The sequence below is a fragment of the Oryctolagus cuniculus genome, chromosome 20, assembly GCF_964237555.1.
Source record: "Oryctolagus cuniculus chromosome 20, mOryCun1.1, whole genome shotgun sequence".
Classification (NCBI taxonomy): Eukaryota; Metazoa; Chordata; class Mammalia; order Lagomorpha; family Leporidae; genus Oryctolagus; species Oryctolagus cuniculus.
Window position 1 is genome coordinate 20,802,556 of NC_091451.1, and position 139,490 is coordinate 20,942,045.

At 45.7% G+C, this 139,490-nt stretch overlaps 2 protein-coding genes across 5 annotated transcripts; one reads left to right on the forward strand and one right to left on the reverse strand.

Moving 5' to 3' along the window:
* Window positions 1–18,665: 18,665 nt before the first annotated feature.
* Window positions 18,666–102,199, forward strand: YLPM1 (YLP motif containing 1). 3 transcript variants are annotated; one of them, XM_051826234.2, is made up of 21 exons: window positions 18,667–19,713; window positions 40,150–40,386; window positions 41,230–41,409; window positions 43,794–44,773; window positions 62,681–64,798; window positions 67,330–67,450; window positions 72,727–73,144; window positions 73,260–73,352; window positions 73,871–74,066; window positions 74,540–74,658; window positions 75,856–76,010; window positions 79,699–79,761; window positions 80,358–80,477; window positions 80,693–80,869; window positions 80,956–81,039; window positions 81,329–81,412; window positions 85,538–85,618; window positions 88,654–88,705; window positions 93,456–93,586; window positions 101,283–101,464; window positions 101,790–102,199. In XM_051826234.2, the coding sequence occupies exons 1-20, from the start codon at window positions 18,844–18,846 to the stop codon at window positions 101,427–101,429; spliced, it is 6,426 nt and encodes a 2,141-aa protein (XP_051682194.2). In that variant the 5' UTR covers window positions 18,667–18,843; the 3' UTR covers window positions 101,430–101,464; window positions 101,790–102,199. The 3 variants fall into 3 exon arrangements, 2 of the variants coding, with proteins under 2 accessions (XP_051682194.2, XP_069921377.1); XR_011384926.1 differs by lacking the exon at window positions 88,654–88,705 and having other exon boundaries at window positions 18,666–19,713; XM_070065276.1 differs by lacking the exon at window positions 62,681–64,798 and having other exon boundaries at window positions 18,668–19,713.
* A 9,172-nt stretch (window positions 102,200–111,371) lies between these two features.
* On the reverse strand, window positions 111,372–126,728 carry PROX2 (prospero homeobox 2). 2 transcript variants are annotated; one of them, XM_070065277.1, is made up of 4 exons: window positions 125,323–126,728; window positions 121,408–121,513; window positions 120,389–120,583; window positions 111,372–119,070 (listed from the first exon to the last, which is right to left on the reverse strand). In XM_070065277.1, the coding sequence occupies exons 1-4, from the start codon at window positions 126,564–126,566 to the stop codon at window positions 118,885–118,887; spliced, it is 1,731 nt and encodes a 576-aa protein (XP_069921378.1). In that variant the 5' UTR covers window positions 126,567–126,728; the 3' UTR covers window positions 111,372–118,884. The 2 variants fall into 2 exon arrangements, 1 of the variants encoding a protein (XP_069921378.1); XR_011384927.1 differs by lacking the exons at window positions 120,389–120,583; window positions 121,408–121,513; window positions 125,323–126,728 and adding an exon at window positions 119,418–120,246 and having other exon boundaries at window positions 118,939–119,070.
* Between the last annotated feature and the right edge of the window lie 12,762 nt (window positions 126,729–139,490).

Genomic DNA, 139,490 nt, shown 5'->3' on the forward strand with positions numbered 1-139,490 from the left:
TAGCGGGTAAAGCCACCACCTGCAAAGTCAGCATCCCGTAAACAAAATAATTTATACTGTAAGATTCCATTAATACGGAACTCCAGAAAAGTAAACTCTAATCTGTAATGATAGGAAGTAAAATCATTGACTGCCTAAGGTGAAGGTACTGGTACAAGGTGGGAGAGGTGGAAATGCGCTGTATTTTGATTGTTGTGATGGTTACTTGGATGTATTGATTTGTCAAAACACATTGAACTGTATGTAGAATGGGTGTGTTTCATCATATTATCAAGTATACCTCAGTTATAAAAAATACGGAAAAAAGGCTGGTGCCGCTGGCTCACTAGGCTAATCCTCTGCCTGCGGCGCCGGCACACCAGGTTCTAGTCCCGGTCCGGGCGCCGGATTCTGTTCCGGTTGCCCCTCTTCCAGGCCAGCTCTCTGCTGTGGCCCGAGAGTGCAGTAGAGGATGGCCCAAGTGCTTGGGCCCTGCACCCCATGGGAGACCAGGAGAAGCACCTGGCTCCTGGCTTTGGATCAGCGCGATGCGCCAGCTGCAGCGCGCCTGCTGTAGCGGCCATTTGGGTGGTCAACCAACAGAAAAGGAAGACCTTTCTCTCTGTCTCTCTCTCTCTCACTGTCCACTCTGCCTATCAAAAAAAATAAATAAAAATACAAAAAAACATGCTGCTTGGATATGCAAAATGGAAAGTACTGAAGTTTCTTTGCCGGCTAACATGGATAATTCCATGCAAGTTCCATGTACCCTTGGAAAGGAGGTACTTTCTCTGTTATTAAGGTAAACTTGGGGCTTTCAACTTCCTCATCTGCTCCATTGTAGCCAGCATGCTGGCCATTATCACTCTGTGTCTGATGCTTACTGCCCAACATGTGGCAAGGAAAAACTCCTCAGTGAAGAACCGAGAAGCTGTGGAGACTTTGGGGTCCACATGCACCATCTGCTCAGATAAAGCTGGAACTCTAACTCAGAACCAGATGATGGTCACCCGCATGTGCTGTGACAATCAAATCCAAGAAGTTGATACAACAGAGAATCAAAGTGATGTCTCATCTGACAAGCCTTCAGCCACATGGGTCGTTTTGTCCAGAATTGCAAGTCTTGTCACAGGGCAGTGTTTCAGGCTAACCAGGAAAACCTACCTGTTCTTAAGTGGGCAGTTGCAGGAGAGGCCTCTGAGTCAGCCCCTGAAAAATGCATTGAGCTGGGCTGCACTGTTTGAAGGACATGAGTGAGAGATTCACCAGAATCCTGAGGATACCCTTGAACTCCACCAACAAGTACCCATTGTCCGTTCATGAGCGCTTCAATGCAAATAAACCCTGTCATCTGTTGGTGACAAAGGGCACTCCAGAAAGGACCCTCCGCCGGTACAGTGCTGTCCTCCAAGGCAAGGAGCCGGACCTGGAGCTGTGTGAGTACTAGGATAGTTCCAGACAGACAGTTTCCTGAAGGGTCCCACTCTGACACCAAAAAGTGAATTTCCCTGTTGATAAGTTCTGCTTTAACTGGGCTCATCTTCATTTCTGACACTTCAAGGGCTGCTGTCCCAATGCCGTGGGTGAATGTCAAACTTCTGAACTAAGGTCATCAGGGTCACAGGAGACCATCCAATCAGAGACAAAATCAGCACTGAAGGGGTGGGCAGCATCTCTGAAGGCAATGAGAAGACACAAGGCTTTGCTGCCTGCCTCCCAACGCAGTGAGCCAGGTGGACCCCAGATGCCAGGGTCCACATTGTGCATGCCAGTGACGCAGGCATTCCAACAAGGATGCAGGCGTCCCAAGCGGCGTGTACCCCACTGAGCCACGATGCCCTCCTGTACTGTTTATTTTTGACTCTGTCTCACACGGAAAACCACATTGCATTTTCTCAGAGTGTATTTTCTCTATTTCTTTTTGCACTGCTTAGAATGTCCACTTCAGGAAAGTTGTTACTGTGTTGTTTGTGCGTCAATACTCACCACTGCTATATTTTGGTGAATTATAGCCTTCGGCATTGCAACGCATCCTTTGCCTCATTGTAAGCCTGATTTTCACTTTTTCCGATTTTCCTTTATATTTTTGTATTGCATTTTCCTTATACACTTTTGCTCCTCCTTTTATTTTTAGCTTTTTTGAGTTCCTTCTCCCAAAGTAGGATGCCCCTGCTCTGACTACCTTGTGTTCAGAACTGCTACAGGCTCCTCACTGTTACGTGTCCTTGTCTGCATGGGAGTGTTCGCTATAGTGGTCTACTCCCCCACCATCCTGTCTCTAGCATATGAAGGCAGAGACTTGATTATCCTGTTAGTGCACAGGTCCCTGGATGAAGAGGCACCTTGCCTTCTTATGACAGGGACTGCCAGGACACCCCTTGCTCTAGAGACTGCTGTGCGTCACCCACTCTTTGGCCCTGCTGTGACCGGGCAGGACCCAGAAATTGTCTCTGCAGGAAGGTATTGTGCATGCTTTTCCTGTGGTAGGGAAAGTGAGTGTAACATTTGGCAACAGGAAGGGTGGAGGGCGGCAGTCACTGGTGCTGTTTACCAATGATGCCTGGCTCTAGCTGATGGCCCCAGGGTAACACTGCTCTTCCCCACCACCCTGCAGTGTGACAGTATGATTGCTATGGCTGATGAAATGTGAGATGATCTGTATCCTTTCCAGGCAGAGGCTTTGTAAGTAATTGTGCTGGAGCCGGTGTTGTGGCGTAGTGTGTGAAGCTGCTACCTGCAATGCCGGTAACCCATATGAGTGCCAGTTTGAGTCCCAGCTGCTCTACTTCTGACCCAGCTCCCAGCTAATGTGCCTTGGAAAACAGCAAAGGATGGTCCAAGTCTTTGGGCTTCTGCACCCACATGGGAGACCCAGATGAAACTCCTGACTCCTGACTTCGGCCCAGTCCTGGTTGTTGTGACCCTTTGGGCAGTGAACCAGCAGATAGAAGACCTCTCTGTAACTCTAACTTTCAAATAAATGAAATTTTTAAAAATCTTAAAAAAAAAATTTGTGTGATTCTCCATGCTCCCCTTTGTCCTTTGTTGGCAATCACGAAAGCATGAAGATAGAACTTTGCAAAGCTGGCCACCAGAAAACCCCAGCTGCTCCACAGGGGAATGTAAGTATGAGTAAGAAATCAGGAAGTTACAGAGGGGGAGAGACACACAGAGAGATCTTCCATCAACTGATTCACTTCCTTAGTGGGGTTGGGCCAGGCCAAAGCCAGGACTCAGGAGCTTCTTCTGGGTCTCCCATTGAGAGGGCAGGGCCATCTTTTGCTACTTTCCCAGGCCATTAACAGGGAGCTGGATCGGAACTGGAGCAGTGGAAACACAAACTTGTCCACAGATGGATGCCAGTGTCTCAGGTAGAGGCTTCACCTACTATTCCACATCACCTTCCCCTAAACCATGTATTTAAAAGTCTGGGCTAGAGCAATTAGCTAAGAAAAGGAAAAACGGCATCCAATTGAAAAGGATGTAAAGTTATCTTTGTTCACAGGTGATATGCTTTTATGTAGGCATTTCTAAATAAACCATCAAAAGTAGCTAAGGCTAATGAACAGTTTCAGCAGTTTCAGGATACAAAATCAATACACAAAAATCAATCACATTTCTGTACAGTAATAATGACAATCCAGGGGCCGGCGCTATGGCGCAGCAGGTTAACACCCTGGCCTGAAGTGCTGGCATCCCATATGGGCGCTGGTTCAAGACCCGGCTGCTCCACTTCCCATCCAGCTCTCTGCTATGGCCTGGGAAAGCAGTAGAAGATGGCCCAAGTCCTTGGGCCCCTGCACCTGCACGGGAAACCCAGAAGAAGCTCCCGGCTCCTGGCTTTGGGTCGGCACAGCTCCAGCCATGGCAGCCAATTGGGGAATGAACCAGCGGATGGAAGACCTCTCTCTGTCTCTGCCTCTCCTCTCTGTGTGTAACTCTGACTTTCAAATAAATAAATAAATCTTTAAAAAAAAAAAAACCTCCTAAAATTCATATAGAATTTCCAGGGACCCCATATAAATAAAGCAATCTGAAAAAAAAAAAAAGAACAAAGTTGGAGGCCTGGAGAATCATGCTTCCTAATTGCAAAACATTCTGCAGAGCAACGTTGATCGAGGGTGTGGTACTTTCGTGAAAGCAGATACCTTAGTCAGTGGAACAGAACAAAGCCTAGGAGCAAACCCTTGCGTGTGTGGTCAAGTGTTTTTTTGTTTTGTTTTGTTTTGTTTTAAATTTTATTTATATGAAGGGTGGCATTGTGGCACAGCAGGATAACCTGCTGCCCAAAAAGCCGGCATCCCATATAAGCACCTGTTTGCATCCTGGCTGTTCCACTTCCCATATAGCTCCCTGATAATGCCTCTGGGAAAGCAGTGGAAAATGGAGGAAATTCTTGGGTCCCTGCACCCACGTGGGAGACTTGGAAGAAGCTCTTGACCCCTGGATTCAGCCAAGATTTATTTATTTGAAATGCAGAGTTGCAGAGAGACAGAGCCAAAGAGAGAGAAAAGTCTTCCATCTATTGGTTCACTCCCCAAACAGCCACAGTGGCCAAGGCTGGGCCAGGCCAAAGCTGGGAGCCTGCAGCTCCTGGACAAGGGCCGAGCACTTGGGCCATCTTCTGCTGCTCTCCCAGGAACATTAACAGGGAGCTGAACCGGAAGTGGAGCATCCAAAATCAAACCAGCTCCCGTTCAGGATGCAGGTGGCAGCTTAACCCACTGTGCCACAATGCTGGCCCCAGTCAAATGATTTTTAACAAGGGTGACAAGATTTCAGGACGAGGAAAGACTAGTCACCTCAACAACTGGTGTTGGGAAAATCAGATATTTACATGTGAAGAAATGAAGTTGGACCTTTATCTTAAACTTACGGAAATTTACTCAAAATGGAGTAAGAACTAAACATGTGAACTAAAACTAGAAAATTCTAGAAGAGAAAACAGAAAAACTTCAGGACATTTAATCTGAGAATGATCTCTTGGATATGATATCAGCAGTATAGACAATAAAATCAAAAATAGACAATTATATCGACATTGAAATTAAAAAATGTGCAGAGCAAAGGAAACAATGAACCTAAAGTGAAAGGCAATCTACTTGGGAGAAATAATTTGTGGAAAATGCTTCTGATAAAGGATTAACATTCAGAATTTATACCAAGCCTCCTCTACAAATCAACAACAGCAAAAATATGACCCTATTTAAAAATGGGTGAAGGACGTGAATAGGACCATCTTCTGCTGCTTAACCAGGCATATTAGCAGGGAGCTGGATCAGAAGTGGAGAAGATATCTGGAGAAGATACGTAAATGGACAATAAGCATATAAAAAGATGCTCTCCATCACTAACCTGGAGGAAAAAAATGCAAGTCAAAACCACAAGGAAGAGTGGGCATTTGGTCTAACAGTTAAGAGGCTGGGTGAGAAGCCTGTGTCCCACACATCACAGTGCATGTTCAGTTCCAACTTCTGGCTCCTGATTGCAGCTTCCTGCCAGTGCACACTCTGGGAGGCAGCAAGTGATGCCTAAAGTGGTTTGGTTCCTGCCACCCACATGTGAGGCCAATATTGAGTTCCCAGCTCTCTTCTGGCCTGGTCTATCCCTGGCTGATGTGGGCATGTAAGGAGTAAGTCAGTAGAAGGGAGATGTCTCTTTTCTCTCTCTTTTCGATTTTTCTCTCTGTCTCTCTGCGTTTCAAATTAAAAAACATTTTTAAGAATGTATTCAGGCCGGCGCCACGGCTCACTAGGATAATCCTCCACCTAGCGGCGCCGGCACACCGGGTTCTAGTCCCAGTCGGGGCGCCGGATTCTGTCCCGGTTGTCCCTCTTCCAGGCCAGCTCTCTGCTGTGGCCAGGGAGTGCAGTGGAGGATGGCCCAAGTACTTGGGCCCTGCACCCCATGGGAGACCAGGATAAGTACCTGGCTCCTGCCATCGGATCCGCGCGGTGCGCAGGCTGCAGCGTGCCGGCCGCGGCAGCCATTGGAGGGTGAACCAACGGCAAAAGGAAGACCTTTCTCTCTGTCTCTCTCTCTCACTGTCCACTCTGCCTGTCAAAAAAAAAAAAAATGTATTCAAAGGGCCGGCGCTGTGGCGCAGTGGGTTAAAGCCCTGGCCTGAGGTGCCAGCATCCCATATGGGTACTGGTTTGGGACCCGGCTGCTCCACTTCCTATCCAGCTCTCTGCTGTGGCCTGGGAGAACAGTAGAAGATGGCCCAGGTCCTTGGGCCCCTGCACCCGCATGGGAGACCCGGTGTCCATATGGGATGCCAGCACTGCAGGTGATGGCTTTACCCACTAAGCCTCAGCACCGGCCCCTAGGAGATAAATATTAAAACACTTTCACAGGTGCTGGTGTTGTGGAGTAGCATGTAAAGATGCTGCATGATATGCCAGCATCCCATATGGGCGCCAGTCCAAAATCCAGCTGTTCCACTTCTGATCCAGCTCCCTGCTAATATGCCTGGGGAAGCAGCAGAAGATGGTCCAAGTGCTTGGGCCCTTGTACCCATGTGGGAGACCCAGAAGAAGCTCCTGACTCCTAGATTTGGCCTCGCCCAGCCCTCGCCATTGGGGCCATTTGAGAAGTGAATCGGCAAATGGAAGACCTCTCTCTCACTGTCTGTGCCTTTTCCTCTATCTGTGTAACTCTGACTTTCAAATAAATGAATAAATCTTTTTTAAAAACACTATTATAGGGGCTGGTGCCATGGCTCACTTGGCTAATCTTCCACCTGTGGCACCAGCGTCCAATATGGGTGCCGGGTTCTAGTCCCGGTCGCTCCTCTTCCAGTCCAGCTCTCTGCTGTGGCCTGGGAAGGCAGTGGAGGATGGCCTAGGTGCTTGGGCGCCTGCACCCGCGTGAGAGACCAGGAAGAAGTACCTGGCTCCTGGCTTCAGATCGGTGTAGCGCTGGTGAACCAACAGAAGGAAGACCTTTTCTCTCTCTCTCTCTCTCTCTCTCTCTCTCTCACTGTCTAACTCTGCCTGTCAAAAAACAAACAAAAACACTATTATAATAGATTGAACCATAGATAACTTTATTTTGTTTTAATTAATTAAATTTTGAAGACTGAGGGACTGACAGAACTCCCATCTACTGGTTCATTCCCCAGTTGTCCACGATGGCCAGGACTGGACCAGGCCAAAGCCACACACTGGGAACTTAATCTGGTCTCCTACATCAATGGCAGGGATCAAATTACTTGAGCAATCACTCATTGTCTCCCAGGTTGTGCAATAGAAGAGAGAGGGAAAGATGGAACAGGGAGTGGAGCTGGGACTCAAACCCAGGTGCCCCTTTATGGGATGCAGGGGTTCCCACTGGCGTCTTAACCACTAGGCAAATGTTTAATCCTCCAAAAAAAAAAAAAAAGGGCCACTTAAGATGCTTTCTTCTTTAAGTTTTATTTTTTCATTAATTTATTTGAAAGGCAGAGTTACAGAGAGAGAGGGAGAAAGAAAAAGATCTTCCATCTACAGGTTCACTCCCCATTCCAGCCAGTGTTGGACAAGGCCGAAGCCAGGATTTTGAACTCTACCCAGGTCTCCACATGGGTAGCAGGGGCCCAAGCACTTGTGCCTTCTTCCGTTGCCTTGCAGGGAGCTGGATCAAAGTGGAGAGACTTGAACAGGCACCCAGATGGAATGCTGATCGCAGCCACAGTGCCTGTCCTAAAATGTATTCTTTGTGCTACTTTTCTATAATATGCTACATTAATATAAACATTTTAAATTCAAAAGGTTTGACCTATTTCTCAATGCATTTTCTGTTATTAATGTTAATAAATAATAATTTGTTAATACTACTAACAAATAGTTAACATGAATGAGAAGGGGAAAAATCTGGATTAATAGCGAAAGAAAAAACAGCATATAATTTTAACCCAATATAGAGAAAAAAATAAATTATGAGGGGCTGGCGCTGTGGTGCAGTGGGTTAACGCCCTGGTCTGAAGTGCCAGCATCCCATATGGGAACCAGTTCGAGACCTGGCTGCTCCACTTCCGATCCAGCTCTCTGCTATGGCCTGGGAAAGCAGTAGAAGATGGCCCAAATGCTTGGGCCCCTGCACCCACGTGGGAGACCTGGAAGAAGCTTCTGGCTCCTGGCTTTGGATCAGCACAGTTCCGGCCGTTGGGGCCAATTGGGGAGTGAACCATCGGATGGAAGATCTCTCTCTCTCTCTGCCTCTGCTGTCTCTGTGTAACTCTGACTTTCAAATAAATAAATAAATATTTAAAAAATAAAATAAATTATTAAAAAGATTCTATCAATCCAAAAGAATGTAAGAGAAGAGAAAAGGGGACAATGACAGATGTAACAATCCAAAAGGCACAGAAGAAAATTATGAAATTATTCACCCATATATTAATTAACTGTGTTCAATGTTATTAGACTAAATATTCTGGCTAAAGAAAACAATTATGCAGCTATATATATTTTTTAATTTACTTACTTATTTGAAAGGCAGTTACTAAGAGAGAGAAAGATTTTCCATCCACTGGTTCACTCTCTAAATGGCTGCAGTAACCAGGCTATGCCAGGCCAATGCCAGGAACCAGGAACTCCATGCAGGTCTCCCACATGGGTGGCAGAGGACCAAATGCTTGAGCCATCCTAGCTGCTTTCCCAAGAGTATTAGCAGGGAACTGGATCAGAAGCAGAGCAGGGACTCAAAACGAGGTCTGTTCATGGAAAACACTTTTAATTTTTTTTGTTTGTCTTGAGGGAGGTTTTATTTTTGCTGTTAACATTTAGAAGTATTTAGATGAGTGGCCGGCGCTATGGCATTGAAGATTAAGCCTGTCCCTGCGGCACCAGTATCCCATATGGATGCCAGTTCCAGTCCCAGCTGCTCCACTTCCAATTCAGCTCTCTGCTGTGGCCTGGGAAAGCAGTAGAAGATGACCCAAGTCCTTGGGCCCCTGCACCCACGTGGGAGACCCAAAGGAAGCACCTGGCTCCTGGCTTCAGGTTAGCACAGCTCCGGCCGTTGTGGCCAATTGGGGAGTGAACCAGCGGATGAAAGACCTCTCTCTCTGCCTCTCCTCTCTCTGTATAACTCTGACTTTCAAATAAAATAAATCTTAAAAAAAAAAAAAATAACTTGGACCTACACTGTTCAGTGACTCATCCATTGGTGTACTGGACTTCTAAGCTTGGCATGGAAAGCACATTCCTAGGGGAATTCTTAGAGTCTTTCCACATAAATTACCACATTGGTATCTCATAATTGGCAAAATTGAGTCAAAGGTAAGGTCATCTTACCTACAAACATCTAATCTACAGACTGGCCAATAGGTCATAGGTAGATTGGAACAGAAATTCTGTCCTCGGGCCGGTGTTGTGGTGCAGCAGGTTAAGCTGCTGCTCGTGATGCCGTCATCCCATGCTGGAGCACCAGTTCCAGTCCTGGCTGCTCTGTTTCTGCTTCAGTTTCATGCTAAGGCGCCCGAGAAGGCAATAAAGGAGGATCCCGCCACCCATGTGAAAGACCTGGACGGAGTTGCTGGCTCCTGGCTTTGGCGTGGCCTAGACCTAGCAGTTGTGGGCATTTGGGGATTGAACTAGTGACAGAAGATCTCTCTCTCCCTCTCTCTCTCTCTCTCTCTCTCTTCACCTTTCAGATACATTCATTTATTAATTAATTCATTTTTAAAAGTTCTAAGGAAATAGATTTTGCTCTTTGGTAAATTTGAATCTCAAGAATCTCAAAATAGGGAGAGCTGAACAGCTACAGCAAGGGTAGAAACCATCCATAAAGAAAAAGCAAGGCGCACCCAGTGCCAGAGTGTGGGGATGGCAGAGTCCTGGCATGGAAACTGGCCTTCTAATGCAGAGCGAGTGAGCAGCAGGTAGATACACACTGGGTACCACGGGCCATCCCGAACTGCATTGCAGTCTCTGTAAGCCCCACATATGCAGCCATTCTTGTGGCACCTAGTGAGGCTGAGTTTCCATGGCCCAACTGTGCGTGAGATTCCTGTTTCCATATGTATCCATGGATACATCTCCAGGTTTCAGTTAGGGTGGTTTTCAGGGCAAGTATCTAAAATCCAAATGCAGTCTACCTTAAACAGCAAGGAAATGCACCTGGAAGAACAATTTCAAAGGCAGTGCGGTTCTCTGGGTGGTACAATTGGTGTTGCAGCTCCATGTTCCACAGCCTTTTAAGAAAAGACTGATTTATTTATTTCAAAGGCAGGATTACATAAGAGAAAGGGAGAGAGAGAGAGAGAGAGGGAGAGAGAGAGAAGAGAGATTTTCCAACTACTGGTTCATTCCCTAAATAGCTGCTGCCCTGGCTGAAGCCAGGAGCCTGGAACTCCATCTAGGTCTCCCAAGTGGATGGCAGGGGCCAAAGGACGTGAGCCATCACCTGCTGCTTTCCCAGGTGCATAAGCAGGGAGATGGATCAGAAACGGAGCAGCCAGGACTCAAACCAGTGCCCAACTTACCCAGTGCACCACAATGCAGTCCGGATTGTGTCATCAGCATGCCTTCCCAAGTGGCTCCCAGTCAGTTGTAAATGGCGATCATTACAACATGCTCCTTGTTCACATCCATTGGAGAGAAAGGGCCTTATTCCCAACCGGCACGGCTGTGCTAACTTTGGGCAGAATACCAGCCCTCGGATGACCAAAGAAATGCCACATGCTGATTCAGTCAATTCTAATCAGTTGGGGGGGATGATAGCATCATGGTTAACTAATTGGTGCTTACTTCGGGGCTGGAGATGGTCCGCTTTGTTCTTACTGATATGTGATATAGAAGGGGAGATGTGATCTGAACAAAACTGGGCTTTTATTAAGGATGAAGGAGGGAAACACATGTTCTGCAGGCAGACAACAGTATTCATTACGCCTGGTTCTCACTCAGACTTGAGAGTCTGAGCTGGAACTGCACAAGCTGGAGCCGCGTTTCAGGGTGCAGGAAAAGTTTTCTTAGCAGCTGTTTTCTAAAAAGTGAAGTGCATTGCTCTGAGTCAAGATCTTAAGAGACATGGTGCTGGTTCACTCCCCAAATGGGCATAACATCCAGGTCTGCACCACACTGAAGCCAGGAGCCAGGAACTCTATCCCAGTTTTCCACATGGGTGGCAGAGGCCCAAGTAATTGGGCTATCTTACTCTGCTTTCCCAGATACCTTAGCAGGATGCCAGGTGTCAAACCAGCACTTCTATATGAGATGCTGGTGTTACAAGCTGCAGCTTAACCTGCTGTGACACAATGCTGGCCCCAACGTGAAATAGTCTTTGATTTAGAAATGAACTTTGCCTAAGCAACAGTTCTTTAGTGTCTCACAGCAGCTTCAACTGCATTCTAATCAGTCCTTCCACTTTAAAGTCATTCCTACTTGACCCTTGCTCTGAAAGCCCGTGACTGCTTTCTCTCATGATCTTTTTGATAATGTTCCTCTCTTCTCTCTCTCTCTCTCTCTCTCTCTCTCTCTCTCTCTGTGTGTGTGTGTGTGTGTGTGTGTGTGTGTAAGATTTTCTTATTTGAAATACTTTATTTATCTTCCATCTGCTGGTTCACTCCACAAATGGGCTGAAACGACTGATGCTGGGTCAGGCCAAAACCAGGAGCATAGAACTCAGGGGCCAAAGGACATGGGCTATCACTTACTGCTTTCCCAGGTGCATAAGCGGGGAGCTGGCTTGAAAGTGGAGCGGCCAGTGTTCACAGGTGATGCTGGAGTAGGAGCCAATAGCTTAACCTGCTGTGCCACCATGCTGCCCCCCCAACCCCCATTCTGTGTTTGATCCAAACTTCTTTTTTTTTCCAAAGATTTATGTATTTATTTGAAAGGCAAAGGGGCTGGTAATAGCAGGTAAAGCCATCAGCTGCAGTGCTGACATCCTATATGGGTGCCGGTTCAAGTCCCAGCAGCTCCACTTCCAATCCAGCTCTCTGCTAATGTGCCTGGGAAAGCAGTAGAGGATGGCCCAAGTCCTTGGGCCCCTGCACCTATGTGGGAGACCCAGAAGAAGCTCCTGGCTCCTGGCTTTAGCCAGGCCCAGCTCTATCTGTTGCAGCCATTTAGGGAGTGAACCAGCAGATGGAAGCATGTTCTCTCTCCCTCTTGCTCGCTCTCTGCCTCTGCCTCTCTATCACTCTGCCTTTCAAATAAAATAAATAAATCTTAAAAAAAAAGAAAGAAAGAAAGAGCACTTGGTAAAACTCAGCATCTACTCATGATTTTAAGGAAAAAAAAGAAAAGAAGAAAAAAGAAAAAGAAAAGAAAGAAAGGAAGGCAAGCAGAGACACACACAGAGAAAGGTCTTCCATCTGCTGGTTCACTCCCCAAATGGCCACAACAGCTGGAGCTGGGCCTGAAGCCAGGAGCCAGGGGCTTCTTCCGTGTCTCCCACATGGGTGCATGGGCCAAAACACTTGGGCCATCCTCCATTGCTTTCCCAGGTGCATCAGGAGGAAGCTGGATGGGAAGTGGAGGAGCTGAGACTGGAACCAGCACCTGTATAGGATGCCGGCACTGCAGGTGGAGGCCTAACCTTTTATGCCATAGCATGGGCTCCTGATCCAAACTTCCATACATTTCTTTCTATGCCCCTGTCTTAGAGCACATTTGCGGCCCTTGCCTCAGAGTGGTGGTCATTTGTTGTTTTGCTCCTCCTTCCTAATGATACCTGTTTTTGCAATATTACATTCTCCCCAGTGGTGTCTATTAGAATTTAGATTAGAGAGCCCAGTCCTTTCACTGCAGAAGCTGCAGGAAGCACTGGAGTCTTCTTCCAGATTCTTCTACTCATCATCGCATTCTTCTGAGATATATGATGAGATATATGAAATATATAGCATTAGGGTGCTTAAGGGAAAAAAAAGTCAAATTTTGTTTCTTTCAGCATTCATAGCCTGGACAGTAAAATAGCTCCTGCCTTGCATTTTTCCTACTCCTAGAATATATTTTCTGACTTTTGTGTAGTATTCTGTAGTATTATCTCTCTCTCTCTCTTTTTTTTTTTTTTTTTTTTTTTTTTTTTTTTTTTTTGACAGGCAGAGTGGACAGTGAGAGAGAGAGAGACAGAGAGAAAGGTCTTCCTTTGCCATTGGTTCACCCTCCAATGGCCGCCGCGGCCGGCAGGAGCCAGGAGCCAGGTGCTTTTCCTGGTCTCCCATGAGGTGCAGGGCCCACGCACCTGGGCCATCCTCCACTGCACTCCTGGGCCACAGCAGAGAGCTGGCCTGGAAGAGGGGCAACCGGGACAGAATCCGGCGCCCCGACCGGGACTAGAACCCGGTGTGCCAGCGCCACTAGGCGGAGGATTAGCCTATTGAGCCGCGGCGCCAGCCTATCTCTCTCTTTTTTAAAGAATTATTTTTTTATTTTATTTATTTGAAAGACAGAGTTACAGAGAGAGGTAGAGTGAGAAGTCTTCCATTCCTCTGGTTCATTCCCCAAATGACCACAATGGCCAGAGCTGAGCTGATCTGAAGCCAGGAGCCAAGAGCTTCCTCCAGGCCTCCCATGTGGGCTTGGGCCATCTTCTACTGCTTTCCCAGGCCATATCAGAGAGCTGGATTGGAAGCAGAGCAGCCAGGACTCGAACCAGTGCCCATATGGGATGCTGGTGCTTGCAGGCTGGGGCTTTAACCGCTGTGCCACAGCACCAGCCCCAGTGCAGTATCTTTCTAATCCATGTTTCTTTTTCTTTTTTTTTAATATTTATTTATTATTTGAAAGTCAGAGTTACACAGAGAGAAAAGGAGAGGGAGAGAGAAAGAGAGAGTGAGAGAGAGAGGTCTTCCATCTGCTAGTTCACTCCCCAATTGGCTGCAACGCCAGAACTGTGCTGATCTGAAGCCAGGAGCCAGGAGCTTCTTTTTTATTTATTTATTTATTTATTTATTTTTTGACAGGCAGAGTGGACAGTGAGAGAGAGAGAGACAGAGAGAAAGGTCTTCTTTTTGCCGTTGGTTCACCCTCCAATGGCCGCCGTGGCCGGTGTGCCGGCGCAGCAAAGCGGAGGATTAGCCTAGTGAGTCGCGGCGCTGGCCGCCAGGAGCTTCTTCCAGGTCTCCCACATGGGTGCAGGAGCCCAAGGACTTGGGCCATCTTCTACTACTTTCTCAGGCCATAGCAGACATTTGGATTGGAAGTGGAGCAGCCAGGACTCGAACTGGGCTTTACCTGCTACGCCACAGCTCCAGCCCCCCATGTTTCTTTTCTTTTCTTTTTTTTTTTTTTTTAATTTTTTTTATTTGACAGGTAGAAGTATAGACGGTGAGAGAGAGAAAGACAGAGGGAAAGGTCTTCCTTTCGTTGGTTCACCCCCCAAACGGCTGCTACGCCCGGCGCTGCACTGATCCAAAGCCAGGATCCAGGTGCTTCCTCCTGGTCTCCCATGTGGGTGCAGGGCTCAAGCACTTGGGCCATCCTCCACTGCCTTCCCAGCCCACAGCAGAGAGCTGGACTGGAAGAGGAGCAGCCGGGACTAGAACCCAGCGACCATATGGGATGCTGGCACCGCAGGCGGAGGATCAACCAAGTGAGCCACGGCACCCTCCCCCACCATTTTTCTTTAAGTTTCAGCTGTTGATATGGCCAACATCCAGGCTTTCCTAAACTGTGCAGATCCATTGGGAATGGTTAGAAGGACTGACTACTTGGCAATCCAGGTTACTTACAGCTTTTCTAGGATAAGATGGGAACACAGCTCCATGGAGAGGAAGAGGAAGAAGCTCACATCTAGCCAGGTTTCTGGGAATCTAAACACTACTCATTCAGAATCCTGGTGAAAAGCCTGCCCAAGGCACACAGGCCCCATAGCAGATAATCCGCCTGTGGATCCTATTGTTCACAACAGTATAAATGGCAAGAGCTTTATGGGATTTTTTTTTTGAGACTTATCTATTTATTATTTGAAAGCCAGAGTTACAGAGAGAGAGAGAGAGAGAGAGAGAGAGAGAGAGAGAGAATCTTCTATCCCCTGGTTCATTCCCCCAATGACAGCAACGGCCAGGGCTAGGCCAGGCTGAAGCCAGGAGCCAGGAGCCTGGAGCCAGGAATACCATATGGATCTCCCACGTGGGTGCAGGGGCTCAAGCACTTGGTACATCTGCTGCTGCTTTCCCAGGCACATTAGCAGGGAGCTGGATTGGCAGCAGAGCAGCCAGGATAGGAACAGGAGCTCATATGGGATGCTGGAATAGGAGGCAGTGGCTTAACCCTCTGCACCACAACGCTGGCCCCTAGCAGGGGTTTTTATTCTACAAAATGTCATGCAAGTCGTCAGCCCATCAAATATACCCTTACACCAGCTAGTCAATCAAATGCTACCTCCTGCTCCTGAACCTAGGCTGAGACCCAGCAGGAAGGAAATGCAGCTGGGACATACACCTTATCCTGAGAATTTCAATGATCTACATCTTCTCCTGTTAGTGGCACTGACAACGAACAGCTGGCCGCCTCTGGGATCTTCTGCACAAACCCTTCGGTGTGATTTGTGCTCCAAATTATCCCTTCGTTCATTTTCAGTCTTATTGTTTATTACTTTTTGCAATGTAGATGAGTGAAATGAGCCTCTAAAAATGGACCTGGTTGGTCTTGTGATGTGGAGTGAATGTTGCTAAGGTGTCAGGAGGAGAGCACTATCCAGTGAGGCTCCTCTTAGTGTTCTGGAGACAGGGACGCCATATAATGAAGTTCGCTGTGGTTTTTGAAAATTAAGTAAACCTCAGAAACCACTGGTGCTCCTCCCAGTCACTACCCTTCTTCCTTCTCCCCAAAGGAAATCACCACCCTCACTTCTGTTGTCATTTTATTTTGCTGGGGCCAGCTCCATGGCATAGAAGGTTAAGCCTTTGCCTGCACTGCCGGCATCCATGAGGGTGCTGGTTCAAGTCCTGGCTGTTCCACTTCCCATCCAGCTCCATGTTCAGTGTGCCTGGGAGAGCAGCAGAGGATAGCCCAAGTGACTGGGCCCCTGAACCCATGTTGGAGGCCAGGAATAAGCTCCTGGCTCCTGGCCTCAGCCTAACTGAGCCCCAGCCATTGCAGCCATTTAGGGAGTGAAGCAGTGCATCTCCCCCCCCCCCCCCACGCCTTCTAAAAAATAAAGTCTCTAAAAAACAATAATTTTGTTTTGCCACTATTTGAACTGTATGTAAAATCACTGTACAATAAACACCAAGCTGCGGTGCTGACGGGACCGCGGTCCCTCTGAGACCTGGAGGGGACTCCTCCCCGGTTTCTCTGACCTGTTGGTTGCGTTCTGGCAATCTCCGGCTTTATTGTGCAGTGGTCAGCTCCGGTCTCCGCCCTCATCATCCCATGGTGTTCTCCCTGTGTGTCTCTGTGTCTTCACATGGCTACTCTATGATAAGAACATGAGTTATATTGGATTGGGGCCCATACTTTTCAAGTATGACCTTATTTTGACTAATTACTTCTGTACCTATCCTATTTGCAAATAACGCCACATTCTGAGGTACTGAGCGTTAGAATAATCAACATATCTTTCTGGAGAGACAAAATTCAACTCTTAACAGAGGTGATAGTAGTGGATGCTTGTTCTTGATCTTCATGGGAAAATATTCAACTTTTCACCCATAAGCATGACCTTTGCCATAGTTTTTTAGTAGATATTCTTTATCAGATTAAGCAGGTTCCCTGTATTTCTGGCTTGCTAACGTTTAAATTAAGTTTCAAATTAAGTTTTAATTTGAAAAATGTTTAAATATTTGTATTTATAATTTATTTATAAATTTATAATTTATAAAATGTTTAAACTATTATCTGATTAGTCAGTTCAAGCTAATACAATTATTTGATTAGATTAAGAGATTATTTGGAAGTCAGAGTTACAGAGAGTGAGGGAGAGAGACAGAGAGATCTTCCATCAGTGGTTCACTCCCAAGACGGCCACAAAGGCCGGGACTGGGCCAGGCTGAAGCCAACAGCCAGGAACTTCATCCACGTATCCCATGTGGGTGTAGGGGCCCAGGGTCTCAGGCCATCTCCCAGTTTTTTCCAGACCATTAGCAGAGAGCTGTATTTAAAGTGGAGCAACCTGAATACAAACTGTTGCACACAGGGGATGCTGGCATTGCAGGCAGCGGCTTTACCTGCTATGCCACTGTATTGGCCCCTAATTTGAAATTTATAAAATTCTTTTTCCACGGGGCTGGCACTGTGGTACAGCAGGTTAATGCCTTGACTTGAAGTGCTGACATCCCATATGGGTGCCGGTTCAAGACCTGGCTGCTCTACTTTCTGTCCAGCTCTCTGCTGTGGCCTGGGAAAGCAGTGGGGGATGGCCCAAGTCCTTGGGCCCCTGCACCCGCGTGGGAGACCTGGAAGAAGCTCCTGGCTCTTGGCTTCAGATCGGTGCAGCCAATTGGGGAGTGAACCATCGGATGGAAGACCTCTTTCTCTCTCTCTCTCTCTGGTTCTCCTCTCTCTGTGTAACTCTGACTTTCAAGTAAAATAAAATAAATCTTTAAAAAAATTCTTTTTCCACATCTAATAAGATGACTGTGGTTTTCTTCTTTAGTCTATTACTATGTGAATTACATTTACTTATTCATTTATATTTCAGAAGAGAATTTCAATCCAAAAGTTAAAAATACAACTCTGGGATTTCTGGGTTGGGTAATGTTCTATTTCCTGATCCGTGTACTGCTTCCTGCTAATGTAACTAGGAAGGCAGCAGGATGGACCAACTAGTTGGTCCCCTGTAACCCTTGTGGGAGACCTGGGTGGAGTTCCTAGCTCCTGGCTTCAGCCTGGCTCAGACCTGGCTGTTGGAGCCATTTGGGGTGTGAACCAGTAAACAGAAGACTCTGTCTTGCCCTCTCTCTGTTGCTCTGCCTTTCGAATAAATAAACAAATATATTTTTTAAAAAATCTGTTTTGTAGTTTTTGTCCCCCAGAATTCATTTTATCAGCTTTGCTTCTCAATAATTCATTCAAGCCAAAGAAGGAGCTGTTTAGTGTTATGCTGGACATTTTTGAAAGATTATCTCCTGGTAATCTTTTCTAGACAATCGCTGTGGCTGGTTTCTGCTATCTTTGCTTTAGCTCTGAGGGTCTCCGACGTGGATTTGTGTGTGTGTGTGTGTGGGTGGGTGGGTGGATTCTAAAGAATTCTTTCTCCTCTTTAACACCACCTGCAGATGCTTCCTATTGTATGCCCGCAGGAATTGGTGCAGTCTTACATTCCGCCTTCGAAATAGGTTCCATTCTTCACAACTTTGTCCCCAGTTGGATTTTTGGATAGAACTGAGCTAAGTCTATCCATTTAATGTGGGGAGAACTGGCATCTTTTCACTCAGGACCATGGGAAACCTACCCATCATTTCAAGTCTGAGATTCTGCAGATTTCTTCATATAAGCGCTACATATTTACTGGAGTTGTTTCTCGTTGTTTTGTGTTTTATGTTGTTGTTGCGATTGTTGCTATTGTGAATGGAACCTCTTTTTTTTTTTTTTTTTCATTCAAAAATGAACCCGTGGAGCGGTAGGATCTCTGTCCCCCTTTCAGCTGAGAGACTCTATGGTTCCTCGGTTCTATGAGAACATTCGACGCGCGCCTGCATTATCGGACCCTGACGGAAGATGGCAATCGCGAGTCAGCAAGTAATGGGCCGCTCTATCTCGCCTTTGTTCTCCTCTCGCTGCTCCTGCGCAGGCGTAGTCGGTCCAGTCCCGTCCCCGCCTTCCCGGTCGCAGGCCCAGTTCGGTAGCGCCGGCGCACTGGCGCGCTCCGTTTACACGCTCCGGGGCCTGTAGGCGCCGCGAGTTCCGGCTGTCGCCGTCGCCGCCGCGGCTCCTGGAGGTCGGTTGCGACGAGTAACGGCGTCAGGACGGGCCTTGCGCCTCTTTTTTTGATATGTACCCGAATTGGGGCCGGTATGGCGGTAGCAGCCACTATCTGCCGCCGCCGGTCCCGCCGCCGCCTCCGGTGGCGCTTCCTGAGGCCTCGCCGGGGCCCGGGTACTCGAGCTCGACGACTCCCGCGGCCCCTTCCTCTTCGGGCTTCATGAGCTTCCGCGAGCAGCACCTGGCGCAGCTCCAGCAGCTGCAGCAGATGCACCAGAAGCAAATGCAGTGCGTGCTCCAGCCCCACCACCTTCCTCCGCCCCCGCTGCCGCCCCCGCCGGTGATGCCCGGGGGCGGCTACGGAGACTGGCAGCCGCCGCCGCCACCGATGCCCCCGCCACCCGGGCCGGCCCTCAGCTATCAGAAGCAGCAGCAGTACAAACACCAGATGCTCCACCACCAACGAGACGGGCCTCCTGGTTTGGTTCCGATGGAGCTGGACTCTCCCCCTGAGTCTCCCCCTGTACCGCCCGGGTCCTATATGCCCCCCTCTCAATCCTACATGCCCCCGCCTCAGCCGCCACCCTCGTACTATCCCCCGTCCTCGTCTCAGCCCTACCTGCCTCCCGCTCAGCCGTCCCCGTCGCAGTCCCCACCTTCCCAGCCCTACCTGGCGCCCACCCCTTCTTACTCCTCCTCCTCCTCTTCCTCGCAATCCTATTTGAGCCATTCCCAGTCCTACTTGCCCTCTTCTCAGGCGTCTCCCTCCCGCCCCTCCCAGGGCCATTCTAAAGGCCTGCTCCCCCCGCCGCCACCGGCCACCCCTGCTGGCCCTAAGACAACTGTCCGGCAAGAGCCTCTGGACAGCGGGGCCAAGAACAAGAGTGCTGAGCAGCAGCAAGCCGCCCCTGAGCCAGATCCCTCCACGATGACTCCACAGGTAAGAGGGCTTGGTCCCTACAAGGCTCTAGGCGAACAGGCCCGGGGGGCTTTAACCGGTGCTTAGCCTGATTCCAGCACACAACGACCAGCTAATTTGCACTCCAAGAGTGGCCTGACTGGACGGTGTGTTACTAAAGGAACAGTGTTGGAAGATGTGTCTGCACACCGCAGAGTAGTGGGCTGGCTCCAGAGTTGCTTTTCAGGTTTATTGCTTGATTTTCTTTGCCCAGCCAACTACACGTCCTGTTGCCGCTGCAGAGGGCCTTGCTTTGGAGTTGGGCTTTCACTACACTTTCCATTTTCGAGGAAGCATCACAAGGAAGCTCCTCACAGGGCTGACCCTTAAATGCATGGAAATCCATGGCCAGTCTGCTTTTAAAACAGCAACGACGGCATTCTTTAGGGGCCCAGGATAGCTGTCAGCTTCCTGAATCAAGAGGTCTCAGCAAGCCAAGGCTGGAGATCTTGTCAGGAGCATCCTGATAGGCTTAGAGCTACACGTGCAGTACATAGGTGAGGCTGTCTGCCAGGGCTGTGTTGGTCCATTGTGGGAATTCACCTGTACATCCTTTTCTCCCATTACTTGCGAGATAGTTTTATGACCTGACCAGTTTATTTCATTTAATTGTTGCTGCCACTCACTTCAAAGTAATAGCTGTGGAATTTGGCCAAGGTAGAGGAAAGTTTAGTGAGAGAGCCCTTCCTGCGAACTTCTGCCCGCAGAGCAGCGGCTGACAGGGTCATGGAAATAAGTAAATTTCTCTGTAAAGGAAGGTAGGGCTAAAGTGGAATAACTCATTTATTATGATTTCTTAACATAACGCTTCTAGCTGTTACCTATGTTACAATTGCTAAGGCAAAAAAGAAAATCTTAGAAATACAAGCTCAGCTTTGCGTAGGAAAGCTTTCCACAAGATGGGGATGCAGGGTTTGAATTTCACGTGTTTGGCATTAGAAAACGAGGACAGGAGCAGTGGCTTTGTGAATGATGCTTGGCACAGCATCAGGAGAAGACGCTTGCGATTCTGTTCTACGAACAGTAGAGTAAGTGGTTCTGTCGGCCCACACCAAATCTCTACCATCCCACTGGGTTGGTTCCCCCAGGTTGCTCTGTTATCCAGTGCCTTTGTTGTCAAACTGTCAGAGTTCGTTCAAGCCAAAATGTGACATTTATAGCCTTGTCTCTACTCCTAGACTGCTTTTCTGGCCTTATAGAGAAACACATGAATTATATTTTGGGAGTTTTAAAAACTCCGTTTGAAAAGAAGAGAGAATATAAGAATTGCACATCCGCTAGTTCACTCCCCAAATGCCTACAACAGCCAAAGCTAGGAGTGTTTCTGACAGTTTTTGGAGAGGAGAGTATGTGTCAAACTGGGTCCCGATATAAACACCCACCATAAACACTGCTTTTGGTTTTCTGCCCTTGTACCCTTGTGTGTGATGATCTTTATTAAGTGCCTTAAATATGCATATTCTATGCCTTCATTCTGGTTTTAAAGACTTACTTATTTGAAAGGCAGAGTTACAGAGAGGGAGATCTTGCTTCCACTGATTCACTCCCCAAATGGCCTCAACGGCTGGGGCTGGGCCAGGCCAAAACCAGGAACCTGAACTCCATGCAGGTCTCCCACGGGGGTGGCAGGGGCCCAAGCACTTGGGGCATCCTCTGCAGCTTTCCCAGGCACTTTCACTGGGAGCTGGATTGGAAGTGTAGCTGCCGGGACTGGAACCAAAGCTCATATGGGATGCTAGCGTCTCAGGCAATGTCTTAACTTGCTGTGTCACAACACTGACCCCCGTACCTCCATTCTGAAAGGCAGAATGAAAGTGGTAGAAGATGAGGATTAAGGGTGAGTGTATATGGACCAGGTCAAGAAAGACCTTGTAAACTTGTGGCTCTTTTAGCTTTGTGTAGAATTCGTCCCAACTCTTTGACAGTAGAGTTGGATCTGTTTCAAGGCCATCTCCAGTAGCAAGGTCTCCATGAAGCCTTACCTGACCTTACCCATCTGGTTTGGTTCTTCTCTTCAGATTGGAAGTCCCTTGCAGACAGGGACTGTTTTGCTTATTTTATTAATTTCCTTTAGCACCTAGGATAGTGCTTTGCAAATTGTAGACTCTGCACAAGATTTGTTGGAGACACAGAATTTGTCATGCTCTAAGCTTAAAATACTTTGGTTTATTATATGAAAATCTTTTTTTTTATAAGTTTTATTTGTTTATTTGAAAGGCAGAGTGACAGAGGAAGAGACAGACGCAGAGTTCTTCCATCCACTGGTTCAATACCCAAATGGCCACAACAGCTGGGGCTGTCCCACTCTTTTTTTTTTTTTTTTAATGTATTTTAAGTTATACAAGTTTCATATATTTCATATATACAGATTTAGGAACATAGTGGCACTTCCCTGATACCCTCTCTCCCACCCACATTCCAATCCTTCTTCCCTCCCCCTCTCATTCCCTCTCTGAATTTTTACAAAGATTTATTTTCAGTTTACTTAATGATTGTATAGTTAACCCTACTCTTAAGAGTTCAACAAATAGTATGAAGAGGAAAAAAAGAACACTGTCCCTCAACAAGAGAGACAAGGGCTATGAACATCATTGAATCTCTAAATGTCTATTTCACTCCAAAACATTACACTTTAGGTACTCTGAGTTACCTTGGATCAGGAAAACATGATATATGTCTTTTGGGGACTGGCTTGTTTCACTAAGTGTAATGGTTTCCAGTCGCATCTATTTTGTTGCAAAAAACAGAATTTTTTTTTTTTTTTTTTTACAGCTGAGTAGTACTCCATAGTAGTACTCCATAGTACTATATATCCATATACCATAATTTCTTTATCCAGTAAATAGTTGATGGACATCTGGGTTGATTCCATATCTTAACTATTGTGAATTGTGCTGCAATGAATATGGCAATACAGGTAATTCTTTCATAATGATTTCTTTTGCTTTGAGTAAATTCCCAAGAGTGGGATGGCTGGATCATATCGTAGGTCTATGTTCAGATTTCTGAGGTCTCCATACTGTCTTCCACAGTGGTTGCACTGGCTTACATTCCCACCAACAGTGGATTAGGGTACCTTTTTCTCCACATCCTTGCCAGCATTTGTTGTTTGTTCATTTCTGTATGAGAACCATTCCAACTACAGTGAGATGAAACCTCATTGTGGTTTTGATTTGCATTTCTCTGGTGGCTAGTGATCCTGAGCATTTTCTCAAGTGTCTGTTGGCCATTTGGATTTCCTCTCTTGAAAAATGCTCAAGTTCTTTGCCCATTTCTTACCTGGATTGTTTTGTTGTTGAACTTTTTGAGCTCTTTATAGATTCTGGATAGTAACCCTATATCAGTTGCAAAGTTTGCAAATATTTTCTCCCATTCTGTTGGTTGCCCCTTCACTTTGTTGTTGTTTTTTGCAGTACAGAAGCTTCTCAGCTTGATGTAATCTCATTTGTCAGTTTTGGCTTTGATTGCCTGTGCTTCTGGTATCTTTTCCAAGAAGTCTTTGCCTATGTCAGTTTCTTGCCATTTCTGCAGTGTTCTCTAATGACTTGATGGTACCGGGTGGTAGATTTAGTTCTTTGATCCGTTTTGAGTGGATTTTTGGGTGCGGTAGTTGCTAGATTCATACCTGTGCATGTGGAGATCCAGTTTCCACGGAGACTGGGCTGTTCCGAAGCAAGGATCCTGACACTCTGTGGGTCTCCCTCATGGGTGGCAGGGGCGTGAGTACTCGGGGCGTCTTCCACTGCCTTCCCAAGCAGATGGGCAAGGAGCTGGATTGGAAGTGGAGCAGCTGGGACTCAAACTAGGGCTCCCATATGTGATACAGGCAATATAGGCAACAGCTTAACCCGTTTCACCACAATGCCAGCCCCAGACGATAAACATTTCTTCATGCCAGTACTAATCTCTGACAACTAACCCTTCTGCATACCTATTTTATTCATATTTTATGTTTGGAATATGTCATTACAATTTCTTTGTGGTAAAAGTTTAAAAATACACAAAATAGAGAAAGTATCATGATCTGCCATATATATCCCAACTATCAAAATTTTGTCACATTTACTAGTTTTAATTGGTCATGTTTACTAGCTTTAATTGTTGCTTCTGAAATATTTTAAAGCAAATCTTAGATTTTGTGTCATTTCATTCCTCCTTTTCTTAGATTAACATGTAGCACCTAACAAAGTTAACAGTTTATTGGTATCCTCTAACACCAGATTCATTCAGATTTCCCCTATTGTCTTATACTATTGGAATTAAAAAATAATTCCTTGGTATCATCCATGTTAAAATTTTCCAAATTAACTCAGTAATGTTTTCTTGGTTTGTTCAAATCAGGATACATACAGGGTATAAAAAAAGGCCCTTTGAGGACTGGCATTGTGGTGCAGTAGGTTAAGCTGCTGCTTGTGACATTGACATCCCATATTGGAGTGCAATACTGGTGGCTGATCTAGTTCCCATCCAGCTTCCTGCTAATGTGTCTGGGAAGGCAACAGAAGGTGGCCCAAGTACTTGGGTCCCTGCCACCCACATGGGAGACCAATATGGAGTTTCTGGCTCCTGGCTTTGGCCTGGTCCAGCCCTGACTGTTGCAGCCATCTAGAAAATGAGCCAGCAGATGGAAAATTTCTCTATGTCTCTCCCTTTCAAATAAATAAATAAATAGGGGCCTGGTGTTGTGGCATAGCAGGTAAAGCCGCCACCTGCAATATGGGTATTCCGGCCGGTTTGTGTCCCTGCTGCTCCACTTCTAATACAGCTCTCTGCTAATGGCCTGGGGAAAGCAGCATAAGATGGCTCAAGTACTTGGGTCCTTGCCATCAATGTGGGAGACCTAGATGAAGCTCCTGGTCCTGACTTCAGCTTTGCCCATTGCAGCCATCTGAGGAGTCTAGCAGTGGGTGAAGATCTTGCTTTCTGTCTCTCCCTCTCTATGCAACTCTGACTTTCAAATAAATAAATAAATCTTTAAAATGAATAATTAATTAAAATAAATCTTAAAAGGAAGACTTTATGTAGATGATTTCAACTCAGCACCATAGGTATTTTGGACTGAATAATATGGGGTGGGGGGCGGGCTTGTCCTATGCATTATAGGTTGTTAGGAGCATCCCTAACCTCTACTCACCAGATATTAGTAACAGGCCTCCAGTCTGACAACTGGAAACCCCCTGGGGGCAAAGTCACCCTTGATTAAGAAACTATTTATAGGACTGGTGCTGTGGTGTAAAGTTTAAGCCTCCACCTGCAGTACTGGTATCCTATGTGGGCACGAGTTCAAGTCCCAGCTGTTCCACTTCCAATCCAGCTTTCTTCTAATGCACCTGGGAAATCAGCAGAAGATGGCTCAAGTACTTGGACCCCTGCACCCACGTGGGAGATCTGGAAGAAGCTCCTGTCTCCTGGCTCTGGTCTGGCCTAGCTCTGGCCGTTGCAGCCATTTGGTGAGTGAACCAACAGAAGGAAGATCTCTCTTTCTGTCCCTCTTCTGTATCTCTGCCTTTTAAATAAATAAATATATCTTAAAAAAAAAAAACACCCAACCACCTGGATCATTCTTTTTTTTTCTCTCTCTCTCTTTTTAAATTAATTTGAGAGGTAGAGTTAAAGAGAGAGAGAGGGAGATACACACAGAAGGGTCTTCTGTCTGCTGGGTCATCACCCAAATGGCCACAACTGCCAGAGCTGGAAGGATCCGAAGCCAAGAGCCAGGAGCTTCTTTCGGGTCTCCCACGCAGGTGCAGGGGCCAAAGCACTTGGGCCATCTTCTGCTGCTTTCTCAGGCCATAGCAGAGAGCTGGATCAGAAGAGGAGCAGCTGGGACACGAACCAGTGCCCATATGGGATGCTGGCACCACAGGCAGAGAGCAGAGCTGGCCCCCCGGTCTTATTCTCTTTTTCCACCTCATTGAACTTGATATAAAGTCTGTCAGCTGTCCTGTAGGATGTCCCACATTCTGGATTTTTCTGCTTTCTCCTGGTGTCATTTGACTTGTATCTCTCTTCTGGTTTTGTGTGTGTGTGTGTGTGTGTGTGTATTAGAATTTAATTCTGAAGCCTTATTAAAGTTCAGCTCTGTTTTAGCAAGTGTAGTTCATAAATGATGCTGTGTACTTCATTACATCCCATCATGTGGCACACAATGTCTGATTGTCTCAGTGTTCAAGTGGCAAGATTGGGTTCAGGAGGTGGCAGTCTGGTCCCTCTACTGTGAAGCTTCTCATCAGTCTTTTTTTTTTTTTTTTAAGATTTATTGATTTATTTGAAAGTCAGAGTTACACAGAGAGAGGAGAAGCAGAGAGAGAGAGAGTGATACAGAGAGAGAGGTCTTGCATCCTCTGGTTCACTCCCCAGTTGGCCACAGCAGCCAGAGCTGAGCCGATCTGAAGCCAGGAGTCAGGAGCTTCTCCAGGTCTCCCATGTGGGTGCAGGGGCCCAAGGACTTGGGCCATCTTCTACTGCTTTCCCAGGCCATAGGAGAGAGATGGATCTGCGCCACAGCGCCGGCCCCAAGAAAAACGTTCACTCATAAACTAGAGCTATTTGGTAGACATATAGTTAGTATAGGAAGGACAAGATAAATACTTGATATTTTTCCATTTGTTTTCCAGTTTTCTAAGTAAACTGTTAATGACTTAATGGAATATGACTTAAAAAAAAATCTGTTTTATCTGTTTGAAAGGTAGGAGTTAGAATGAGAACCAGAGAGGTCTTAGATCTGCTGGTTCACAACCTAAATGGACATAGTGGCTGGAGCTTGGCCAATAGGAAGCCAGGAGCCTTGAGCTTCTTCCAGATCTCCCAGGTGGGTGTAGGGGCCCAAGCCCTTGGGCCATCCTCTGACGCATTCCCAGGCACCTTAGCAGGGAGCTGGATCAGAAGTGGAACAGCCAGGACTTGAACTTGCGCCTCTATGGGATGCTGGTGCTACAGGTGGTGACTTAATTCACTGTACCACCAGACACTGGTCCTGGAACATGTCTTTTTTTTTTTTTTAAGATTTATTTATTTTTTGAATAGCAGAGTTACAGAGAGACAGTGCAGAGAAAGAGAGAGAGAGAGGTCTTCATCCTCTGTTTTACTCCCCAGATGGCTGCAGTGGCTGTAGCTGAGGCAATCCGAAGCCAGGAGCCAGGAGCTTCCTCCTGGTCCCCCATGTGAGTGCAGGTTCTCAAACACTTGGGCTATCCTCTGCTGCACTCTCAGACACATTAGCAGATAGCTGGATTAGAAGTAGAACAGCCAGGACTTCAACTGGCACCCATATGGGATGCCAGCACTGCAGGCAGTGGCTTTACCCACTATGCCATAGTGCCGGCCCCATGAATGTGTCTTTTTAAAATAACTTCTGTGTATTTAAAAGACTGACTGGGTAAAGTAGATAGCAGCAATTTTTCATGAATTGTGATTTTATTCTTTTATTCTCAGGATAACTTATTTTGGTGAAGCTGTTGACTTTGCTTAGAATTTTAGAGGTATCATTTTTGTGGGTGATCCTGTGCCTGGCTGGGAGACTGCCTGCCTAGCCCTCGCAGGAGGTTAAGGAGGCATGACACAGGCTGGCACCACGGCTCAATAGACTAATCCTCCACCCTCCACCTTGCAGCGCCGGCACACCAGGTTCTAGTCCTGGTCAGGGGCCGGATTCTTTCCTGGTTGCCCCTCTTCCAGGCCAGCTCTCTGCTGTGGCCAGGGAGTGCTGTGGAGGATGGCCCAAGTACTTGGGCCCTGCACCCTGTGGGAGACCAGGATAAGCACCTGGCTCCTGCCTTCAGATCAGCATGGTTTGCTGGCCGCAGCGCACCGGCCGCGGCAGCCATTGAAGGGTGAACCAATGGCAAAAGGAAGATCTTTCTCTCTGTTTCTCTCTCTCGCTGTCCACTCTGCCTGTCAAAAAAAAAAAAAAAAAAAAAAAAAAAAAAAAAAAAAAAAAAAAAAAGAAGGCATGGCACACTGTGCCTCCCAGGAAAGACCCTAGTTGAGGACTCAGCACGTTGAGACCCACACATGACCTGACTACTGGCAAGTGGCAAGGACCCCAGGTACATTTCCCCCACCCCTACTTCCTTTTGAGGGGCCTTGCACTTGTGTGTGTGTGTGTGTGTGTGTGTGTGTGGCCTAGACCCATAAGACCACCTGGAAGGCTACGTAGGCTACATGACCTTCAAGCTGATTGGAGAAGCATAGAGGTGCCAGTATCGGCTTTATTCTGTAGAATTAGTGTTACTACCCTGAACTAGCTACTCCCCTTTGCTTGCCCTATAAAAACTTGTGCCTGATTGTTAATAAATGGACATGTTCACCAAAACTGTCTTCGGTGCTTCTTGTTGAAGAACACCATTGCCCCACCATCCTGACAGTGTGGGCCTCACAGGGCCTCGCAGGGACCTGGATGCCTAGGCATGGGTGGGCCCCTCTCTGCTAGGTGAGAGGATATCTGTCCCATCCTGGAGGCCCCCACCACTTTTGTCGGCTCCTTATGTGGATTTTCTTTTGCTCCCCTGAGATTGCCCCATGGAATTGTTCTGTCTGTGATCCTATCCTCCTAGCTCGCTCTTTCACTTCCTAGTTGGTTGCTTACTTTTGCCCCTACCTATGGGCCAGACCCTGAGTAAGAACCCCAGGCCTACGCTCTTAGAGGCTTTGTTGGAAATTCATGGCCTTAAACTAAAACAGAAGGAAGCTGAAAAGTTTTGGGAAACCTCTGCAGGCATGAGTCTGTGGCTTGAGGCAGTAGACATTTATGATCTCCTCATCTGGGAGAAGGTTTTACAAACCGCCCAGTGGTAAGAGGTGGATGCCAACATACCTGTCCCCCTCCAGTTTTACCCTACCGTTACTACCATCTTGCCCCCTACTGCCATTTTCCTGACATCCATGCCACCAGCCAGACCTCTGTTTTCATCTCAGATGCTACAAACATCTACTGAGTTTCATCAGCCGGTTCCCCCTCCCCTGACTTAGACAGTGATTCTGACTTGGAGCCTCTCCACTGGACCAATGATAAAAACTCAGAGACCGTGGGCCTGATGGCGGACCGAACAGGAAGGGTGACCTTGGCTTCCGCTCCGCCCCCCACCCCGTCTTGCCTGAGCCTCCCCTTCCCCCCATCCTTGGCCCCTGTTAACTTGGCCATCAGTTCCTCCTTCTGGGGGACAGGGAGAGCGGCCTCCTTTTGGTGTCTGGACCCCTCCCTTGTTATCTCCAGTTCCCCCCGAGGCTCCATTCAGGTCCCACTGGGCCAGTCCATACCACAAGTCTTGCCCCGGCCAGCATTACTGCTTCCTCTTCCTTGCTGCATACCTACTATGCCCTTGCCCCCTGCTGCTCAGGTTCCTTGGGGCTGCTTTCCACCTGGGACCACTTGCGCTGTGTCCCGCTGTGGGGCTCTGACTCTCCACTGCTTTTCGGCCCACTGCCCCCCACCACCCTGCCCTGAGGATCTGAACTTCCCCCTCAGGTCAGTTCACCCGAGGCCTTCCCCATCAATACTCTGCCAACCCCTCAAAGCCCCGTGAGTGGTATCCCTGTGATATTTCCACTCTTAAGGATCTGTGCAAGGAAGTACGTAAAAATGGCCCTTGTGCCCCTACACTGAGCAGCTACTAGCCCATAGCCGTTGGTCTTAACTGCCCCCAGGACTGGAAGGATCTTGCACAGGCCACTCTGGAGCCCGCGAACTTTCTAAAATGGAGGGTCTTTTATTATGGTGAATGCGAACAGCAGTCAGTCCACAATTTGTGAGCTGGGGGCCCCTGCCAGGTTGCTCAGAGTCTTAAGGGGGAGGGCCCCTGGGGTTAGACCCCATCATCCAGGCTGAAGCCCCCGCGATTCTTTGAACAGGTAAAGCTTTGTGCCCTCTGAGCTTGATGTAAACTGCCGGTAGGAGGGGCTCCGGTCAATCTCCAAGGGCTACGTCAGGAGGCCTCTGAGGATCTTACTGACTTATTTACCAGAGTGGAACAGGCTGTACAGGGCAAGGTCACTCATGAAGAGGCCAAGAGGGCCCTGATCTGTGACCTATGTGGGAAGGCTTAAACAAAGAGCACCATGGTGTGTGATTGCCCCAGTGTGTTTGAAGTCATTAGATGAGTGGATTCTAGCATGTCAGGATATTGGGGTGCACTCTTCACAAACCGAGAAGCTCACCCAGGCACTTAAATGCCCAGATAGAGATGCTTTCCCAAGCTCTGACTGCTGTGGTGTGGGTTCAGGACCCCGTGGGAGCAGGTGGACCCCCTATATGCTGGGGCTGTGGGGCACAGGGCCATATGCGATGTAATTGCCCTGCCCCAGTTTCTCTGGGTCGCACCCCACAGCCTGTTCCTCAGACTGTTCCTCCTTCCTCTTCCACTCCTTGTTCGGTGTGCCTTCACTGTAGGAAGGGCAATCACTGGGCAAAGGATTGTAGGTCCCAGTATGACAAAGGGCAAACCTTTAAACAGGCATCAGGGCATCCCCCGGCCCCGTCACCCCAAGGGGGACCGTCTTGCTGTCCGAAACTGGACAATCCAATCAAATGGGAATAGGTGCCCCTGGGGCTTACTGGACCATTCCTCTGGAGTCACAGATCAAACTTTCCATAAATGGTAAGGTCTTCAAGGGCATAGCTGATTCAGGGACAGATGTCACCATATTGAGAGAGGAGGAATTTCCTCCGGGTGGAAAACTCTCCAGGGCCAAGTCTCACCCTCTGGAGAGCTGCTAGCAATGACACTGAAGACTCTTCATGGGCCCAACCCAGTTGCCTCTGGTTTGATGGAGGAACCTGACCACCCAACTACTCAGCACACTGAGACCCACACAGGACCTGACCGTTGGCAGGTCCTGTTATATAATGATCCTGTTATAACAATGAGAAAAGGTTTTGCTTGTGACTTTCCAGAGATCATTCCACAGCCTTTGTGGATACCAGCCTGAAATATCAAACCCTGGACCCAAGTGTCTGAAGGCCGACCCTCTGACAAGCCAACCTCGGCCACTGATGAAGAAACACTGAAAGAGGAGGAAGCTTGTTCCCTCCCAACATGGGGTGACATGGGGGGACCTCAAGGGTCTGATGGACCAAGCCCAATGCCTGTCCCCCAACCCCAATCCAACGGGTTCGCTACTGGTGGTGCTGATCTATGCAGCTGACGTCAAACTCTCAGGCTGCCCATGACGAGGCTGGGTCCCAGGATGGCTCCAGTGATTTGGCTTCCTGTCCAAATACACAGTAACTGAACTGGACCCTGAGACCAGCCCTTCAAGGATGCTGGCAGGCAGCTGGTAGACTAGACTAAGAGGGCCCTTGGACTGAACATCGCTGCTATTATATCCATTGTCACTATGGTAGCTTGTGTGGCCATCACCACAGTTACCCTTGTCAAACCATGTGCCTCTAGTGTGATGTTTGCTTCATGGATATTTGTGTCACCAATGTGCCTATCTTGATATCATAACTTGTCAGCCTATATCAACGGTCCTTGGGATGGGGAGTTTTCTCAGACACTCTTCAATTTAACCCAAAACTTAATGCCACCTGTGTTTCTATCCTGGCAGTTACCACCTTTACACAGGGATTGGCTGATTACTGGTGGGGACTCATGAAATTTTGGTTCCATTCCTGTGCGTTGATTACTACAGCATTAGTTACTGTGGGTTGTGGCTTATTGATCTGTTTTTTCGTGCCATGCTAAGCAGGGTCACATCTGCTGGGTGATGTGAAAGGCTGCTCTGCTGGCTGAGATTTTGGCCGTAGAGATAGTCTGCTCTAAAACGGGGGGGATTGAGGGGTGGATGTGAGTGATTCTGTGCCTGGCTGGGAGATTGCCTGCCTAGCCTACGCAGGAGGTTAAGAAGGCATGGCACACCATGCCTCCCAGGAAAGACCCTAGTTGAGGACTCAGCACGTTGAGACCCACACATGACCTGACTGCTGGCAAGTGGCAGGGACCCCAGGTACATTTCCCCCACCCCTACTTCCTTTTGAGGGGCCTTGTGCTTGTGTGTGTATGTGTGTGTGTGTGTGTGTGTGGCCTAGACCCATAAGACCACCTGGAAGGCTACATAGCTGATTGGAGAAGTGTAGAGGCGCCAGTATTGGCTTTATCCTATAGAATTAGTGTTGTTACCCTGAACTAGCTACTCCCTTTTGCCTACCCTGTAAAAACTTGTGCCTGATTGTTAATAAATGGACATGTTCACCAAAACTGTCTTTGGTGCTTCTTGTCAAAGAACACCATCACCTCACCATCCCAACGGAGTAGGCCTCGCAGGACAAGCCCACATCATTTATTTAATATTCAAGTATTTATGAACTGGCAACCATGTGCCAAGTATGGTGCTTAGTATTGGAGATGAAATGGTAAACGAGGTAGACATGGTACCTGCTGTGATTAACTTGTTCCAGTGGTGAAGGAAGACCTTTTTTTTTTTAATAGAAATCTTTTATTTAATAAATATAACTTTCTTAAGTACAACTTATGGATTATAGGGGTTCTTCCCCCATACCCACCCTCCCACTCCCAAACCATCCCACCTCCTACTCCCTGTCCCATCCCATTTTCCATTAAGATTCATTTTTAATTATCTTTATATACAGAAGATCAACTCTATACTAAGATTTCCACAATTTGCACTCACACAGATACACAAAGTATAAAATATTGTTTGAAGACTAGTTTTACCATTAATTCTCATAGTACAACACATTAAGGACGAGTCCTGCATGGGGAGCAAGTACACAGTGACTCCTGTTGTTGATTTAACAATTGACACTCTTATTTATGATGTCAGTGATCACCCGAGGCTCTTGTCATGAGCTACCAAGGCTATGGAAGCCTCTTGAGTCCACAAACTCCGACATTATTTAGACCAGGCCATAATCAAAGTGGAAGTTCTCTCCTCTCTCCTCCCTTCAGAGAAGGGCCCCTTCTTTTCACCAGGATCTCACTCACAGAGATCTTTCATGTAGGTCGTTTTTGCCACAGTGTCTTGGCTTTCCATGCCTGAAATGCTCTCATGGGCTTTTTAGCCAGATTCGAATGCCTTAAGGGCTGATTCTGAGGCCAGAGTGCTTTTTAGAGCATTTATCATTCTATGAGTCTGCTGTGTATTCTGCTTCCCATGTTTGATCATTCTCTCCTTTTTAATTCTATCAATTATTATTAGCAGACACTTGGTCTTATTTATGTGATCCCTTTAACACTTAATCCTATCTTTATGATCAGTTATGAACTTAAACTGATCACTTTAACTAGTAAGATGGGATTGGTACCTGCCAACTTAATGGGATTTGGAGTCCTATGGCAAGTTTTTAGCCTCACCCTCGGGTAAGTCTGAGGGAACATGTGCTGAACTGTACATCTCTTCCCTCTCCTACTCCCACTCTTATTGTTAACAGGAATCATTTTTTTTTTTAAGATTTATTTATTTATTTGGAAGAGTTAAACAGAGAGGAGAGGCAGAAAGAGAGAGGTCTTCCATCCTCTGATTCACTCCCCAACTGGCCACAATGGCCGGAGCTGTGCTAATCTGAAGTCAGGAGCCAGGAGCCTCCCCCAGGTCTCCCTTGTGGGTGCAGGGGCCCAAGGATTTGGGCCATTCTCCACTGCTTTCCCAGGCCATAGCAGAGAGCTGGATCAGAAATAGAACAGCTGGGTCTCAAACCGGTGCCCATATGGGATGCTGGCACTGCATGCAGTGGCTTTACCTGTTATGCCACAGCACCAGCCCCAAGGAAGACATTTAATAAGTAATTAAGAAAAGTACAGAAGGCTGTGGGATTGTAAAATGTGAAATATTACTAGATTCTTCCATAAGGAACTGGAAAAGGTGAACTATTGTTTTTTTAAGCTCACTGTTGTATTCACAGTGCCTTGCAGAACAAGTATTTTTATAATGATTGAGTATACTGGAGCTCTAATCTAATTGAAGAGTTCTTCCTTTATAAAGTGATATTTAAGTAAAACCCAAAGAAAGTAGAATTCAAAGAGTTAAGTTCCATAAGGCTCACTGAAGCTCCGGGAGAGAGGAGTGGGCATGAACCAGGTCAAGGAAGGCCTGTAAAGAATTTATTTATGGCATTAGGGAACTATTGAAGGCTTTTGTGCAGGTGAATGTCACAGATGGGCATACTTGAAAGCTCACTGTGCTTGCAGTGCAGAGAGTAGATTGAAAGGAGCAAGAGTGATTTAGAGAGAATGGTAATTGAAGAAAACCAGGCAAGAGATAACAGGGGTTTGGACTTGGCTGGTATTAGTGAAAATGGAGAAAAGTGGGAAAACTAGAAATGTTCAACTGCCAGAATTAAGTTGGAGTTTGAGTCATTGTGGAGAGGGAGGCTTCAAGGATGAGTCCTAGGTTTCTGGAGTGGGCTGTGGGTGGGTGGTGGTCCCATTTACTAAAGGAGGAAAACCTTGAGGAGGAGGAGGGACAGGTCTGGGGATGAGGAGAAAATGATGAGTTCAGTTTTAGATATACGGGGTTTGAGTTTCTTCAGATATCGAGGCCAGGTAGAAGTTAGATAGAGGTGTAGAATCTAGGAACAACTTCTGGAAATCATGATCGATTCGTGAGTCATCAGCACGAAAAAGGTATATGAAAATACAGAAATAGATGAGGTCTCCTGAGGAGTGCTTGCAGAGTAAGGGCAGAGGTTCAGAAACATCGACTGGGTGCTGTTGCTGTGGTGTAGTAGGTTAAGCCTCTGCCTGCAGTGCCAGCATCCCATGTGGACACCAGTTGGAGTCCGGCTGCTCCATTTCCAATCCATTTCCCTGCTAATGTTCCTGAGAAAGCAGCAGAGGATGACCCAAGTGCTTGGGCCCCTGCATCCACGTGGAAGAAGCCCCTGGCTTCCTATCAGCCCAGCTCCAGCCATGTGGCCATTTAGGGAGTAAACCAACAGATGGAAGACATTCTTTCTCGCCCTCTCCTTCTCCCTCTCCCTTCCTCTGCCTCCCCCCTCTTCCCTCTCTTTCCCTCTTTGTAACTCTGCCTCTCAAATAAATAAATAAATAGTAAAGAAAGAAAGAAAGAAAGAAACGTTGACCAGCTCTTCCTCCACCCCCACCCAGAGAACAACAGCTAGGAGAACCAATGGAGGCAAGGCCAAATATGTAGATGGGAAATGAAGTGGCCACAGAAGTGAAGGGAAGATGCCTCCTAGGGAGAAGAGGGTGGTCAGCTGTGTCAGATCCTGCAGGAGAGTGCCTCAGAGCTGCCTGTTGAGCTTACTGACGTGTAGATTGTGTTGACTTTGGCACGAGCAGTTTCATAGTGACTGAAGCCATATTGCATTGATAAGAGGAATGGTGGAAAGTAAGGAAATGGGGATGGTGAGTATAGACCATTTTAGCAAGATGTTGGATTAAAGGAGAATGACAGGTGAGGGCAAGAGCTGGAGGAAGAAGTGAAAAAAAGCAACTTTTTTTTTCATTAAAGATTTGGACTTAGTGTATCTTGTGATCCCAATTCCTTGAGTGGATTGTGAACCTCAAAAAATAATTTCAGTCAAATGTTCTCAATGAATTTCTAAAATGGTAATCTAGTTTATTATCTTACCAGGTTTTTCTCTGTTTTAGAATATAAGACAGAGCATTCAGTATTACAGGCCTTTACAGTAATCAACTTGTATAGGCAAGGGAACTTTCCAGAGTGACTCTTTAGAACATTACACACAAACAGTCTCTCCTTTACATTTCCCCACTCTAGAAATCAGTTAGCAACTAGGTTATTGCTGTGCCGGTAGCAAGCAGACAGTAAGCGTTTCCTGGATAATTTACCATCTTCTTTTTTTTTTGACAGGCAGAGTGGACAGTGAGAGAGAGAGACAGAGAGAAAGGTCTTCCTTTGCCGTTGGTTCACCCTCCAATGGCCGCCGCAGCCGGTGCGCTGCGGCCAGCACACCGCGCCAATCCAATGGCAGGAGCCAGGTATTTATCCTGGTCTCCCACAGGGTGCAGGGCCCAAGCATTTGGGCCATCCTCCACTGCACTCCCTGGCCATAGCAGAGAGCTGGCCTGGAAGAGGGGCAACCGGGACAGAATCCGGCGCCCCGACTGGGACTAGAACCCAGTGTGCCGGCGCCGCAAGGCGGAGGATTAGCCTAGTGAGCCGCGGCGCCGGCCCATCTTCTTTAGTAATATTATTTGTAGGATAATATTTGTAGGACATTTTAATCCCTTCATTCAGGTTCTTTTTAAATGTGACAAATGTCATGATTTTCCTCTACCTGTGAACCCCTGTGAGATGGAGTTCTCTGAGACAATGGGATATTCAGAACTGACTCCTTGTCTGCTGTCATCAAGAAACTCAGGCTCATTTTTTTCTTTGTGTAGCAGAGATAATCAGCCTTCTCTTGGGGTCACCAAGGACTTTTCTGACTGGTGGCATCAGTATTCATTTGTAGAGCTTCAGAATTAGTTGTAGGATTGAATTAGATCTGATTCCCGCTTATAAAGTTCTTACTAAATAGATACTGACTTACAAAGCATATTGTCAGTGAATCAACAAGTACTTAACCCTGAACTGCCCCTGAGACAAAGATGGGAAGCATGAGAATAGGTGGGTACAAATTGATGAGGAGTCTAGCCCTGTGCGATCTCTTTAGCTGTTGGCTGCTAGTTTGCGAAAGCTTGCATCTTTGTATCTCTTAGGGTTACTATCAAAGCAACTAAAACAAAGGAAACTTTAAACTTCTGTTTGAAAGAACATATTTTTTAAAAGCTAAAATATAGGCCTAATGATATTTTTAGTATCTTAAAATAATAGAAGATTAAAAATATTTTAATTCTACATAATTTTTTTAAAGGTGTATTTATTTATTTGAAAGGCAAAGCTACAGAGAGGCAGAGACAGAGAGAGAGAGAGGACTTCTATCTGCTGGTTCACTCCCCAGATGGCCACAATGGCCAGAGCTGAGCTGGTCTGAAACCAGAAGCCAGGAGCTTCTTCTTGGTCTCCCACACAGGTGCAGGGACCCAAGGACTTGGGCACCTTCTTCTGCTTTTCCAGGCCATAGCAGAGAGCTGGATGGGAAGTAGAGCAGCCAGGACTTGAACTGGTGCCCATATAGGATGCCAGCACTGCACTGCAGGTGGCAGCTTTACCCGCTAAGCCACAGTGCCAGCCCCCTACTAAGACAACTTTTGTTTTTCCTCATGCAACTGGAGGATTTTATAATGAATAGGATAATAAAGATTCTGCAGTTTTTTTCTGAGGGGTGAGATTTTAATTAGTTGGTACTTATTTGAACATTCCATTTTTTCCTTTGTTTTGGTTATAAGTTTTTAAAAAATATTCTTTATTTGAGATATTTGTGTTCTGAATTATTACCTAGTCATTACACCTTATATTAAAAAAAATGATTTATGTATTTCTTTGAAAGAGACAGCGAGCTTCTGTTAACTGGTTCACTCCCTGAATGGCCACAATGGCTGGGGCTAGCCCAGGCTGAAGGCAGAAGCCTGGGTGGGTGGCAAGGACCCAAGCACTTGGACTGTCAGTTATGCTGGTGTTGCAAGCTGTGGTTTTACCCCCTGCATTGTAACGCTGGCCCCCTGAACCATCGCTTCTGTGGAAATACAAGGTTAAATTCCTATGGGTCTCTAGCCATCTTTTCATGAACCAGTCAATACGTATTCTTGTTTATAAGTGTTTCTATTTAAAGGTTCCTTATTATATCTTTTTTAAAAAGTATATTAACCTGGAACCTTATGGCCAGCAGTGCTGAAGAAAGCTTACCTAACATGCATTTTATTCATGAAGCATCACAGTCTTCTTGCCCTTAGGAACACGGGGCAGCCCCTCAGCGCCATGCTTGAGGGCCATTTTCTTTTTCTTTTTTTCTTTTAATTTTATTTATTTGAGAGGTAGAGTTACAGACAGTGAGACGGAGAGACAGAGAGAAAGGTCTACACTCCGTTGGTTCACTCCCCAAATGGCCACAATGGCCAGAGCTGCGCCGATTTGAAGCCAGGAGCTTCTTCCCGGTCTCCAAGGTGGGTGCAGGGGCCCAAGGACTTGGGCCATCTTCTACTGCTTTCCCAGGCCACAGTAGAGAGCTGGATCAGAAGAGGAGCAGCTGGTACATGAACCGGCGCCGGTGCCCATACGGGATGCGGTGCTTCAGACCAGGGCGTTAACCCACTGCACCACAGCACTGCCCCCACGGGCCATTTTCAACAGCAGAACCAGCAGCAGGTGTGGAAAGTGCGGCACTGAGTAGACCATAGAATGGATGCTTACCTATAGCAGGAGAGCTGGGACAGAAGCCAGGGCATCGCTGTGCTCCAGGCCACACATGGTTTTTGTGGCCTTTTGTATTTTCCTAAATACCTAAAAAAGCTCAGTGAATATTGATTTTGGTATTAGAAATAAGTCTTTGCAAGTAGGCAAATTCACAAGTACAGAATCCATAAATAATGAAGTTTGTATTTTCTAATATTTTCCCACACTGAACATATTGTTTGTATTTATTTATTTTTTAAAGATTTTGTTTTTTATTTATTTGAAAGAGTTACAGAGAGAGGTAGAGACAGAGAGAGAGGTCTCCCATCCGCTGGTTCACTCCCCAGATGGCCACAACAGCCTGAGCTGCACCATTCCGAAGCCAGGAGCCAAGAGATTATTCCAGGTCTCCCACACGGGTGCAGGGACCCAAGGACTTAGACCATCTTCTGCTGCTATCCCAGGCCATAGCAGAGAGCTGGATCGGAAGAGGAGCAGCCAGGACTAGAACCAGGGCCCATCTGGGATGCCAGCGCCTCAGGCCAGGGCTTTAACCTGCTGCGCCACAGCGCCGCCCCCTGTATTTTTTTTAAATGGAAGTGTAAAGCAGGGTTCCAGAAAATTAAATTGCAGTATAATTAGGAAGATAAAGCTGAGGCTGTAAAAATAATGTACAAAGGTTCTTCAAAAATTTTTGGGAAAATGGAATTAAAAAATAAGTTAGTGTGGGCCATACGCATACCGCACATGGGACTGTGTAGGTTTGAGCCCTGGCTCTGCTTCAGATCACAGCTTCCTGCTAATTCTCATCCTGGCAGACAGTGGTGATGGCTCAAGTACTTGGGTCTTGCTACCCATATGGGGTATCCAGATTGAGTTATAGGCTCCTGACTTTGGTCTGGCCCAGCCTTGGCTGTTGTGAGTATTTGGGGAGTGAACTGGTAGATAGAAGATCTGTCTTTGATTCTTCTACCTTTCAAATAAAATAAATAAATAAAGATGGCCAAGTTCCATATTGAAGTACTTGAGTTTGATATCCTCTCTCACTCCTGACTTCAACTTCCTGCTAATGGAGCCTGGAAAGCAGCAGTGATGGCTCAAGAATTTGAAGTTTATATTTTCCTGTCACTCATATGAGAGACCTGGATTGAGTTTCCCATTTCTGGCTTTGGCCTGACCTAGTCCTGGTTCTTGTGGCCATTTGGGGAGTGAACCAGTAGATGGATTCTCTGTCTGTTTCTCTCCTTTTATCTCTCTGACTTGCAAATAAATACATAAATAAAATTGAGAGAGGAGCACTGGAAGTGATCAAAAGGAAGAGACCCCTGTGGATAAATCTGTAGAAACTGAAAGGTAGTTTAGAAACAATTAGAGGGAGTGTTTGGCATGGTGGTTAAGATGCCTGCATCCAATATCAGAATGCCTTGGTTTCAGGCCCAGCTCTGCTCCTGATGTCAACTTACTGCTAATGCATACTCCTGGCAACAGCAGGTGATAAGTAGTTGAGTTCCTACCACCCACATGGGAGATCTGGATTTGAGTTCCTGGTTTCTGGGCAATTGGGAAGTGAGCCAGCAGATGGCAGAACATTCTCTTTCTGCTTCCCAAGTAAAATAAATAAACATTACAAAAAAAAAAATAGTTCTGAAAATTGAAAGCATTTACTCTGATCACTCAGCAAAAAGACTGTGTTAACCTCCAAAAGCAAGTTTTAAGAGAGTAAAGAAGGGCTGGTGCTGTGCATAGGGGGTAAAGCTGCCACCTGCAGTTCCGGCATCCCATATGGGTGCCAGTTCAAGTCCTAGCTGCTCTGCTTTCAATCCAGCTCCCTGCTGATATGCCAGGGGAGAGCAGCAGAGGATGCCCCAAGTCCTCGCACCCCTGTACCTGAATGGGGGACCCGGAGGAAGCTCCTGGCTTCAGATCAGCCCTGCTGCAGCCATTGCATTTCAAATAAGTAAATCTTGAAAAAGAGAGTGAAGAAGTATGCTGAATTAAATGTTTAAGTTTGGGAGAGAAACTGAAAATTTTCTGAAGCTTTTTATTAAGATTTTATTAACCTGTCTGTCAAACTAACTTTGCCTTTTATTATATACATAAACAAATGAACTCAAATACAGATGTGGTTTCCTGTTACTACTAAGTTGCAAGGATAGATGCCTGTCAATTAGGATTCTTAGAGATGGTTTCTGTTTGTAGGAACAACAGCAGTATTGGTATCGACAGCACTTGCTCAGTTTGCAGCAGAGGACAAAAGTGCATTTGCCAGGACACAAGAAGAGTCCTGTGGTAACAAAGGATGCACCAGAGCCAGTGAAAGAAGAAGCGGCAGTGCCTGCCACCAGTCAGGTTGCAGAACCGCCTTCATCTGAGGAGCCGCCCTTACCACCTCTGAATGAGGAGGCACCACCTCCTCTCCCACCTGAGGAACCCCAGGTAACCATAAAAGTATTGGGTATTTATTAAATTGTTCATTTTTTATTCATTTATGTCCTCTTTTGTCATAAGTAGATATTGTATTGTCACATGTTTAGGTAAAATTCTGTTTGTGCAGTAATCAGATGTCTACTACATCATGTTTAGAAAAAGAATTTTTTTGCTAGTGTAAGCGAGAGTGAAGAATGAGAAAGTCTTCTGCATGTTCTCATTCAGAGGGAGGTGCCAGCGTATGGTCATAATGACAGGACCAGGCAGTGGTTAAAGAGCTTCAGCTGTGCAGGCTGCAGTCCAGGCCCTGCTACTTGCTGGTGGTGACTCAAACAAGTTAGTTAACCATTCTGGGCTTCAGTGTTCTCATCTGAAACAAGCACTTATTTGACTAGTAGCCTCTTAGAGAGTTTGCTGAAAGATTAAATGTGATCATCTTTGTCACACAGAATAGTGACTGGCACATGGAAAATTCTCATGTTGGTCCAAAGGTCATTGTTCTCTCAAAATCTTAAATGAAACTGTATTGACCCATAATGATTGCATTGTGTTCCATTGGTGAAAAGTGACTCCCCAACAGGAAGAAATTTCTTCTAAAGTGAAAAAGACTCACTGTAGGTTCATTTTTCTCCTGGGGAAATAGTAAAAGTGAAATGATTGTCACAGTGAGGACTATGGACTTGCTAAACTCCTCTTTATTAGTGTCCATTATAACAGAATAGATGGAGCTAGGTGTTTTAGAATAGCTGTTCTCAACCAGCCTGAGTTGTAGCGATTCTGAACTTTATAACACATTTGTGAAATGTTAATTTGATTGTTATTTGTTACATAAAAGTCTATTTTTATCTTTAGTCTGAGGACCCAGAAGAAGATGCCAGGTTAAAACAGTTGCAGGCTGCAGCAGCACACTGGCAGCAGCACCAGCAACATCGAGTCGGCTTCCAGTATCAGGGAATAATGCAGAAGCACACTCAGTTACAGCAGATCCTGCAGCAGTACCAGCAGATTATACAGCAGCCACCGCATATGCAGGCGAGTGCTTCCGGAGCTGACAAATGGGAAGTTGCCCCAAGACATTTAAGGATTTGTTATTCCTGCAAGACATTTGAATGTGAAAAACTGAAGATGCCTGGTGTTGACAGTTAGTTATTTCCCAGGGGTTGCCCAAGTAGTTATATGTCAGGTTGCCTGGGGGAATGGGGTGAGGTAGCTATGATGAAGTCTCCTAATCATGTCAGCCTAGTGCAGATGCTAGAGTACTACTGCTAAGGGATTTAAGAACCAGGGAATTTTATCACATAACTTCAAGTTTACTTGTATTTTGCAACAGATCACTGCGTTAACAGCTAAGAAAATAAATGTACCAACAAGACCAAAAACAACCCTCACCAAAAAAATCTAAACAGATGTGCCATAAAAGATAATGAAAGTAAGAGGCTGGCATTCAGCTTAGTGGTTAAGATGCCCATGTTCCACACGTATTACCTATGTTTGACACCCAGCTCTAGTTCTTGACCCTAGCTTGCTGATAATGCAGACCTTGGGAAGCAGCATGGATGGCTCAAGTGATTGAGTCCCTAGCCCTCATGTGGGATACCTGGATGGCATTTGTGGCTCCTGGCTTCTGCTCTGCTCCACCCTTTGTTGACATCTGGGGAGTGAAGCAGTGTATAGGAGTGTGTTCTCACTCTCTTTGTCTTCACTCTGTTCTGTCTCACTGCCTTTTATTTATTTGAAAGGCAGAGTTAGAGAGAGAGAGAGAGGGAGAGACAAGAGGGAGATCTACCATCTGCTGGTTCACTCCCCAGATGGCTGCAACAGCCAGGGCTGGGGCAGGAACCAGTAGCATCTTCTGGGTCTCCCACATGGGTGCAGGGCCCAAGGACCTGGGACATCCTCTTCTGCTTTCCCCGAGCATATTAGCAGGGAGCTGGATTGGAAGCTGAGTATCCGGGACTTGAACTGGCACCCATATGGGATGCTGGCACTGCAGAAGGCGGCCTAACCTACTGCACTACAGCACCAGCCCCCTTGAGCCTGTTAAATAAATAGTTTTATGGGGCCCACATTATAGCATAATGGGTAAGAGCTGCTACCTGTGACACTGGCATCTTGTATGGGTGCCAGTTCCTGTCTCTGCTGTTCCACTTCCATTCAAGTTCCCTACAAATGGCCTGGGAAAAGCAGCAGAAGTACTTGGGCCTCTGCCACCCGTGTGAGAGACCCAGATGAATCTCCTGGCTTTGGCCTGGCCCAACACTGACCATTGTGGCCATCTGGGAAGTGTACAGCAGATGGAAGATCTCTCTGTCTCTCCCTGTTTCTCTGTAATTCTGACATTTTTTTTAAAAGATTTATTTATTTATTTGAGAGGCAGAGAGAGAGAGAGAGAGGTCTTCCATCTGCTGGTTCACTCCCCAGATGGTTGCAACGGCTGGAATTGAGCCAATCTGAAGCCAGGAGCCAGGAGCTTCTTCCGGGTCTCCCATGCAGGTGCAGGGGCCCAAGGACTTGGGCCATCTTCTACTGCTTTCCCAGGTCACAGCAGAGAGCTGGATGGGAAGCGGAGCAGCTGGGACTCAAAGTGGTGCCCATTTGGGATGCTGGTGCTGCAGAGCAGGGCTTTAACCCACTGTGCCACAGCACTGGCCCCATAACTCTGACTTTCAAAATGAATAAATAAATCTTAAATAGTTTTATATATTAAAAAGATAAGGTGACTTAGATACCTGTTTATCTTGCATCTTAGATGCATAATCATGTATCTAGACCTATAATAATAGATCATTTTTCAGTTCTTAAAATGACTTACATTGATATTAACAACTTGATAAATACTACTGATATAGGTATTTTTTTAGTGTTTGGTTGGATTTTCCAAACCTGTGATAAAGAAGCTAAGGAAGAAAGAAGCATGATCATCACTAAGAGGATTTCTTTTTTTTTTTTTTTTTTTTTTTTGACAGGCAGAGTTAGACAGTGAGTGAGAGAGACAGAGAGAAAGGTCTTCTTTTCCGTTGGTTCATCCCCAAAAGGCCGCTACGGCCAGCACGCTGCGCCGATCTGAAGCCAGGAGCCAGGTGCTTCCTCCCAGTCTCCCATGTGGGTGAAGGGCCCAAGTGCTTGGGCCATCCTCCACTGCCTTCCCGGGCCACAGCAGAGAGCTGGACTGGAAGAGGAGCAACTGGGACAAAATCTGGCGCCCCAACTGGGACTAGAACCTGGGGTGCCAGCACCGCAGGCGGAGGATTAGCCAAGTGAGCCGCGGCGCCATCATCACTAAAAGGATTTAACAAGCTTACCCTTAGCCTGCTAAAGTCTTTCATGTTCTAATTCCCTAAGTCTGTGTATGCCTTTGGTTCATTAACGTTTTCTTATGTGAATGTTTTGACATAATTTTATTCTTTTATTTGTAGACCATGTCTGTAGATGTGCAGCTGCGGCATTATGAGATGCAGCAGCAGCAGTTTCAACATCTCTACCAAGAATGGGAGCGAGAGTTTCAGCTGTGGGAGGAGCAGCTCCATTCCTATCCTCATAAGGATCAACTTCAGGAGTATGAGAAGCAGTGGAAAACATGGCAGGGGCACATGAAGGCCACTCAGAACTATCTCCAGGAGAGAGTCAGTTCATTTCAGAATGTGAAGAACCAGTATATGGGGAATATGTCAATGCCACCTCCTTTTGTCCCATATTCTCAGATGCCGCCACCTTTACCAACAATGCCCCCTCCTGTATTGCCGCCGTCATTGCCCCCCCCAGTGATGCCTCCTGCCCTGCCTACAAGCGTGCCACCTCCTGGCATGCCCCCGCCTGTGATGCCACCTTCTCTACCAGCCTCTGTGCCTCCTCCAGGGGTACCTCCATCTCTCTCTTCAGCAGGGCCACCTCCAGTTCTTCCCCCGCCTTCCCTCTCTTCTGCAGGGCCGCCACCAGTTCTCCCCCCACCATCTCTTTCTTCATCGGCACCACCCCCTGTTTTACCCCTCCCGCCGTTGTCTTCAGCTACACCTCCTCCAGGAATACCTCCTCCTGGAGTTCCACAAGGGATACCTCCTCCATTAACAACAGCCCCAATTCCACCAGCCTCCGGTTCTCAGAGCTCACAGCATCCAGAGAAGCCTAGACCAGCACTGCTTCCCACTCCTGTGTCTTTTGGTTCAGCCCCACCTTCAGCTTACCATCCTCCATTGCAGTCAGAACAAGTGAATTCTAAAGGTCCTCTGAGCAAGTCTACTCTACCATACAGCTCATTCTCATCTGAGCAAGGACTTGGGGAATCTTCAGCAGCTCCATCTCAGCCGATCACTGCGGCCAAGGACATGCCAGTGAGGTCAGGTGGACTGCTTCCAGATCCTCCTAGAAGCAGTTACTTGGAAGGTCCAAGAGGCCCAAGGTAGGTCTGCTTTTTTTCTCCCTTGGATTTGGTTATTTTGTGGACTTAGGCCACATAGGCTTTGAGGGAATCAAAAACTTCATTTTTACAAGTTTTAGTCTTTGTATTTTATATATACTTCTGTTTACAGATGTTGGTATTGTTCACTTACTAGACGTGACAATGTGTTACAGAAATGATTTCTTTGATATGGCTGCTTTTATCATATATGTAGGGATTACAGTCCAGAATGCAGTGTTTTAGAGTAATGCTTATCCTTACTGACTTTTCAGCTTCAAAAATAATTTTTAGTCATTGATTTTTTTTAGTTTTCATTTATGTGATAATTGAATTGACAAATACTATTTGTTAGATAATGTGCCAGTTTTTAGAGATGAAGATGAATTAAGTAATATTCTACTGAAATAAGGCAATGAAATTTAGTGTAAGAGTAAATAGGATTTTATTTTTCTCCATTTGTTCAGCAGATGTTTATTAAGTTCCTGTTCTGTGCTTACAGCACTAAATGTAACCAGACAAAATCTCTGCTTCCCATAGAACATACATCTTTTATATTTTCCTCAATTAGGGAGATGTTTTTCTTCCAACTGAACTACATCTTTGTGTAGAAAAGACAAGAAATTAGTGATTTCTAAGTTTTTTTCTCTTTATCAGTTAAAAGCATTAAATTTATTTTTTTTCAAGTTTTTAAAAATATTTTTCTCCCCATTTACCTAAATGATAATTCCCATATAGAAAAATACTATTTTTTAATCAGATTTTTTTTTACTAGTTGTAGTTATAGTAAAAATATATACTCCTTATACAAAATTCAGACATCTACTCCTTATACAAAATTCAGACACATCCTAGGAAAAGAGTGAAAGTCACCTAATTCCCCATCAGGAGATAATCATTAAACAATAGGTCATGAAATGGGATCATTCTGTGTACAATGTTTTATAAATTACTTTTTCTGCTTATTCATTAATGTAGCTTTCCATTTCAGTAATAGTACATCTATGCATAATTTTTAATTTAAAACCTATTTTTTAGCATTTGGTTGTTCCCAGACAAGTTTATAATTCTGCGTACATCATGGTGCAAAACTCCATCCAAAAACAAAGCTGGGAGAAAGTTAGGGGCAGTCAGCGTGAATTCCTCTGTGAGCTAAGAAGCCTTGCTGGAGACTCCACACATTGTTAGCTCTCGGGAGTCCTCTCAGCATCTTGTGAGCTAGGCAGCTTACATCACAGCTGCAGGTTGGAGCTGAGAGGATTAGGTGACTTACTCCGCTGGGATCCCAGCTCAAGGAGAGTAGAACCTGAGTCTACACCTAGATGGAGTTGTCTCGAGGGACCCTAAACCAAAGCACCATTCAGCAGTATGTCTAATGCCATGGTTCAGAGTCATACTATCAGTGATTACAAACACTGTTTTAGTCTTGATTTATTTGCTGTGTGCCATCTTCTAGATTTGAATTGGTATCCGTCTTCTGGATTGAGCATTGCCTCTCAGATCTGATGACTAATTCGCTATCAAAGAAGTACCTTCTTACTACTTCCTTGAAACATATATCTTGCTCCCTTGATTTCTGGTTTTTTTGTTTTGTTTTTTTTTTTCAGTGTTTTCTGTCTTTGCCTACCAAGTCTTGGTTTTATAAATTTAGGACCTATTTTAAGTTTTTTGTTACCTCAGAGGTAAAGTTAATCTCAGTGCTAGAAGGATTTTAGCATTTGTCTGCTATATCCCTCCATGGCAACCCACATTTGGATTGCATTTTAGTTTGTCATGCTGGGTCTTGCATGTGTCACCTTATTAATTCCTCTCAGTGATCTCATGAGGTTACTAGATAAGGAAAGCTGAGATTTGGAGAGGATATAAATAAATTGCTCCAGATGACATAGTTAATAAATGATTGAGATGGGATTAGAATCCAAGGCCTCTTGATCCACTTTTAAGCCCTTCACACTTCCTGTGACAAGTGCTTGATAGATTGTGTTTAAACATTGGCACTGTGAAAAGGAACACTGCCATGTAAGTCGTTGATAATTTTCTGGAATGTTTATTTTTTACGCAGATCTTAAATGAGTTTCCATAACTTTGTCTACTTGTTGGCCAGTGCTCACACAGTGTTGACTCATGTAGAACCTTTATATCAATTTGGCTTCCCAGATCTTTTTCACATTAGCTATTTTTTTTTAACATTTATTTATTTGAATGGCAAAGTGACAAAGAGAATGATTGATTGATTCTCTATTCATTGATTTACTCCCCAAGTGGCTGCATTGGCTGGGGCTGGGCTAGACCGAAATCAGGAATCTGAAATTCCACCTAGGTTTCCTAAGGAGGATAGCAAGGGCCCAAGCACTTGGGCCATCTTTCACTGCTTTCCTATGTTTATTAGCAGGGAGCTGGATTGGAAGTAGAACAGCCAGGACCTTGAACTGATGCTCATATGGCAGACAGCATCACGGGTGGCAGCTTTCCTACTGTGCCACAGTGCCAGCACCTACATTGACGGTTCTTATACCTGAACCTGTATGTTTTTTTCTGCTTGTTTTTCCTAAGAGTTGACGTCTTTATTTATTTTTTTTTTTATTTATTTTTTTTTTTTTTACAGACAGAGTTAGGGAGAGAGAGAGAAATGTCTTCCTTCCTTTGGTTCACCCCCCAAATGGCCGCTACGGCCGGCGCGTGTGCTGATCCAAAGCCAGGATCCAGGTGCTTCCTCTTGGTCTCCCATGCAGGTGCAGGGCCCAAGCGCTTGGGCCATCCTCCACTGCCTTCCTGGGCCACAGCAGAGAGCTGGCCTGGAAGAGGGGCAACCGGGACAGAATCTGGCACCCTAACCGGGACTAGAACCCGGGGGGCCGGCGCCGCAGGCAGAGGATTAGCCTAGTGAGCCGCAGTGCTGGCCAGACATCTTTACATTTTTTTAGAATATTTTAATTTATTTGAGAGGCAGTGTTACAGACAGAGAGAAGGAGAAACAGAGAGAAAGTTCTTCCATCCGCTGGTTCACTCCCCAGATGGTCGCAATGGCCAGAGCTAGGCTGATCCGAAGCCAAGAGCCAAGAGCTTCTTCCAGGTCTCCCCTGGGGCCCAAGGACTTGGGCCATCTTCTACTGCTTTCCCAGGCCATAGCAGAGCTGGATCAGAAGAATAGCCAGGACGAATGGTCTCCCATGTGGGATGCCAGCACCACAGCCACAGGCTTAGCCTACTGCACCACAGTGTCAGCCCTGACATCTTTATATTTTGTTTAACTAATTTTGGGCCAACATTTTAGTCTGCTGAAATCTTGGTGAAATATTGATTGTATTGTTCTACGTATGTGTAGCTTTTTCAACTACAACTTTGATAAGGATGTCTTTTTTGGTCCTTGAGTTGAATTCTGCTTGTATTGTCCCTCTTGTTTTGAAAACCTTTCCCCAAGCTAGCTTATGTCATTGCCATTTGTATCACACTTCTACTTTGTGGTTACTGAACTCTTGTAGAGTACAGTTTTTTGACTGTTACCTAAACATAGTTCCTTTTTTTCTCCTGTGTAACCAGCCGTCCCCCCCCTCCCAGTACATACACACACACACACACACACACACACACACCAGCAGAAAGTTGGTTATTGAGTGAAAGAAGTTAAGAATAATTCACACTCTAAGGAAAATTGTGAACTTTATTAGTTGAGTTCTGATTTTGCTATAAACACATAACTAATATTGTAAGTCACTCATTTTTTTTTATAAAAAGTTAGAAAAAATAAGAATTGAGAACATGGCCAAACTGATTTACTAGTAACATGTTACTAAAATAAAGTACTGCAGTTATTTTGAATTATTGCAAAATCCAGCTCTAGTCTGCCTTCTAAAAACTGGAGGTTTCAGAAAGTCAAAATGCATGGCATGTAAATGGTGCACCACTTGTTGAACTTGCAGTACAGCTGTTTTGACTGTGTGCACATGAGCACTCACTTGGATTCACTGAGTCTTCCAGAAGACTACTATTGTCCAGGAAACTGTCCCATCATGGATGTTGGCTTCCTAGAGCATTTTAGCTTTCAATAATTAAACTTACTTATTGAAGGATAATGTAGAGTAGTGTATGTTCTCAAGCATACAGCTCAGTGAATTTTAGCAAAATAGACATGCCCGTATTATCACTACTTAGTGAAGGAAACAAATTGCTAGTGCCAAACACAGCATCATCAGCTTGAAGATAGCCAACAAACTGACTTTTTTTACACCACAAATTACCCATCTGTGAATTTCGTATTTATGGAATCTTACATTCTGTACATATTATTTCTTTTAAACTTTTTCATTTATTTATTTTTATATGAAAGGCAGAGAGACAGATGGAGAAATCTCATCCTCTGGTTTACTCCTCAAATACCCATGACAGCCAGGACTGGGCTGAGCCAAACCAGGAGCCAGGAACTCAATGTAGGTCTTTCATGTAGGTGGTAGTGACCAATTACTGGAGCCGGATACTGAACCTTTGTATACCTGTGTGGGATGCTGGTGTCTCCACTGGCCTCTTAGCTGCTAAGCTAAATACACCTCCTTCCCCTACATTATTCTTTTGAATGTTTCACTTGACACTGTATTATCATGAGAGTCATCGATAGTGTATGTTGTGGTAGTTGGTTCATTCTCATTCCTGGACAATATTGTGTTGTATGAATATACCATAGTCTGTTTATTCCAGTATTGATAGTGAGTGGAATGTTTTGATTATTATAAAAAATACTTCTTTGCCTTCTGGTGCTATATATGTCTCCTGTAGATGTGCATGTGTGTGTATTGGTGTGTATTTAATTTTGCCTGGATATATTGTATGTGTGGAATTAAATCATACTGTATGTACTCTTGAGTCTGATATCTTTCACTTTACGTTGTATTATTTATCTGTATTGTTTGTATCGGTCGTTTATTCATTCCTTTCCTGTGCAATAGTCCGTGGTGTAAATATGCCACAGTCTGTTTAAAGGAATAGAATTGGCTATCTTAGGTATGTACATGTTTTGCATTGATAAACTGGTTATACAGTTTTCCAAAATTTTTTTTTAGTTTCTACACAATAGTAGTGTTTCAGTGTTCCAGTTTTTTCTTTTCATCTTCATTCAACACTTGGTTGTATTAAATTTTTTAAAATTTAGCAGTCTTGGTGAATCCTGATAGCTGTTTTTAATTTATACTTCATGATACCTAATGAGGTTACATTTCTTTCCATTTTGTTATTATTCAGTTGGATTTATTCTATTGTAAAATGCTGATTCAAGTCTTTTCACATTTTTTATTTTAGGTTTTACTTTTATGGATTTGTAGGAATTCTTTATGTATTCTAGATACCAAATCTTCATCCATTGTTTGTGTTCAGATTTCTCATTCTGAAGCACTTTTTACTTTTTTTTTTTTTTTAAAGATTTATTTATTTATTTATTTGAAAGTCAGAGTTACTCACAGAGAGAAGGAGAGGCAGAGAGAGAGAGGTCTTCCATCTACTTGTTCACTGCCCAATTGGCTGTGGTGGCTGGGGCTGTGCTGATCTGAAGCCAGGAGCCAGGAGCTTCTTCCAGGTCTCCCACATAGGTGCAGGGGCCCAAGGACTCGGGTTATCTTACATTGCTTTCCCAGGCCACAGCAGAGAGCTGGATTGGAAGTGGAGCAGCCGGGTCTCAAACTGGTGCCCATATGGGATGTCAGCCCTGCAAGTGGCAACTTAACCCACTACGCCACAGTGTCGGCCCTATACTTTTTACTTTCTTAACCCTCAGTACACCAGACCATTTATCATCTAGATCTGATGGACTCTTTTTATTTTAAAATTTAAACTAGTTTTGTTTGTTTGTTTGTTTATGAGGAGAATTACAGACAGAGGGAGAGGCAGAGAGAGAGAGGTCTTCCATCCGCTGGTTCACTCCCCAGATGGCCACAGTGGCTGGAGTTGGGCTGATCTGAAGCCAGGAGCCAGGAGCTTCCTTCAGATCTCCCACGTGGGTGCAGGGCCCAAGCACTTGAGCCATCTTCCAGTGCTTTCCCAGACCATAGCAGAGAGCTGGATCAAAAGAGGAGCAGCCAGGACTTGAACTGGTGCCCATATGGGATGCCGGCACTGTTGGTGGAGGCTTAACCTACTACATTACAACGCCTGCCCCAAAAGTAATTTTATAAACAGTTTACAGAGGTAAGAATAAAGGGAGGGACTAGCGCTGGTGGCGCAGCACGTGAAAGCCCCAACCTGCAGTGCAAGCATCCCATGTGGGTGCCAGTTTGAGTTCTGGCTGCTCCTCTTCGGATCCAGTTCTCTGCTATGGCTTGGGAAAGCAGTACAAGATAGCCTAACTCCTTGGGCCCCTGTACCCACGTGGGAGACCTGGAAGAGGCTCTTGGCTCTTGGCTTCAGATCAGCTCAGCTCTGGCTGTTGTGGTCATTTGGGGAGTGAAGCAGCAGAATAGAAGACCTCGCTCTCTCTCTCTCTCTCTCTCTCTCACTCTCACTCTCTCTGGCTCTACCTCTCTCTTTTAACTGTGTCTTTTAAATGAATAAAATAAAAATAAAAGATTAGCACAAATCAACTAATTAGGAAATTTAAAGAATAAATTTACTTTGCATCCAATAAATTTTGACACAGAAACATTATAAAGGGCAAAGTAATTCTGTCAGGTAGTCCTTTTAGCAAATCAAGATCATCCAGATTCTTCCTTCCTGCTCAATAACTAAGTGGGTGACATTGCCTTCATATCCTCAGAAATTGCTTGCCTACCACATCTTGAGGTTGAGAATATCCATCAGGGATACTATCATCTGTGGACTCACTGGAGATTTCACTTATATGATCATTTTGACATCATTTTTAGAGCCCAGAATGCTACTGTCTCTGTACATCCAATAATTTGGAAACAACTTTCTCTGTCAGTTTTCTTCTTTATCATTACAGTCAGGAAGTGAAAAGTTTTGAATTCTCATTTGTACTCAATGAAGCTTAAATAATATTTTGGGCAGTGCTAGGATGATGAAAACTTATTTCACCCTTGTTTCATCCCTCTAGACAACTCCATCAAAAAAGTTTTTGTTGTTTTCTATTTATTTTAATCTTTTAAAGTGTAGTTGAGGACAGTTGACATGTAATGATGCGTAATAACAGATTCTAGGATGAGGAAATTTGCAGAATGTTTCAAGATAGAGGGGAAAAAATCAGTAAGATCCCCTAATATATCTTATATTTATAAAAGGGTACAACAGACTCATATAAAGTATTTTATATTTTTCATTTACTTGAGAGACAGAAGACAGAGACAGGTAATGAATGAATTCCCATCTGCTGGCTCAAATGCCTGCAATGGCTGGTATTGGGCCGAGGCCAAAGCCAGCTGGTAGGAACACAATCCAAGTCTCCCATGTGGGTCGCAAGAACCCAATTAGTTAAGACATCACTGCTGCCTTCCAGGGACAGGATTAGCTGGAGGCTGGAATCAGGAGCCAGAGCCAGGTACTTTGATCTGGGATTTAGGTGTCTTTACTGGCATCTTAACCACTAGGTTAAACACTCACTGCTGTTTTATTTATATATATTTTTTTAAATTAAATTTTCTCTTTGTTCTTGGGTAGGCCTGTAAGAAAGAAAAAAAAGTCACAAAATAATCAGTCTTTATAAAGAGAAGTATTAAAAAAAAGCTCAAAAATTATAATTGGATAGGTAAGCCTGATAAACTCTAAGGATTAATTATATATATATTTAATAAAATTCAAAAGACAGGGAGAAACAGAGCTTCCATCTGCTGGCTCACTCCCCAGATGCCTACAGTGATGGGAGTTCTGGAGCCAAGAGCCAGGAACTCAATCCAGGTCTCCACGGGGGTGGCAGGAACTCAACTAATGAGCCATAACTGCTGCCTCCCAGGGTCTGCATTGACAGGAAGCTGGAATCAGGAGCTGGAGGTGGGAATTGAACTCTTAAGCCTTACAGTATGACATGGGATATCATAACTACTAGGCTAAGTGCCTGCTCCAGTGTGTGTGTGTGTGTGCGTGTGTGTGTGCGTGTGTGTTTTAATTTGAAGGGTAGAGCAACAGAGGGGGAGGGAGGGGGAGAGAGATCTTCTGTCCATTGGTTCACTCCCCAAATGATCTCTACAGCAAGGAATGGACCAGGCCAAAGCTAGGGTGGCAGGGGCCCAAGTACTTGGCCTTTTTTCTGCTGCCTTCCCAGGCACATTAGCAGAGAGCTGGATGGAAGCACATCAGGCAGAACTTGAACGAGTGCTGATACGGAATGCCAGTGTAGCAATTGGCAGCTTAACCCCTGTCCTACAACACTGCACACGCCGCCCCCCCCCCCCCCCCCCGTGTTGTCTTGATGAATAGAACTGGCCTTCTGATACGGGATGCCAGCATCGCAAGTAGTGGCTTAATACCCTGGGCCACAGTTCCAGGTCAAGGGACTATAGTTTTTCTTTGTTTCCATTTGTCACAATTGTTCGATTTATAATGATTGGTTATTTTTGAGAAATTTGATTTTAGCACCTTGGTTACTAGAAAATAGGCATTACTTCAGATGAAAACCAGAAAGGAAGGAATTTGATGCCAGAATTTGGTATCTTTTAATTCCCATGGTCTATTAATCATTCAAATAGTCTGATTCAAATAACACCTTGTTTAAGGGTAATTGTATTTCTGCATACCTCTTAAGTTTTTATACTCAATTTAGAGGTTTTATATTAAACTTTGAAATTTTTCTACCTACTCTGAGGTACAATTTTTTTTACCAACTTTTAGGTATTTTTATGAGTTTATGAAATAATGATGCAGCCGGCACCGTGGCTCAATAGGCTAATCCTCCACCTAGCGGCGCCAGCACACCGGGTTCTAGTCCCGGTCGGGGCGCCGGATTCTGTCCCGGTTGCCCCTCTTCCAGGCCAGCTCTCTGCTGTGGCCCAGGAGTGCAGTGGAGGATGGCCCAGGTGCTTGGGCCCTGCACCCCATGGGAGACCAGGAGAAGTACCTGGCTCCTGCCTTCGGATCAGCGCGGTGCGCCGGCCGCAGCACACCAGCCGTGGCGGCCATTGGAGGGTGAACCAATGGCAAAAGGAAGACCTTTCTCTCTCTCTCTCTCTCACTGTCCACTCTGTCAAAAAAAAAAAAAATGCAAAAAGTTTTTAAGACTTGAATACCAAATATTTGTTAGCTTTCTTTTTTGTCAAATGTGCAGTGTGTCCATTTTATGTGATTATATTTAGTGAACACATCTTACATTTTTACTGTAATTCAAATAAATGTTTAAAAGATCACAATATTTCATTGTTGATGAAATACAGATTTTAAAATTTGTACAAAAATTTTGAAAATTATTCATTTATTTGAAAGAGAGATAGATTTTCATCTGCTGGGTCACTCTCCAAAATACCCACAAAGACCAAGGCTGTGTCAGATCGAAGCCAAGAGCCTGGAACTCAATCCAGGTCTCCCATGTAGGTAGCAGGAACCTGTACTTGAGCCATCAACTCAAGTGCCCATTAGCAGGAAGCTGGGGACTTGAACTGAAGCATTCAAGTGTGAAATACATGAGTCCCAAACAGTGCCTTAACCGCTGTGCCAAACACCAGCCCCTACTGAGTTTTAAAGAGCTTTGCTTCCAAAGATGTTGAAGAGCTTTACTTTTATAAATGAAAAAGGTGGAGCCGGCACTGTGGTGTAGCGGGTAAAGCTGCTGCCTGCAGTGCTGATATCCCATATGGATGCAGATTCGAATCCCAGCTGCTCCACTTCAATCCAGATCTCTTCTATGGCCTGGGAAAGCAGTAGAAGATGGCGCAAGTCCTTGGGCCCCTAGACCCACTCCTGGCTTTGGATCGGTGCAGCTCCGGCCATTGTGGCCATCTGGGGAGTGAATCAGCGGATGGAAGACCGACCAACCTCTCCTTGCCTCTCCTCTCTGTGTGTAACTCTGACTTTCAAATAAGTAAAAATAAATCCTTAAAAATAAATAAAATAAATGAAAAAGGTTTTGAGTGTTATCATTGTATGTCTTTAAACATCAAAAATTTTAAATTCCCATTTATATGTAATGTTGAAAGCATATTTCAAATAGTCTCAACATTTTCCTGGTTCCCAGTATGAAAATAAAAATGGTGGTTCTTGGCTGTTAATCAGCCATTCTGAAAGCAAAGCACCTTACCCTTTGTTTGCTGTATGAATCTTTCTGCCATAATCTCTTCATCTGCTCACCTTTAATGCTTCCTGCTTCCTTTCTCCTTCCTCTGACCGCACACCTGCTCTTCTCTCGATCTTGAATCTCCTTTCTGCTTCACTGACTCCTGTTTTTCCTGTCCCAGGGGTGGCACTTCCTTAATCATAAACTGAGATCCTACAATGAGGCAGACACTGGGAATACTTTAGTTAGCAGGAGAAACAAGCCCCATATTCATCAGATTCTGTTCTGACTGTTGACTCACTTGTCTTACTCTTGTGGATTCTTTGCAAGTTGGATTCTGTTTCTTGTATTAGCACAGTACCTGCCAATTAGTAGGTGTTCAATAAATACTGTTTATATCAAAGTGTGTAATGGATAAAATTCTCAAGTCATTCACAGTTAAGTTAGGAAAATGGCTTGTTCACATTCATAATTTGGAATACCAGATAACACGTTGATAGTTTTCTTACTGACTTACACTTTGTGAAAGATAGTCTTTTTACTACGTGGATTAATAATAATTCTAATGGTCTATAATATTATTCTAGCACTTTGAATTAATAAATGTAACTTCAAGAAAAGGTACCCAACCATCACAAGCCCTAAAACAGCATATTTGTTGCACTCTGTAACTATGTTCTCCATCCTTAACGCCATTCACAATGGGTCCCTGGTCAGCCCCCAGATTGGATTCACTGTTGACTGAATCTCAGTCCATTTGATGAGTTTCTGGTCAGCTTTTTTCCCCTGTGCTGATGATAGCTGTGCCAAGTCTGTCCTAGTGCTTCTTCTCTCAGTTTCAGTAAGTATCTTTATTTTGTTTTCTGTCTTTAATTTGGCTTCCTACCTAACAGGGAATCAGGGCTATCTGCCAGGCCCAGTGCAGCTCCTCATCTCCACCACTAACCTTTTCTTACCATGTCCCTCTTTCTTGTAGTCTTGAGAACAAGCCCAGCTCCTGATGAAGGCTAATCTCTGCCCCTTCCCTTTTTTTAAAATGCAGAATCACAGAGACAGACAAATGCCTGTCTGTTGGTTCGGTCCCCAAATGCCTGCAATGGCTGGGGGTGGGCGAGGCCAAAGTCAGAAGCTGGGAACTCCTGTGTGTGGCAGGGACCTATGTGCTTCAGCCATCAGCTGCTCCCTCCCAAGGTGTACCCTCAGCGCAAGGTAGAATCAAGAGTGAAGCTGGGACTTGAACCCAGGCCCTCTCATACCCATATGTGGACATTCTAACCAGTATGTTCATCATTAGACTAAATGCCTGCCCCTCTTTGTGCCCTTTGAAAAACATACATTTTACATTTTTATCAAAGTATGTCTACACATAGACATGGTTTTAGAATAAATCAAATGACACAGCCATTTACTGCCCCTCACCACTCCTACCTATGTTTCCTGATAGACAACCTCTTTTAATTCTTCAGCTCTCTCTTTTGGTAACTAGCTTCATGCACTCAATAAGGCCTTGCTCCTCTCTGGCACGTTTTAGATGTGTTAACTTTCTGTTCTGATGAAGGTGTAGTTCTTTCTCTATCCTCAAACCCCATCTTCTCAATATGTTTATATCACTATTTTGATAAACCTGTGATACTTACCTTTATAAATGCTTACTGTAGAACTCAGTAAGGTAGGGTACTATGATTACATTTTCTTTTGTGTAGTGGTTTTTTTTTTTCTAGAATTCCCATTTCTGTTTCTGCTTGCAGTTTCTTTCAAATATTCCTCTACACTCCTGAAAGCACCATCTCCTCTTCTGGAGAGACCTGTCTCCCAAAGTCAGGCATCCTCGTTCCTGGACGGGTTGGTTGCTGTGTGCATCTGCCACGTGGCGGGTAGCACAGCATTTTCCTGTCACCGTCCCCCTGGATTGGATTTTCTGTTGGCTGAATCTCCTGGCTTCCTGTTAAGGTTCAGCACCTCCTTTTCCCAAAAATGCATCTCATGTAATTTAGGAAGTATGAGTGGGAAGGCTGTTTTTCTGAGTGCTTTTGTCTGAAAATGTCTTTATTCTTACCGCTCACTTGACAGTAATTTGGAAAAGGACTTTGTAGTTGAATATAATTATCCTTCCAGGCTTTAGGGTAATTGTTTTCTTCTGTCACTGAGTGTGGCTGTTGTGTTCTTCTGATTCTTTTCCTACTGCTGCCAGAAACATTTTATTTCTGATATTCTGAAATTTCAGATTTTTTTAAGGTTTGGTTTTATTAATTATACTGAGTACTCAGTGTGCTGGATTCTTTCTATCTGGAAGAAATTTCTTTGGATCATGGATTGACTATGTTTGTGTCTTTTTTCTTTTGTTTTGTTGTATTTTTCTGACATAATTTGACTTCTAATGCTCTGCATTTTTTTATTTTGAGAATTGTAAAAAATTTTATGGTTCTTATGTGTCTGAATTTTTTAATAGCAAATCGTTCTTAATTTATAGGTATATTCTTTTTAAAAATCTCTGAGGGTACCGATGTGAGGAGATTTTTATAAGTTCTGTGTTTTGCCTCTGTTTTTCCATATTCATGTCTTATTTATCTATCTTTTGATCTCTTTCTTAAATAGCTAGTGATTTTTGGCTGTCCATTTACTTTGAACAACGGGTGACCCTGATGAGCTATAGGGGTGCTGTGTGTCTGTGAAGTATATGTCAGTTGTCACGTTTTGCTTTAGGTGATAAGACAAGGAACTGTCTGCTACTGCTAGGCAACTCCCAAATACAGGAATTTAGAGACGTTCAGCCTGGGAAAGGGCTGGTTGATGGTTCTGAATGTAGGTTGTAATTGACATCTTCTTAGTCCCAAATTTTACTCCTGCTCTTCCCCAGCATCCCTGGTGTCTGAGAATCCTGATGGGCCGTGGGATTCTGTACATAAATCAGCCCATTTTGATATATATATATATATATTTTTTTTTTTTTTTTTTTTTTTTTGACAGGCAGAGTTAGAGAGAGAGAGGGAGACAGAGAGAAAGGTCTTCCTTCCGTTGGTTCACCCCCCAAATGGCTTCTACGGCCGGCACGCTGTGCCAATCCGAAGCCAGGATCCAGGTGCTTCCTCTTGGTTTCCCATGCGGGTGCAGGGCCCAAGCACTTGGGCCATCCTCCACTGCCTTCCAGGGCCACAGCAGAGAGCTGGACTGGAAGAGGAGCAACCAGGACTAGAAGCCGGGGTGCCGGTGCCGCAGGTGGAGGATTAGCCTAGTGAGCTGCGTTGCCGGCCAGCCCATTTTGATTTTACCCCCTTGTGTTGCCAGTACCCTGAACCACAGCTTCTTCCAGCTCTGTAAATTTCTATTCATATTTGTCTTGAGAATTTAAAAACAAGATTCTCATCTGTTTATTGTGGGTTATGTTTTTTTTTGTTTGTTTTGTTTTGTTTTGTTTTTAAATTTCTTGTGTTGGGTTTATGGAGTGTTAACTTGGCTATGCTGAACTCATTTCCCAGAATTCCCCTTCTTACATGTTTCTGATTATAGTGGACCATAGGGTGATTTTTTTTTTTTTTTTTAAGATTTATTTATTTGAAAGGCAGAGTTATGGGGCAGGGGTGGGGGTGGGAGACATATCTTTCACCCACTGGTTTACTCCCCAAATGACCACAAAAGCCAGAGCTAGCTTGATCTGAAGCCAGGAGCCAGGAACACCATCCAGGTCTCCCACATGGATGCAGGGACCTGAGGACTTGTGCCATCTTCCACTACTTACCCAGGTGCATTAGGAGGCTGAATCGGCAGTGGAGTAGCTGGTACTCAAATCAGCACCCATGTGGTATGTGGGTCCACTATGCCATAGGGCCGGCCCCCACAAGGAGATTTTTGTACCTAAGATAAGCCTTTATCCCTGGACAACTAAAAACACTAACTAACCCTTTCCCCAGAAGAGGATATGAAGTCTTTTTTGGGGGGAGATGGAGTGGTAGTATTCATTGTCCTAGCCAGTTTATGTTCCCTGTTTTGATATTCTGCAATGTAAATGCTGAAATAGAAAGTTAACTATTGTTAACATGTCTTACATTAGATGATAAGAAAACAAATGAACCAAAAATATTTTGAAATGTATATGTCAAACACGCATGCATTGAATTAAGGAAGAAATATTCATAAGTATTATAATCCTTATTTCTACAACTGGTCATATGGTCAGAACTGGTATTTAAAATTACCTTCTTCCACCACTCAGTCCATGCTCCCCTTGTTCTCAGCAAGCAGCTCACCTAGGCCTGGCTCCTTGCTTGGTTGGGTGGCCCAAACCTTCATTTTTGCAGTGCTGTCTGCAGTAGGTTGTGGTTTCTGCTGACTGTAGTCACAGGACACGCCTGTACTGCAGGTGTCCTCAAGGAACCGTCATGTTTCAGACGTGTTCTTCCTGACCCCCTTTGTGCAGCAGGGACCCAGTTCATCACCCCAGCCAATGCAGTAAACCCCTTCTGAAGTCTCAACTGCAGCTTCCTAGAATCATTGTTACTCCTCTGGCAGAAGTGTTAGACCAGCAAAGCCTCAAGTCACAGGGATGAGAAGTTTTGCTAAAACTAAATTTATTATTCATTGATTTCCCAAATAAATGAAGCAGAACCTTTGTCATTGCTTTTTAAAGGCATCACTGGCCCCTCAGTCACCTGAATTCTTGCCTTTACACTATGATCTCCCCCGACCCATTAGAAAATCCTGTTAGTTCTATCTTCTTTCACATTTCACTTTTATGCCCTCATATCAGTTACGACTGTAGAATAGGAGTCTCCAGGGTGGGTGTTGGGGCACAGCAGAGTAAGCCACTGTTTGGGGTACCTGCATCCCATATCAAAGTGCCTAGAGTTAAGTCCCACTTTTCCTTCTGATCCAGCTTCCTGCTAATGTTCCTGGGAGGCAGCAGGTGATGGCCTAAGTAGACACAGAGTTCCTGGATCCTGGTCTTAGCATGACCCATCCCCAACTGTTGCAGTCATTTGGGAAATGAGCCTAAGCCAGCAGATGGAAGAGAAGATCTCTCTTTTTCTCTCTCTGCCTTTAAAATAAGTCAATAAATAAATCTTTTTTAAAAAATGGGCATCACCTTCATTTACCCAGATTATAGAAATTATCTGTGAATTCTTTTCCTTGTGGGGTTGACATTTGGTGCAGTGGTTAAGATGTCACTTGGGTTTGTCTGTATCCCACAGTGGAGCCTGAGTTTGAGTCCTGGGCCCATTTCCAATTCCAGCAGCCTACTAATGCACACCTTGGGAGACAGCAGACGATGGCTAAGTAGCTGGGTCCCTGCCACCCATGTAGGAGACTTGGATTGAGTTGGGCTCCTAGCTTCAGCCTGGCCCAGCCTTACCTGTTGTGGGGATTTGGGGAATGAACCAGCAGATTGAAGATAGTCTCTCTCTCTCTCTCTGCCTCTCTCCCTACTCCCCGCCCTCCCCTTCCTCCATTTAAATGAATAAATAATTTTAAAAATCTTTCCCTACTATCCTTTTGATATTTTTCTGCTAAAACCATTTCTTAAAAAACAGATTATATTTAGTAACTCTAATAGCTTGTATGGAAGTTCCACACTCCTTAGCCAGCTGAATTCATCTGTTGTAACCAATCCAGAGGCAGATGGCTTTACCAGTTCAGAAGTTTATCCTCTCTCAGGACTTACGTGTGAATTTACAGTGTCAGGAATCCAGGTTCTTTCTGATTTGTATCCTAACCACCCACTAGTACATTGTCTTTGTTTACGTGGTCCAGAGTACTTCACCACTGTGTCAGCACTAACATGAAAAAGAAAATAATGAAGAGGAAGACGTGACTCTTCCCTTTAAGGGGACAGCCCAGAAGGTTGTGTGACTAATTTTCACTGTCAGCCAAGTGGCCAGATGTTGGCTACAAGTTCTGGCTGTAAGAGAAGTTGGAAAAGAGAGTCTCTGGGGAGCCTGTGTCCAGCTAAAAATAGAGAGGCCCTGGTGGAGAATGGTGGGAGTGGGTGTTTGGAGGAGCAGCAGCAGACTCTGCCACGGGAGACCTGCAAGGTCTCTAGAGACCGATGCTTGCTTTCACTGCCTTTTTTTTCCCCCCTTTGGATTTATTTATTTGAAAGGCAGAGAGAGAGGGGGAGAGGGAGAGAGAGAGAGAGAGAGAGAGATCTTCCATTTCCTGGTTCACTCCACTCTCCAGATGGCTGCAAGGACCGGGGCTGGGCCAAGCTGAAGCCAAGAGCCTGGAGCTTCTTCTGGGTCTCCCGTGTGGGTACAGGGGTCCAAGGATTTGGACCATCTTCTACTGCTTCTCTAGGCACATTAGCAGAGGGCTGTATTGGAAGTGGAGCAGTCAGGACTTGAACCAGTGCCCAAGTGGGATGCTAGCGCCACAGGCTATAACTTAACCCACTAGGCCACAGCAATGGCCCCTTCCTTCCTTCCTCCCTCCCTCCCTCCCTCCCTCCCTCCCTCCCTCCCTTCCTTCCTTCCTTCCTTCCTTCCTTCCTTCCTTTTTCAAAGATTTATTTATTTGAAAGGCAGAGTTACAGAGAGACAGAGAGAGAGAGAGGTCTTCTATCCACTGGCTCACTCCCTAGATGGCCAGAACTGCTGGAGCTGCAGCGATCTGAAACCAGGAGCTTCTTCCAGATCTCCCTTGTGGGTGCAGGGGCCCAAGGACTTGGGCCATCTTCCACTGCTTTCCCAGGCCAGAGCAGAGCACTGGATCGGAAGTAGAGCAGCTGGAACTTGAACCGGTGCCCATATGAGATGTCAGCACTGCAGGCAGTGGCTTTATCTGCTACCGTACCACACCCTCCCCCCACAATTTCTTAATGTGCTGCTTTTCCACTCCTCCCTCCGCCCCAGCTCTCCTGACTCTATCTCCTTGCATCACCCGTGCTAAACTCTCTGCTATGTTGGTATGTGTTTCTCTGCCTTTCCTCCAAATGCTTACTTAGCCTGAGATGCCCTCGCCACCTACTTGCCTCATCTCTAGCACACTCTGTCAGTCTGATCTCAGAGGGTTTGTCTTTCAGCACTCGCCTGAACCATCTCTTATTGTGTGAAGCCCTTACTGGGCAGCACCTTTCCTCCTGCCAGAGTCGGCCAGTCTTTCCTCTGTTGCTCTGTTATTTGCAGATCCATGTTAGTCATTGCATCTGTTGGCGCTTATTTATACTTAGGTTCTCTTTGCTCTTGATTGTAAATTCTTTGGGGTCACAGATGACATTTCATTCCTAAATCTCTTGGGTATAGTAGAGTGCCTGATTAGATAAGGGATGTGCAATAAATGTTTACTGAATGAGTGAGTCCATAGGAAAATACATATCTGTGCAGACTTTACAATGTCAGAGCACACTCTTAAGATATGGCTACTGTGTTTTTAAACTTGTGTCAGTTAATCGAGATGTGAGTGCTTGCTCCAATGATATTTATAACCATTCTATATTTTCTTGTTGTTCTATAATAAGTACCCTCAGGGTTAGTTATGCAATTTGTTGATTTATTTTTCCATTTAAAATGAGTGGGCTTTGCTGTCTTTCCTGTGACTTGCTGTAGGAGATGTGTTGAAATGAATTAATAATACTGACATGATTTCCAAAGCCTGTCCTAAGACTTTCTGAGCACTGCCACCCTAACATACTGGTCTGAACATGGAGATGGCTCAGAATTGTTCATGGCTGAAAGAGTCATTGTTGTAAACAAACTCTAAAATGAGAGTGCCTTAAATATTCTTACATGGAGAATTTTTTTCTGCTTTACTGTCTTGAGTAATATCTTTTGTTTTACTTGTAGATTTGATGGTCCTCGAAGATTTGAGGATTTAGGGTCAAGGTGTGAAGGACCGAGACCCAAAGGGCCTCGTTTTGAAGGAAATCGCCCCGATGGGCCAAGACCCAGATATGAAGGTCACCCAGCAGAGGGCACTAAAAGCAAATGGGGAATGATTCCCCGGGGGCCAGCATCTCAATTTTATATTACCCCCAATACATCCCTAAGTCCTCGACAAAGTGGACCACAGTGGAAAGGCCCCAAACCAGCTTTTGGACAGCAACATCAGCAGCAGCCTAAGTCACAAGCAGAGCCTCTTTCAGGAAGCAAAGAACCATTAGCAGACACCAATAGTAACCAGCAGAAGAATTTTAAAATGCAATCAGCTGCATTTCCCATGGCTGCAGATGTAAAGGATGCCAAGGCGGCTCAGTCAGATGAGAATCTAAGCGACTCTCAACAAGAGCCACCTAAAAGCGAAGTCTCGGAAGGGCCCATAGAGCCTTCTGATTGGGACCCGAATTCTCAAAGTGTGGAGACTCAAATGGACAAAGCCCAAGCTGTTACTCAGCCTGTATCTCTTGCAAATAAACCTGTACCTGCTCAATCTACTTTTCCCTCAAAAGCTGGGGGGATGGAGGGAGGAACAGCAGTAGCAACATCATCATCATTAACTGCAGATAATGATTTTAAACCTATGGGTATTGGTCTGCCCCATCCTGAAAACAACCAAGATAAAGGTTTGCCCCGGCCAGATAGCAGAGATAATAGGTCAGAAGGCAATCGAGGCAGCAGCTCATCTTACAGAGGTCCAGGGCAAAGCAGAATGGAAGACACTCGAGATAAAGGACTGGTAAATAGAGGTCGTGGCCAGCCAATCAGTCGAGGCCCAGGGTTGGTCAAACAAGAAGACTTTCGTGATAAGATGATGGGCAGGAGAGAAGATAGTCGAGAGAAGATGAGCAGAGAAGGCAACCGGGATAGGGGGCTGATGAGGCCAGGAAACAGTCGGGAGAAAGTGCCAGGTGGTCTGCAAGGCAGCCAGGAAAGGGGTAGGGCTGGCAGCCGGGAAAGGGGGCTACCTCGGAGGGCCGGTAGTCTGGAGAGAGGACCCCCTCGAAGGGCTGGGAGTAGGGAGAGAGTACCACCCCGCAGAGCTGGGAGCAGGGAAAGGGGACCTCCTCGAGGGCCTGGCAATCGGGAGAGGGGACTAGGAAGACCAGATTTTGGTCGTGATAGAGGTCTATTCCGACCAGAACCAGGAGATGGTGGGGAAAAAATGTATCCCTATCACCGGGATGAGCCTCCGAGGGCTCCATGGAACCATGGCGAAGAGAGAGGGCATGAAGAGTTCCCATTAGATGGTAGAAGTGCTCCAATGGACCGAGAAAGACTTGATGATTGGGATAGAGATAGATACTGGAGAGAGTGTGAACGTGACTATCAAGATGATACACTTGATCCATATAATAGAGAGGACAGGTTCTCAGGGCCTCCATCAAGGTCTCATGATGGAGATCGGCGAGGCCCTTGGTGGGAAGATTGGGAGAGAGACCAGGATATGGATGAGGACTACAATAGGGAAATGGACAGGGACATGGACAGGGATGTGGATCGAATTGGAAGACCCATGGATATGTATGATAGAAATCTGGATAATGAGTGGGACAGAGATTATGGGAGACCACTGGATGAACAAGAATCACAGTTTCATGAACGCGATATTCCGTCTCTTCCGCCTTTACCACCCCTCCCACCTCTTCCACCTCTGGATAGATATCGGGATGATAGATGGAGAGAAGAAAGAAATCGAGACCATGGGTATGATCGAGATTTCCGTGATAGGGGTGAGTTGAGAATTCGAGAGTATCCAGAAAGAGGAGATACGTGGCGGGAAAAGCGAGATTATGTTCCTGACAGAATGGACTGGGAAAGAGAACGGTTGTCAGACAGATGGTACCCATCTGATGTGGAGAGACATTCCCCCATGGCGGAACATATGCCCTCCTCACATCATTCCTCTGAAATGATGGGGTCCGATGCAAACTTAGACTCTGATCAAGGCCTTGGAGGGGTGATGGTTCTCAGTCAGAGGCAGCACGAAATCATTTTGAAAGCTGCACAAGAACTGAAAATGCTTCGGTAAGTTGACTCCTTAAGATCTTTTCTTTTTACTCAACACCACATTCGGTCTGCTCTTTTTTAAAGTGAAATGATGTATTTGAATGGAATCATTTTACTTCAAGTTCTTATATACTTTTAATTTCTCATCATCCAGTGCGTTTTAGGGTTAGCGTGGGTTTGTGGGAACAGTGTGAACTATAAACCTGTGCCCCGAGACGTGAGAAAGGCTTGCTGTTCTTGGCCTTTGTAGCTGTGCTGCTGCCCTGCCATGCCTGCGCATGCTTCAGGTGTCAAACTTCCCTTTCCAGGCTCTGGATTTCACAGGCCCCGTGCATAACCTCCGCCTGTTCCAGGAGGCAGTTTGCTCTTTGGTATTAAATCTGCTAGACTTTATATTCACTAATCTTTGATTATAACTTTGGAAAGTGCTGAATTTTTTTCTCTGTTGAAACTGAGAGTGATTTACTTTCAAGCATCCTCAGATTTGTTTAACTATTGATACTTTCTTTTTAGTTATCTTTCATTATAACCAGAGTCAGATATTTTCTGCTTGAGGCTGTTACTTGTTTGTTCATAATCAGATATTTTCTTTGAGAGATGATGAATAAAATTCGAATTTCTTGACTTACAATCAACCACATATAGGTATCTACATAATGTTTCCCAGGTAGTGGCAATAACAACAAAGCTAACATTTATTGCATGCTTAACTCTTCTAGGAACTGATCTAAGTGTTTATATAACAACCCATTAAATCCTTAAACCAGCCATATCCCAGGAGAGGAAGTTGAGAGTCAGTGACAACTTTTAAAGTAGTTTTTTTTTTTCTTTTTAGAAAATAAGCTAATGATTAGGTTTTGAATCAATTCAAATGTATTGTGGTACTTTCATTTTTCTATTTCGGTCTACATTTGTGGATTATGCCATAGAAACTGTAATAGAAACTTTAGGACTAGAAAAGTATGAGGAAGGACACCTGTAGGTAAAGACAAAAAGGCCACTTGCCTTAGTTAGTAAAACAGGTTTTGTCACTTCCGGAGAATATAATCTGAGAGGTTTATTCTTCCCAGATTACTCGTGAAGAAGATGTGGAAAGCACGTCATAGGACGTTTAGCTGCTGCACTGTTCTCTTCTGAACTGTTGATACTTCTGATTTGACACCTACTGTGTGCCAGGCACTGTGCTAATAACTTAATGTATATTGTCTCAACGCTCCTTTCTCAAATCTTTATATCTCAAAGGCCTGCAAAGATAAGTGGTATCATCCCCACTTCACAAAGGACACTAAGGCTCAGAGACGTTACGTCCACTCTGCCAGTAAGTGGCAGACTCAGAATTTGAACTCTGTCTGACTGTACGATCTGTTATTTATGGAGAACATCAGGCTGATTGGCGTTGCTAACCTGCTAGGGTTTCTTTTCTTTTGAAATTTTCTTTTCATCCACTATTGCTTTGCATATAAATGCTGGGTAAAAGGTGCTGCTTCTTCATCATCCCTTTTTTTAAAAACTCTTTCTAGGCCACATGAACACAATTAAAATAAACAAAGAGAGAATAGTGGTCATAGTTGAAGAGAGGTGGATTATGTTGCTTTGGGGTACAGCTGTAAGGACTATCACAGGAATGTGATTTACATGAGGCCGAAAGCAGTCCTACATACTTGATTCTCACCTTATGTCTGTTTGGCCCACCACACTGTACAAAATGTAAGGAGGAGTTCTAAAAGGTCTGAGGAGGTTGTAGAGATTTTAAACATGTTTCAGATAGGCATGGTAAGAAAAAATTAAAGGAACTTAACCAGGATTTAAAGAAAAACCTGAAGGTTTACATAATTAATTAATGTTTAGAAATATGAAACATTGTTGTTAAAGCTATAGACTAACATTTGTTCTCATTTACAGCAGGGTCCATGATATAAATATCCATAAGAATCAGAAATGTAACAAAAATGAGTGAAAGTGGACCAGCTGTAATCGGTATAGTGTGGTGGGGATTATGGAAACTGCTTATCTAACATGGGCAGCTTCTGCTCCACTCATTGTTGGCATGTGGGCATATAAGCCTATTATTACCAAATCTCTTCAGAATTGGAGTTTATATGTAAAATATTTTGTTTAATGAATAAGAGCAGCTAATTCAAATTTATAAAATTAATGTGAAAGCCAAGTAAAAAACCTTTTCTGGACCATTTTGCAATCTTTGGTCTAAAGAGTATTAAAAAAATAGTAAGAGAGCTTTTGGTGGGATGAAGGAAAAACCTGACAAGTAGATGATACATTAGAATAGATGTTGAGGCCAGTTGTAGAATCCATCCTGGAATATCTTCAGTAATTGATAATTATATATAGGTCATATATAACTGATGAATTATCTGCATAAAAGCAAAAGTGTTACACAGAGGTGTTATCAGGCACTGCTTAGGATTGTAGGATCAGGTTTTTAGGTCTCTTTTTTTAAGGTTTGATATTAACTGTAGACATTTAGGACTTAATATGGAGTAAATGGAGTAAACATGTCTTATGTGCAGTGGCAATTTTATTGTTTACAGGGAACAGAAAGAACAGCTTCAAAAGATGAAGGACTTTGGGTGTGAGCCACAGATGGCCGACCACCCACCACCACAGGATTCAAGGTTGCAGAACACACCTTCAAGACCCACCATGTATCCGGTATGGGAAAAGGTGTTCTCAGAAAATGAGACGGTTTCTACTCTGTATGTTTATATGTTGTTTGATTCTTTTTTACATTACAATAAGTGTAAATTTTCTCTGTGGAAAGTGTACATTTTGGTAAAGTAAAAACTGGTAATTGACCTTTGACCATCTTGTAGGTACAGTCAAAACTACGGTAGAAATGCTGCTTTTCCCAGGTTTTGCTGAGTACACCAGGCACACCTGAATTGCATGACTTCATGTTCACAGAATTGTATTGTTTTCCTTATAAGTTTCTATGTCCAAATAGGCCTGTTTTCCCCTCTCTGCAGGGCTAGATGTGAGCCTCTTAGTGATGCTTATCCGTTTAGGCCACTAGCTCTTCAGCAGGGGAGGAGATCAAACGTCACACTCCAGTCCATATGCTAGTACTGTTCACTAAGTTGTGAAAAGGGGTGCTTATGTTTTGTTTTCTTTGATTTTTTTTTCTAAAGATTTATTTTATTTATTTGAAAGACAGTTACAGAGAGGGGTAGAAACAGAGAGAGAGGTCTTCCATCCGCTGGTTCACTCCCCAGATGGCCGCAACGGCCAGAGCTGCACCGATCCGTAGCCAGGACCCTCTTCCGGGTCCCCCACACAGGTGCAGGGTCCCAAGGACTTGGGCCATCTTCTATTGCTTTGCCTGGCCATAGCAGAGAGCTGGATTGGAAGAGGAGCAGCTGGGACTAGAACCAGCGCCCATATGGGATGCCTGTGCTTCAGGCTAAGGCTTTAACCTAACGCTGTGCCACATGCCTGCCCAACTGGTTTGGGCTTTTTGTTTTTCTCATTTGTGATTTACCTTTAAGCCAGTGATAAGCTTTAAAAAAGATACCATGCAACTGATTTCATGACAGCACATTAAGGGGAACAGCCACTGCTGAGCCGTTTTTCCAAGCTAACTCTTCCTTTCTCAGTGCTCTCTTCCAACTTGTCTGACATGTCACACTCAAGCACAGTGTTGACATCAGTGACTGCCATGGTGACGTTGAGTCCCCGGATCCTGTCTCCTGACCCTTGTATGCACACGCAGTGTCTCTCTAGATCTGTCTCCTGTCAGACTCAACATGCTCAGAATGGGCTCAAAGTCATCTCCCATCGAGCTGTTCTTTTTCCTCACTGTCATCTGGTCACCATAATTCAACATGGCAGTCAGCCCCATGCTCCGTTTACCACCTTCTTAATATTGCTGAGGTATTTTCATCCACTTCCCACAACCTCAGTTCCAGCCTCGGTCAGTTCTTGCCAAGGTTACTTCAGGAACATTCTCATTCATCTCTGTCCATCTCATTCCACTGTCAGAGTGAGTAATGTATATTAGTGGCTGTTCTGAGTCTGAACTAGTGGCCAGTAAACTGAAAACAAACCAGAAACAATGAACTTAAGAGAAATGGGAACTAAGTGTTTGAGTCAAGCTTAGAAGATTAAAATATATTTGGAGTTTCAGTGTTGAATGGATGGGACCTGTCTGCCAAAACATGCTACCCATCTCTTTAATGCAAATTTCTCTTGGCATTTGGTGGTTGCTTTTAGAAAACAAATGTGGGGCCAGCACTGTGGTGTAGCGGGTAAAGTCGCTGCCTGCAGTGCCAGCATCCCATATGGGCACCGGTTCTAGTCCTGGCTGCTCCACTTCCAATCCAACTCCCTGCTATGGCCTGGGAGGGCAAAGGAAGATGGCCCAATTGGGAGACCTGGTAGAAGCTCCTGGCTCCTGGCTTCAGATCAGCACAGCTCCCACCATTGCGATCGACTGGGGAGTGAACCAGTGGATGGAAGACCTCTCGCTCTCTCTGCCTCTCCTTCTCTCTGTGTAACCTTTTTTTTTTTTTTTTTTTTTTGATTTATTTGACAGGTAGAGTTAGAAGGTGAGAGAGAGAGAGAGAAAGGTCTTCCCTCCGTTGGTTCACCCCCCAAATGGCCGCTACGGCCAGAGCTATGCCGATCCGAAGCCAGGAGCCAGGTGCTTCCTCCTGGTCTCCCATGCGGGTGCAGAGATCCAAGGACTTGGGCCATCTTCCACTGCCTTTCCAGGCCATAGCAGAGAGTTGGATTGGAAGTGGAGCAGCCAGGGCTTGAACTGGCGCCCATATGGGATGCCAGCACTGCAGGTGGCGGCATTTCCCGCTATGCCACAGCGCCGGCCCCATCCTTTTAGTTGCTTTTTTTGGTTTCTCAGTGCTTATGTTATTTGTTGATCCTACCCTTGCCACAAACTACTGTTGTCAAGCAGACAACTGAAAGGAATAGCAGTCCAGGGGCCATCCGCCATCCCGAGTTTGTTTCTCATACTGGAAGGTTACTGGTTTTGTAGATGAGATAGGGAGTAGAAAGATAATTTATAGCTGACGTTCTTAAGGAATGAACATAATAATTATTATAGATTTTGTTTTGTTTTAAAGATTTATTTATTTTAATTGAAAGGCAGAGTTACAGAGAGGCAGAGGCAGAGAGAGAGAGAAATCTTCCATCTACTGGTTCACTCCCCCAATGGCTGCAACGGCCATAGCTGGGGCAATCTGAAGCTAGGAGCCAGGAGCTGCTTCCAGGTCTCCAATTTGGGTACAGGAGCCTAAGCATTTGAGCCATCTTCTACTGCTTTCCCAGGCCAGAGCAGAGAGCTAGATCGGAAGTGGAACAGCCGGGACTCGAACCAGCATCCATATCAGATGCTGGCACTGCAGGCAGCTGCTTTACCCCCTACGCCACGGCACCAGCCCCTTGTTTTTGTTTTAAACTAAGGACCCCACACTCAGAAATTCGGTTGGTTTGGGGTGGGCCTGAGACATTTGAGTCTAAGTGGATACTACCCTATTTTGGGGTAAGGAGAAGAAAGAAAGGGTGTGGTGCATTGTTGGAATAGATGATAATGTTGAGAGCAGTTTCTTTTTCTCTTCCTTTTTTTCTGAGTGAGAAAGAGATCTTGGATCTGCTGATTTACTCCCCAAATACCCACAGCAGCAAAAGCTGGGCCAGGCCAAAACCAGGAGCCTAACACTTCACCCAGGTCTCCCTTCTGGGTAGCAGGCACCCAAGTATAGCTATTGTTCCCCAGGGTGTACATTAACAGGAAGCTGGATCAGAAACTGAGGCGGGACTCCATCCCAGGCACTCTGATGTAGGGTGTGGGCATCTCAAGCAGCAGTTGTACCACAGTACCCTCCCTTCTTTTATTCCTTCTTCTAAGCAACTTTATTTAGGTGTAATTCATATGTCATACAGTTCACCCAATTTAAATGTAGACTTCAGTAATTTTTAAAAATTAAATTCAACAAGCAGCTGTCACAGTTATAAACCACTTTTAGAACATTTCATCACCCTAGTAAGATCCCTCTGCCAGTTTGCAAATTAATCCTTATTCCTGCTCTCAGTTCCAAGCAGCCCTTACTTCGAGGTTTGCCTTTGTGGGCATTTCATGTAGATGGAATCATGTAGTATATGCCCTTTTGCATCTGTTTTCTTTTACTTAGCATAATATTTTCAGTTCATTCATGTGATGCATGAATCAATATTCTGTGTCTCTCTCTCTTTTTTTTTAAAGACATTTATTTATTTATTTGAAAAGCAGAGATGCAGAGAGTGGGGGGTCTTCCATCCCTTGGTTCACTCCCCAAATGGCCACAATGACTGGAGCTGGGCTGATCTGAAGCCAGGAGCCAGGAGCCTCCACCAGGTCTCCCAAACAGACACAGGGGCCCAAGGATGTGGGCTGTCTTCCACTGCTTTCCCAGGCCACAGCAGAGAGCTGGATGGGAAGTGGAGCAGCCAGGTCTCAAAGCATCACCCATATGGGATGCCAGCACTACAGGCGGGCGGCTTTACCTGCTCCGCCACAGTGCCGGCCCCTCTATATCTTTTATCACTGAATAATAATGCATTGTGTGTATATACCATATTCTGTTTATCCATTCATCAGTTCACAGACATTTGGGTTGCTAAATAACTGATGTTTGTATGCAATTTTTTGGGTGGATGTATGTTCTTATTTTTCTTGGACAAATACCTGGAAATGAAATCACTGGGTTCTTTTCAGAATGACAAACCATTTTCCAAAGTAGTGACACTATTTTATATCCCCACTAAAAGTCTAAGGGGGTTCTTCTCTCTCCACGTCCTCACAATCATTTGTTTTTATGTGTCTTACTACTTAGATCCATTCTAGTCAGTGTAAAATGGTACCTCAATATGGTTTTAACTTACATTTCTCTAGTAATATTGAGTTTCTTTTCATGTACTTATTGGCCATTAATGTATCTTCTTGGTAGAAATAACCCTTCAAATCTTTAGCCTATATGTATATTTTTATTGTGTGTCTTACTGAATTTTTAGAGTTTCATGTATTCTGAATTCAACTATTTCATCAGATAAGAGATTTACATAAATTTTCTACCTCTGTGTTTGTGGCATATCTTTCCATTTTTCTGATGGTGTCGTAAGCACAAAGTCTTAAATTTTGAATGAATCCAATTTATTAATTTTCTCTCTTATAAAATATTTATTTTATTGGGGCCAGCACTGTGACATAGTAGACTAAACCTCCACCTGCAGCACCGGCATTCCATATAGGTGCTGGTTCATGTCCCAGCTGCTCCTCTTCCGGTCCAGCTCTTTGTTAATGGCTTGGGAAAGCAGTGGAAGATGGCGCAAATGCTTGGGCCTCTGCACCCATGTGGGAGGCCTGGAGGAAGCTCCTGGCTTCATGGCTTTGGATGAGCTCAGCTCCGGCCATTGCAACCATTTGGGGAGTGGATCAGCAGATGGAAGACCTTTCTCTTTGTCTCTCCCTGTTTCTGTGTGTAACTCTACCTCTCACATAAATTTTTTTAAAAATATATTTATTTATTTATTTATTTGAAAGGCAGAGTTAGAAAGGTACAGAGAGAGGGAGATATCTCCCATCCACTAGTCACTCCCCAAATGGCTGCAATGGCCAGTGCTGGGCTAGACTGAGGCCAGGAGCCTAGAACTCCATTCAGGTCTCCTACATGGGTATTAGGGACCCAAGGACTTGGGTCATCTGCTGCTGCTTTCTCAGACCTATTAGCAGGGAACTGGATTGGAAATAGAGCAGCTTGGACTTTAACCAGTGCTCATATAGGATGCTGGCATCACAGCTGGTGGCTTAACCCTCTATGCCACACTGCTGCCCCCTAATTTTTTTCTTTTATGTATCAGAACCTGATTTTAATTTCCACTTATCTGTAAAAAATTGTGGCATGCTCATCCACTAAGCTATTTGCTCTGTTCTCTAGCCTCCAGGATCCTATAGACCGCCCCCTCCTATGGGCAAACCACCAGGTTCGATTGTAAGACCCCCTGCTCCACCAAGATCATCTGTTCCTATGACCAGGCCTCCGGTCCCAATACCTCCACCTCTACCACCTCCACCTCCGCCTCCGCCTCCTCCTCCAGTGATAAAGCCACAGACTTCAGCTGTGGAACAGGAACGCTGGGATGAAGATTCTTTCTATGGGCTGTGGGATACAAATGATGAACAAGGATTGAATTCAGAATTTAAGCCTGAAACAGCATCAATTCCATCTGCTCCAGTATTACCACCCCCACCTATTCACTCTTCCATTCCACCTCCTGGCCCAATGCCTATAGGTATGCCACCAATGTCCAAACCACCACCAGTACAGCAGACTGTTGATTATGGCCATGGTAGAGGTAAGTAATGGTAGTATTTGGGGTTCTGTAGGAATTGTTATTCTTATATCTTAAGCTTTCACTGTTTCCTTAAGTTTCACTGTTACAACATTTTATTCTTGGTTTTGTTTGCCAGATATATCCTCTAATAAAGTTGAGCAGATACCCTATGGAGAAAGAATAACTCTACGCCCAGATCCACTACCTGAAAGGTCAACCTTTGATACAGGTAGGATTTCCAGAGAGAATAGCATTTTTTTTATTTTATTTTTTAAGATTTATTTATTTATTTGAAAGTCAGTTACAGAGAGAGAAATCAATCTTCCATCCACTGATTGACTCCCTAAATTTCCTGAACATCAGCCAGGGCTGGGCCAGGCTGGAGCCAGGAGCCAGGAGCTTCATTTGGGTCTCCTACATGAATGCAGCGGCACAAGCACTTGGGCCATCTTCCACTGCTTTCTCAGGCACATTAGTAGGGAGCTGGACCAGAAGTGGAGCAGCCAGGAATTGAACTGGCACCATAGTGCTAGCCCCAAGAGTAGTATTTTTAAATGTTTTTGGGCCTAATTATCACATGAATTTCCTTTTGGTAAGATTTTCAGGGCCTTCTTTTAGTATAGCTAAAAGATTGTTACTGAATTTAGGACAGCAGTTTATACTAGTTCTAAAGCTAGATTTGTATTTTTTTGTTTTTCTTTCCAAAAAAGGGATACAGTTCTTGTTTTGTACTAATTGTTTTTGTAGAGCATGCAGGCCAACGTGATCGTTATGATAGGGACAGAGACCGTGAGCCTTATTTTGATCGTCAAAGTAATATTATAGCAGATCATCGAGATTTTAAAAGAGATCGAGAGACACATAGAGATCGAGACCGGGATCGTGGTGTTATTGACTATGACCGGGATCGATTTGACAGAGAACGCCGACCCCGAGATGACAGGTATGCTATGAAAACTGCTAGGTGTGCAGAGTACCAGATAAATGAGTTCAGCAAAAGTTAGTGTATTTAAGGGAAATGTAGTTGATAACCTATTCACATGCATATGTGTGTCTGATCTGGAGAGAGAAGAGCAGTTCTGGACCAACTTTCAGGAAAGTAGGTATCTGAGTTTTACTAGTTTGAATTCCAGAGGGTTATATAGGAAATGAAGATAGTCAGAAAGAAAAGGAAATGTTATTGTCAAATTTAGAAGCATTCATGTCTTAATTAGTAGGTAAAGGATTTATCTTTGAAATTTCTGAGCTTTGTAGATGTTTATGTAAAGTAGATATAAAATAAAAATCAAAGCAAAATATGGACCATGTAGAACAACTACCCATAGAGAAAATTGGGCAGATGATGGTGTTGTATTCTGAAACATAGACCTCTGTATATTTTCTGTACACCAAACAATTTCCTGTTTTACCTTCTAGGACTCAGTCATATCGAGACAAAAAAGACCATTCTTCATCCAGGAGAGGGGGGTTTGATAGGCCATCCTATGACCGGAAGTCTGACCGCCCAGCCTATGAAGGGCCATCCATGTTTGGAGGTAGAGTGATATCTATAATTACAAGGATGTTAAGCATGTAAAGAAAGTTGAAGCATAATTTCTTTATGGTGCTTTTTCTAAGATTAATTTGTTTATTTGAAAGGCAGAATGAGAAAGGCACATCTTCTGTCCGCTAGTTCACACCCCAAATGGCTGCAATAGCCAGGACTAGGCCAGGCTGAAGCCAAGAGCCAGGAAATCCATCCTGGTCTCTGACATGGGTGGCAGGGGCCCAAGTACTTGGACCATCATCTGTTGCCTCCCAGGTACATAATCGGAAACTGGTCCAGAAGCAGGATAGCCCTCAAACTTGCACTCAGATACGAAATGTTGGCATTGCAAACAGCACTTAACCCACTGTGCCACGACACCAAACTCTTTTTTGGTGCTTTTTCTGATTGATTCTATACCATGCACAGCTTTCCATATGTAAACCTATTAGTGGCTCTGTGACTTTTAATTGAGTGGATAAAATATAAGACCCTTACTGTTGGATGCTTTGGTTGCTTTTAGCTTTTCACTGTTACCAATTTTACTTAACTAGAAACTCATACCTATTTATAGGAACAAGCTTTCGTAAATTGATGATGCTTGTTCTTAGAACTATAAAGCAGAGTTTACAAAACTATTGTCACATGTGGACTATCCAGCAGAGTATTTATTATTCTGTGTTCTGTTGCTTAACTGTATTCTTAGATTTAAATATTTATTTATATGAAAGGCTGTGTCACATACACATGCGTGTGCATACACACACACACACACACACAATCTTTGATTTGGTTCACTCTCCAAATGGCCACAAACAGCAGTGCTGGGCCAGGCTGAAGCCAAGAGCCAGGACCTCCATCTGAGTCTCCCACAGTGGGTGACAGGGATTCAAGGTCTTGAGCCATCTCCTGCTGCTGCACATTAGTAGGGAACTGTATCAGAAGTGGAGTAGCCAGGACTGGAACCAGCATTCTGTTAGAGGATGTGGTGGTGGCTTAACCTGCTGCACTGTGATACCCACCCACACCTTTTCTTACATTTTGTACAAGCAAGGATGAATTCAGTATTTTGTTTGCTTGAAATCATAGCTAAGTCTTCTCGTTTTCTTGATTTTGGTAGGATTATATTAATCTTTCTCTATTTAAGGTTTAAAGTGGCCCTCAAACCACTAGACTTAGTAATTTTGTTCAACTGCTGGAATTCTAGGAGAACGAAGGACTTACCCAGAGGAACGAATGCCCTTGCCAGCCCCTTCACTAAGCCACCAGCCTCCTCCGGCTCCCCGGGTTGAGAAGAAGCCCGAATCAAAGAACGTGGATGACATTTTGAAACCACCAGGCCGAGAGAGCAGACCTGAGAGAGTGAGTCCTATGGAGTTGACCAGTGTACTGTAAATCTGAAGATAAGAGGTCTTTATAGAGCTTTTCTTGTGTGCTGTTACTATTTGGCTACTTCAACTTTCCTGTGGTTGCTGTTTGCATGCTACGGTAGTCCCCCCTTTTCCACTGTTCTGGTTTCCATAGTTTCTGTTAACCCACAGTCAGCAATGATAATATTATACAGTTCCAGAAATAAGCAATTCATAAGTTTTAAATACACGCCATTCTAAGTAGTGTGATGAAATCTTATGCCATCTTGCTGTGTCCTGCTTAAGAAGTGAATAATCTTTTTTGTCCCTCTTATCTGTACTGTATATACTACCCACCTATTAGTCATTTAGTAGCTGTCTTGGTTATCACATCAGTTGTCACCGTATCTCAGTGCTTGTGTGTAAGATTCACTATTATCCTTGGTTTTAGATTTCTCTTGAGGGACTTGGAATGTATCCCCCATGGATAAAGGTTTACTACTGTATGTCTTCTACCATATAAACTTCTGGTTTATTCCTATCTTTGAATGTAAAATCTGTCTCCTGTAGGAAAAAGATTAATTGAGTTGTATTTTTTTATGCAGTCTGACTGTCTCTGCCTTTTGACTGTATCGCTTAATACATTCACAATTTTTATATACATATAATTGATTAATTTAATTTTTTTTTTGAATTATTCATTGCAAAGTATATAGAAATACAGTTGGTCTTTGTGTACCCACCTTACATTCTACAACATTGCTGAACTCATTTACTAGTTCTAACAGAATTGTGGTGAATTCTTGGGATTTTTCTGTATGATAGATCATGTCATCTGCAAATACAGTTTTACTTCTTTCTGTGAAGAACACCTGCTTCTGGCTAGAAGTTCCTGTACAGTGTTGGACAGATGTGGCGGAAGTAGGCATCCTGCTCTTATTTCTGATCTTACAGGGAAAATGTCTTGTCTTTTGCCATTAATTGTGATGTTATCTGGGATTTTTAGAGATGCATTTTATCAAGTTGAGAAAGTTCTATTGTTAGTTGTGAATGTTTTTACCATGAGAGGAAGTTGGATTTTGCTCTGGGTAAAAGCCAACTTTTTGTATCAGTTCAATTGATAACTCCTTTGTTTTTGTTTTTTAGTCTGTTGATATAGTGTATCATATTGGTTGATTTTTGTATGTTAACTTGTATCCCTGAAGTAAATTCTACTTGGTCATGGTATTCTTTGTTTTTTTCTAATATTTATTTATTTGAAAGGCAGAGTGACAGAGAAAGAGAGAAAACAAAACAAAACAGGGGATCTTGCAGTCACAACAAATGGCCACAACAGTCAGGTCAGGGCCAGGCTGAAGCCAGGAGCAGGAATACAGGTGGCAAGGGCCCAAGCACCTGGACTGTTTTCTTCAGCCTTCACCAGATGCGTTGTCAGGAGTCTGGATCCTAAATAGAGCAGCTGGGACTTGAACTGGCACTCTCATATGGGATGCCAGCATCATAAGCCACCACTTAACCCACTGTGCCACAATGCCAGTCCCAATGTGTCTATTATGTGTTGGTAGGTAGTTTACTAGTATTTTGTTGAAGGTTATTGTATTCATATTCATAACACATAGTTTTCTTGTGATGTCTTTGCTTTCTGTATCAGGGTAATGCTGGCCTTATAAAAAATTGGGAATTATTACTTCCTCTTCTGTGTTTTAGAAGAATTTTTGAAGAATTGGTGTTAATTCTTTTTTTTTTTTTTTTTTTTTTTTTTTTTTGACAGGCAGAGTTAGAGAGAGACAGAGAGAAAGGTCTTCCTTTTTCTGTTGGTTCACCCCCCAAGTGGCCGCTAAAGCTGGCACGTTGCATCCGGTGCGCTGCACTGATCCGAAGCCAGGAGCCAGGTGCTTCCTCCTGGTCTCCCATGCGGGTGCAGGGCCCAAGGACCTGGACCATCCTCCATTACACTCTAGAGCCACAGCAGAGAGCTGGACTGGAAGAAGAGCAACCAGGACAGAATCTGGCGCCCCGACCGGGACTAGAACCCAGGGTGCTGGCGCCGCAGGCAGAGGATTAGCCTAGTGAGCCACGGCGCCAGCCAAATTGGTGTTAATTCTTTAAACATTTGCTAGAATTCAGTAATGAAACCATTTTGATCTGGGCTTTTCTTAGTGGGTGGTTATTTTTATTGGTAATTCAATCTCTTCACTTGTCAGAGGTCTGCTCAGGTTGTCAGTTTCTTCTTCAGTCAGTTTTTAAAAAAATTTATTTATTCAGAAGGCAGAGTGACAGAGGGAGAGACAAAGATCTTCATCTAATGGTTCATTCCCCCAAATGGCCATGACAGGGCAGCCAGGAGCTCCTCCTGTGTCTCCCATCTGGAAGTCATGGGTCCAAATATGCAGACAATCTTGAGCTGCCTTCCTAGGTGCATTAGCAGGAAGCTGGATTGGAATAAGAGCAACCAGAACTCAAACCAGCATTTCAATATGGGATTCTGGTATCACCGGCAACTTCAGCTTAACCTGCTACACCACAACTGATATGGGATGCCAGTGTAGTAAATGACTGCTTAACCTGCTGTGCCACAACACCAGTCTCTAAATTTCCCTTTAAATGCTGTTTTTAGCTTTATCCCATAGTTTTGGTATGTTAGGTTTTCATTTTCATTCATTTCAGAGTATTTTCTGGTTTCTCTTTTGATTTCTTCTTTGACTCAATGATTATTTAGGAGTGTGTTGTTTCACTTCCACATATTTTTTAATGTTCCCTATTGTTCCCTACATTGCTTTCTTTTTTTTTTTTTCTTTTTTTAAGATTTATTTGTTGGACCCATACTGTGGCATAATGGGTAAAGTTGCTGCCTGCCCTGCTGGCATCCCATATGGGCACCCATTCGAGTCCCGGCTTCTCCACTTCTGTTGCAGTTTCTTCCTAATGAGCCTGCAAAGCAGCAGCAGATGGCCCGAGTCCTTGGGCCCCTGCACCCACATGAGAGTTCTGGATGAAGTCCTGGTTCCTGGCTTTGGCCTGGCCCAGCCCTAGCCATTGCAGCTATTTGGGGAGTGAACCAGAGGATGGAAGATCTTTGTCTGTCTGTCTGTCTGTCTCTCTCTCTCTCTCTCTCTCTCTGCCTCTGCCTCTCCTTTTCTTTAACTCTGCCTTTCTAATAAATAAATAAATCTTTTCTAAAAATTTATTTATTTATTAGAAAGGCTGAGTGACAGAGAGAGAGACAAACAGAGGTCTTCCATCTGCTGGTTCACACCCCAGAAGACCACAACAGTCAGGATTGGGCCAGGCTGAAGCCAGATCCAGGAACTCCATCCTGGTTTCTTACATCGGTGGCAGGGACTCAAGTACTTCATCCACCATCTGCAGCTTTTCCAGCAGCACTAGTAGGAAGCTGATTGGGAAGCAGTGCAGCCAGGACTCAAACTAATGCTCCAGTGTGGGATGCCAGCATCGCAGGCGGCAACTTAACTCGCTGCACCACATTGCCATTCCCCCTCCTGTTACTTTCTAATCTCATTCCATTGTGGTCAGATAACGTACTTTCAATTACTTCTACCCTTTCAAGTATAGGAAGGTTTGTTTCATGGCCTGCCATGTGATCTATTAGGGAGAATGATAGGTCATTTTTAACTGAGATCTCATTGCAAAACAAATCATCTCTGAATGACTTTTTTTGGGGGGGATCTGTTGCATTTCAGATTGTTGTCATAATGAGAGGATTGCCTGGTAGCGGGAAGACACATGTTGCAAAACTTATTCGAGTGAGTATGGAAAAACTGACAAGACCAATTGTTTGCCTTAGCTACTTGCCTTCTTAGTAAGTAGAGTGATATTGACGTAGGTAACTCCCAATTGACCTGTATCCCATGTAGCTCATATAAAGTATTTACTTTCATTTTATTTGAAAGGCAAACAGCGAGATCTTTCATCTGCTAGTTCATTTACCAAATGCCCATAACAGCCAGGGCTGGACCAGGCCAAAGTCAGGCGCTTAGAACTTAATCTGGGTCTTCCACATGTGTGGTAGGAACCCAAGTACTGGAGCCATCACCCATTGCCTCCTAGGGTGTGCCTTAACAGGAAGCAGGAATCAGAAGTGGAGCTGAGGCTCAAGCCAGGCACTCCCGCGTGGGATGTGGGTGTCTCGAGTGGCATCTTAAGTGCCACATCAAACACCCATCCCAGTTTCTTTCTCCTTAGACAAATATTTTTGCTTTTGTTTGTTTGAATCCGCTAGATTGTACTAATGAGTACAAATTTCATAAGTACAACTTTAGGAATATAGTGAGTTTTCCCAACACACCACCCTCCCACCCTCCGTGAATTCTTTTAACCTTCTTAACTACGTGATTCTTAGGATAAGGAGGTCGAATTTGGAGGACCAGCACCCAGAGTTCTAAGCCTGGATGATTACTTCATCACTGAAGTGGAAAAAGAAGAAAAAGATCCGGATTCTGGAAAGAAAGTGAAAAAGAAGGTAAAAGTGTTTGTTCCTGTTTAAAGGGAAACTTCCTAGAGAGAGATGGGGCATCTTTGAAGACAAGGACTTCTTTCATTTTGGAACATGAACTTTAGAACTCAGGCGTGAATGAAGGACTACAGAGTCATCTCTGTCTCTATCTGTGCTAAACTAAAACGATTTAGGATGATTTTTGCTCTGGCTAACGCCAGCTCTCTATTGGGGATTCGTAGGTAATGGAATATGAGTATGAAGCCGAGATGGAGGAGACCTACCGTACCAGCATGTTCAAAACTTTCAAAAAGACTCTGGATGATGGCTTTTTCCCCTTCATCATTCTGGATGCCATCAATGACAGAGTCAGGCATTTTGACCAGTTTTGGAGTGCAGCAAAAACCAAAGGATTTGAGGTAAAGTGTTAAGAGAACTTCAAAGCATTTGTGTTGCTATGTAAGTGTTGTATTTCTTTTCCTAATCATCATTTGTTCTTGCATAGGTGTATTTGGCTGAAATGAGTGCAGATAACCAGACTTGTGGCAAGAGAAATATTCATGGAAGAAAACTTAAAGAAATAAATAAGGTAATTTTCAGAAATAGAGAACAGTGGAGTATCCTAAACTTCACTAGTCTGTATGAGCACTGTTACCTGGAGACTCTTGTTTATCCCGCTTTCCTTCAGAATATCTTCCCTACTTGCTTTAGTAAATGTTTTTTTCCTTTGTATACAAAGGTGTGACCTAGGTTTTCTTGGAACCAACCTGTTAGACTTCATAGTATTAGTTAAATTTTTATCTGGCATGCTCACTTGGTCTTTCTTTGAGTAGTTTCTGGAGGACTGTTGAGATAACTTGAGCTGAATCTCTCACTAGATGGCCGATCATTGGGAAGCTGCGCCTCGTCACATGATGCGTCTAGACATTCGTTCTTTGCTGCAAGATGCTGCTATCGAAGAGGTGAGTGTTCTCTGGCTCGAAGGCAGCGCAAAACAAGCTTTTATTCCAGCTTTTTACTTTGAATCATTTTATACCTGCAGAAAAATTGCATCCATATCATGAAAACACCTGTATACTTTCATTGAAATTCACTTTTTGTTACTATTTTGCCACAATTTCTCTATAAATTGCTATAAATAATATTGTCATTATTGTTGTAGAGCTATCTGATAATTAAGTTGCAGCCCTCAGAACCCTTCACCTCCATAAATACATCAGCACATCAGACCTAAGAGCAAGACATTCTCTTCCAAAACTGGTTAATTATCAAATTCAGGATTTTTTTTTTTTTTTTTTTTTTTTGACAGGCAGAGTGGACAGTGAGAGAGAGAGACAGAGAGAAAGGTCTTCCTTTTGCCGTTGGTTCACCCTCCAATAGCTGCTGCGCTGCGGCTGGCGCACCGCGCTGATCCGAAGGCAGGAGCCAGGTGCTTCTCCTGGTCTCCCATGGGGTGCAGGGCCCAAGCACTTGGGCCATCCTTCACTGCACTCCCTGGCCACAGCAGAGAGCTGGCCTGGAAGAGGGGCAACCAGGACAGAATCCGGCGCCCTGACCAGGACTAGAACCCGGTGTGCCGACGCCACAGGTGGAGGATTAAGCCTATTGAGCCGTGGCACCCGCCAAATTCAGGAAATTTAACATTGATAATATACTATATTAAGTAATATACATTTCCTGAATAGAATTTCTTGAATTATCTGATATACAATCCATACTCGGATTTTACTAGTTGTCCCCATCATATGCTTTTATTTTCTTTTTTTAAAAGATTTTATTTATTTATTTGAAAGACAGAGTAACAGAGAGGCAGAAAAAGAGAAATCTTCTATCTGCTGGTTCACTCCCCAAATGGCCGCAACAACCAGAGCTGTGCCAATCCGAAGCCAGGAGCCAGGAGCTTCTTCCAGGTCTCCCACACAGATACAGGGTCCCAAGGACTTGGGCCATCTACTACTTTCCCAGGCCATAGCAGAGAGCTGGATCCGAAGTGTGGAGCACCTGGGACTCGAACTGGCACCCATATGGGATGCTGGCACTGCATGCTGGGGCTTTAACCCACTACACCACAGCGCTGGCCCCAAGATGTACTTTATAACAATTTTCAAACCTCCAGGATTTGACTCCCCTTTAATTTAAAAAGAAACTTGGCCAGTTTTTTCATTGTTGTGAAAGATAAAGAGACATTTGAGTATGGGCCAGTTGTCTTATAGAATGTTTTCCAATTTGGATTTGTCCATTTGTCTGCACATGTTTAGGTTTAGGTTAAACATTAGCAGGAATGCTACCTAAGAGGTGATGTGTGCTTAGTGCATTATATGGGAAGCCGTAAGATGCCACTTTGTTTATTGGTTATTTAAACATTGATCACTTGGCTAAGGTAGTGTCTCTTGGCTCTTTTGCTACTTTTTTTTTTTTGTAATAAGAAATCCATAGAAGATACTTCATTACTATTCTGTTCCCTGACAATACATTAATAATTCTTTCCTGAATCAACTATTAATCTGGTGGGAGAAAATCGTTACCATGGAAAAAAGACAGAGTTTCTGTTTTAACTAGTTGTATGCTTCTGTTTTATTTAACTCTTCCTGTGAGCTTTATCTACACTCAATGTTGTCACTGTGTTTGTATTTTCATTTCCCATCTTCCACATCCCTTTTCCTCCTGGCTTCTGTCCTCACTGTTCTCCACAGACTCTTCACTGGTAATTTCTGTGACAGTCAGCAGGCATGGCTTGCTGCTTAATTTTGTAGCCGTGTGTGAAATACTTGACCATGCCCATATTCTCAAGAACATATTTGTTTCTTGACTTTTGAGAATCCACATTTTTCCAGTTTTATTTTTCTGACCATTTCTTTTTAGTCTCCTTGGCTTCTCCTGGTACCCAATTCTTTTTTTTTTTTTTTTTTAATACTAAACTTTTTTTAAAAGATTTATTTGTTTATTTGAAAGGCAGAATTTTGCAGAGAGGGAGAGACACAGGTCTCGCATACGAGTGCAGGGAAACAAGGACTTGGGTGATTTTACACTGCTTTCCCAGGCACATTAGCAGGGTGCAGGATTGGAAGTAGAGTAGCTGGAACTTGAACTGATGTCCATACATCACAGGCAGCACAGGCATCACAGGCAGCAGCTTTACCCACTACGCTACCATGCTGTCCCTACCCAGTCCTTAAAACAACTCCTTCAACGCCTCTATTCTAGGCTGTTTGCACTTTGCACTTTGTATATAAATAATCAGAATCTTTTTAGTAGCTTGGATTGCCACATAAGTGTCTAAATTTATAAAGACTGGGGTGAATTACATCAGTCTACACAACCTTTCTGAGTGGAGATGATTTTTATAATTCATTTTATGATTATTTTTCAAATTTTCTCTCAAAAAGAAACATGTATTATTGTGGTATGCCTCAAACACAACCTATCCAAAATGTAATTCATCCAGTAGTTTTTCTTTTCTGATATTCTCTATTTTAGTAATTAGAACCACCAATCACTTGATTGCTACAACCAGTAATCTAGGATTATCTCTGACTTTTTTTAAAAAAGATTTAGTTATTTGATTGGCAGATTTACAGAGAGGGAGAGAGATCTTCCATCCACTGGTTCGCCATCCATGTGGCTGCAGTGGCTAGGGCTGGTCCGATCCTAAGCCAGAAGCTAGGAGCTTCTTCTGGAACTCCCATGTGGGTGCAGGGGCCAAAGCACTTGGGCCGTCTTTCACTGCCTTCCCAGGCCATAGCAGAGAGCTGGATCGGAAGAGGAGCAGCTGGAACTCAAGCCGGTGCCCATATAGAGTGCCAGCCTCCCAGGCAGAGGCTCAACCTACTACTCCAGAGCACCAGCCTCTATCTGAGTCGTTACTCTCCCCTTTACCAGTATTCAGCCCTGTCCCTCTCCATATAACTGTTAACAAGTTGGCCAAGTGTACTTTATAAGTACTTTTCTAATCCTTCTACTCTAATTTGTATTGCTACTATCCTGGGCCAAAGATACTTCCATCCTACTTTTCACTATGCTCTTTTTTACATTTTGAACTTTGAATAATTTTCATGTTTTACCTGGTTGGAAAAATACATGTTAAAAATTTTAAAAAGAAATCCTTGTAATCCATAGGAATTTTTTTTTAAGTCTGGCCCATTCTTTTTTTTTTTTTTTTTTAAAGATTTATTGGGACCAGTGCTGTGGCAGAGCAGGTTAACACCCTGGTCTGAAGTGCCGGCATCCCATATGGTCGCCAGTTCTAGTCCCAGCTGCTCCTCTTCTGATCCAGTTCTCTGCTGTGGCCTGGGAAAGCAGTAGAAGATGGCCCAAGTCCTTGGGATCCTGCACCCACGTGGGAGACCCGGAAGAAGCTCCTGGCTCCTGTCTTCAGATTGGCGCAGCGTCAGCCATTGTGGCCATCTGGGGAGTGAACCATCGGATGGAAGACCTCTGTCTCTCTCTGCCTCTCCGCTCTCTGTGTAACTCTGACTTTCAAATAAATAAATATTTTTTTAAAAGATTTATTTATTTACTTGAAAGGCAGAGTTACAAAGAGGCAGAGGCAGAATGAGAAAGGTCTTCAATCCACTGGTTCACTCTCCAAAAGGCCACGACAGCCAGAGCTGGGCCTTTCTGAAACCAGGAGCTTCTTCTGGGTCTCCCACGCAGGTGCAAGGGCCCAAGGACTTCGGCCAACTTCCTCTGCTTTACCAGACCATAGCAGAGAGCTGGATCAGAAGTGGAGCAGCTGGGACTAGAACCAGCACCCACATGGGATGCCGGCACTGCAGATGGTGGCGTCACCCGCTCCACCACACGCCGGCCCCTCCATAGGCATTCAAAACAAGTGGTCGTCTACTCAGAGCATTACACTTGACTTTATAGAGGGAGTTATGAAGATGCACATCCCAGGAAAATGAAGTTCAAGAGTATCATTCTGTTTTTTATCAGTTCTGTGTCAAAATTTGTGGTGTTAAAAATGACTTGGTGAATCTGCTTTCTTCCTCTGGATGGCTGTGCTTATTCTCAGTTTCAGTGAGGGCCTCAACATTTTCATAAATGTTGACATCTTTTTTCTTTTCATGATTATTGTCATGGTGTAGGTGGAGATGGAAGATTTTGATGCAAATATTGAAGAGCAGAAGGAAGAAAAGAAAGATGCAGAAGAAGAGGAAAGCGAACTGGTAGGAGACAGACCAACCACTTTGAACAGTGTCTCTTTATGAAAATCATTAAGAAAGGGTTAAATTCTGGTCTATGATCAGATACTATTGTTGGTATATACTTTAATGGTAAAAGTTTCCCATAATCATCTTCAAGGAGACTTTTGGATAGTTTTTACTTTTTCCTCAGACCAAAAAAACCCTCTACTGTGTTGCTGAAAGAAAATTTTAACAGGGTGCTAAAAAACTCACCCGTATAAACTCATCTATTTGTGGGTGGTTTTAGGGGAGTATACTTTTTAAGAAAATCAATTACAGATATTAAGGGCTTTCTTACATTCCAGCAGATATGTGGTGTAACCTGTCTAACTTACACATAATTGTATCTTCTTTGCTACAAGATCTCAAAATTGAGTTTCTGGCAACTGAGCAGAAGAATTTATCGAATGAGGAGGCAGAGGGTTGCCACTGGCTGCTGGATTTATTCTTTTTCATTTTATCATGTTAAGTGATGGGAAAAATATTTGTGTAGGCAATGGATTTTGCTTAGACTTATTAAAAGCTTATGTAGTGTGAATTCAAAGTTTCTGTGTACCTACTGTAAATACTTTTGATCACATCTCTGTAGAGCTGTTTGCCTTACCCTGTCATTCAAAAATATGCGGCCTGAAGTTATGTTGACTTTTCAGTGTTTGCTAATGAGCTACAGAGAATAGTAATGCCTTGGAATAGTGTTGCTTTTTAATTCCAGGATACTACTTGGTTTATTTAATACTCAGCCCTTGCTAAAGTTCTTCTCATATTCTTCTGAAAATGTACAAAGCAAGAACACTGATTCTTACCCTCTAGAGTATATAAGTCTCCAAGAAGTGGTCCCATCAAATGCATGCGTGATAAAGGACTCTTGATAGAAACTGTGATTATATAGAGATGGTGTCAATTTCTACATTCCTAGGTTTTAAACATGGATTAAAAAATAAGATTTAAAGTTAATGGCCTTTGAGTCTCAATATTTTTTTTATTTTATTTTTTAAACAGTATTTTTCTTAAGTTGTATTTTGACATAATCTAAAATACAGGCAGGAAATGCATTTAAAGGTCCACACTGTTCTGGACTATGGCTGCTGACTTCTGTAACTACTTGCAGCGTGTGTACTAGACCATGATCATGAGAGAAGTCTGTAGTGCTATAGCTTCCTAGCTTTTCAAAATATGTATGATCCATAACAGGTGACTTGCTTAGATGTAGGTCAAACTACTTCAGTTGCATGTACTACTATTTTTTAAAGTTAAACACACTGTAATGCTATATTTTTACATCAAAAACATGGCAAAGAAGCTTTCACTTTCTACCCTGCTGGACTATCTTTTTTTCACGTCGCCTACCATTGAAAGCAGTGGGAGGATGGGACAGGTTTAAGGAAGAACAGGATGGTTCCAGCAGGGAGACATTAATATACTCTTTGCTTAACTTTCTGTTATAAAACTTTCCTTAACCCATTCAAGGATGCAGTATCCAAATCTTCTACTATTGGGGTCTAGTCCAAGAGTAAAAGATCATTGGAGAATATTAACCAAAGGGTTGAGAGAAAGTCTTTAGTCACTCAGACCATTTTAATGGATTTCTCAGTAAACTTTGCATTTTCTGTTCTGGACTCCTTAATACAGCTGGGTGAAATCTATACTTCTTGGTTAAGAGAATCCTTTTTGGGGGAATCATTGGCGTGATAGTTTGTCTTCTTTAGTGCCTCAGTGAACCTAGTATATATAAAAATATTATTCCAGTAATGCTGAAGGTTTTCAGACAATTTTTGATACATTACTTGTACAGGTTTCTTTTGTACTTTTAGCACCCTCACTTCAGCCTAGCTTTGTCTTGGTTTGTTCTAAAGATGTGTTTGGAAACAATATTTATAACCTGAAATACAACCTAGTAAATTGAAATTGAATTATTAAATCTGGCTTAAACACTAGAGATGTTTATAACACATAGGTTTCCTGAAGTAGTGATGATACTCTCATAAACTCTTACCTAAATGCTGTTGTCGTGAAATCTTCAACATGCCTTCTGACTTCCCCTGTGTCAGTCTGTGCTGTGAACTTGAACATCCCCAACAGTAGAGAGATACAGTGACTCATCAGAGAAGATGCTGGCACCTTTGATGAATCTCTCCTGTTTAGGAGCTCCATTAAGTTTCTGTATGTTAGGGTCTAATAGGAAAACAGACTCCAAGTGAAGAAAAGAGGGCATCGTGACAAACCACACGAGACTGAATGGAAAGGAGGAATACCTAGTTCAGTAGGAACAGTAGAAGATTTGAAAATCTTTGGGAGTTTGAAATAAACCATCTAGTACTTTATGAAATATAAGATGTAAGTTACCTTTGGAGATTTCTGGTTTTTTGTATGATAGGAGAACGCAGTTTTACAAGACATCAGAAATAATCTAGTTTCCAAATGATGAAAGAAACTGATTCAATAAAATAGTCTGTAAGACCTAACTGGTAAATGGATTGAATCATTTTAAAATGAGGTTGAACTTCATAATTGGGTATTTGGGCTCAGTGATACCAATCCTTCTCCTTTCTTTTGAGTACTATATGATTACACTGAAATATAAAGTAACTATCTTAAAGAATGCTTTTTGGACCTCATGACTACTATCACTTGAGAATAGCAGTTGTATTTAGAAAGTAACCTAGCTAGTATTAAAAATTTTCTGACAATCATAGCACAGTAGCTACCTGTACATCTTATAATATTTGCTATACAGATGTTGTTCAACTGCCGTTTTGATTCCTGAACTGTAGCTGCCTCAAAGCGCCTTCGTCACACTATTCTGAATTGCCTACTCTGAAATCTAGGCAGTGAAGTGTGGTGAATTTGGCAGTTTAGTTTCTTCAAAGATAACGAGACTGTTTTCCCTAAGGATATTTTTATAACTAGTGAGTGGAAACTGAATCCATTCCCAGTTTTAATGCTTTTCCAGTTCAAAAGTTGTATGCATGTATGTGTCTCTTTCTAACCCTTCGAGCTTCTCTCTGTGTACGATTTAGGGTTACATTCCGAAAAGCAAATGGGAGATGGACACATCTGAGGCAAAGCTAGGTGGGTATTTCCTTTTTCCTGTTTTTATATGTGATACCTCATGGTAATGGTCATAGATCTTTCTGCTGTAAGAAGAACAAGTTTCCCAAAACTTGTGCTTAAACCAAGATTTTTGACCTACCTTACCTCTTCTAGTCTGTTTCACTAGCTTTCGGTTTAACTAGTTATATCTTGTAACGGAGTGAAATAAAAGAGTATTTTGAAATAATAATCCTCAATGCCGTTTAAAGTTTTTAGACTAAATGGAAATATTTGATAAATTTAGTTACAAAATGCTGTCTCTTCTAACGTCCGTTCTTTTATATTGATCAGAAATGTTTGTGCTGATGAGATTTCTTTTTTTTTTTTTTAACAAATATTTGCAGTCCAAAGTTGGACTTGACTATGAATACTTTGGGTAATGATAATATATATTAAAATTTTGAAATTAGTTGAAAGACAGTTATTTGCCTCATAATAACTTAAAGTTGCTGTATGGAGGGAAGTAGATGTATAATTCAGATTTTTTGAGGAACTTGCTTTGTAAAATTACCTTCTAATTTTCCTTCAAGTTGTCTTGAAGTGCCAGATCACAAGGTAAAGCGGTTAAAGTGATTGTCTAAAGCAGACTTTAGTGTGTGGTTATCTTCAGAGCAGAAAATCATATGGATCCAGAGGATTCCTCCAGTAGTTCAGAATGAAATTGTAAAGCATTTCTTCAGTTTGTTTGTTTGTTTTTTCTTCACTTAAAGAGAATGATTTCACCTGCTATGATGTGTTAATAAAGATGTGAGAAAATATGCTCAAGGCTTGTTGAGAAGACTGACCTTCTGATAGATGAAATGTTGGCTGTCAATCCCTGGCATCACACTGTCACTGCCAACAGGGAACAACCCTCCACATATCTTAGATTCACACAAGTCTGAGCAACTTAGCCGTGTGTCTGACATCAGAGGTGCACTTTGTACACAGTTGCATACATTATATCTTTAATTTTCCCAAATGTTTATGCTAACAGTTGATGTGGATGTTAAAAGATAGTTCCACAAACTATAATATTTGCAGAGTATTTGGATAGATACTTTGTTGTAGAGTTTAAAAGGTATTTTTAGAATTTCATTGCTTGTGAAAATTACAAGTGGTTACCGACATTGTTCTGCTAGTCTTTCCTCTTCGAAATTGCTTAATAACCAACTGTCTTCTGTATAGTTTCAAAGCATTTCTGTGTTTAAATGCAATTAAATAGGTAGGGAAACCATAATCTCGTATTAATTGTTAAAATAATAATGCATTAGTTCTGCTTATTTTGACATTAAAATTAAACTATTTGAAGCTCTGTACTTTTAGAATAACTTTGAAGACTCTTAAGACCTTTGTGTTATCTAAATAGTGGTTATTTGGAGGGCAGGAAGATATTACAAAATATAGACAAGGGCTTTATGGAAGTAACAAATACTTTAGCAAAGTAAATACTCTTCAGAGATGTTTACATTATAAGGTCTTAGAAGGATGGTTTTTAAACTTAAGCCAGTCCATTTTCTACTTTCCTTTCTAGTTTCTAAGGAAGAAGGAAAATGGAATTATATTCAAAACTATATTAATACTGGTATTAATTGCTGAGCAAAATTCTGGCTCAACTAGCATTTGCATCTCAAAAATACATTTTATTTAAATTCAGTTTTAAAAATAGAATGTTGGACAATGAATACCAGAAATGAATTTATTAAGTAATCTTTTTCCATTGAAAGCGCTAAAGATCTGGTAATCTAGAAAGTGGATTCCGACATGTTTGCAGTGGAGTTTGTTTGTTTTCAATGAGTAACAGTGATGTTTGTGTAAGAACCTGCACCTTGCCTCATCGTGTATTATCTTGAGAATAATCCAGCCATGGAGGAAGGCAAATTGAGTGTGTGCGTTCCTGAAAGTACTTACCTCTTTGACTTTGGCCCATTGATCCATTTGAGAAGATTGTTCTCAAAAACTTGAGAATCTTGCGTCTGAGAATTTGTCTTTGTACGTTGCCATCCTTATAACAAATTTAATATATTTGATTGTCACGTACAAATTTATTCTTCTGAGTACTTTACCAACATTCTTAAATTGCTCTTGGTAACATGATAATGTTTGGGTGGAAAATACTGAGCTTTCACAGTGTCATACATTGAGTCAGAAGAAGAGTAGAATCTGAAACCGAGGGATTTTTATTCACGACTGAGTCTGCCAGTGAGAAGATGCTTACCTGTAGTCTTTGAAGCAGCTGGCTGGATCTCATCGCAGATTCTTGCTCAGTGCTCTGATTTAAGTGCAGCATGCTGTTTGGCCTGGGTTGGAATGCTAATTTAGAAGCAGCATGATTTTAGGACAATTTAGAACAGGTCTGAGCGACTGCTGGCGTGGGTGTCATGGAGCTGTTGAAGGCACCTTCAATCACACCTGACTGGTTCCCTCTTGGCTGGTGCAGTCACCCTAATGCAACAGCGGGTGTTAGCTTTCTGGGATTCAGCAGTGACGCTACTGGAATTCCATAGGAAGTACTTTTGGTTTTCCCATCTTGGCATCGTTTGTCTCTACCTAGGAGTCGTGTGTTTGCCTTCTGCATTTCAGACATTTCTGCATTTCCCTTCACAGTTAGAATGTAATTACTATTTGTATAGGCACATCACCTTTGTATGTTCACCTTGAATCAGTTTTCAGAAATATCATTTACATTTAGAAAACACATAGATTTGCCTAAAATTTTTTTTCTGTTATGTGTTATAATAATACATATACTGTTTTGAAAATGTAAAAATCTCTTGTCAAGTTGGACTTAAAATTTCATCTCTAAAACTTCATCTTTTGAAACTCAGGCCCTCTGGAAATCATGAGTGTGAGTGTTGGGCACCAGCCTTCTTCCTGTGACTAATACCCAGGTTTTTTTCCCTCACCTGTCCCACCCATCTGTTGTTTGGGTGGAAGAGGTGTGGGCCTTTCTTTAGCCCCAAGAAGGAAACGTTAGCATGTTTGCATGATAAAAGTTGAAATTAACCCTTTCAAGCAAGGATGCTCACACCAGAAATGCCTGCTCTTCTGAGCTTCCCCGTGACAGATGTGGAATTCCTGATCTGTAACTCCCGTGGTACACGCGGTGTGCTGGGGGATGTTCTGCAGTTCTCACACTGCCCTTCTGCACTGCTACCGGCCATGCTGTGTTCTTGAAACAGATGTGAAAGTTTTCCTGTCAAGTATGTTGATGGCAAAGCTGATTGTGTTGAGGTTGGAAATCCTTTGTGGTCTATTTAATAAGTGTGTTGGAGCTTCCTGCCCTTTTGGTAATGCTGTACGCTTTGAACCGAAAACAGTTTTCTTGTTTGTGGGACTTGGTTGGTTTTCTAATACCATATTGGTGTCCCTGTGTAGTCAAGGTATTCCTGCTTTAAGCTCATGTATAACATGGCCCGTCGTTTACATGTAGATACAGCCATTTAGTACAGCAGTTGGTTTACAGAGGAAACTTGGAAGACTGGGTCTGTTGAACCCGTCCATATTAAAATATTGCCAATTGAGATGATACAGGTTTCTTGAGTTTTGTAAGTGTTGTCATTTGTTTTGCTGATTTTTCAGTGAGGATTGCTTTTATGGGGGAAGGGCTTAGGAACTAAAAGCTGCGTCAATTATGGAAAACCTTGTTGGTTTTTAAAGCTTATACGGTTAGTTGTGTGTGAGACATTTATATTTGAAACATAAACTCACTCTCCTACAGCTATTGCACTTTTCTAATCAAGTATTCTCCAACTTGGTGCCTATGTACACCTGTGTGCACTCTCACCCTTCATGGAGTTTGATGAAGCATGGTAATTATGTTTCTGAAGTTTTTAGGCTTTTCTTTTACTGGCCTGCTTAACAACACTGTGCTTATGTAAATTCAGGTGATTCAAAAGTTTTAGTGCTTCAATGTAGCTAAAAAATGTATAAAACTCGTAATATTCTACATGTAGTATTCAGAATCAATATTAATAATAAAAAATATACAGCACATTCTCATTGTGTATTCTTCTTTAAGACATATAATTTCTGAATTCATAGTCCCTGTTTATTTAACCGATTACAGCTTTGAGACCTTGGAAAGCCCTCCGAGATTCGGGGTTCAGAGAGAAATATCAGATCTTGTCACTTTGCTAACCAGCTCTTAGCCTCAGAATGGTCAATAGCACTTCATAGAGAAAGTGGTTATCTCATACAGTCAGTGTATTCATAAATATTAACCCATGGTGAATACTCTCACAGCAGCCAAAATCCTGAGAAACTTCATCTAGAACCTTCTTAAATGTTAGCTTGGCTCACTGAGTTCCTGCCTCACTTTCATACGGCATAATATTGCTCCTGATTGAAGATCAAATGGGTGGTATTAATACTGTGTTAAGGAAAAACAGCAAAATGGAAAAAATTGGGAAAACCTGCCTTTCATTTTCCTTCAGAACATGAGAGCTGAATTGTGATTTTGAGGGGTGTGAGGACAAGGAGGCCAGGAGACAAGTGCCTTCGCTTGCTTTGTGCTTTGCCCATATTTGTTACTTAACCCAACATCATGATGTCATGGCTGCCAATACAGACAGTAGACAGAGCTTGAGATTATTTCAACCAAGAAGATGGTTTGGATCTGCAAGTGATGCTGTACTCAGACATGTGGCTGTGCCCTCTGAAAGTCCTCCAGCCTTCTCTCCTCTTGTTATTGTCTTGTGTGCTAACTCACACTCTTCCTTAATGCTGTGGCTCTGTGTTTGTCCCCCAGACAAGTTGGATGGCTTGAGGACTGGTACTAAAAGGAAACGTGACTGGGAGGCGATTGCCAGCAGAATGGAGGATTATCTTCAGCTCCCTGACGACTATGATACTCGTGCTTCTGAGCCTGGGAAGAAGAGGGTAAGAGATCTTGTCAGTAACTGCCAACACATGAAAAGCCCATTTAAGCTTCTGGTTCTGAGAAATTGCAGGCAGAAAATCAAATGAATGCTCTTTTTTTTTTTTAAAGAGCAGTTTAGTTTATACTGTATCCTGTTACATATCCACAAAAGTGTCAGACCTTACAAATTGTTAGATCAAATGTACAACTAACTTAAAATATGGAGACCAGAACCTCACATGAATAGCATATTGTCAACCCTAAGAAGGTTGAGAGTGGCCATTTGTGCCATTTTGTCACGGGGCAGAGGAACCGGGTGCAGGATACAGTGTTGAAGAGAATCTGTGGGACTTCGTAATGGATTCAGTGTGGAGGGTCCAAGGATAGATGGGATCGAGGGTGACTCCTTGAGGTTCTGGCCATGAGCACTCCAGGTTTATGCTGTACTGTTTACTTAGAAAACTGGAGAAGTCATAAGTTTTAGGGAGAGAATTGGGAGTTAAGGGAGGGACCTTAGAGATCTCAGTGCAGATGGCAGACTTGTAGTATGAAAGTCATGAATTTCCTGAGACTGAAATCACAAATTTGAGGAAATGGTATTTAAGCCATTAGACTGAGTGATTTTGCCCAGAGATAAGTGTGAATAGAAAAGATAATAGGACACAGGACCCAGCCTTGCAGCCAGGGGTGTTTCAGGAAGAGAAAGCGGTCAGTTTTTAGTGATGCAGAGAAGACAGGGACGTGGGGGACACTGAAATGCTGTTAGGTTTCGCAGCGTGGAGGTCGCCAGCAGTTGTGGTATTTTCAGAGAGCTGAGGGACAGAAGCTGGTTTGCAGGAGACTGGAGAGTGGAAAGATGAAGACAGACCGTAAATGCAGACAGCTTCTTGGAGACGTTCTCTCTGGAAGGGAGCAGAGAAATGGGGCCAGGACTTGGGATGGGTCTTCACACAGATACTGAGTTCAGTATAAGTGATTGTTGTAGGTATGTTCTTTAAAACGAAGTGAAGCAAAGGCACATACAAGCTTTGTCCGTCTAATCCACCTTGATCTCCCTATGTAAGTTCATAGAGATCTTCCATTCTCTAAAAAGGATGTGCACTGTGCCATTGTCTGGCTGTACGATCAGTTATTTACCCAGTGCCTTTCTGATGTTTCCATTTCGTTGCCGGTACAAATACTGAGTCGTGGTGTGTATGTCTTGGCAGCAAATGTACCTTGAAGTGAATTTTTAGCATTAAAGTTGCAGGCTCATAGAATGTGGTCTATCATTCTGACAGATACTAAAAGATCATTTTCCAAAAAGGTTACTTCTATTTGTGTATCCTGTATACCTATTTGTAAATGCTTGTTTGTCCACACTTACACCAGCAGTGCTATTGTCAAACTTTTTAACTGTTGACAATCTGATAGATTCAAAATACCTCATTTTGCATTTTTTGTGAGGTTGTATATCTTTATCCACCATTTCTTTGTATTTTATTAATTTCCTCAGTGTTTAGTAGTTAGAGAGTATTTTATTCTAAGAGAATTAAAATGACGAACAACACTCCACCATATACTATTTGAAAGAATCCAGGTTTCAAAGCTTTCCAACACAGACAGTCCAGAGGCCCACCTTTTTATATACAGTTCAAGGGGATCGGATAAAGAGATGCCATTGATGGCCTTCCATTTGTGCCCCGCCCCATCCAAGGACTACTTGAGTGATGACTATTATTGCAGTTTGTTTTTTACATTTTTATATGAAAGGCAAAGAGAGAGAGATCTTCCGTCCACTGGTTCACTCCCCAAATGCCCAACAGCCAGGGCTGGGCATGGCCAAATCTGGGAACCTGGAACACCATCTGAGTCTCCCACATTGGTGGCAGGGACCCAAGTACTTGAACCACCATCTGTTGCCTCCCAGGATATGTTAGCAACAAGCTGGACCAGAAGCAGAGGAACCAGACCTCTGGTGCAGGCAGATGAGCCAGGTACTCTGATGCAGGGTGCAGATGCCCCAAGTAACAACCTAATGTCTGTGCCAGATGCCAGTCAGTGTCTTCGCAGTTTTAAGTTTGGGACCCAGAGAAGCTCTCCTTGGGAGTAATTGTAGTTCTGGTAACAGTGAATAATCTGAAATGAGAACTATTCTGCTCTAAGTAGTTTTATGTAACTGTCATTCTCTTCAGTGAGCAGTTTGTGATCCCATGCAGTTTCCTTTAAGTTAGGTGGCCAAGGGGAACTGAGTTGTCATACAATATAATCCTTTAAAATGGCTCCTCGGGGCCTGCGCTGTGGTGTAGCGGGTGAAGCTGCCGCCTGTGGTGCCGGCATCCCATATAGGCGCCAGTTCAAGTCCTGGCTGCTCCACTTCTGATCTAGCTCTCTGCTATGGCCTGGGAAAGTAGTAGATGGCCCAAGTCCTTGTACCCATGTGGGAGATCTGGAAGAAACTCCTGGCTCCTGGCTTCGGATTAGCACCACTCTGGCCATTGCCGCCAATTGGAGAGTGAACCAGTGGATGGAAGACCTCTCTCTCTCTGCCTTTCCTTCTCTCTCTTTGTAACTCTGACTTTCAAGTAAATAAATAAATCTTAAAAAAAAAAAAAATATGGCTCCTCTTTAGCCTCCTCTCCTGCCTCATACCTTAATTTCAAATCGCTTTTAACTCTCAAACGACTTAACAAAAACTGACATCAGAACTCTGTGAGACCTCCAGGTAGCTAATACTGCACAATACATCTTTCCTGTGGTCTCTTGGTTTCTGTAATCTGGCTTTTTACAAATACCAGGTGAGTTCCTGGGATTAACTTCCACTGTAACAAATAGCTGTTTACCTGTGAATTTTACCATACTAGAATTTAACTAAATGGCTAGACTTTAAAATATAATTAATTTATCTTTAAAAAATTTCATTTACGTAGTTGACTGTAAAATAATGGCTCAGGGCTGGCACTGTGGCGTAGTAGGTAAAGCCACCGCCTGCAGTGCCAGCATCCCATATGGGTGCCGAGTTTGAGTCCTGGCTGCTCCACATCTGATCTAGCTCTCTGCAGTGGCCTGGAAAAGCAGTAGAAGATGGCCCAGGTCCTTGGGTCCCTGCACCCATGTGCAAGACTAGGAAGAAGCTCCTGGCTCCTGGCTCCGGATCAGCCCAGCTCCTGCTGTGGGCGGCCATTAGGGAGTGAACCAGCAGATGGAAGACCTCTCTCTCTCTCTTTCTTTCTCTGTAGCTCTCTGCCTTTCAAATACACAAATCTTTAAAAAAAAAATAATAATAGCTCATGTGGACTTCAGTTTGTATTTCTTTAACAACTATGAAAGAGAAATGTAAACATTTCCTTGTTTGCTAAATTTGTATATTTTAGAAATATTTTTTAGTAACAGTGCAGTAAATATATGTACTTCAAACCTTTGCATGTTAGTCAAGATTTTTTCTTTACTGTAACAACTTTTTTTAATAGGTGACAAAAAATAAAATCAAATGTTCTTTAAATCTCAGAAGTAGCTTTTGGAAAATTAGGAATGATGTTGGCTGGCATTCAAGAAGCTATTTCTAGCTGAAATCATTATTCTGCTTCTTATATGTTTAGTGTTTTTGTAATCATTCATTCTTCTACAAGTTGATTGTGTGCATGGGGTCTGTGGATTAATCCTGTTACGGAACTGAAAGGATTCAACATGTAAATTAGTTTAAATATAGAATTAGTGGCTGGTGCCGCGGCTCAATAGGCTAATCCTCCACCTAGCAGCGCCGGCACCCTGGGTTCTAGTCCCAGTCGGGCGCCGGATTCTTTCCGGTTGCCCCTCTTCCAGGCCAGCTCTCTGCTATGGCCCGGGAAGGCAGTGGAGGATGGCCCAAATGCTTGGGCCCTGCACCTGCATGGGAGACCAAGGGAAGCACCTGGCTCCTGCCTTTGGATCAACGCGGTGCGCCGGCCGCAGCGCGCCGGCCGTGGCGGCCATTGGAGGGTGAACCAATGGCAAAAAGGAAGACCTTTCTCTCTGTCTCTCTCTCTCACTGTCCACTCTGCCTGTCAAAAAAAAAATATATATATATATGCAGGGTCCTCAAAAAGTTTATGGAAAATATGCATTATCTAGTAATTTCAATTTTCCGCATTGAAGCCTCGTATATTAGAGATATGAACAAATAACAGTTTCTAAATTATTTAATTTCAACTTTGGAATTTGGAACTTATACACTGACTTATACACAACACATATATATGTTGCTTATTTTTTTTTTTTTTTTTTTTTTTTTTTTTTGACAGGCAGAGTGGACAGTGAGAGAGAGAGACAGAGAGAAAGGTCTTCCTTTGCCGTTGGTTCACCCTCCAATGGCCGCCGCGGCCAGCGCGCTGCGGCCGGCGCACCGCGCTGATCCGATGGCAGGAGCCAGGAGCCAGGTGCTTTTCCTGGTCTCCCATGGGGTGCAGGGCCCAAGCACCTGGGCCATCCTCCACTGCACTCCCTGGCCACAGCAGAGGGCTGGCCTGGAAGAGGGGCAACCGGGACAGAATCCGGCGCCCCGACCGGGACTAGAACCCGGTGTGCCGGCGCCGCTAGGCGGAGGATTAGCCTAGTGAGCCGCGGCACCGGCCTGTTGCTTATTTTTTAAAAATTCATACTTTTGCTTCTAATTCCATATTTTTTATCTGAGTCTTTTTTTTTTTTTTTTCCCAAGCCCTATTTATTTATTTGAAAGGTAGAGTGAGCAAGAGAGATCTTCATCCACTGCTTCATTCTCCAAATGCCCACAACAGCTGGAGTTGGGTCAGGCTAAAGCCAGAAGCCAGGAATTCCATCTTGATCTCCCATGTGGATGGCACAAACCCAAATCCTTGGGCAGTTCTCTGCTGCCTGCCAAGTACATTGGTTGGAAGCTGGATTGGAAGTGGAGAATCCAGGATTCAAACTGGCACTCCAATATGTGATTCAGGCATTCGTAATGCCCATCTCTTATCTGAGTGTTTTATGCTTTTTGGGTTTTGTTTTCCTTCCTCCCTCCCTTCCTCCTTTCCTTTCTTTCTTTTGACAGGCAGAGTTGTAGAGAGGGAGAGACAGAGAAAGAAAGAGAGAGATCTTCCATTTCATTCCCCAAATGACAGCAGCTGCCTAGACTGGGCCAGACTGAAGCCAGGAGCTTTTTCCGGGTCTTGCACATGGCTACCCAAGCACTTGGACTGTCTTCTGCTGCTTTCCCAGGCACATGAATAGGGAGCTGGATCAGGGGTGAAGCAGCTGGGACTCAAACCAGTGCCCGTGTGGGATGCTGGCGTTGCAGGTGGTGGCTTAACCTGCTACACCACAATTCCGGCCCATTATCTGAGTTTTAAAGACTCAGGAACTAACTACAGAATTAAGAATAGCAGGGTGAGATGGATCAGTGTTTTAAACTCTATGCTGAGGCTACCCCAGGCATGCGTGGAGGGATGGATGGATGGATTTATTTATTTATTTTAGAGATTTATTTTATGTATTTGAAAGACAGAGTTACAGAGAGAGGTAGAGACAGAGAGGTCTTCCATCTGCTGGTTCACTCCCCAGTTGGCTGCAACAGCCAGAGCCTGTGCCGATCCGAAGCCAGGAGCTTCCTCCAGGTCTCCCGTGGGGGTGTAGGGGCCCAAGCACTTGGGCCATCTTGTACTGCTTTCCCAGGCCATAGCAGAGAGCTGGATCAGATCTTAAACTGGCGCCCATGTGGGATGCTGGCACTTCAGGCCAGGGCTTTAACCCACTGCACCACAGCGCCAGCCCCCAGGCATGGATTTAAATTGACCTTTGTACAGCAGCCACAGTCTGTCCAGCCATCCTTTGTGCCCCTTCAGACATAGCCATATTTCTATAAAATGTGTATGTTTGAAGCTAAATGGAACTGAGTGTATGTATGACTTTATTGAATTAATCAAAACAGGACATCAGCATTGATGGGTAGAAGGCCCAAAGATCCATATATAAAGGTCAAATCTTTATATGCCAAAGCCTACACTATTTATTAGGCTTCTTAGTGAGGCCTGTGAAGGAATTTAAGCCATAGATTTCCTACCCTCTAGAAGGCGACATGAAGCAGAGTCAGGTGTTGCCAATTTTCCCCTATTGCTGTTACTAGATCGTCCCTTTGACCAGTTTGTAGCTGTTAGAAGTCTGGTCATTTCATTACCAGTCAGAACAAAAGTATATTTCCTAGTCCAGTGTAAAGAGGATGAAGTTCCCTCTCCGTGCTGCAGACAGTAAATCACAAGCCGTTCTTTAATGATCCTGGCAGAATGTGTCACCGTGTACTACAAGCAGCAGGTTCATAGTCTGTCTTTAAATATTTGAACTTAAACAGAATATATCTGCATATGTTTTTAGAAACTTATGACGTAAGAATTTATATTTGTGGCTGGTGCCGTGGCTCAATAGGCTAATCCTCCGCCTTGCGGCGCTGGCACACTGGGTTCTAGTCCCGGTCAGGGCGCCGGATTCTGTCCCAGTTGCCCCTCTTCCAGGCCAGCTCTCTGCTGTGGCCAGGGAGTGCAGTGGAGGATGGCCCAAATGCTTGGGCCCTGCACCCCATGGGAGACCAGGAGAAGCACCTGACTCCTGCCTTCGGATCAGCGTGGTGCGCCGGCCGCAGCGGCCATTGGAGGGTGAACCAACGGTAAAGGAAGACCTTTCTCTCTGTCTCTCTCTCGCTGTCCACTCTGTCTGTCAAAAATTAAAAAAAAAAAAAAAAGAATTTATATTTGTGAAAACCCAGAGTACCAATAGAAAATACCTTTGTTCATAGATTTGTAGTTGTAATCTTGCCATGAATAATGATATCAGTTGAGTCCATTGATCTCTTTGTCTTGTGAACAAAAGTAATAAATCCAGCTCTCTCTTTTCTCTAAGATTGAATTTCAAGAAGTATTTATGTGTGGGGAGATAAATGAAACTCAGTTCTCTCAGTCCTTGATCCAGGGTGTTTGTAGTCTGAATATATAGTATATAGGGAAGAGAACTCCATTAATGGTTAATTGCAACACAATGTGAAAGTTCAAAAGTAGACATATTGAAATCCAGAAGTGAATCCAGGAGAGCAATGAATAACTCATTGATGAGTTATTCAAATGTCAAAGGAAAAGAGGGATAAAGCATGGGTGGATGACTAGGCTCACACGAGGTAGACAGAGTTCAGGAAGAGAGGTTATACATACAAAGTGAGGTAGCATGAAGTAGCTCCGGGTGCTGGAAGTCAGTCTGTATTTCTTGTGTGAAATGCTTTAAGCACTGGCTGGAGATGCTGCACATCAGACAGGGACTGTATTAAGAAGGCCTGAGTGCTTGGACTTCATCTTGTAGGGAGGGGAAATATTTGAAGCAATTGAGAGTCACAACCATGTATATTTTAGGAAGATCACACCAGTGGAGTGGGTTCAAGAGGGTGAACAGAGACAGGGAGACTAGGTTAGATGTTAGTGCTTTATTTCAGGCCAAAGAATGAAGTCATCGAGTTAAAAAGGAGTGGCCGAGGAGATGGAGAGGACACGACTGAGCCGAGAGCAGACAAGCTCAGGAGTTGGAGCAGTTAGGACTTGGTGATTGACCATCGTTCGTGCTCTGCAACTTAAGATAAATGGCTTTCTCTACTTCTTACTTGTGGTTTCAGATGAATAATCTTGCCTCTTCAACTATCCAGAGAGAAGGGGGCCTTTTGCATATTGATTTTTCTTGAAACCCAGCCTAATGCTGTGTTCTTTTTAGGTGAGATGGGCAGACCTGGAAGAAAAGAAGGACGCAGATAGGAAAAGGGCCATAGGTTTTGTGGTCGGACAGACTGATTGGGAGAAGATCACAGATGAAAGTGGTCACCTGGCTGAAAAAGCCCTCAATCGAACCAAATATATATGAGACTTAGTTTTGAATGGAGTCATTGTTTCTCTGAGGTAAGAGTATGCAGTCTTACAGTCGGCCTACTGTGTGCTTGCATCAAGGGGTTTGAGATAAAGAAGACAGCATGCTTTGCTAGAAATGCCCTCTTCCTGTGTTTCTAGTTCTGAAAGAGTAAGTATTTGCTAGTTGCTGACATTTGCAACACAAAAGTGTTAGAACAGGAAGCAGTATTCTGCAGCCTGGCTCACTTAGGAAACGGAAGTCTGGAGAAAGGCGCGGAGATCCTAGACTGGGGAAGGAGTGGGGTGATGTGCTGGTGTGGTCTGCCGCGCCTGGCGCCCGTTCCCAGGGCCTGACGGTCTTGTCTTTTCTCTCCAGGTGGTTCGCTTGGAGGTGGCCCGAAGCCAAGGCCTCGTGGAGCTTCTCTGTGTGTCACCTTGCTTCCACGTTTCAGTTTTTGTTTTGTTTCTACTGCTTTAGTTTTTTAAAGTTCTTCAGTGTCCCCAAGAGGTATTAGGATCTTGCTGTACCCAAGCAAGACATTAACTTTTCTTTTTAACTCTTCTGGGGTGGGAGGGAGTGATAGCTGAAGTGCTGAAGCCTGGTGGGGGCCACTGGAGGACTCCGAGACTGTTTCCTCCACTGTACGACGTCACAGACTATCTCTGCCATCACTGCTTTGTGGCTGGTTTTGTTTTTTACTGTATGTAACTGGTAGCTGATTGTACTAGGATTAAAAACAATAAACTTTCACGATGAAGCCGATGAGATTCATGGGCTATACAGCACAGGCCCGTTTCTCTTTTCTTAATTTTATTTTTATTACCTTTATAAAATGATGTGTCCTAATTACATACTAGCTGAACATCTCCCAAAACTCTTTCCCATTGGATATTTTAAAATTCTGTGGTTCCTTAGCACATGTTACATAACACAGCGTTTGACGACGTTCAGAAACACTCATCTTTGTTTTATAGCTGATTTCATCTTTGTATCTTGAAGACTGACAGAGACCAAGTTCAAGTATCAACTCCCTGGAGTATATCTGTTCAGTAACACGATGCTTTATTTTAAGTGTTTTTGGAGTCCACTCTGTTTCTTCCCTCTCTTCTTTTCTGTTTCCTCCCTTTATTTTTACATTAGGTCTTGGTTTTTCTCCTGATGTGGCATTGAATCCTGTTGGACAGAACTGCCATTTGGACTTAAATGGGAGGATTTAAAGTCAAGATTGCAGGGAGTATGGAGATGCAGAGCCCTTGACCTGTAGCCTGTAAGCCTGTCGGGTTTTAGGTTCTCGCCAGATTGTTCATTATTGGAGGGCATGGCCTTCTGCACACAGTGCCCCGTCGTGTGGGTAAAACCAGGTGGAGCCCAAAACACAGACCCAAAGCCCAAATACTCCTATTTCAACATGAAAAGGGGACTGTTTTCCCTTTTTCATTCTTCAGACAAAAAAGTCACCTTCTAGACTGGAAGACAACGGAGCAGAGCCTCCTTCTCAAACACCATTTCCACTCTGTAATGCAGCTCAGCAGCTGGCAAACACATTCACTACAGACTTCAGTATGTTGAGTATCTTCGGGCTACAGACAAAAATTCTGCGGTTTATGACCTACATTACATGCTGTGTGAGTAGAGTTAATACTAACATTTGAGTAGCATCACCGAGGTCGCCAACTCTTATTTGATGCAGACCTCCCTGAAATTCGAGTGTTTAAAGCATAGGAGACGTTAAATTCATTAAGAAGTCAATATTGAATGTATAATCTGCTGCATAAAATAACTTCCACTGTTTGTAGTATTTAATAAGCTATTTGATTGTTTATTGGCCTGGCCTGCAATACATTTCTACACACTGATCTTTCTCAGCCACTTCATTATGTTGGGTAAAAGTGTATCACAATATAACCAAAAAGAATTAGTATATAAAGATTCATTTATTGCTTTCTAAAACCACCCAGTGTCTTTTGTCATCAAAAACAAACCTTCCAGAATGCGTTCTCTGGTTCACAAAAATGGAAACCTGTGTGTTCTTCTAGATTGTGTTCTGACGGCATTCAGAATGCAGCAAAATAGGGAGTGGTAATGAGCTTTGGATTGTGGCTTTGCCTCGCAGCCCTGGCTTTGTGTCTGTGCTTGTATCAAGAGGTGTGGGGAAGAGGCCACAGAAATGGCCCCTGCCAGTTTCTAGAAGATACAGATTACCATGACCTTAGGGGAGAAGCAGTATCGCCTTTAGGGAAGTGATCTAACAGATGACCTCAGTGTAAGAAGACAAATGAAAAAAAAAATTAGGCACCAAAAAGAAAATATTTAAGATGGTCAATTGTTACTTGATTTTGCTAGTCCAGTAATGGAGTTGTTAACTAAATCTTGAACTTGTGTTATCACTAGAAGCAGAACAGAGTAGAAAATCCAAGGGTACCTCAGAGAGATTTGGTATGGGTAGAAAATGCCCACAATGTTTTAAGTTTGTTAAGAGATGCACTGAGAATACAGAGTACCCAACCTGGGATTTTATTTATTTGCTAGCATTTCATTTTCATTTCGTTAACATTGTTTTTCTTATCTCAGAAAGCTGCTTAGAATTTTAGTAAATTTTTATTTTAATCATACTCTTATTTTAAATCTTTGGTGTCTTAATACAGAATAGTCTGACTTTGGGGAAAGGTCCTGCTATCCTGGTGGGCCTGTCGGATTTTTTAACCTAAATGTACAGATTTCTCAATTCCGTGATTCAGCTCTACCAGTAAACTTGCTTACAAGGAGCTTAGTAGGTGAGATGTAGATGGCTTTTCTCTTTTGGAATCATTGATTTAGGATTAAGTTGAGTTGGCCTGTTCAAAATATTTTGGTGACTGAACTGTAGGACTCAGAAGCCAACATACTCTGCAGTAGTCCGTTTGTTGACAATTTGATGCTCATAATTTCTAGGAATTTGATTCAGATATCAGTGAATAATACGGAAGTTTATTGACAAAGGTAAAACCATAAAATCTTGTGTTTGGATTTACTTCCTTGTGGAAAAGTTTTGATCACTGATTGAGAAAGCCAAAGTAGGTGTCCAAAAAAGTTCAGTTTACATTTTCTTCCTGTGGATGCCCGTCAGCTTTTGCACTAAGTATTTTATTCTGCTCACTGCATGTTGCTGTAGGTAACTAGAGCCTGGCATAATTTCTAGGACTTAACATGAGTTTTACTGAGCCATAGAAGGAGGAGGATCACTCATTTTTAGATTGATAGATCCTAGTACAAGTTCAGGTTTCTCTTTTAGAAGCTATATGACCTTGAGTAAATCTTTTAACCTATTTGAACTTCCATTTCCAATAAAATGAAAATGACAAAGCAGACATAGTGCGTGTAAGCTGCTCGGCGCGGTGATCAGCCCGTGGTAAAGTCTCAGCAGTCAGTAGCTGTCATCATCTCACTATTATGTTCTCACTGCTCTTTTGAAATTCAAAATGCCCAGCTGGCCTGAAGATAGTTGTTGCTTTTTATAGCCAGCTCCTGTAGACTCTGCTGTTCCATATGAAATAGTACAGCATATGTGAGCTGGAGAAATACAGACACTTTTCAGGTACCAGTGGCACTGATCTTCGGAACCAGTATGGAGGTTTCAGATCAGGTGCAGAGGGTAATCAGGTACCCAAGAGGGGATGAGTGGTCCCAGAAAGCGGTTGCCAGACCACATAGTCAGAAAGAAGAGAGTGATTCATGAGTAACATTCATGTGGCATAAAACGCAGAAGACTCAGGAGTGTAAAGTATTCTTCCATCTGTAAAGGCAGCTGGTGGAAACTGTGTCGTGTTCTTAGAAAAATTCTGTATATACACACTAAGTACTCACATTTTCAGCTGGTTTTTGTACACATGGCTACCTTGGTTTTCTCCTTTATGTGTTAGAGGTCATTCGGATCGTGTGTAAAAGTATTCCTCTCTCTCTCCCCTTTTTAGTTTCCCAAAGGTATCTTATTGTAAGGAGGATTACTGAATTTTTTTAGAAATTCTTTCAGCTGTATTTATTCATGGTGTGGAATATAGGGCATAGGTGTTATTGTATACAATTTTCTTATGTGTAGGTTTGTGTAACCCCTTCTCCACCTTTATCCTATCTGCCCCCCCCCCCCCCATACAAACCCCATCTCCAACCCTTGGCAACCACTAATGGGTTTTCCATTTCTGTCATTTTGTTATTAAGGAAAGATATGTATGACACCGTATAGTGTGTAACGTTTTGGTATTTTGGCTGCTTTCACTTGGCATGATTCCCTTGAGACTGATGCAGGTTTTTAGGTCTGTCAGCCATTTGTTCCTTTTTGTTGCTAACTGACATTCCATTCTCCTGCGGAGCTACCCGCTGCACTTAGCTGATTTCTGGCTATGAAGGAATGATAGCAATGGCATCCTTCACATGGGTGTCCTCAGAGGGTGATGAGCACTTCGGAGCCAGCCCAGCACTGTGGGCAACTGCTCTCAAGAGAGCGTGACAGTAATGAGGTGACAGAGGCATCATAGGTTCTGAGAAAACAAAGAACTACTGTGTGCATTTGAAGACCTGAGCAGCAAGCTACTGTGGTGGTTCCTGCTCCGCCCACATCTGAGAGTTAAAGTCCTCAGGCCGCTGCCCTCGGAACCTGGATACTGACATGCACCTGCGCTTCTGTGCTGATGTTTGGCCAGAGCCAGAGCTGACAGCCCTCTGCCTGGGGCAGCGCCTGACATTTGTGATTCTGCAAAGAGCCTGTGGATTTCATGGTTCACTGTGAAAGGAAAGCCATGGCTTTGACTCTTCTACTTAAGAAGCCTGACCCTTCTTCCAGATGCTCGTGCCCTGTGTCTGATGATCGTGATCTAGACTGAGGCCTGATCTCTTCGCTTCTGCCAGGCAGGTGCTGAAATCCCACTCTCCGTTCTGTTACCTCTGGCAGTGCATTGCTCTATTATGATTAGGTATGTCTAATTTTTCTTCTTTTAACTTAAATCCGTGGGGCTCCATGAAGAAGACGGGGACCTCCACAGGGATCAGCGGCCCTGTGAGGTCTTGGGAGCCCTCAGCAGTGTATTTCCAACCCTTTATGTGATCTCCAGAATGACAGAAGTACAACCAACTCTGTTGAAAGATCTCAGTTGACTTGGAGTTGTGATACTAGAATTGGACAGCACGTAATTCCCTAAAGTGGGATGTGTGTTCCCTACCACGTGTTTCCTTTACGGCATCTGGCCCAGTGCCTTACTCCTGTGTCTGTAGAGAATAAATAAGGCGCTGCTTCCTGTGCGCATGGCAGAGCCGGGCAGGTGACGGGTGCGGCAGGAGGGCAGAGACGACGGTAAGGCGGGCAACGAGAGGTCCGACTGGAGGGGGCGACAGCACCTCCTTGGCCTTAGCAGGTTGTGGCCCCGTGGGAATATTCGTCTGTTGTGAGCTTGTAAGAAGAGCGACGGATCAAGATTGTGTGTGTGTGTGTGTGTGTGTGTGAGAGATACTCGATAACTCAGCACCTAGAACTTTAGTTTTGGTTTTGGTTTTTTGGTAAGGGCTTTAGCTCCCTCAGGCTGCCAGGTGCCTGCCGCCTCTGACTTGGCTGCCAGTTTCAAACTGGAAAGAGAAAGAAGGTAAGTGACTTGCTCAGATTCTCAGTCACTCAGTCGAACTGCAGTGGCTGCTTCATGCAGACCTTCGGGAAGTCCAGAGCGGTGAGTTCCCCGGTGCGGAGCGCGTGCTAAGCTGTGGTCCTGGGCTTGCCTTCTTACCCAGATACCATCAGGAGCCGCGCTGTCACCTCAGCAGCCATCTTCCCTCAGCTGTATTCTAGGATCTCACTGAGTGCATGTTTCTTCTGATTGTTTTTTAAGTCACAGAAGCTTAGAGGTTAACTTGAGTACTGAATTCGGTTCTTGTGCGAGAACAGTGGAGTACACAGGTAAAGCATTTGTGTCCTGGTGTGCAGATAGCTTTCTGTCGTTTGTCATTTCGTGTGTAACTAGCCTGTTCGCCTTAGCTCCACTGACAAGCATCTTGGTCGTTCTGTGTCCCACCTTATCAAGGACAAACTCATCAGCTTGGCATTGGACTCTTCCTCAGTGATCCCAACCACTTCTCCAGCTGCTGCTTCCCTGTCCGGCACTGCAGGACACTGGGTGTGGTCCCCTGAGCACCCCCTGCAGTCCCTGCTGTTTCTGCCTCTTTCTCATCCTTCAGGAATCTTAGTGATCAGAGGGCCCAGCCTCCATGCTGCCCCCATGCCAGTCCTCGTCGTCTTTTTTTTTTTTTTTAAAGAGATGGATTTATTTGAAAGGTAGAGTTACATAGAGGCAGAGAAAGAGAGGTCTTCCATCCACCGATTCACTCCCCAAATGGCCGCAACAGCTGGAGCCGGGCCGACCCAAAGCCAGGAGCCAGGAGCTGCAACCCACGCAGGTGCAGGGACCCAAGCAGTTGGGCCATCTTCTGCTTTCCCAGGCCATAGCAGAGAGCAGGATTGGAAGTGGAGCAGCCGGGACTCATCACACCCATGTGGGATGCTAGCACTGCGGACGGTGGCTTTACCTACTACCCCACAGCACCGGCCCTGTCTTCCTTTTTTTTTTTTTTTTTTTTTTTTTTAAATTTTACAGGCAGAGTGGACAGTGAGAGAGAGAGACAGAGAGAAAGGTCTTCCTTTGCCGTTGGTTCACCCTCCAATGGGCACCATGCCGCGGCCAGCGCACTGCGCTGATCCGATGGCAGGAGCCAGGTACTTCTCCTGGTCTCCCATGGGGTGCAGGGCCCAAGCACTTGGGCCATCCTCCACTGCACTCCCTGGCGACAGCAGAGAGCTGGCCTGGAAGAGGGGCAACCGGGACAGAATCCGGCACCCCGACCGGGACTAGAACCCAGTATGCCAGCGCCGCAAGGCGGAGGATTAGCCTAGTGAGCCGCGGCGCCGGCCCCGTCTTCCTATCTTGATCCCTCCCAGCTCTCAGGGCTTTGCTTGTCCATATCCAGCCATTTTGATTTGCCTTTCTCCTAGAGTAGCCCTTTTATTCATACTAAACACACACACACATTTATTTATTTATTTGAAAGAACACTAGGGAAGAGAGCAGAACAATGGGGAAGGGGGCTGGGGGACAGAACACAAGCTAGCTTCCATCTGCTGGTCCATTACCCAGATGACTGCAACAGCTGGCTGTGGGCCAGGCTGAAGCCAGGAGCCAAGAACACCATTTGGATCTCCCACATGGGTGCCAGGGCCAAAGTTGGGCCATCCTCCACTGCCTTTCCAGGTACATTTGCAGAGAGCTGGATCAGAAGTGGGGTAGGCAGGATTCTCAGCAACTTGATGTGTACACGATGCCATCTGTTCCCAGTCCTTCCCACGTCCCAGTGCAAGCTCCTGTGGGGTAAGACCTGCTTCACTTTTCCACCCTTGCAGCACCCAGTGTGCGACATCTGTTATACATAGTTGATACGCAACAAGTTAATTTAGAATCAACCTGGTGAAACTTTAAATAGAAATTTAATTCCTATAGGTCAATAGGTGTGTGATTTACAAAACAATTATTAGTGTTTGCTTTTTCATTGCTTCTGTATCTCCCAGTGTACCCATATGTAATTTATACACCCGCTATTGCAAGTCCAAATGCCTCCAAAGGATAGGAAATAAGGTAAATAAGAGAATCAGACAGCAGTTTCACCATTACAAGTTACATTCTCCCAGTGGAGACAGGCGGTTTTTGAGAGACATGTAAGCATGTTCTCTACTGTCGTGTCCTCATTCCCATTTTTCTTGAACTATTTAACATGCCAGCTCTAGTTTTCCTGCTGTGTGTTAGAAATGCAATTAATTATAATATCTTAGAAAAAAAAATCAGAATGATACGCGGCAGCTGCCTCTTGGCTTCAGTGCTGGTGAGGCAGTAGGGCACGGAGAGGGCTGGTGTGTTTGTCCATGCCTGTCCATGCTTGTCCATGCCTGTCCATGCCTGTCCATGGTCTCCAGCTGGTGGTTGCCATGAAGAAAAGTAGATTGCATGTTATCAGATGAGGATAAACTGGAATCTGGATTTTTATATGAAATAATCTTTTCAGAATACTGTGGAGACAACATAGTAGAGGCAGAATAAGTCACATGTGACCTGCGGCCATAGTCTGGGGGCTCCTGATGTAGACCCTAAAGAATAGTGATGATTCTGGAAGGGTTATTGCGAAGAAACAAGCCGTCAGTCATGCTATGTAGATTATATATGTTTTGACCATTTTACTGATAACTTTGCAATAGCAGTTGGGTCTTCATTGAGCCTGATGGCTCTAGGTCTGTAATATCGATGCTGAATTTGCAGTGGAGTAGTTCTTGTCCGTTGCTTTCACACGAAAACGTGATTATTGCCTGCCTCTTTGAGTGATATTCCTCTAGTGCCTCCAATTCTCAAGATGCAGGTAAATACCTTGTATGGACAGTTAAACAGCGAGCGCAAACCTGTGCCAGAGAAGGCAGCAAGAATTCCCTTGGGTTAAGTGGAGTGGCTGGGTGGCCGCGTCTGCATGTGAATTGATCAGCATATATCGCTGTAAACTTCCTCCCATTTTCTATTTCCACTGGGAAAAGAATCAGTGTCATTAAAACAAATTTGCTGGCGCCCGTCAAGGTGGGTATATTTTTGTTACACTGAATTTCTTAAAGTATGTTTTTGGACATTTTCTTTTTCAGAATTGTTTATTTCCACTGTTACATAGTAATTCATTTTTATTATTTAAAAAATTATTGCAGATGAATCTCAAACACCCCCCCCATTTTATATGCAAATACCTTAAATCGTAGAGGTCATTACTGTTAGCATTTTGGAATATGGCTTTTGGAAGTGTGGCTTTCTCTATGCATTGGTGTACATATCTACAAGAGAGTTTTCCACATGAATGACATTCTTTCCCTATTGTTCTGCAGACCCACTGTTTATTGGATACACACTTGCAGGTTTATATCAGCATAAATATGTATATGTATTACACATGGGTACATTCCATGATATGTATGTAACATTTTTTCCTTTTTTCTGAGTTTTCTGCTGTCATAACAATGTTGCATTAAATATCTTGGTAAATGCCCCTTGTAGGCATATTTTTTTTGCAGGGAAAATACAGAAGAAATGCTGAGCTACAGGGGAACAATTTCTCCTTTTATGTTCTTCTAATTATTATATGTATATGTGTTTAAGAAGGAATCTTAATGTCTGTAATATAAAAAAAAATTTGGTATTTTAAAGTTCCAGCTTTATGTACTGCCCTCATTTGGATTCTGCCATTTGAATCTAGATTTGGAATTGCTACGGATAAGCAAAATGAATTCTAAGAAGTAGCCATCGTTCAGAACTAATAAATTTTTGGAATAGATGTTATGTTTCAGTTGTGGAAAAAAGTAAAATGTAGGCTGAGGTGATAGCATTCTGCAGTCACCAGTTTGTTTTTTCCCCGAAACATTTTTGGCTCCCTTTGAGATTATGACAGCTGGATTCACAGGTGGTGTGAGAGCATATCACATTGCTTTGATGCCAGTTTGAATAATCCTGGAAAAGTTTTTGGTTCTATATCCTTTCCTATATATGAGTTGTATGTATATATATATACATACACACACACACACACACACACACACACACACACACACACCATAGAGGCATTATTGGGACAGGCATTTGGCACAGTGGTTCAGATTGCTTGAGACACCCATGTCATACGTCTGAGTGCCTGATTGGAGTCCCAGCCTCTCTGCTTCCGATTCCAGCTTCCTGTTGATGTGCACCCTGGGAGATAGCAGGTGGCCGTTGAAGTATTTGGGTCGCTGCCACACACATGGGAGACCCAGGTTGAGTTCCAGGTTCCCCTGCCCTGGCTGTTGTGGGGATTTGAATGAATAAACTAGTAGATGAAAAATCTCTCCCTCCCCCCCTTCAACTAAATTCAGGATAACTAATTTTTTAAAGTGGTGAATTCTGGAACACCCACTTTGATGGATGGTGGTTTATTCAGACATTAGTTAGTTGATTTATTTAGACATTAAAGCTTTTATTAAAAGGATGTGCTGTGAGAGTTTTCTGTTTTTCAGTTTAGCCTTCTGCTTCCACCAGATGAATGTTATTGTCAGGGCAGGGGGAAAGCTTTTGACAACAGAGGCCATAACTCATTAATCAGTCAGGGGCCAATGAAATAATTGCTCGAATTCCACTCGATATGCCGTGTGTGGAAGAATGGGGAAATATGAAAAGTATCCCATGTGAAGAGTTGTTTTGTGAAAGAGTGGTTTTTCCTGGGCCACTTTTAAGACTGGCAAAGCTCAGGTCGTACTGCGAGACTGCACACCAGAATCTAAGGTGGCACTCGGGCACTGCTAACCTGTGAGGGCCATCAGGTAGTTACAGTGGGCAGCCAAGTCTCAGAACCAGTGGTGTACAGGAGATTGAAAACACAGTCCTTACACATGACTTCTGAAGACTCTGTCCTGTTAGCTTTGCAGGTGCAGAAGGTAGATTTGTTGGAAGGATAGCAGTTGATAACTCGAAGTGTGAAAAATGAAATCCAGCTAGCCTGGAAGGGCTCATGCAGTTTCCAGAGGTGCGTGATAGCCAAGGAGCAGCGTAGGTACAGGAAGAATCTGATTTCCTGGGAGCAAATGAAGCCAAAGTTCATCTCAAACATACAGTCGCCATCATCCCCGCCCCCTGCCACCACCGTCCTGCCAGTTGTGGGGAAGGCGCCTGCCAGCAGACAGAGTGCTGGCGCAATGTCATCTGACCCTGAAAATCTGAAGGAGAAATTTGGTTTGTGGAGAGGGCTGTGGATGAGACGAGGGCAGCGGGCAGGAAGAGCGGATTATCTGCAGTGGCTTCTCGGCTCGGAGCCTCGTCAGAGCAAACCCAGCATGTCGTCCGATTTCCCCTGTGCTCGGAGCAGAGCCAGACGAGCCCCATCAGGAGGGGAATTGCTGTTTCATCAAGAAGCGAGAATGTGTCTTCCTTCTCTGCTTTTGATACCTTGGCATAAGTGGCAATAAAAATGTTCTGATGTGTGGTAGCATGGGCTTTTTTAGGGGATATCACCCCACCAATAGAACCTTCTCAAAGATTCTGGTGTTGCATTTTTTTTTAACTTCTTCTTTGAAAAAATTGTAGATTCAGAAGTTGCAAACAAATGTAGACGGAAGTCCCCATGCGTTTCTCACCCACGCCCCTCCTGAGTGGTCTTGTCTCACGTAATGGGAGGTATGTATCAAAACCTGTCGAAGGCAGAGTTGACACCGGCCCACCTTCAGAGCCTACACAGACTTGCCAGGTTTTAAAGCACATGTGCGTGTGTCTGTGCTGTGCAGTTACACCTCCTGTAGCCTCGTGTAATCCCACTACCAGCAAGATACAGAACTCCACATGAGACGTTAAAGAACTGTTAAGAGAAAACGAATTGCGTTGTGTATTGTTGGAGACTGCTCCTTTGCAGGGGTAGCTAATGCGGGTTTTGTAACACAAGGTGGCTTTTTCTTCATTTTTCATAATATCATCATTATTGGTGCTGTCCTCGAAAACTGTGTTCTGCGTAGTTGAAGCGTGGCCACTTGGTTTATTTGGAAGGAGTGAAATGATACGGATCTACCCCAAAACAGGACATAACGGTACTGATTCTGGTTCTGGGGCAGATCCAGCACTGCAGTGGAGTGAGGCCAGGAAGTTCTCTTCTGCTCCATTTCAAAACATTTGAGACCTGCTCTGTCCAAATGCAATGATCCAGTCTTCAAACAGTGAGACTCAGCCTTCCGGAGAGCTGCCCTGGTGTTTGAATGGAATAGGCACGGCTCTATAATAAAGAAATAGAAGCCGACACTTAGCAGCATATTCTAATCATGGAGTCAACATATCAAGCTCTGCCTCACTCACATGTTGGGTTGTTACTCTCTCCATAGCTTAAGCATACACATTCATGGCTACCATTTATCATTGCGCCTAGTGTGACAAAATTAAGGTCTTTAGGAAAATATGTCCAGTGCTGTTGAATTTTCTGTCTCCAGTAATTGCTGATGAATCCACAACGTAGCACGACAGCTTGTGTTTGGGTTTTGTTCCAATCCCTTTGCCTTGCTCTCTTCCTTAGAAACTCCTGCTGGGGTCACTGTCTTTGGCAAGAGTCGCCTCTAGGGAAGGGCTGTGGAGGGCCGGGAGTCAGTCCAGCCCTGGTGGAGCCGTGGGGTCTGGATGGGAAGGAGTAGCTAAGCACCAGGATGGCAGCCTTGCACAAGAACAGCTTAGCAGTGTTTATAAAGAACACACTCTGCCAGTTCTAATTGTGACAGTGTTAAATTAGAAATCTAATACAGTGAGAATTAGCAAAACCTCAAAATGGTAATCCCATTGCCTCACAAAGCTCGATTTGAAAAGTCAGTTTATTTAGAAACAGGGTAGCCAAAAAACAGAGTCTTGAATATCCTGAAAAAGGTAATCACCGCCCACATTCAAGGAAGAGCAGAGATAATTGGCCCTGAAGGCTGCAAGTGGAAAGAACCAAACAGCAGAAAGGAGGCTGCGTCCTTTTCCAGAAAAGAGTGGAGTCCTCTTTATGGGGAAGTAATCCTGCACATCTCCTTTAAATGGCAGGAAAAGAAGAGCAGGTTCTTAGTTACATGTTCCCTGCCTCACCCCTTACCCAGGCAAGAGGGCAGCGAGCCGGCCTCTCATCAAGTGGAGTGACTGCAAGGGTGTTGTGAAAAACCGCACAGAAGTCGGTCAAGAAAACAGGCCCAAAACAGCCTACTCAGCAGACATACAGACAGCCCCCCAGTCATGATTAAAGATGGAAAATTGCTTACTTTTAGAAATAGGACGTCAGTTGCTAAGCTTATAAGGAAGGGGATGCCAAAAATGCAGAGTCTGACATTGGCCCATGAGAAGCAAAAGCAGGTCTGTGTCTCCACAAACAGCAGTAGGTGTGGCAGGTGGCAGGGAACAGAGTAAGTGAGGAGGTGCATGTAAAGATTTCAGCACAAGGCTTACTAGGTAGGGGAGATTTGTTCATGTCGATGTGTTTACAAACCGACTTTAAGGTAGGCTTTATGCTGTCCCATGTTACTGCAGAGTTACAGCAAAAACAAGCTGCAAAATGTGTTCTGAGTCGGTACCACTCTCCAGCTAAGAAATCTTTCCCCCAGTAAAGCACTGCAGGTCTCTGACCGCTGGCAGCTTATGGCTGCCGGGCAGTGGCATCGATGCCATTTGCTGAGCGCGTATCATGTACTAGGAGCATGCCACGTGTTCCACACGTGTTTTACCTAAACTTGACAACAGCACCATGAGATAGATAGGCACTGTGTTATTAGCCCTGTTTTACAGATTGGAAAGCTGAGGCCAAGAGCGTAGCTTGCAGAGAAGCCTAGCTGATAGGTGGAGGAGCCCACACACCTGCCATAGCGCTCCAATTAGGAAAGGTGGGTGAAGAGGGGCCGGCGCCGCGGCTCACTAGGCTAATCCTCCGCCTAGCGGCGCCGGCACACCGGGTTCTAGTCCCGGTTGGGGCACCGGATTCTGTCCCGGTTGCCCCTCTTCCAGGCCAGCTCTCTGCTGTGGCCAGGGAGTGCAGTGGAGGATGGCCCAGGTGCTTGGGCCCTGCACCCCATGGGAGACCAGGAAAAGCACCTGGCTCCTGGCTCCTTCCATCGGATCAGCGCGGTGCGCTGGCCGCAGCGCGCCAGCCGCGGCGGCCATTGGAGGGTGAACCAATGGCAAAGGAAGACCTTTCTCTCTGTCTCTCTCTCTCACTGTCCACTCTGCCTGTCAAAAAAATAAAAAATAAAAAAAAAATAAAAAAAAAAAAAAGGTGGGTGAAGAGGAACGGGATGGCGTGGGGGGCGGCAGCGTCCAGCGGAAGGCAGGTACGGGAGAGAGCGTTGTCGCCTCAGGCTGCATTTCCAGGCCAGGAGCAGTGATCAGTAAATCCAGGGAGAAAGCGATTTTTGTGAGGAAAGATTAGGAACCGATACTTGTTCGGGGGGTGACTGAAAAATGAGGAAATGCTGGCGAAAAAGGGCTTGGGAGCACGAAGAGGTGAGATCGTGAGAACCAAAACGACCCTGCAAGTCTCGGTGAGGATCCGGCAGGTGCCTCGGTGTGTCGCTGGACGGGCGAGGCCGGCGGGCTGCAGGAGTGTCCTTCTGCCGCTCTCCTCCGCCCCGGCCCACTGGAGGCTGAGTCCATCTTGCGTGTGTTTTAACGGCTGAGCGTTCCACACCGGGCACCAGGTTAGATCAGAAAGAGCTTTTTCCTGACCCATGGGAATTGTCTAAGCACCCCCACCCACCCACCCAATACTCCTCAGGAATCATCTTTTCCCACAGGTGAACACCCGTTAATGATTTTAAGTGCAGGTAGCGTGGTCTACCCCTGCAACTCAGCGTGCATTGTTGATCCCCTAACGCAGGCCAGCGGGCTGAAATCCGGCCAGGAATCTGCTGGGATGACAACTATTGTATTTGCCTTGTTGCTGCAGACTTAGCTTTCCTGAAAGCACCAAGGCCTGCAGCAGCGTCTGAAGCCCCCGCGGGAGCTGTGACTTCGTGGCGGCAGGGGTCCTGGACCTTTGCCCACTCATCACACAATTCCATGATTTTCTTCTGATTTTCTCAGTACTGAAGAAATGGCCTCACGTGACGTGAAATCTGTGCAAATGCTTAACGGAGTCTGCGTGAAAACATTAAAGGTTTTTTTTTTTTTTTTAATATTTTCTGTTTGGGATCTTGAACATTTTGGATAACACTAACAAAAAATATGCACACACACTGGGATGGTGTGTACATCACCAGACTATGTTTGATCTGCTTTACAGAGCAAAGGATCAAAACTGTGAAGAAATGGACCAGAATCAGTGATCATGAAAATTTAGAATATGCATTTCATCCAGGAAGCTAGTTGTCAAAACCTTAGCTAATTGTTTAAGGATTTTTAAAAGGAATATTTCCCAAAGACACATATAAAAAGTATGTTACAGAAGTGCTATTTGAAATGACTTTCTGAGGATCCTAGGTTTTCGTCACTGAAAACGAAGACAGTATTTTTAAAAGAGGACCTCCATTCTGGGGCTGGCATGGAGGAGCTGCCTTTGGGCTCCCTGTGTTTGCGTCTGGTTTGGAGTTGTGTGTACTGTGTGAAACCACGTTCAAATCAGAGGTTGCTGATGAACCTTCTGCCTGAAACGCCAGTTCACCAGCTGCTTTCAATCCATCACTGGGTACTGACTCCTCAGGAGAGCTGTCACCAGAAACCACAGTCCACGGCCTGCTGTCTACCACTAGAAGACCAGACAGCTATGCGGTGTTCGGCCAGACTCTGGACACGTCTGACTCGGGAGAGAACAGCCCCCGCCTGTATCTTCATGGAAAGAACGAGCAGACCTTGGCTGTGTTGTGAGGCTAACGGAACATAATGACTGGCTCAGCTTACACTCGCAGCGTGTTCCCAGGAGGGAAAGAGATACCCTTGGTGGAAACAGAAAAATACAATAAAATAGAATTCCTCTGTTGGCAGAACATATATATTTATGCATTCTTCTCTGATTAGCTCAGTGGTTAGAGAGCACTTCCCGGAAAGACTGCAGTACACAAATGTTTTCAATTTGTCCCTGGGACAAGGTTCGCTGCCCTAGAGGTGGCTTGGCTCAGTCTTTCAAACACACACTAATGAATTTCAGGTTTCGGACAGGCAAGAGAGTTGTTCGTTATCAGAACTCAGAGCTGTTTCTCGCAGATGTCTTCTGTTCCTGCAGAGGGTGGGTTCTAACACTGCCTCCAAACACAGCAGATAGCCACGCCCAGTGCCTGCTGCGTGGGAAGCCCGGGTTTTGGCAGAGTCCTTTGTTTTCATAAAGGGAACTTCAGGAGAAAACAGGGCAAAGATCGTCCAAGTGCAAGTGGAAGTACGGAGGGACACTGCGAGGGGACCTGTCAGTCACCTGTGCAGGTGGGTCTGAGCTGCTGCGTTCGTTTTGCTTTCCCTCTCAACTGTTCGAAGCAGGAGAAAACCCGAAGGAAGTCATCCCTCATAGCCCTGTGCTGATCTGCCTAGCTCAGGAACGTATTCTCACCTGCTCTCCAGCTCACACCTGACCCGAGAGGTGGTGGACGCGGACCAGCCGAGTTCGGAAACCTGTTCTGCTCAGATGGGAGAGACGCCCGGTGAGGAAGACTACAAAGCCCGGCCACGTGTTACCCATCTGCCCTGCACACCTTTGGCAGAGCTGGCAGACTGGATCCTGACCAGCTTAGAAGACAGGCACAGGGGCTGAGCTTTGCAGGCGTCATGGCCGTGTGCTCAGAGGGACTCACGATTTGTGTTGCGCCAGTAGAGGAAAAAAACCAACTGACTGCATGAATTCCTTCATCTGCAGAGGTCAGCTATGGGCTGTGATTTCTTTATGGAGTGAGAATTCCCAAATTCTGCGTATGACACATTTGCCGGGACTGTACCCAGCTGTGTGAGCCTCTTCTCTGGGCCTGGGTTTCCTCCTTCCTAATTTAAGCAGGGGGGCCAGACGATCCGTCTCCTGAGGTTCTGTGTCTTGCACACATAGGAAGTTGGACATCAGTTGCACTGGTCGACTGGGGACTATTCGGGTTGTCCGGCTGATGGACTTTTCCAGCAGATGAACGTGGAAGAACAGCAACACTCGAGTCCGGCAGGAAGTGCTTGTCGGGTTAGCGGAGATGATCAGTGAAATGCAAGGGTGACGCGGCGCTGCCAAACGCCAGGCAGAGGCCGACAGATGACTGTGCCCCGCCAGCGCTGGGGCTCCCAGGGGTGGTGGCCCGAGATCCCAAGTGACAGTCTGGGGAGGTCCAGTAGGCGGTCCGGCTCCAAAGACCTTGATGGCTACCCGCTCCTGCTGGTCCCTAACAACCTAACCACCCTAGCCTCATGGCCTCTGGCGAGTTACCCCCCAAGTCTCAGTGTATGGTCTTTTTTTTTTTTTTTTTTTTTTTTTGAAAAGAGGGCAATATCTACCTTTCAGGGTGGAAAGCTAAAAGATAATTTATGCTAAAGCGGCTGGCAAATAGAGGGAGCTTGATCAATAAAGAACTAAAATCAAAACAGCAATTTGTGGAAAAACCCCAATACGGGAAGCTTCTCTGAAAGCCAAGGTGTGGGGGCGCTGAAGCGCAGAGCACTGTGGGATGGATGCCTCCTAGTGCCTACAGCCTCGCCCTACAGATGCAGAGATGCAGGGAGACAGTGAGGTGGAGTTGGGATTCAAGGCTCCTGGTTGCACACTTGTGTTTCCTTTACAGTGTTCTGCCAACACACCGCCACATTAGTTAACAGACGTTAAGGTTAAATCTGATGACTCTGGAAATAAATGATCAAAATGGTAATGGTAGCTACTGGGAGGAGGGTGCAGGTCCTTATGCCCTTTTTATATGGTTACAGCTAAACAGCCATTTAAGACAGACCGGTCTTCATGTTGTGGGACCTTAACTCCGAAACAGCTCCTGGGGGTAGCTGGAAGATTTGAATATCTCTGGGAGGTCACTGTCCAGTTTCGAAATAATTTTATAAATGGGTTTCTTCCAGGAAGGATCTGAGTCTCTCCCTGCGGAGACAGCCCTGAAGAACTCCTGTAACGTCAGGCTGGAGATTTCCAAGAAACAATCTGGGACCTGCATCCCCAAAGAGACCCCCAAGAAAGAAAAAGACGTGAGGCTGGGACGCGCTGGCACTGCAGAGACACCCGCCCCCCGCCCCGGCTGATGCCGTGTGGGCCCTGGGCGGTGGCTGAGGGCACCCCTGCTCCCCTGGCTGATGCCGTGTGGGCCCTGGGCGGTGGCTGAGGGCACCCCTGCTCCCCTGGCTGATGCCGTGTGGGCCCTGGGCGGTGGCTGAGGGCACCCCTGCTCCCCTGGCTGATGCCGTGTGGGCCCTGGGCAGTGGCTGAGGGCACCCCTGCCCCCCTGGCCTGTGATTGCTGCAGCCCCAGGAAGCCCCTGCCCCTTCATCAAACACAAACCTTTGAGCGAGGCTCCACGGAGACAGGTGTGTTAAGAACACGCCCTTGTAGGAGGAGCTGATTCCACTAATGGCGTGGCTTTTTAAGAAGTAAGAGACTCTGACTGAAATTAGCTCTGTGGTCACATCTGGTCATCTTTTCCGTTAGCACCCATCACGGGCAGGAGCACCCCAAGCTTACGACCGGCGTGCCCTGTGGGGCGGGGACCCAAAGGCTTGCATTCCAGAACTCTCACCCAGACTGGCACCCACAGGTCCTCCGGACCCAGCGTGCCACATGGCCGTCCCCAAGTGGAAGATGTGGCAGACCCCCCCCCCCCCGCCCCGTCCACATTGGCCTCAGGAAGGAAGCCTGGTCCCTCTCCCCGCAGGCAGGCCTGGGCTCCCAGACGCCCTCTCGCTGAGCGTCCAGCCCGTGGGCGGTAACCTGCTCTCTGGGATCACAGCAGAGAAGCCAGCCTGACAGCTGCTCACGCCAGGGACACCTGGGTCCAAGGTGCCACGTGTGCCTTCACAGAGATTCCCGGGGACTGGGAGGCTTGAGCACTGCTTAGTCATGATTCCCAGAGGGACTTGAGGTGACTTGCCATGGAAGGTCCCCAAATAAAACTGTTCAGCTGAGAAAATGGATCAGAGCCAAATGAGCGACGGAAATAATTGTTCAGAAAACCTAGGCCAAGACGAGGGAATGACTGGAGCCCAGCATTTGGTGCTCAGCCTCCTGGAACTAAGGCAACGGGTTCTATAACTTGGTCGTTACAACGTATCGCGTTTAAGATGGCAGGACACCTGGTCGACCTCTGCCTAAGCTTCAGAAGGAAGATTGGCTGACCATTCAGAGAGCCGCCTGGGACAAGGTAGGAGGTCTGAGCTCTGTGGAGGAGAGAGAGGTTGCCCCTCGGCTACCCTGGTGCTCAGAAAGGCCGAGGATTTCCTCACTGGACCTCAGGGGACCCCAGCACCTGCTCTTACCTCAAAATCATTCCCCTTGTTGTAGTGCATACTGAGAGCTCGAAACAGTTCCGAATCACGGAGAACCACCAGCGTTTTGGGATTTGTGACGCCATCCGCAATTGCTTGCCGGGCAGCTTTTTCCATCTGGATGTAATAAAACTCACGGAAGTTGCTGAACCACTTGATCATCTGGGAGGTGACGCAGCGGCTGAACTGCAGACAAGGGGTCCCGTCAAGTCAGACACTGGGCAGGAGGCCCTCGCAACGAAGGCTTTTCACCCATGCAAAGTGCGACTTTGGGGAGGTCCAGGGTCAAGGCCGATGGGTGCCAGCTTTTGCTGCACTCAGGAAAATTGTATGGCAGCCCAGGAGCTGCCTGCCTGGGAGAAGGACCAGGAGAGGTCGGAGAGCAGCTCACCGGCTGCTCGGAGTTGCAGAATGAATTGAAATTGCAATCAGAGTTTGTTGCAGGCGGCAACCAAACAACTGATTATGGGGGACAGAACTGAAGCTGAATGAGATAGACTCAAAGTATCAGCAGCCCCTAACTCCCGGGGTGGGAGAGGCCCTTATACACTTCCTGGGAACAGGGGAGGTTTGCTTCCAACGGAGTTGTTTTCCTTACTGTCACACTTGGTCTGTATACTTTGTCTCAGCTGGGAAGCACAGCAATTTGAATGTGAATTTGGCAGTATCTGGCTCGATGTATTCTTTATTCTTCATAACGTCCCCCGCAGAGACAGAACGCTTGGCCCAAGATGCCACTTACTGGTGTTTTTCTCTGCCCTGTCCTCCCTTCTCGTGTGTTTCTGGACTTATCTAGAGCTCAACACTTTGAAAATCCAGACAACCAACCTTCCTAGCCAAAGAGTCTCAGCCCAGATTTGGAAGTTATGCTAATTCCATCACCACCAAGGCAATCTTGAAGTGCACACACCGTGACCATGACTGTGACCCTGACCATGACCTAACACTGGGCAGTGCACACTGCCCCCGGGGAGTTTCGCTGAGGCTGAGACCCCACTGAATGACTTTACCTGAACATCAGGGAAACAGGCCTTCAGTAGGTTGGAGCTGGGGTACCGCGTGAAGAAAAACATCAGCTTGGCCTTCTTCAAGTGACCGGGCGTTAGGCCCTCCTGGGTTTATCTCTGTGTCAAGGAAAATCAACACCGTAAAGCACCAGGTCGTCAGACAGTTTCATCCGAACTGATTATTGAAATGGTGAATTGTCCTGTTCCTGTTGTTTCTATTTTCTTTTTTTTGGTTGAATGATGTATTTGCTCCATTTTTTTCTGTCCCTGGAAACACTGATCAGAGAAACTGGATACCATATGTGCACGGTGAAATTGCAGGGTTTTAAAAGCATCGTGATGTGTGGAACTTGGTACGTGCTCTCCGAATGGGCTGGGACGACATGGTGCCTCTATTCCAGGTGTCCCCAGGTCGGGATTGGCTGTCCTCCTCCACTTCGATGTCCTTGTCTGGAATGAGGAGGAGCCAGCAAGGCAGTCCCCACTACCTTAGCAGTGGCTAAGCCAGCGAGCGCCTCACGGGACGGAGCCCAGCTCACACTGTGCTCCTGCTCGTAGGCTGGGGTGGCCGGGCTGCACCTGCCCCCATTGGCCCGGCAGAGCTTTCCCTCAAGTCTCAACCCAGAGCTGCCTCCTCCATGAATCCTTTCCTCGCCGAATGAGCTGAGACCCCTCCTGACCCTGGGCCAGCAGGGCTCTGTGTACAACCCTTTATGGCAGCAGTGACCTTGTGGGAACTCGGACTGCATGTGTGTCTCCCCAGACTCTGAGCTCCCAGAAGGCAAGGACCTTCTCTTCATCTTTGTGTTCCCTGTGCCTAGCCCAGTGCTAGGAACATAGTAGGTGCTCAATAAATGTTTGGTGGATAAAGGAGTGGGTGAGTGAATGGTTGATATTAACCCATGCACATATATTGGAAGTTATATTCCAAACCAAACCTCACCCTGGGAGCAGATTCTTTCTCATTTAGCAAGAGCAGGGGCGCTGTGGTGTGGACAGGACCCAGCTGGGTGACAGGCATCGCACAGAGCTACCTTGGATCTCAGGTCTAAGAGCCACAGCTTTAGGGCAGTTATGGCTTCCCAGAAGGGGCCAGTGTTTTGGTGTAGCTTTGTTAAGCTGCTGTTGCAATGCTGGCATCCCATGTGGTTCAAGTCCCAGCTGCTCCACTTCAGATCCAGCTGTCTGCTAATGTGCCTTGGGAAGCAGTAGAGGATAGTCCAAGTGCTTGGGCCCCTGATATGCATGTGGGAGACCCGGATGTGGTTGGGGCTCCTGGTTTCAGCCTGGACCAGATCTGGCTGCTGAGGCCATTTGGGGTGTGAACCAGCAGATAGATCTGTGTGTGTGTGTGTCTGTCTGTCTTTCAAATCAATAAATACATCTTAAAAAGAAACAAAAAGACTTCTCAATAGGATAAATAAGTTTAGCCAAAAGAAACCAAACACTGTGATTACAGCTGGCACAGGCACCCAAGCTACTACACAGAAGACCCTTGTCGCTGCCCATTTGCCATCCTTATAATTGCTGCAGGTCCATATATGCCATTGGAAGAACCCCGCAGTTGGGAGCCAAAGGCTTGGTTTCAGATGCTGATTTTGCCACCTGTTAGCTGTGTGACCTAGGGCAAGCCACTGACCCCCTCTGGGCCATCTCACTTCTCGAAGGTGGAGTGCAGTCATCAAAGCTCGTGCTTGGCCATCAGACCCTGGGTTTGAATCCTTTCTCCCCACTTGACTATCTTGCAACTCTGGACAACTTAGCTTCCTTCTCTGTCTCTGCCACTCTGGTACCTGAACCTGGAAGGGATACTTGATTGTGAGATAACACAAGCCCAGCACTCATCTGAGACGCTGGGGCAACTGGAGTTCAGATCTTGGAATGTGCTGTGCTATAAAGGGGAGAGGTATGTGCACCATAGGCACATTAACACCCACAGCAGAGGCACTGTGTACGAGAACAGCAAAATGCAAGACTACTTCTGCTTTGCCAGGGGGTCTATAAGTAGCGTCCATCAGTGTATGCCAGGTTTTGCCACTGGGAAAGTTTGAATCTTAGAGGGAAAACAAAGCATAGGGCCTCTCAGAATCTTTTGGATTCCAGAACTGTGGCTGAATGGAGGTGGCCCCGCAGCCATGAGCAGCTGGCACCAGTGCCTGCCACGAGGTGCCGGTGAACACTCCCCACTGGAGGTCTTCACACATGCCTCCCTGTGTCACGGGGCGGGGGCTCTGTGAGTGACAGTATTTTACACTTCAAAGCCACTTGCCATTAGGTGGCTGTCATGGCCCCCAGGAATCCATCTCAATACAGGCAGCAGGATTGCTCGGGTACCTGATGCACCCTGAAGCTAGCCAGGCACTCCCCCCTGGCAGCAGGCCTGCTTGTGTTTCTTAGGCTGCGCTCTGAAGCCGCTTGGAGCTCTCTCAATCCAGTCCTCTCTTCACAGGGCAGGGCCAGGCACACACAGTCTCCTGGAGGCGGGTTCTTTGACCATTGCCTGGATTTAGTGCTGAGTCTTAACTAGCGGTCTCTGACGACAGACCCCGAGAGGTAGCCTTTCTCATGCACAAGGGCTGGCCAGCTAGCATCAGGCTGTCCTGGCCCGTGTGGTGCCCTTGACATTGAGGTCATAGAAGCTCACTGCCTTCCAGATGATCCTGAGCTCTGGGATGCTTCCAACGCCCATGACCAGCAGGGGGCGCTCATGACACCTAGGACACAAGGAAGGGCCCAGGAGTGGGAGTGAGCTGGCGGGACCCCACCCTGCGGCTGGGCCAGTCAAAGGACACCCTGGTTCCCACCTGGATATACGACTCCCCAGACATAGTAGTTTCTGGAGACGGCCCAAGACTGCCCAGGAAGCAGCAGCGAAGGCAAAGCTCACTTAAAAAACAATATCCAAAATGTGGCCTCTGGGGGCGGGTGCTGTGGCACAGGGGGTTAATCTGCGACTTGTGACACTGGCATCCCATGTCAGAGTGCCACTTCCAATCCAGCCCCTTGCTAATGTGTCCCCCTCTTGCTGTCACTCTACCTTTGAAATAAATAAATCTTTTGTAAAAATTTTAAAATGTCCTTAGAAACATTAGTTCTTCAAGATGCTCGCTGGAGGAGAGTTCATTGTCAAGTGAGTGGTGGGCTGCAGATACTGTGCCCTTAGCTTTGCGTCAGACTGCAGCGTGCTAAGGCAATGAGAAGTCCCCGTAAGGAAACCACCCTGGTGTCTACACAAGCTACTTCTCCTCACTCAACGACTCTCACCCCGGAAGCCAAGCCGCTGGTGCGGAAGGCGGGGTCGGCCTAAGGGATGCAAAGTGGAAGCAGTCAGATCCGGACCCCCGTGGGCCGCCCTGGGCCTCTTAGGCTTCTCTAAGTATGCGTCGGGGAAGTGGGGGCGCCTCTCTCTCCACGGGCACAGCCCCCAGGCCCAGCCCACTCAGCTGCAGCTTGGAAGCTGCCCCTTAACTTCAAGGTTTCTGGTCCCTTCCAGCTGCCTGGCCGGGTCTAGTCTGGGACGAAAACTCCCTTCCCGTGTGCCCTGGAGGTCGCTCCCCCTGAGTTATGGAGGCAGGGCGGGGAAGCCATGCCGCAAATGACGTCACTGCTTTGTGCACTGGCAGCCGGCACACCAGCCAGCCCAGCCACCGCGTTCCAGAAGCGCCTTCGAGATGATGGACAAAACGCTTTCAAGGAACGGGCCGGTAGTGGTGGGGAGTGAGGAGTCACAGAAGAGAAATGCCGACAGGCACAGTGGCCGCTTCCCCAGGACACAGTGAGCGGTGCGCCCCTGGGAACAGCGGGCCCAGAAGTGGCTGCGGCCGCGCCCCATGCGACGCCCGCATTCCTTCCCCAACCCCGCTGCCTGCCTCCGCAGCCACTGATGCTCCTGCAGCGCCTCGCGGGCTAGGAAAGGATACGTGGCGGGAGGAGAGCGCGAGCACGTCCCGGACAGCCTGCGGGCTGCGCTGCTCCGTCTTCACCGAGGGAACAAGGCCGAAGCTCGCCAGGCCGGGGCAGGTGAAAGGCAGGGGACACTGCCGCTGCTGGCTCAGAACCGACGGCCCCGGCTCGGCGGCTCCCCAGGGCTGCACGGCGGACTCCGAGGAGGGGTGGCTTAGGCAGGGCGAGTCCTGGGCAGCACTGTTGCTCCAGAGGCCGCTGGGCCCGGGGCCCAGGAGCTGGGTACGCATCTGCTCTCCCTGGCTGTAGGCAGGCCCAGGCGGGGCACCCTGATGGGGCTTGAGGAAGCTTCTCGCCGAGACGGGGTGCAGAGGAGAATCTAGAGGCTTGGCCAGTGGCAAATTTCCCAAGGGGACCCCAGCTGGAGGCTGGGCCCTCCTGGGCAAGAGGGCCAGAGCAAGTGGGTCATGATGGGCACCTCGCCCAGGAGGTGTGGGCTCCCTCCCTGCCTCCGGTACTAGCGCCTGGAAGCTTCTGCCCAGCGGGGCTGGGGGGCGCGGTGGATCCATCAGGAGCTTTTGCAGTACAGAGTCCACAGCCTGGGACACCGCCCTGGTCAGCTCCTTCCTCAGACTCCCCAGCAAAGCCTGTGCCCCAGGAGGAGGGGGGCGGGGCTCCTCAGGCTGGCCTTGGACCCCGGCCACTCTGGCTGCCCGCACCCCAGACGGGTTCTTGCTGGAGCTGTGCCGGCAGTTGCTGTCCAGCCTCCGGGGACCAGACCTACAGCCATCTCTCTGCTCCCCGCCCAGAGGGCCCGTCCCCTTCTCAGAGCCTCCAGGGCGCTGGGTGCTGGGCCTGGGCCCCACAGCCTGCTGGATGTGCCCGTGCAGGTGTCGCAGCTGTCGCTTCAGCAGCTGAAGCTGTTCTCTCACCCGGGGGCCCCCCTTCCAGGTGCCCTGGTCCCAGGCAGGGCCTGGCCTCGGGCGGCCTTGGTGCACGGGGAGGCTCTGCTTCCTCTTCCGCTCCCGGGTTGTCTCTGGGCAGCCCCGGCCGCCCCTGGCTCCTGTGTGGTCTGTCAGCAGAGGGTGGGGCGAGAGACACCTGTCGTGGACGGTGGCCTCCACTCTGGCCCTCTTCGCCTGGATGTGCTCACCCCAAAACCAGTCGGGGTCAGCCAGGCTGGGGCTGGGGACCTGGCTCCAGAGAAAGGGAGGGTCTTTCCCCAGCTCTGGGGATGATGGGCTTCGCTCACCTTCCATAGGGGGCTCTGCCCGTGGGAGCAGGTCCGACGGAGAAGAAAGCCGGGTGAGCAGGCCCGGGAAGGAATTCAAGGGCTTCAGGACCCCTCCTCCTGCCCTCCTGGGCTGGGCGCCCGTCTGTCCTTACAGGAAGGAGCACGAGCAGCCTTGGTAGGGGCAGGACTCGGGCCCTGGAGGCCGTGGCTCGCAGACCTCCTGGGCAGACACCTGAAATAAGAGACAGGAAGAAAACGGATGTGCGCCTCTGAGCAGCGCCTTTCAAACTCAATGTACAAGTGCCCGGCCTGGCCATCTTGTGACAGGTGCCGACTCCAGGGGCAGGTGTCGTGGCACCGCAGGTGAGGCCACCTCTGGGGATGGCGCATCCCGTATCAGAGTGCCTGGTTCGAGTCCTGGCTGCTCCACTTCCCACCCAGCTTCCTGCTAACGCATCCTGGGAAGCAGCTGTTGATGGCTCCACTGCTTAAGCCCCTGCACCCACGTGGGAGGCCCAGATGGAGTTCCTGGCTCCTGGTTCCTGTTGCGGGCATTTGGGGAGAGGACCAACAAATGAAAGACACATTCTCTCCCTCCCTCTCTCTCTCTCTCTCTCTCTCTCTCTGCCTTTCAAGTAGTTGGAAACAAATAAACAACAACAAAAACGTCTGTGAAGAGACTTCTTGCCGGCGTCATGGCTCAATAGGCTAATCCTCTGCCTTGCGGCACCGGCACACCGGGTTGTAGTCCCGGTCGGGGCGCCGGATTCTGTCCTGGTTGCCCCTCTTCCAGTCCAGCTCTCTGCTGTGGCCTAGGAGTGCAGTGGAGGATGGCCCAAGTACTTGGGCCCTGCACCCCATGGGAGACCAGGAGAAGCACCTGGCTCCTGGCTTTGGATCAGCACGATGCGCCAGCAGCTGCGGCGGCCATTGGATGGGTGAACCAACAGCAAAAGGAAGACCTTTCTCTCTTTCTCTCTCTCTCTCACTGTCCACTCTGCCTGTCAAAAAAAAAAAAAAAAAAAAAAAGACTTCTTTTGGCCGGCGCCGCGGCTCACTAGGCTAATCCTCCACCTACGGCACTGGCACCCCGGGTTCTATTCCTGGTTGGGGCGCCGGTTTTGTCCCGGTTGCCCCTCTTCCAGGCCAACTCTCTGCTGTGGCCCGGGAAGGCAGTGGAGGATGGCCCAGGTGCTTGGGCCCCTGGCTCCTGGCTTCGGATCGGCACAATCATTTGGGGGGTGAACCAACGGCAAAAAAGAAGACCTTTCTCTCTGTCTCTCTCTCTCACAGTCTAACTCTGCCTGTCAAAAAAAAAAAAAAAAAAGAGAGAGAGACAGAGAGATACTTCTCTGTCCCCAATTCATCCTCTCTCAGAGGAAGTGGACAGATTGTCCCACTATTTCCATGGTCTTTGGTTCTCTTGCACAAATGCTGGCAGCAGACAACTGCTTCTCTTCTCCCCACCATCATCCAAAGTGGCCTTGGTATTCTCCCGGCTCAGCCGCGGCCAGCAGGTTCTGGGCCCACCCCAGGCTACTGCAGACTTGGAGCGGCAGTGACTGGCAGAAGCACCCAGCACAGGCTCCCCGTGTCACCCCAAGGGCCGGGGTGCAGGATGGGAGGTGGGAGCAGCTGCAGCGCCATCACCACTGGAAACTGCCTAGGCTGTTGGGTCCAAATCCCGAGAAGGGTCGCATTGCGCATAAGTGAGAACAAATGACTGCCAAGTTAACATAATTGCAAGAATTTATCACCACTGCCTGCAGTGTCAACAATTCGCATGGCTCACCACCTGAGAAGGAACCATTTCTCAATTTCCTGTTTTAATTTGACAAGGCATATATATTATTTATACTATGAAAAACTTTTTTAAAAACTGATCTTACCCTCTGATAAACTTGCCTGGATCATTAAGCATATATCCCCTACTTTATAGCTAAGAATGATCATTAAACTGGCAGGACTGATTTTTTAAAAATAATTTTAATTATTTCAAAGAGAGGGGGAAAAAAGAGAGAGAAACTCCCATCTACTGATCCATGCCCCAAATGCCTGCAACACCCGGGTATGGGCCAGGCTGAAGCCCAGAGCCAGGAATTCAATCCTGGTCTCCCAGGTAGGTGGCAGAGACCCAAGTACCTGGCCCATCACCTGCTGCCTCCCACAGGGAGCTGGAGTCAGGAACAGAGCCAAAGCCAGCTGCTGACATGGGACGCAGGCAGGCATCCCAAATGTGTCCCGACTGCTAAACCAACACCTGCCCCAACACTGATGTTTTAACCAAGAGGGACAGTACGTGATCATCTAAATTATACAAGGGGACTTCAAAAAAGTTCACGGAAGATAGAATTACAAGGTAAGTTGATTTTGGTACAAAAAATTTAAATGCACACATACAAGTGATCTGCAAAAAGTTCATGGAAAACAAGTGCTATGAAAAAAAAAACTATACATTGATTTCCACCAAAATAAACACCTTTTAAAAAAATTATTTATTTGAAAGGCAAAGTTACAGAGAGAGGGAGACACACACCCCACCCACACACAGATCTTCCATCCACTGGCTCACTCCCCAAATGGCTGCAATGGCCGGGCTGGGCCAAGCTGAATCTAGGAGCCTGGAGCTTCTTCTGGGTCTCCCACATGGGTGTAGGGGCCCACACACTTGGGCTATCTGCAGATGCCTTTCCCAGGCACATTAGCAGGGATTGGGAGTGGAGCAGCCAGGACTCAAACCCACGCTCATATGGGATGCTGGCATCTCAGATGGCAGCTTAACCTCCTGTGCCACAGAGTGGCCCTAACTTACATTCCACTTTAAAAAAAAAGGATTTATTTATTTATTTATTTGAAAGGCAAGTTACAGAGAGAGGGAGAGAGAGAGAGAACTCTTCCATCTACTGGGTCACTTCCCAAATGGCCACAATGGCCAGGGCTAGGCCAGGCTGAAGCCAAGAGCCAGGAGCTTCTTCCAGGTCTCCCACTTGGGACCCAAGTACTTGGGCCGTCCTCCGCTTTCCCAGGCACATTAGCCTTACCTACTACGCCACAGCACCAGCCCCACCAAATTTGTCTCTCCATGTTCCTGTGGACTTTTTGAAATATGCGCACATTGTTACAGACCCCCTCCTGCTGGACATTTAAGGAGCCAGCTCGAGGGGACGCCAGACTCCCTCCCACTTGTTATCAAAGGGCTGGCTGGGTCTAAGCAAACCCATACTGACTTAGAAACCGGTTCCCCACCTGCCTTAAAGGCCTAGTCACATACCAGGCAAGATAGTTTGTGCCTCCTTGAAACTGTCTTTGTTATAATCTACTGTTCCTGCAGCGTAAAACCATCTTACCGGCCGGCCCCACGGCTCAATAGGCTAATCCTCTGCCTGTGGCGCCGGCACCTCGGGGTTCTAGTCCTGGTCGGGGCGCCGGGTTCTGTCCTGGTCACTCCTCTTCCTGTCCAACTCTCTGCTGTGGCCCGGGAAGGAAGTGGAGGATGGCCCAAGTGCTTGGGCCCTGCACCCACATGGGAGACCAGGAGAAGCACCTGGCTCCTGGCTTCGGATCAGCGCGGTGCACTGGCCACAGCGGCCATTGTGGGGTGAACCAACGGAAAAAGGAAGACCTTTCTCTCTGTCTCTCTCTCTCTCACTGTCCACTCTGCCTGTCCAAAAACAAACAAGCATCTTACCTTGCACTTGTGATTTGTTAATCCCTGGGGGCCTAAGATAACCGTGTGCTCCCCCAAACTAAACTTCCTTGACACTGCCTTGCTTTGTCTGTGACACTATGATATATTCTCCACTAGGTAGCCTTTGTGTCCCCAAGTAGTGCCCGACTACCAATCGTCACCAAACAGATGTTTGTGGACCCAGTTGAAGACATTGGTTTTATAGGAGCCAGCACTGCAGTGCAGCTGTGAAAGCTGCTGCCCGCGACACACACACCCCTTATCGGAGCAAGGGTTTGAGTCCTGGCTGCTGTGCGTCTGACCCAGCTCTCTGCTGATGCACCTGGGAAAGCCGTGGAAGACGGCCCAAGTGCTTGGGCCCCTGCACCCATGTGGGAGACCCGGATGGAGTTCCTGGCTCCTGCTTTGGCCTGGCCCAGCCCCGGCTGTTCTGGTCAATTGGAGAGCGAACCAGTGCATGCGAGATCTCTTTCTCTCTCTTTCTCCCCCTCCCCACCGCTGTCTCTCTCTCTCTCACTCTGCCTTTCAAATAAAAAAATAAATCCTTTTAAAAAATGGTTCTAGGGATCTGCACTGTGGCATAGCAGGTAAAGCTGCCGCCTGCAGTGCCAGCATCCCACATGGGTGCTGGTATGAGTCCTGGCTGCTCCACTTCCAATCCAGCTCTCTGCTATGGCCTGGGAAAGCAGTAGAAGATGGCCCAAGTCCTTGGGCCCCTGAACCCGTGTGGGAGACCCAAAAGAAGCTCCTGGCTCCTGGCTTTGGATCAGCGCAGCTCTGGCCGTTGTGGCCATTTGGGGAGTGAACCAGCAGATGGAAAATCTCTCTCTCTCTGCCTCTCTGTAACTCTTTCAAATAATAAATCTTTAAAAAAAAATTGTTCTACAAGCACTTCATTTATAATGACTTTTTAAACATTTAATGGTCAGGGCTCCCCCATCCCCCGCCCCCTAGGCTGGGCCATACCAAAGCCAGGAGCTGGGAATTCAATCCGTGTCTCCCTCATGGGTGGTGGAACCCCACTACTTGAGCCGTCACTGGCGCCTCCCAGGACCCATATTAGCAGGAAGCTGGAACCCAGGCCCTCCCAGGAGGGATATGGGCGTCTCAACCAGCAGGCTCCGCGAGGTCCCCTGAGCACAGGCGCTTTGCTTCGGAGACCCTGGCGCCTAGGACGGAGCCCTGGGCACGGCACAAAACGGATACAGACGAGCAGAGGAGACCACGGAGCCTGAGCTCCCCGGCAGATGTTAAGGCTGTTTTTTCAGGGGCCCCACGGAGCGGGCGGAACACCAGGGAGAGAGAGGCGGGGCCGCGGTTCAGGAAGCAACCGGGAGCCTGGGACCCTAGAGGAGAAGCTGGAAACGCAGCCGGCCTGCGCCGCGCTCGGGGCGGACGTGGCTCCGCCCGACTCCCCGACACCCGGCCCCGGGCTGCGGAGCCGCAGGAAGCCGGCGCCGCCCGGAGCCCTGTGGCCGGGGCGGCCGCACCGGGGGCAGCCGTGCTTGGTGTCTGAAAGTGATCGGCCGCGCTCTGGCTCTCGCTGCGGGGAGCAGCGGTGATCCCGACCCTTTGGAAGCCTCTGCATGGCTTTCCTTAGGTTGCGAAAGTAATGCAGGCTTCGCTGACTTCCCAGCTAGAGAGACGTCCGAGGGGGAAAGGAGACAGCGCCAGTGCTGCTTCCGGGGGGAATCACCGCGAACATTCTCGGGTGCTTCCCTTTTTCCAAACTTCTCTCTCCGTGTACAATATAATTTCTTTAAATTTTTTCCCATTTACTCTTACTTTATCTGAAAGGCAGAAAGAGGAAGAGCGAAGGGAGAAACAGCGGGGATCTCCCATCCACCGGTCCACACCTTTAAATTCACCTGCTGCCCGCAGGGTGCATATTGGTAGTAAGGGAGATGGGAAGTGGAGGTGAGACTTGAACCCAAGCACTTGGATATGGGACGTGAGCACCTGAATCCGTGTCTTAAATGCCACACTAAACACCTACCCCTATAAAAGTTCTCATAGTTAAACATTTTTTATTTAATAACAATTATGCTTAATTTATCAAAATTTAAATTTTTGTTGAAAAATAGCCTTATAGATATAAGTTCTCTAGGCTTCTTTTTTCTCATGAAAAATCTATAACAACATTGTGAAAGCTGATAATATTCCATTGTATAGGTGCACCATAACTTATTGAATACATTTTCTGTTAGTAAAATGGTGCTGTCTTATCTGTGGCGCCATCCAGGATCTGGCCGCCTTCGCCAGCCTGGCTCACTAGATGTCAGGTGGCCAAGTGTCAGCTCCACCCCCACCCAAACAGGATTCGCTGCTCCCACTTCCCTATCCAGTGCAAGAGTGTAATGGGTGTGTGCTTCCCGACACATGCTCTGTCTCTTTTAACCTCTCCCTCCAGCCTGTCGGGTCTCCGCCATCTGACAATAAACCTTTTCCTTTGACTCTGGTGTTTGGTGTGTTTTGTGGTGGCCTTACATTCTCTCTCTCTCTCTCTCTCTCTCTCTCTCTCTATTGATTTATTTGAAAATCAGAGTTACAGAGAGAGAGAGGGAGAGAAGTAAGTCTTCCAGATGGCTCCCCAGATGGCTGCAACAGCCAGAGCTGCACCGATCCAAAGCCAGGAGCCAGGAGCTTCTTCCAGGTCTCCCACGTCAGTGGCAGGGGCCCAGGCAGGTGGGCCATCTTCCACTGCTTTCCCAGGCCAGTAGCAGGGAGCTGGATGTGAAGTGGAGCAGCCAGGATATGAACTGGCGCCCATGAACACACTTTCTTTTGCCAAATTCTTTCCTTATTTTCCTGTTATGGCTGTCCAGACAACAGAGCATGGTGGTTGAGAGCATGGACCCCAAGTCAGGCTACCTAGATTTGAGTCTCAGGTGCTGCTGATCTACTTTTGTGACATCGCTGTACCTCAGTTTTCTCATCAATAAACTGGGCGTAACCACAGCATCTGTTATTGGAGAGTTGTTATAAGGATCCAATGAGTAACATTTGTTATCGTTTTAGAACTGTTCCTGACACAGTTATTTCTGTTTCTTTAGGATACATTTCTAGAAATGGAAATACTGTGACAAAGACTAAGCATAAGTTAAACTTTAAAACAAATTTTTTTAGCTTATTTGAAAGGTTGGGGGAGAGAGAGAGAGAGATAGGTTTTCTATCTACTGCTTCACTCCTCAAATGCCTGAGACAGCCAAGGCTGGGCCAGGCCAAAATCAGGAGTGTGAACCTCCATCCGGCTCCCATGGGGTTGGTGGAGACCCACATCACCACTGCCTTTTAGGGCATGCATCAACCACCCTGCAGCTGGATTGAAAGTGGACAGCCAGCACTCGAACTCAGCACTTCAATATGGGACGCCAGTCCCAAGTGCGGTACAGCTGCTGTGCCACGTGCCTGCCCACGTTAAACTTGTATACTTCTCCCCTAAGAACCCTCAGGATGACTGAGGGTGAAGACAAGCGGCTGAAGAAGGACATCTTCCACTTGTACTCTATGCTTGTACATTTCCTCATTGATTGAATTTTTACAAGAATGAGTTCATGCTGGACATTGTCTTTTAACATTTGCCAGAATGATGGGTGAAGGTATTATCTAATTATTTGTATTTTTTGATTCTTAGGAATATAGTTCATTTCTCAGATACTTTTGGGGAAATATTTATGTTAACAAACTTGAAACTGTTTACACCATTCGAGTCAATGCATCTGTGCCTACAAAGTTAAGCCAAAAAAGACAAAAACTACATCCATGAATTTATGTCAAGGATGGCCATCCCAGTAGTATTTATAAGAATAGAGAGAGTTAAATAAATGATGAAGTACAGTATTATCTACAGGATGTTCTATTATGCAACCTTGTTAAACATCATGCTTCAGCAGAGTTTATGGAAGCTTATTAAATAGTAACTGAGAACGCGTCAGAAATTGGATACGTAAAAAGAAAGGACAACATCGGCACGTTAGCAGTAGTTGCTTTGGGACTGCAGATAATAATCTCTTCCTCTGTATCTTTTTACTTTTCTGTATTTTCCATGAATATGATTTTCATACTTAAAAAAAATTAAGGTGAGCCTGGCATTTGTTCATTCAAGGTCTGGGGGAGGTTAAGCACGCTGGGGGAGGGGTGATAGGGGACCCATCGCACCTTCCAGCCAGTTCTGCTCAGAGCCCAAGACCGCTCTCAGAGAGAAGTCTATAAACGGGCAGCAGCTCTGAGCGCCTCCCATTAGCTCCTTCCCAGCCGCCCTCCTTTGAAGCGAAATCGGCCGCCGACAAAGCGCGGCGCGCACAGGGCTCGCGAGATGACCGCCGAGTGATGCGGGTTTTACAGCCAGAAGTAGGAGTTGAGGGCGGCTTTGAAGGTCACGAACGCGACAGACACCGGAGAGAAGACGCAGTCCCTCTCCCTGCCGGTCCGTGCGCTTCCCTGCGTTGGCCCCGGGAGCCCCCAGAGCTCCGCCCACGGTGGGACCAGCAAAAGAAAGGAAGAGGAGGCACCTTTGCCAGGGCCTGGGGGAACTGATGGGGAGCTGGGTGATGGGGGGCCCTGGACAAAAGCCAAAGCTCCAGGGCTGCTAGCCCGGTCCAGGACTGCCGCTGAGCCTCCATCCTGACTTCTACAAGGAGGCTCTCTGGTCTTTCCCTGTTACGCTCCTGCTAGAATTTTGTCGGAGAGACTTAGTGTTTTCCTTTGCAATGTTTTGCCCATTCATTTCCTGTGTTCAGATGGATTTACCCAGCTGGATTTCAAATGGACCCACGCGTGGCTGGTAGCTGACTACCCCCTGCTAAGGTTGCAGGAATTTGGGACCAAAATGCTTTCTCCCAAAAAAGCCTGTCTGGTGCGGGTGTCACAGGATCTGAGGGCCCGCCCCTGGCAATCCATGAGCAGGGTCACTTAATCACATTTACGTCTGAACACATTGCCATCTCACCTACTGGACTTCTGCAAGGCTCCCACGCGGATACTCACTCGACCCAGCCAACCGCAAGACTGGCTCAGGGAAGCCCACCACAAACGCCTAGGGCAGTTTTACACTGCGCTAAGGTGTGTGCACACACAGCCTCGTCTCTGTCTCTCAGATGAGCATCCCCCTGCACTGTCCCTGCTTTGCTGCAGCCCGGAGGCCGCCCCGTCCGTCTCCGATCCCGCTCTGAGCAGCTCTCCCTGTGGCACTGGCTCATGGCAGAAATGGGGAGAGGGGTCTGGTTTGGTGGGCACATGCCATACAGCTCCGGCCACACAGAGACACAGACGTAGCTGGGTCGGAAAGCCAGCTGGGACACGGTGCCTGTGAACTGTGCAACGATCCAGCAGTGTGGGACTTTGGTCGGAATCACTTCTTCTGTGTGACTCCGTGTGAGTTAATATCGCCTCTTTCACCTCAGTTTCTCATCTGTACAATGGGGTTAATAACAGTCCAGCCCCCTGGGGAAGGGGAGGATGGCACCTCCCCAGAGCCGGGGGCCCTCTCACTGCCGGCAGACACGCTGCCAACTGTAGTCTCCCTTCCTCCTAGGTGGTCAGCCCCCCCCACCCCGCAGCCATGAACTCCAGCGCTGGAAGGGACGTGGGGAGCATCTCTTGCAGCAGCTACTTTTTAGCATTCAGACTTCAATCATGAACAAAATGGACCGGAAAAAAAAAAAAAAAAAAACTGGGCTAGCTTGGGAACGGCTGCCATTTTATTTTGAAGGCAAGGGCGCACTATAAGCACATCAAAGGCTGTAATCTACCACCGTTTTTATTTCAACGTGCAAATAAATTAAACTTTGTGGAAAACTCTCTACACTGTCTTTTCTCGTTTCTATGGAAACACGCCAGCCTGGCATCAGGGACCCTTGGAGCTTTGTGGCGGGTCCCGGCCTGGTGCGGGAGGAAACAGCAGGCCAGAGAGGTGGAGCCACAGGCCCAAGGTCACTCCGCGGCTGCTCAGCCTCGTTGCTGTCTAGGAAATCTGCCCTGCTCGCTCTTCACGCGGCTGCCCAGCTGCCCTGGCTGCCAGTCAGGACTTCCGCTCGCCCGGGCCTTTTGCCCCAGGCCACGCTTTCTGCTGTTTCTGTTTGTCCTGAACTGGTAATCACCCTGCCACCTAAACAGGTGTGAGAACCAAAGGACAGGAAGGAGAGCTTCGTCCCTGCCCCTGCGCAGATCCCAGAGTGAAGGTCCCGGGGCCAGAAGGGTCTCCAGGTCTGCAATGTACTCAAAAGTCTCCCCACCAACAAAGCTACATGAAATAAATACAGCAACATGTTAGCAATATCTGAACACCGGAAAGCCCTGGTAGCAAGCATGCCTTCATCATCATCATCGTCATCGTTATGATAGGAGTCTGGCCAGGGAAACAGAAGAAATGGTGTTACTTACGGAGGACAGGCCCTGGGGAGGGGGGTCCGAGTCTGGGGCTCCGTGGCCAGGTGGGGCCGTGCCCTAGGAGATGGAGCGCCCCGTCTTCACCAGCCTTGGGCAGGCTCAGGAAGTGCTTTTGGTTTTCCTGCTTCCTCCCCAGGCGGGCCTGGTGCCCTGGCTGCTTGAGGGGAGCCTACTGTCCTTTGCAGTGCAAGGCACCATCTGATAGCCCCAGCCCTGCTGCAGCCAGTGACTCTGGGGACAGAGGGGGCTGCTTAGCACAGCCAACCAGCACAGGGGGGCTCATGAATATGCAAATAAAGGCCAGAGCTGGTTGGCTGACCCCCCCTGCCATTTCCCACTCCTCCCCCAACACGGGTGACCCTAAGAGGCAGCTCAGAGAGCACCTTCTGTCCTTGCCCCAGGACCCACAGAGTCCTTGGAAAACCCAGGGACCAAATTACCTGGCTTCTCCTGCTGCCCTGGCCTGCAGCTGGGCACCGCTCTCCCCTTGCGTCCCAATTCTCCAGTGACGCAGCTCCAATGTGGGCATCCTCTCCCGTCCCTCAAGCACCCACATGAGACTGGAGTTGGTCCGGCGTCTCAGGGCGTGTGCAGGGGGGAGGCTGTGGACATCACCCGAAGCTGACCATCTTCGCCTCCTTCGGTTTGGGACATGGCATGAATGTTAGAAAATACAGTAATGAAAATCAGCCAACCGTAGCTCAACTCACAAACACGTAGAACTCCCCCAATCACAACGTTGAGGGAAAAGCGAAGCCACAGAAAGATACTTTTCTATTAGGTTCAAAAATACACCAAAAACTACAACACCTAAGATCATGTCTAGATTTTAATTGTGTATCCATCTATTCATTATTTTTAAATTACAACTGAACAGAGAGGCAGAAAGATGGAATGTGGGTACCGGAGGTGATACGGAGTGAACAAAGGGCATGCAGTTCCTGATTTAGGGGCCTAAATTAGACAGCAGGTTAACCTGCAGACCACCTACCATCTGGTCTGGAATATCCGTATGTACATGAGCAAGGATGCGAACATGGGGTTCAGAGCACAAATGCGAGAACCAGGGACTCGCGGTAAGGACAAAGCACGCTGTGTGCACCTGCATGGTTGAAGCTGCCCATTTTGTGGTGTTTCCGTTCATTGAAGCTACTTAATCCTTTCTTTTTAAAAAATATTTATTTATTTATTTATTTATTTATTTATTTAAAAGAGTTATAAAGAGTCAGAGAGAGAGAGAGAGAGAAAGTCTTCCCTCAAATGGCCACAGTGGCTGGGGCTGGGTCAATTGGAAGCCAGGAGCCAGGAGCTTCTTCCAGGTCTCCCATAAGAGTGCAGGAGCCAAAGGACTTGGGCCATCTTCTACTGCTTTCCTAGGCCATGGCAGAGAGCTGGATTGGAAGTGAAGCAGCTGCGACATGAATGGGTGCCCCTATGGAACGCTGATGCCACAGGCAGAAGCTAGCCTACTATGCCACAGCGCTGGCCCAGCCACTTAATCCTTTCTAAGAACATTTTTTTCTTAAATAATTTGAAAGCTAATGTATCTTGTCCTCAATTAAATAATCAAAGGGCCCAGGATTGGCATTGTCGTATAGTGGGTTAAGCCTCCTCCTAGTGCCAGCATCCCATATGAGCACTGGTTCAAGTCTCAGACTCTCCATTTCCAATCCTGCTCCCTGCTAATGACCTGGGAAAACAGCTGAAGATGGTTCAAGTGCTGCAGCCTCTGTGCCCATGTAGGAGACCTGGATGAAACTCCTGGCTCTTGGCCCAGTCCGGGCCATTGCAGCCACTTGGGGAGTGAGCCAGCGGATGGAAAATCTCTCTCCTTCCCTCCTTCTCTCTCTCTCTCTCTCTCTCTCTCTCTCTCTCTAACTCTGCTTTTCAAATAAATGAATAAATCTTTTTTAAGAAATAGAAGGGCTGGTATTATGGCACAGTGGGTTATGTTACTGTTAATGAAGCCGTATCAGAGCACCAATTTGAGTCTTGACTTCTCTGCTTAAGATCCAGCTCCCTGCTAATGCACCTGAGAAAGAAATGGAGGATGGCCCAAGAACTTGGGCCCCTGCTACCTATGTGGGAGACCTAGATGGAGTTCTCGATTCCTGGCTTTGGTCTTGCCTAGGCCTGGTCATTAAAACCATCTGGGGAGTGAATCAGTAGATAGAAGATCTCTCTCCCTCTCTCTCTGTTTCTCCCTCTCTCTTTGTTACTCTGCTTTTCAAATAAATAAATAAATCTTAAGACAAATAAATAATAGGCAAAACCACATGTATGGTTTGGGACATACACACATTGAAGCCATAATGAGAATATAGCTAATGAGAAGGTAGAATGATTTGGTACGATAGTGGTTATCTGAGGGTGATGGCTGAGGAGGGCCACGTGGGGTTTTTCCATTCCCTATGGGCATTCTCTTGATTATTTTTCTTTAAGCCATCTGCATAGATCTAAATGTCCTTATGAATATATATTTTACAATGAACATTTTTAAAAATTCTCCTTTGAACCTTGCTGGTTTTGAACTACCTGTCCCAGTAGATAATATTGTGTTCTGGGAGAGTGTGGCAGGCTGTGCTGGCTTACTGGGTTGTACTTTGGACTCCGAGAGAGCTCAGACATAAAAGCGAGGAAAGCAGTTTCAGCCTTTAGCCTCTGAGAAGGACTTTGCATGGTACCTGCATGGAGCGCGCGTGTGTGTATGTGTTGCATTTAAGACTGTAAAATTTAAAATTAACTCAGGTGAACCCTCAAACCCCAGGAGATGTGCTTTGCCAGCATCATCACCAGGCTTGAACTTCTAAGCCTTTGATAAGAATTGAAAAATTAGAGATTAAAAAGTGAAAGGATTAAGTAGCCATCAAAGAC

What these genes read in the sequence shown, in the direction of transcription:
- YLPM1 (XM_051826234.2), top strand. Translation starts at nt 18,844, where the DNA reads ATGTACCCGAATTGGGGCCGGTATGGCGGTAGCAGCCACTATCTGCCG. An exon ending in AACTTAAAGAAATAAATAAG is followed by an intron (nt 81,040 to 81,328) that starts GTAATTTTCAGA and finishes ATCTCTCACTAG; the next exon opens with ATGGCCGATCATTGGGAAGC. An exon ending in CTGAGCCTGGGAAGAAGAGG is followed by an intron (nt 93,587 to 101,282) that starts GTAAGAGATCTT and finishes TGTTCTTTTTAG; the next exon opens with GTGAGATGGGCAGACCTGGA.
- PROX2 (XM_070065277.1), bottom strand. Translation starts at nt 126,566, where the DNA reads ATGGAAGGTGAGCGAAGCCCATCATCCCCAGAGCTGGGGAAAGACCCT. An exon ending in CCTGTTTCCCTGATGTTCAG is followed by an intron (nt 120,584 to 121,407) that starts GTAAAGTCATTC and finishes CCTTGTCTGCAG; the next exon opens with TTCAGCCGCTGCGTCACCTC. An exon ending in ACAAGGGGAATGATTTTGAG is followed by an intron (nt 119,071 to 120,388) that starts GTAAGAGCAGGT and finishes TTGGGGATGCAG; the next exon opens with GTCCCAGATTGTTTCTTGGA.